Below are 121896 nucleotides of genomic sequence, written 5' to 3' on the forward strand. Positions count from 1 at the left end.
GATATCAAATTCAAAGTTATTCATATTATTCTTTTTAATCCTAAATTATGTGTTGTTGTTACATATTTTATATATTCAGTATTAATTTGATGTCCTCGCTCTATTAGGACTTTCTGTTTAAAGCTGAAAACATATACAGTAGGTGGTTTTTATAAAATAATATGCCTTAAGTCTGTTGAATATAAAGTGTATTCAATTCAATAATAAAAAGCCCAAAAGGTTATTTTTGTTCCGGTCTCTTCTGTCTCACAGGACTGCATTATAACTCTCATGCCCAAATACTCTAATTTCAGCACCACGGACAGAGTTTCATTCAATTACTCTGTGTCTGTGCTGCTGGAGGCGTTCTTTAAAATGGCTTAACACAGCTTATTTCTTCCCATTTCTTTTAGCTGTTGTGAGCACAATCAGCAAAGTAAAGCAGCTGCCATGTCAGCCCAACCCTGAACTCGCTATAGGAATCCCTTATTTTAGTTAAATAAGCCCAAAGATACAGCATTTCCTCTTGGGTTTCTAAATCATTCCCCCAAAAAATAATTGCAATTCGAAACAATAAATGCATTTAAAATCTTTGCTGGAACTTGATGAAACTACATCATGAAGTGATAGTGAAGCATCTGTTACCCAATAAACCTCTGCATAGTCAATAATGCATCGAGAAACAACTACACCACACTCTTTTACCTTATTTATTTGAGACACAAAACCCAGACAAACAGTACCCTAAATGTAAGTTTATTACCTGTGAATCCTCTTCAAAATCGCATTTAGCCTTTGACAGTCTGGCTAGAACAATGGTGTAGATTTGATGCGCTGGAAGGCTAACAAACTTAATGGACTTTAAAATCGACGGAGCGCACAGAATCACCCGTTAATGGGACACTTTGCTTTCCCTGCCCAATTTTTTTTTTTAGCATAAAGGTCAACTTGAAATGTCAACAGAACATTGTAATTAAGATACTCTTTCATTTTGCACATAAACACATACAGCCAAATGCTGGATCTGTGGAGATGGAAGGCACTCAAGTGGGAACAGTGCAAAAGAAATAAGCGCAACGGGTACTGAGAGGACTGGGAATGAATTCTCAAATCGCACGGTTTCCATTCAAAAAAACTTCTCTTCTCAGTTAAGTTTAACGGTGACTCTGTTGCAATTCACTATGTAAGGAGAGAGATATATATTCATGGTATTTCTGCATCACAGACCAAATATGAAATTCAGCAGAGTTCACCTTGCCTTCAAAAAGAAACCGTTCTCCCTCAAGAACACACACCCACACATACACATATCACACTTACGGGCTATAAGAAAAGTTTACCCGCACAAGCCAGAGAACAGAATGAAATACTGACATAAAGAGATGGCAGCTGCACAGAGAGAAAATGTGCCAGCGCAAAACGAAGCACGACAAATGGAGGAAAGGAATTCTCTGGAAGAAACGTGAGAACAGAGGGGAGGGAAGTTGGAGGAGTGAAGGGTAGAAGAGCCCCTCGGGCAAGCTCACAGTTTCTGCCACTTTTAATTTGCTTGTCTAATTGTGCAATAACTGGCCTCATCTTCCAAAATCCTCCTTGAAATGTAGGCCTCCAATCACACCAGGCCAACCGCCTAGCGTCCGCTGACAAATTCAGCCTGACTGTTGGCGGGGACCAAATTGATCGCAGCAAGGAAGCTACTAAAAAGCCTCCATTAAGGCTAGGAGAGTGTTTATAAAGAGACTCATTCAGTAATCACCATGCGTCTGCCTCACTGGCTGCGTCTGCATCTTTCCTCACTTGAAAATACATTAAAAGGGTCCAGATGTTTTATAGGCATGGATTTTTTCCCAAACAAAGAAATTATTTAAAATAAAAAAAATAAAAAAAAGAGAAAGTATACACAATATTAAAATATATGATTAAAGCAACTGCTCAGCCAAACCAAATGCAATTTGTACAGTGATCACAGCTACGGAAAATAGCACATGTGAGATGAATGTCAAATGCTTCTGTGTCGTAACAATAAGCAACAATCATTTGAAGGCAATTCAGTCTGATGTATGTCCTTATGAAAAAGGAGAATTGAGTTCGGATAATTGCTTTGTTTTTCATTCAGTTAATTACTTTGTTTTATATGTTTATATGATCACATTTCTTCTTCATAGATTTTATGGACATCTAAATTAACTGAAGTCAGTAAATAAGAATGAAGAAACTAAGAATCTGGCAACATTTTATTTCAATGTCACCTTGTTTTATATATATACGGTATATACTATCATTGGTTAACATTGCTAATAACATTAGCAACATAACTAATAAGTTAGTAATTAGCAATAACAGTAAATGATACATAAATACAAGCACCAAACCCTATCCTAAACCTATATTAAGTACACATTGTTAAATAATATCACTCTGTACTTATTTCTGTAATTACATTCTGACAAGGACACATTAAAAAAGTGTGAACGGTTGTTATTTTTCTCAGTTTTAAAAAGACTTTTCTCCTTAGTAAATTGTTTCTTGTAGTGACAGATAAAGGGTTAAAGGCAAATGATTGTTGACTGTAAGAGGACAGTGAAAGTGAGCGATACAGAGGGAGGGAGACTTTGCTTTTTTAAAGGAAAGAAGAGAGTATTTAAGTGGCAGCTGTGAACACATGTCAAAATAAATTTGGGTCAGTCTCTCTTCAGCTTCCAGAGATATCATTTCAGTCTCTATCGCTTTCACACATTCAAACACACACACACACACACACACACACACACACACACACACAGACAGACGCTTAAGGCTCCCTAAGGCCTGTTTTGAGATAAATAACTTGACCCACAGTTTGTGCTTGCATTGTTGAAATTTGTATTATACAATGTGATACTATATGCAAACATAACACAATACTAACTTCCTCAGACAAACCCTACCACACTCGCAGCCATTCCACTTAATGTTTTTGTTAAGTATGAACATGAAAGACAGATGTACATGAATCAAATGAAGGCAAGACACTACAGGTTAACAGGGTAAAGATTTAAACTAATAGATATCATAATGCTTCCCTAGATGATTAATCACAGTACAATAACACAATTTTTTGTATTACAAGTTTCTAAAATGTTGTTTAAATATGCAAATTATGCATTGTCTAATTAAATATGCACTCATTTGCATGTGGATACACTGAATAAAGCCAGGTTGAAAATTCTTGTTTCGTGTTGCTGACATATTAGAGTTAAAGGTTTTACCAGAGGAAATTTTGGATCTTTTTAATCTTTTTATCTCTCTTTTAACTCCATAAATCAGAAAATACTTTCAAAAGCCTGAAAAAAAAAAAATACATTTCACTATGTTTTTAGGAATAAATTGTTACATAAATCAGGCAAATGATATATTAGCAAACCCCTCTGTAGAAACCTACATAATATATATACAAACTGGAAAGTGTAATGTATGTAAGTGCTACAGATTTCTGGCTCAGTGCAGGTGAATAAAACTCATTTTAAGAAAATGGCTTTTAGGATATTCTACGCATGCAAATAGATAAAGTGTAGAATATACACTTAAATGTATGAGTGTTTTATTCTGCAGAACAAGCAATAGTATGGCTAGCATTGTCTTGCCTTAAACAGATGAGAATTTTTTAAACAAATGCTTCTCTGTTTGAACAGACTGTCCTGGTTCAATCTGTGTTCTGGCACAGAGCTCAAGACGGGTGATGCAAACTGACACATGACTGGATGGCAGAGGTGACAAAACTCCATATTTGAAGAACAAGCCAGAGAGAGAGAGAGTGTGTGTGTGTGTGTGTGTGTGTGTGTGTGTGATCGAGTTTTTTGTGGAAAATTAAGTAAACACAGCCTGTGGCAAATGAGAGATGGTACACAGACCCCAGAGAATGGATGTGTTTGAATTTTAGAGATGGAGGCAGTGGGTGTATTTGATGTCAGGAAAAGAAGCCTAAAAAAATGACACTGTCATGTGTCATAATTCGATGTGGCATGTGGGTCTTTGTGAGAGAGTGGCTGTCAGTGGACATAAGAGTGTGTATGAAAACGCACACGCCCCTTTCCATATTCCATACAGAAACAGCCCTGCGGTCCCTGGAGTTGAGCTCCAGCTGATACATCTCTCACCCTGGATGCTGATCACTTTCTCAGTCAACTGTGTCAACATGTCCATGGATATGATATAGCACAGAGAGAAGTCAACCAAAATAAAAGTCTGGCTTCATGTCGTTCTAAAAACGTTCTTTCTTCTTTGAAACATAAAAGATATGTTGAAGAATGTTGGCAAACAAACTTTGCTACTGACTTCCATTGTATGGACAAAAAACACTCAAAATATTATCTTTTATGTTCCACAGAAGAATTAAATCACACAGGTTTGGAATGAAATGAGGGTAAGTAAATGATGACAGAATTTTCATTTTTGGTTAAACCGTTTTAAAGGAACAGTTCACCCAAAAGTGACATTTTGACATTACATTCAATTATTCACTGTTAATCTTCCACTCCAGTGAATTGTTAACTACAGCAAACAGATCATCGAGTGACAAGGAACAATTCCGATTTTGTGAACAAATCAAACAGACCAAATCATATGAACTGGATCAACGGATTCATTCATCGATTTGACTAATTCACATACTGTACGTCCTTTTCCCACGAACACAAAATTTTCAGCGAATAACGAATCTTCTACAAGGCTTGGGAAGACCTGTTCACACCAAAGACGATAAGCGTTATCTTTAATGTTTTAATAATCATTCTAATTCTATGAGAATAGAGATGTCCACACCACAAATATAACAATAACAATTTTAAAGTGAAAAAGAATGTAAAATTTACAGGGAAAAAAAATGTAAATTGACGTTCCCAGAATTCCCTTCATTGCATTTCAAATTTTGTTTGAATTTGATGTTTTCTAAAATGTTGCTACCATATATTTTACGGTAGAATTCCGGCAACCACAGCTGCCGTTTTTTTACCGTAAAATGTTACAGATTTTTTTTTACAGTGTTGTTATAGCCATCTTTTTTGATATCATTCTTGGTCTCTTAAGAAGACTAATTTGTTTTTGTTTTTTTACAAATGTACCTTTTAAGTTTGAAAGTACATGAGGGAATGTAAATAACAATATTAAATGAACTCATTTCTGAGTGAGCTCACATGTGTTTAACATGTCTTCATCAATTATTTATACCCCTGCTTGATTACACTATATACCAATAGTCACTACATTCTACTAACTACAGGTAACTTTGCAAATACGTGTCAAGTAACTCTAATTCCAGTATAATATCGAGAAGTAAGTCAGCTGTATATACACACACTCCTATTGTGCTAATCAAGTTTATTATCTGAATGTTTTCATCTGGGGGTAATTGGTTGATTATCTGAACATGCTCCTACTGAACGTTTTTAATAAAAAAATCATATAGTCAGTAGAACGTATGTTGGGGCACCATTAAAATAAAGTGTTAGTAGATTGGTCGTTGACACGTAGTTGCCTATCAAAATAACGTGTGTTTTTTTTCATCCACCAGTATAATTTTCTTTATTGCCGTTTCTACCTGACTCTTGCCTTCAAATGCATGCATGTTACCACACATCTCTCCATTAAAATCCTCAGTCATTCTTTTGGCTCTATATTGAAGAATTAGGAAGCTAAAAGCAGTCTGTCTGAGTGAGTCTGTGGAGTGATGCTTTAGAGTAAATACAAATCAATACTGCTGTACTAACTCAATTTCCTCTTAGCGTGAGGCTACATACAGCGTTTCACTGAATTAAAGAGAGTCAGACAGGATGTGCAATTGTGTCTAACCTAATATAATTGCGGTGAATATGGAAAGCCTGTCTGCTTATTTGAGCATGCCATGTAGCAAAAGATGCTACGTGTTGAATGGAGATGATAGACTGTGACTAGCATTGCATTGAGACCATTAGCTTTTAGAAGCTTCTTTTGATTGAATCTGTTTCGTGTCCCTGAAAAACAAGCATCTGTCACCATTCCTGACAAACAAGAAAAAAAAATGAGAGATGAAGTGAGGCTTGTATCTGATGTAACATTGTGCTTAATGGTTTTAGCAGAAGCATGTTGAACTCCATGGCACTTGTCTGCTTGTTTGTTCATTTTAAGCTATTCATCCAGTTCACCCTGTTCCATGTTCTTCATCTGTAACCTCTCAACATCTCTTCGTCCTCTACTGCATATAGAAAATGGTTTTTGTATTGTAATTAGACAGCAATTTGTGAGCACAGAGTTGCTCTGCACACAAGTATGAGCTAATCTCAGTAATTAATCCTCATTTACTTAGCTCCTCGGTGGAGACCATCACCTCTGCTTTCTGCATAATCTCTCTCTCGCTCAAAATTAATCTATCATTGTAATCATATTCACTTTTTGGCCAAGAATAACTTGTTTTCACTCCCTTGTTTAGCAGTAAGTGCATTCTCCAATGAGTGCGTCATTGTCAAAATCATAACAATGTTCTGAAACATTCGCTATAAATATGCCTTATATGCTGTTTGTCCTCTGTGTTCTGCCAAACACCACTGACTCGACGAGGCATGGACTCTACAACACCCCTGAATGTGTCCTGTGGTATTTGGCACAAAGACGTCAGCAGCAGATCCTTCAAGTCCTGTAGGTTGCGATGCGTCGCTGTGCATCAAACGTTTTGGATCGAGATCTGGGGAATTTGGAGGCTAGGCAAATGCCTTGAACTCAACATGTTCCTCAAATCATTCCTGTTCCTCAATCAGTGTGTGTTGTGGCACATTCCTAACATCATTCAAATTTTGAGGGACTTTCTGTTGGCTTAGACCAGAGGGGACAGCCTCCGTTGACCTCACCGGTTTGTAGTTTGTCCCTCCTTGGACCACTGTTGGTAAATTCTCATCACTGTTCACTGAGTGCAACCCAAAAGCCTTGCTGTTTCAGAATTCCAACCCTATGTGACCACCTGAACCAGCTAATCAAGGTCTTTAGACAGTAGAAACTTTCAGGAAAGTGTGTCGAGCTAATTTACTCTGTAGGACATGGACCCTCCAGGAGCAGGATTGGACAGCCCTGCTATATACATATTAAGTTGTAACTGTATGTTTTGTTTTATAGTCGAAAAAGGACTGATTTTCAAAATGGTTTTTAATACCACCAATGACAAACTAATACCAGAAAGACATCAGTCATGGAATGTTATAGCGAGTTTGTGCATAAATATCAGCTATGTTTGAAAGTACAACCTTGTAATCATGTCACAGGTCATTAAGCCATCAATGTCCCAATGCTTCGTCGTTAAAGACCCTTAGTAGAATTTATTTTCACAATATATTGCATCATGTCATAGGGAATTAGGGAATGGAATGAGACTGAGCCGAAGTGTGTGTCTGCACCGACCGATACATGCCACCCTCTTTCACCAAACAATGAGGAAAAGCATGGCAACACAGAGGACAAAGCCTGGTTGATTGCTCTTTGTGGTGTGGAGCGCTCTCCGTTTTTCAACCCCACGAAAGCTACAGACTTAAAGCTGATGTGACAAATTACAGAGGCAGTCTCACAATGCCTTCCATTCGCAAGCCCTTCCAGATATGAGAAATGGTCGTACCACATCTCTTTCTGTAGCGGGTATCTGTTTGCCTCAGCTTTCGTCCGGTTTCATTTATTCAAAGTATTTACTGTCTGAGGAAACGAGAGCTGTGGTGAGGTCTGGACTGACATGGGCAGCTATGTGTAAACAGAATCCTTCATTAAGATAAAACGCAAGAGGCAGGTCTGATAAATGCAGCAGATAAATGGCTATGGATATTTGTCTTGGCCGTGGAAAGCAAGGTTTCATCATGGCAGCACTTGCTGGTTTCTAAGTCTTGCTCTTTTCTTTTGCTTGACTCCTTGTTTAGCTTCTTTTTGATGTTTTTATCTGCCTTCTTCAATTGAAACTTCTTTAATCTGTAAAGAAATAGTTCACCCCACAAAAAAATTCTGTCATTTATTCATACTCACGTTGTTCTAAACCTGTATGACTTTCTGTGGAAAATAAAAAAAGATATTTTGAGATGGAAGTCAATGATGACCAAAATGGTTTGAAAAACACACACATACTTTTTGCCATCACAACTAATGCCATGTTTTTGCATCTCTTACTGTTGTCATGTAGACCAACAGTGTGTTGACCCTTATTGGGTTGGTTTCCTCTGTTCATTTATTATTTAGAGCCCATTCAAGTGGACATCTGTCCATGCCATGTCTATGCAGGAAATGAAGACATAGAAATCCGGCGCAAGTCATGGGAGTTTAAAGATATCACCAGACGCCCTTGTGATGGGACCACAGCATCAATTATTCACCATCTTCCAGTATTTCAGCACCCAATCAACATCTACGATGAATTTTTATCCAGCCTTCTATTCTTCAAGACTGCAAACATATGCAGGAAAATAAGCATGCGAGCCACTACCGTCCCAGTTTGTCTATGACCTGAATCGCCTGTCTGCATAAACACTAGTGGATGATGCTAATTAAGATGGGAGAGAGAGTCTTATTAGTGTGAAAACCGAGACAGAAAAAGTTTGGAAAATAGCAGAAATGTGACTGCATAACAGGGAAGGTTAGTAAAAGTCAGTCAGTACTCAGTGAGATATCTGAAAGATTATTATTTAATTTTTTTCCATAAAATAGAGACTCCAGTTTGAATAGTCGACTCCCTAAAGAGACTGAATGAGGGGTGTTTAAGCCCTCAGCCAAAAGCAACTTTGGATTCAAATGAACAAAGCAGAACATTTTGTTCACTGTGACCTAAAATCAATTTTATCTTAAAAATAGCAATGTTTCTGAGTGGCTTTCAATCATGACTAACGAAAAAAAAGAAGAAATAAAAAAAAAAAACCTGCTGTGACTCAGTCTTTAGTGGAACTGGGTGGACGGATGGGGAGCGAGACTGAAAGACAGAGCAAGCGAGCGAGCGAGGGAGTAAAGAGATGATAAATGCTCTGACAAATTAGGTTAAAGTATTAGTCTGGCTTGTGCTGGATGTAGCACTGGTAGCATAAATATGACAGAATGAACGCAGCCAAAGTTTGTTATCGAAATGCAAGTACAGGGCAGCGGTGATGCAGTCAGTGACAAATTGATGTCAGAGGCTAGCATAATAAAAATCATTTACCGTTGCCGTAGTTACCCAACCCTCAGTCATGTATGCCACAATAACACTAATAAGTGAACGGCAAGGTTAAATAGACAAGTGCACGCACATGCATTGGTTTTTGTAGATTAAACCAATATATTTCAGACATTATTTTTATGGTTCGATGTTAAGATATATAAATTATACATTGGTTAATTCAATACAGTTATTTTTTTTTATCTCTAAATAGGCCTCTTGTTTTTGATTACCTCTTTCTCTCTCTCTCTGATTTTCTCACTTACACACAGTGTTGAAGGCATCTGCTTTCTGAGCGTTTTCAGCATGTGGGTGCTGATATTATCTCCCATCAGCCCTACATTGTCTTTCAGCTGCTAATTAGCCACCATTGTAGTTTTGTGGCCAATCAGAGATCTTGCTGTCCAACGAGAGTTGCTTTATTTACATCAGATAAAAGGCATAATGGGATGGGATGGATTGTGGCGATGCACATTATGATCCAAAATCTGAGCTCCTGTGCCAACTGAACAACTGGTGCAATACCATTAGGGTTATTAATTTTGATAAGATAAGCCTTGTAATGATTCATAACCCCCTAAATCTCATCTCATCCATGAATAATTTAGAGGGGATATCGGTTTATTATCTGTTAGTAGTACACATATGTTCCCTGGCTCTCATTATGCTCTGACTCTCTTGATTAGGTATAGCATATAACGTAACAATGGGTATTTAACCTCGGAGGCCTGCGGAAGGCGCTGGAGAACACAGGCAGCCGGTGTGAATAACACGGTAAATTGCCGCAACGGTCTGTAATCCAAATGCACAAACAAACAGGCTGTGATGAATGCAATTTTCATAATTTTCAGATAAGATTGCCGTCTTTTATTCGCTAGCGTTCTGTATCGCTAACATCATTGTCTGCGGAGTTCTGCTTTTCCAGTCCTCATGGTAATTTTGCCCCAACGTCTGTTAGCTAGCAGGCAGCAATATGGCTGTGTGTCCAATTGGAGTGGCCAATATCCACATGAAGATCTGTGTCTTTGTTTATGCTGTGGGCACAACTGTCTTAGTTTGATTTCATCAGAGTGGACGTTCATTAGTGGGAGGACAGCAAACTCATATGCTTTGTTGAACAATCAGGAAAAAGTTATCGCCTACAATTACAGACTTGAAGAGAAAATCTAATCTTCTTTGAAATAAGACACATTGTAAGATATAAAGTCTGGGGTATACACTAAAAGTTTAAATGTTTTCATTTATAGAGTTAAAACGGCAATATTTGGAAATATTATGACAATATAAAATACTATTTTCTGTTTAAATATCTAAATAACTTAAAATGTAATTTATTACTGAGACACAGAGCCACATTATTCTTCAGAAATCATTCAAATATGCGGATTTGTTTATTATTATTATTAACAATAATGATAAATACATTAAATATTGATGTGATTGAATTTATTAAAGGGATAGCCCCTTTAGATGATCCATTTCATTTTTGAGGGGGTCCCAAATATTTTTGTGGAAACAGGAGTAATTTTCTGATGAATAGAAATCGTTAGTAACATTATAAATGGAGTTACTGTCACTTTTGATCAATTTTACATCCTTGCTGAATTAGGGTATTAATAAAAAACACTTACTGACCCAAACCTTTTAGACAGTGGTGTACAGTATATATTCACACTTACATTACATTGTGAGAAATTAAATCATATTGTGAGATAAAGTGTCACAAATGAAAGCTATTACAGAATTACAAGAAAAATATTCTGAAACATTGTTTCACTGCGACAGTCACATTTATGAGAAATTATGTCAAAGATATAAAGCTGCAGTTTATATCTTTATATTTTGAATACTCAGAAATATATTTCTATATACTGTATGTATTCTATATGTCCTAAATACAACAGAGTGTAAATCACTTAGAGCTGTTTTAATAAGTATATTATAGTTCAGTAATGCACTGCAAAACACAAAAGAAAGAGGTCAGGAAAAAGCGACATTGTAATGCCTCACCAGTTATTTAACACTCTTACTACAAAAAGCACACTATCTTTTATTTAATTAAGCTCTTAAGTCCATCATTTGAATAGTTTAACATTAATTGTCCCACAAGAGCCACTCGGTGCCTGTGGTGTGCCTAGCCGCATGTCCCACCTTTCCTATTTTGTTGCACAAATTAAAAACCTAACTTGCTTTATTGACTGTTGTAATCTCTCTGGACTGCTCAGTGTTTACTGACTAATAGCATGAGGGGAAGGTTATGCATTAGTGATGAAATCTGAAAGCTTGGTGGTTCAGAGTCTTCGGCGATGCTTGCTTTTCAGTCTTAAAAGTGAATAGACTTTGTACTGATAAAACAAAAGCCTGAGAGAAATAACAGACTATAGGGACATGCTGCATCTTTTATGAGCAAATGTTTGTGTCATATTAGCTTAATCTCTTTTTTAAATGGATTTTGGGGAGGTGATTTGGGAGCTTTTGCCTGGTGTGACTCTTGTTGTAGTTTGGCCGGTCCAAAGTTAGTAGGACGAGTGTAAAAGCAAACAATTGCTACTAAAAAAAAAAAAACAGGGCTGTTAATGTGCTCAATCAAAATGCAAGCAAAACAAAACCTTAGGAAAACAGTAGCCAATATAATTCCCAGGTAACAGATGCAGCCCAACTAATTCATTCAAAACGCCTGGATTTCACCGACCTTCCTTTGTGTGTCAAAGTCACGCATAATGTTTTCAATTATTTGAGGTCCTTCATTTCCCACACTCCTGCCATATGGTGACCTTCAGATGAGAGAGAAGCGCCAGCACAGCGTAGCAGTAATGCTCAGGCGGGAAGTGCAGCGGAAACAGGTGAGAACAAACACTCGTGTGCGCTTTGAGTGACAGGAGCACAGATGCGACATGTTTCAATCAAAACCGTAACATGTGGCGACGCTCAAGGTGTAAGCATCTGACAGTCGTCATTTATAAACACGCTAATTAAATCAAGCATAAAAACTTTAATGAGGGAGATGGCGCAGGTGTGTCACTTACACCTCTGGCTGATTACAGATGGTAAATCAGACGAAGACAATAAAACACATGGAATACAACCTGATTAACACTTTAAGAGTCACAGAAACACTCTCAATTCAAAATGGCAGCAGCATACTTTTACAAGCAGATCATAAACCACTGGCAGTGCTCCAGTAGTATATTTATACAGAGGTTGAGGAGTTGACAGAGCACTTGTAAAGTGACTGCAAATAAGCAGATGAAACATATATATATAGTTAAGTATATACACTACCGTACAAAAGTTTGGGGTAAGATTTTTTTTTTTTTTTACTTTTATTTAGCAAAGATGCATTAATTTAATCAAAAGGTCCAGTAAAGGCTTGTATAATGCTACAAAATATTTCTATTTGAAATAAATGCTGAAATTTTTGTAGCATTAAGATACTATTATAGTTTTTGTTAATATTCTGAATTACATTTTATTTAATTTGCTGCTTTCATTAATTATAGTTAAAGCAATTTAGCAATTTTCTAAACATATAGATTATAAAACTATATAGTCGATATACTTTTACATTTTTATCATAGTCATTTTTATTTCAGTTTTAGTTATTTCAGGTTTAACTACATGAAAATGATATACATTGACTTGGAAATAAGCTAAAATAAAGAAGTATTTCATTTTATTTAAAAAAATAATTTCATTAACATTTAAAAAATGTTTCCATGGTTTTATTTTTAGTTAAATTAATTAATATATTAAAATAGAGAATGGTCAACTTAAATTGTAACAATATTTTACAGTATTACTGTTTTTAATTTAATTTTATTGTTGTTTTATTTTAATCAAATATATGCAGCATTGGTGGGCATACAAGACTTCTTTAAAAAAATGAAATAATCTTACCAACCTCAAACTTTTGAATGCTAGTGTACTATATGAACCATTTAACTTTATTTACATGACACACGGACTTTAGTATGTTACATGTTTTGATGACAGGCAGAGTGCATGATTACCATTTTAAAAAACAGCCATGAAATGCAGATGGCTGTTAAGTGATTCCTAATCTACATAAAATGTCAACTATAAATATTTAATACCAAACTGGGTGACAATATTCAGTGTGTATGCTCTCATACTATTATGCATTATTCAACAACTTTGGAGTGTTTGGAAAGCTGGGTAAGTTTTGTATCCAACTATAAATAGGCACAAGATTCTCTTGAAAAAAGCACGTGGTATATCATTAGGACTGTAATAACTAATTCAGCTCACTTCTGAACAGCCACTTTCATTACATGGAGGTTTGATAAGTTCTAAACAGATCAATGCAATTGGAGCATCATTGTCTGGTAGTGTCTTCAACCTCCGCTGGCACGAAAACAGAGGAATGAGAATGAGGGAAAACAGCAGGGCTATTTTTGTACCCAACTATAAAAAGGCCACACAATTCTCTTGAGTCAAAAACACGCTTGGTAGATCTTGAAGCACATCAGTAATAAAATGATCAAAATAGAACCCAAAATAGTTGAACTGCACTAAAAATTACTTTACAGTAAGGTTCAATTTGTTAACACTGGCCAATGCATTAGGTATCACAAATTCACATTTTTATAGCCTTTTAGTGTTGATTTATGAACATGCAGTACAACTGTTCGTAGTTATTTCATGTTTGTTCATAATACATTAATGCTAATTAATATAACTTGAAATGTTAACTTTAACATCTGAGACTAATGCTGTAAAAATATCGGTCACTGTTCATGATACCTAATGAATTCAAGTTTATTGCAAGATCCTTTTTCTCGAATTGTGATGCACATCCGACTATTAATGTATATCCGACTGTTGTTTCACTGGAAAATCGATTTATGATATTTAAATTGAAAAGTACGAGGCCAAAAAAAGAAGAAAAAAAACAAAAACATTTACATGGATGAATCATTCACAATGCTTAATAGTAAGAATTTAGAGAATAGGGTAAAATTCCAATTCATGCCAACTTTAACTAATGCTAATGTTTCCATTCCACTCATCTCAGAACAACCTGTTACAAAATATGAAGATTTATGATGATATTGGAACATCATTGTCTAGTAGTGTCTTTTTCAACCTCATCGAGAATACAGATATGAGAATGAAGAGGGAAATGCATGTTATCATGCAAAAGCCTAAAACAATCACTAATGTTCAATAATACTGAATTATATTGTTCTAAATTGATGGATAAAGGCTCAGTGCAGCCTATGGCAAACAGCTGTAGTTGTGCGCAAAAAAAGTCCTAGTTTACACATTTACTGTACTTACTCTCTATGTCGTAGTACATTCGACTTCCTTATGGAGAGGCTATTGTGCTTTGTGGGTTGGTCTTGGTTTTTCTTCATGCACAATGGAAGTGCAATGGACAAGGCTCTTGTCTTTCAGTCTCTGTATGTCTCTCTTATTTGTCTTCTTTCAGAGAGCGCCCTGTTTTGCTGAGAACAGTACTTAGTTCATTAATGAGGTTTTGTGGCAACTGCGCACCTCTGCTGGGCAACACAGCTGCCTTCTGTGATAGCTGGGTGAGAGCGCTGGGGTCCTGTTGAAGTGATGGTCTACGCAGAGACTGGAGTGTGTCATCAATCACCATTTCAAGCCCGGAGACACTCGGAGTTCCTTCACTGCTTGCCAATTTATGCATCAAGTCCGGTTGGTTGCTCACATCTGTGGTCATTTGGTTTTGTGTATTTGAACCTTCTATACTTGTAGCGAGGACTGATTTCCCTTTAGCCTACAAAATAGAGGGAAGTACATGGATATACATGGCTGTATGAGTCAAAGGCTGTTTTGTATGCGGTGGATAAACTTGATGCCCAATTCCAACAACCATTTTTCTGGACAAGATGACATGGATATGGTTTAACTGACAACAAAGATGGAGATCAGGGCTGATCTACTGCCAATTGTGCTGGCCTTTAGAAGTGTTCATTGAAGCACAAAAGTCATTAAGCAACATTAAATAAAAAGGTTTGTCGAGTATGTGTGACATTTATGTGAGTGTAGAGCAGGTTTAGTGCTGACCTCTCTCTGATGTTTGGTTGTGCTGGTCTTTGCAGTGCTGTAAGTGGATGTTCTTCCTCTGCTCAGGTTATAAGGTAACGATGCACTCTGCTTTAGGTCTTTAGGCCATAAGTCACTGGCATGCTGCAAACACATTTACATTTAAGCTTTTACAAGTTCCTTTTATCTTACATTGTGTTGAAGATTTACATTTTATCAGTCTATGCAGGATCAAACACATGATCTTGTTGATGTCAGCACAATGCTCTACTGTTTGAGCTTAAAGGAACAGAAAGGGCAAGTTCTAGCCAATCAAATATTTTACAGGGGAACATTACTAGAAAACCCCTAAAGGAAATACCAGTGTTTGCTAGACAGTTAAGGCACAGAAACATGTCTTAATGTCTACTCCACTTGATCTGGGATTTGTTTTTTAAAGAAATGAGTACATTAATCACTGATGAAAAGTGACAGTAAGGACATTTAAAATGTTACAAAAAGAATTATATTTCAAATAAATGCTGTTATTTTCAAATGTCTATTCTTCACAGAACCCTGGAAAAAAATGTATTATGGTGTCCACAAAAATGTTAAGCAGCACAACTGTTTTCAGCATAAATAATAATAAGAAATGTTTCTTGAGCACTAAATCAGCATATAAGAAGGATTTCTGAAGGATCATGTAACATATAGCTTATAGTTATAGCTTCTGAAAATTCACAATATTTTTCACAATAAATGCAGCCTTGATGAACACACAAGACCTCTTTCAAAAACATAAAACAATGACAGCTGACAGCTAACAGCTAACGTGAACGTAAATGATGTCAGCTGAACATTAATATTAACACTTGACGTGACTATAAATAGTTAAACATATGCAAGAACAAAAAGACATTCACAATATGCAAGTATGCAAATAGGAATAAGACCGAGTGTAATTTAGTATGCAAATATTACGGTGAGATCATCACTTCCTATATTTTCAAACTCAAAAAAGTTTAGTAAATAGTAAATTACTTAGTAAAACTCCTTTATAATAACGTTTTAAGGAATATCATTACTGCCTTCCAAGCACTGTATTTACATTACCTAGGATTTTATTCATTCTAGTGACATTTATAGGCCTGGAAGACAGACTTTTACCTGATATTTTGATATTTTCCATGACAGTGGGAACTTGCTGTAGGAAGAAATAGTTTCATACAAAAAATGTATACCTTACTTTTTAAGCTTTAAGTCTCAGGCAAGTGAAATGTTTAAAACTTCCATATATTCTCGAGCAGCTCTAACTAACACTAACTTTTTGACCTTAATGATGTAGGAACAAATGTGCTGGAACATTCTGGACCTATTCCTGAGCTGAACACTCACTAAGACAGCTCATACTTTCCACTGTGACTTTATGGCCTTTGAGTTGTTCTTCACGTCTATATCCTCATTTTAGCAGCAGAAGGTCTCATCTGCCTGTTCCTTTACCTACCCAGCACATCTCGCCAGTTTCTATGGAAACCATGCCAAGCAGAATGCTGGGTGAAATGGAAGCAGCGAGAGGTTAGAAGAGTATCAATTAATCTACCTGCATGGACTGCACAACCGCTTTTAGTGCATGTAATAATGAGACACAGCAATATGTACACTGAATTATGGGAATTATGGTACATGCCCTCCACTCCTCGTTTACTCTACCGCTTTAAGAAACAAAAAAAACCCCTGCAGCACCTCACTGCGCCCCACCTCCCCGGAAGAGGAAAAAAATTAAGAACCGAAGCGCTTTATTTTTCTTCCTCGTATCAGTTCAAAGCCACAAAAGCAAGAATAAACCTCGACAATGAAAACAGCGAACCTGTGGGAAGTAGATAAGGATGAGGCATTAGGACCGAAGAGAGGGGCAGGAAAAATCTGAGAGGGTTAGAGGATTGGAGGAGAGATCTAAACAATGGCTAAATCATCTACTACAGTACTTCTCTGCCATCTCTTGCCTTTGGTTTAAGTTATTAATAGTGAATCAGCTGAGTCAGGCCCTCTGTGTGTAGTAGTGCCCGGCTTGTCTAAAGAAGAGTCTGCTGGAACCAGTGTTATTGTGGCAGTCTGCATGACCTTATTTCAGCTAAAAGACCTTTCCGGATAATGTGATTTATACTCATGGAGGATGACCTTGAAAACATTCCCTCAATTCTTAGGGCTAGTTTTCGTCTAACTTTCTCTGGGAAAAGGAAATGCAGTGTTATACAGGACTCTGGGGGTATCATGGCCCTTGTGAAAAACTAGCAGCACACTTGAGCATACTAAAAATTGTACAAATAATATAATACTGAAAGACTTGAGTGTGAACAGAATGTAATGTTAACAGCATGCTAACTGCAATTAAATGAAAATGTATTATACTCTAAATTTACACAAAGTGCTTTTTGACCCAATTATGTAGGACACCTTTATATGTAATTTCATAATTCCTTCTATTATTTTTGAAATATGGTTCAAGTTTAATCCCAAATCTACTGGCAGTCATTGATGGAAAACTAATATAACAGTAAATGTACTTTAATGTCATTTCTACTTAAACAAGTATGTGTTCTGTATTTAGTCATATTTGTAATTACACATTTGAGATAATAAAGCTACAATTTAGTTAAAATATGTGACACTAGACCACAAAACCAGTCATAAGGGTAAATTTTTGAAACTGAGATTTATACAAGCTTTCCGTTGATGTTCTGTTTGTTAGGATAGGACAATATGTGGCCGAGATACAACTATTTGAAAATCTGGAATCTGAGGGTGCAAAAAAATCCAAATATAGAGAAAATCGCCTTTAAATTTGTCCAAAGTTCTTAGCAATGCATATTACTAATCAAAAATTTATTTTTTAATATATACTGTATATATATATATATATATATATATGGTAGGAAATTTACAAAATATTTTAATGGAACATGATCTTTACTTTATATCCTAATTATTTTGACATTAGAAAAATTGATCATTTTGACCCATACAATGTATTGTTGGATATTGCTACAAATATAACTGTTCTACTTTCGACTGTTGTTTTTTTTTTGGTCCAGAGTCACATACATAAACTTAAAATGTAATATTGAATAACACAGTACAGTTTAAATATAATCAAGTGCTTTACATATGCTTCAGTATGTTAGTTAACACATCAAAATAAATGTGCTTTATCAAAGCTGATGATTTAAATATAATTTGAAGTAAAATTCTTAATTTGACATTATTACAAACTGCACTTTTTAAAACATAACAAAAAACATTTGAAGCATAGCTGTGAAAGTCTACTATTTTTAAGAACACCTAAATGGCCTTTATTTTATAAACATTATTAACATTTATTATGTTTTAAAAGGTACTTTTAAATTTCTTTTGAAGTACGCTACAAGTGCACATTTGATACAGTTAAGCACAGCTGTGGTATCAGACGGTAATACCATGTTTTCCATATTCATGTACCATGGTTTTTACAAGGTACTCCAAAGTACTTTACAGGATACCTTCTATCTCCAAAAAGAAAGAAAAAACATGGTAATATCATGGAAGTTTATGAAGCTACAAAAAAAGAGCCTCATGTTTGGTTGCTAAATTCGAAATAAACAGCTACTAAGTGCCAGATGTGGAACAGTACCCATCTAAAAATTACATTATAAAAATCTCTTCACGAGCCCATTTGTAACAATGTTAACTGCACATTATGAGCACTTAGAAAACGAAGAAAGCTCACCTTCACTCTGATAATGGAGGTGACCCAGTCCTGCTGAGAATCATTCCCTTTACAGCAGAAATACCTTTTTCAGGGAGGACGCAAAGGCACATATTCAGAACACTGAGGCACTCAAGTGTCCTATTTGAAATTCAGTCATGCAGTTCTGTGGTTCAAGTACTAAGCTGTACAAAACCTTAGTAAGTTTCAGGCTGAAATATTAAAAAAAGAATCAATAAATGTTTTTCCTAAAAACCTTGCTGAAGCGTGTGATTGACTGTGCAATTAGGAACAGAGTTAATTGCACTTACCACTGCTGCTTTTCAGTATAAACAGTAAATCCCCAACTGTTGAAAATTAGTCAGAAAAACAACAACAGAAAGTATTCCATTAGTTTCGCAGCATTTCATTCAGGTTCTCAGGTTTATATTCAGCTTTTCCTGATGGCACCACAGTCTGACCCATTGAGAACATCTAAAGTGCTAAGATGCCATTAAATTCAGCTTAACTTTCATAGCCAGCTGACAAGCCTAATAGAAAAGATGACCTATTTTGCTTGTGTAAGAGAATTATATCAATGTTACACGGCCTGTTATACTTTACACTCTTACAGGTGTAACTGTTCTGCTGACCTACTTCTCATTAATTTGTTAAATTCATGGTTCTTGGTCTAAATGGTTCAAACAAAAAAATTCTGACCTTACACACTGCATTTTAGTCAATGTGGCTGACAATCAGCTTCTTATTTAACTATATAATGAGCGTTAAAATGTGTTTCTTCAACCTCTGGCACTTTGTCCCTGGTATTTTTTTATTTTAATTTTTTATTAAACATTTATTGCCTTTTCATATACAGTATTGATTTTATAGCTTCACTCTGAAAACCTAGTATAAACTATGAATTCAAAATTTGATCTTATAAAAGAATGAAATACAACATTTCAATATGTATAATGTGCAAATGATTGTCTCCCACTTTTGACATCACTTCCACCACAAAAAATACTTTTGCTTCAATTACAGTTTCATCAAAATTAAGTGTGAAAATATTACCAAATTGTGTGTACATTAGGTTACAAAAAATAATCTATCTACAAAATTAGCCTTAGAAAAGAGCCTGTCAAAGGACATGTGAAAAAAAAAAAAAAAAAAAAGACATTGTGACCACAAATTAATTTTTTTTGTCATGGCTTGTTAATTTGTGGCCACGTTTTATTAATCTCTTATTTAAACGTGGCCACCTTTGATAAATTCTTTTTTTTTGTTTTAGGAAAATCATGGCCACGTTATATTAATTATTTTGTTTCCTTGTTTTAATTTAATTAAATCATGGCCACAGATTCGTTTCCACAATTTACTAATCTGTGGCCACATATTATTAATTTGTTTTAGTTAAAGTGTGGCAATGTTGTATTCATTTGTTCCCTTGTTTTAATTTAGTTAAATCGCGGCCACAATTTCTTTTGTTGAATGAATTCTTAATTAACGATAACGTTATCTTGTTTTTTTTCCCCCTGCATGTCATGTGCAGGCTCCAACAATGTGTAAAATGTAATTTCCACCACAAGTTATCAAACACCATACACCATTTAAAATGTGGTGAAAATGTCACTGTGGTAGAAATGTTAATCACGGTTCCTGTGATGCATGTATGTCCACTGTTGGACAAAGTAAACATGAGAGTGTGAAAATGAGTTCATTTTCTTGTCCAGGAAACAAAAGTGCCTATAGTTGAAGAAACACCCTCAAATTAACAAAAGCTAAATAGTATGCATGTTAATACCTCAATGTAACATTAAAACAAAATAACGTGCAAACAGATTGAAAGTCATTTAAGGGTAAATGCTATTGTAAGAATCATGCCGTGGATACATTCACAAGGAAAACTATGAATAAATGATCATTAGATGAAAAGTCTTCAGTGCACTCATAAATTACACTACAGCCATAAATTACAAAAAAGCAGAATTATTGTAATGAAGCAAATCCACTGTTAACAATCTTCCCAGCAGGAGAGAGAAAAACATAGTACAGTGTATTTGCTAAATTACGTTTAATGAATTTTGTAATTGTGAGATATAAATCTGCTTTCAGATTGACTGTGATAGTCTCGTTTCTAAGGGGGGCATTTGGCACTAAACCAAGCAGCTCTGTGTGTTTGGCACAAGAGATAAAGACTGAACTCGAAGCTCATTTGAGCACAAACCTTGAGTTAATGTCAGAACATTTATGAATCGATCTTAATTACACATTTAGTATTATTAATACGTCTTTCAGTGTGGCCACACTAATTTTGAATAATTTGTTTCACACCACTGTTTGTGGGCTCTACGTGTTCCGGATTAAAATAAGTATTATAATGAGGGTTTGGGGAAATTGTTACAAAAAGCACCAGTTTGTTGATGTACTTGAGAAAGGCACGATTAGGTAGCACTTTTTTTTTTTTTTAAATGTGAAAGATAATTGCATCACATTTTTTTTTAGTGCACTTGATAAAAGACCATTACCTGCTTGTTGGTTTCAACTTCCTTCGTAGCCCTAAGTAACATTTAACAGACTTTAATGGAGCCTCTCTTTCTGGTTTGGTACTCTGTGGAAACAATAGCACGTGTTTCAAAATCAACACAAGGCTTTTATTTTTAAAAAAATGTCTGTCTACACATATTTTAAAGTACATACAACATAGCTCAATATTAATGCTGCTTTATTACAATGCTATATATCAATCAAAATCCTTTCCAAACAATCAGCACCACTAAAACTGGTTCACTTACTGTATGCAGAAAAGTAGTGTGAAAAAAAAAAAAAAATCTGCTTTATTTCCCCCAGCTCATTCACTTGAATCAAAAGGGGAAAAAACTGCAATTTCCTGTTTACAGCTGTTGGGAGCCCAAGGGCATTGTGTAAACTAGCATGTGCCGACAACACTGTGTTGTTGCCTGGAAGGGATGTACTTCGTACGTAATGCACTGCAAAACACGAGTGGCTCAGGCAAACACATCGACGACAGCAAAATGAGATCTAACCGAGAATCCTAACTTACAAAGCAGCAAGAAACAGAAAACAAAGGCATCAGAATATCAATTAAATTTCTGCTTCACAGCCAATTCCCACCTTCTTCACTTGATAATTAGCCGAAAATTCCGCAGCAGCCAGAAATTACACTAATTAAGGAAAGAACAGCCTTCATTCAGAGTGTCTTCGCCTCTCCGCCTTCCCTCCATCTCTCTCTCACACACACACATCCACACTTCGCTCAAATATCAGTTATTAACACATCCTGCACTCCTTAGGAGACTGTGTCTTAGCTCACGGAGCGTGTGCCCCTGAGGAAGAGCAGATCGGCGTGTGCACAGAGTGAATAAAGCAAGTATGAGGAGATATTACAGAGAGAGAACCTAACAGACTGCAGTCGTTTAAATCACTGTACTCATTTTAGGGGGTATGAGAAGTCCCACATTACTTTAATTCAAAATGAAAATAGCCATTAAGGGTTTATTTGTTTCCTTTTTTTTTTCCTCCACGCTTATTACAAGCGGGCCCCTGCGATTGGCCCAAAGCAGGTAATTTCATATCCGCTGTGTTTTTTAATTACTATTTCATCTGTAAATGCATGCTAAGAAAACAAACAGAGCTAATATGAAATGCTACGGCGAAAAATCTAAATTGGTAAACTGATGACTGCTGCAGGGCCGCTGGCGAACAGAGATACTGCATAGAGGTTGATCCCCATGAACAGCAGGGATGGAGATATTTAAATATTACCATGGGCAGAGATACTTAAGGACCTTGCGAAGCATTTTGACTCGGAATTAAGAGTGAAAATGTAGGAGACGTACTTTTATGTCTTTGTATAACAGCAGTTTTTTGTCTTGTAGTACCAGGTATCGGTCCTGAAACTTATTCCCCAAAAGCAGTTTGGAAGAACCGTCTTTGAATTTGAGTTGCTCTCCTTTAATGAAATCTTTCAGTTTATCTGTCACAAACAAAGAACAGCACAAAGAAAACATATCGAGTCATACCATGAACTATTTATGAGACAGAACATACAAACTATACATACACTGCAGCACTGCACCAGTGCAGCTCTCGCTACTTCAAACTCTAGCAAGGTGTCATACATTTTTAACATTTCTAAAGCTGTACTGAAAAGCAAGTGAAATCTCATCTGCAACACATTTCCAGCTTAACACATTTGAGAGACTAGCACATACACATCCTGCCACATGAATAAACCTTTGCATCACAGGACTGCTTAATATATATTAATATCTTTAGTGAGGCATGCAGAGAAGCTATTACTCAGTGTAGGTAGAAAATTATAATTTCAGGCTGTCATTACTGATGGTTTCAATAGGAAACCAAAAAGAGTGTAAAGGCACTTTATAAAAAAAAAACCCTGCTTTGCTTTTCTGCAACTACTCCATTTATCATCAAGAGTGAAAAATTGATCTAGAAATTGGTACAGAGACTCTAAAAAGTTATGAAATTAGGCCAGAATCAGAAAACTTTATGACTGATGTTAACTAGGGCTAGGCAATTTATTATATATTTGCTATGATTTTGTTGGTCACAAAGTTAATCGATTTGAAACTCAGATTTATGGATTTATTAGGGTCATCAACCGAAAATATTCACAGTCACCATGTAGGATGTTTCATATGATAAAATACACATAAGGGAATTGAGACAGATGTCTGCAGTTTTAATAGCATGTCTTATTTAAACCTCAATAGCAAAAATTAGTGATATGGTAAAGTCTGATTCATTTCCGGTAATCAGTCAGATTTTTACTTCAATGATTTATTTTAGTTCTCAGCTGAAATTGATGGCATTGGCATTTTAATGTTTTAGTACAAATATGTTAAAATGTAAAAAAATAATAATAATTATTTAAATAAACTTTATAATTCTTCCTTGTGTTCATTTAGTATACTAAATAATAACAATGCTGAAAAATAAGCACAGCTCTAAGAATAACCACAAGCTAATCTTTGAATGTGGCTCCAATTAAACACTGACTGTAAATGAAATAAAATAAGGTTGTTTAATCTGTCGATCATAGTTTAGAGCAGGGGTGTCAAAACTCAGTTCCTGGAGGGCCGCAGCCCTGCAGAGTTTAGCTCCAACCCTGCTCCAAAAACACAAACCATGTAGTTTAATTAGGGTTGGAGCTAAACTCTGCAGGGCCGTGGCCCTCCAGGAATTGAGTTTGACACCCCTGGTTTAGAGCGATCTGCAGGGGTGCATTAGGACATTCATTGTTGGTACCTGAGTTGGAATCTGTCATTTTAGAACCAGAGTATTTCTTAATGAGCAGGAAGGCTGAGCTGGGATCCTCCAGAGAGCTCCACTCCAATACCTGCTCCAGAATCTTCTCTTTGTAGTGTAAGGGCCGCTCTGTGCACAGAGAGAAATGATGAACGCAAAGCTCCATCTGAGTTCTTTCACAATTGATTGCGACTCCACAGAACAGAAAGGCCAGAAACATATGCTATGCAAATATGCTAACACTTCTAGCTTCTAGCTATGCAAGCTCGATTTCACACATCATTGTGCTTCAAAACGTGTCAGAACGCAATTCATAAGTATGTTTGATGGACTGCGTGTTGCAATGTGGAGAGCGGACATTTGTGTACAAGTTTTGTACATGTATACAATATGTTCCTGGACAAACATACAAAAGAGTCTCTAAGAGTCAAAAATTAATCAGCAGGACTGTATTGATTGCAATACATACAGATTACATCAAAACAAAACAAAACAAACAAAGCAATCCTTCTCATCACCCCCCCAAAAAACTGTTTGTGCTTTGGGTTTGTCCTCCACACTAGCATAATTATGTGGTGCAAATTTGCAATTATCGCCAGCCAATCTGACTATGATTAGAAAACACACTCAAGTGCAAAATAGATCCATTATCAAGTTGTAATTTGTAAAAAGGAAAACACAATGCTCGCTATTGGCAAAAATCACTCTTACACCACCTGTCTCTGCCTCCCACCAATGTACCACAATCTGTTAATAGTTTCGCATAACCCTCATGAAATAATAATAGTACTAATCATGCGCATTCACTTAGCTATTGAAGCATTTTAATGTGTGTGTAAGCCTTAGAGGAACATCATTAAATGCTCTAATAATTTGCTATACAGTTGCTAAAAAGATGCTTAATGTAGAATTCACTCCTAAATACTGATTTCAACTGGTTTTTATTGTTTAACTGTAAGATTTAACAGCAGCAGGACCCTTACCCATCTCTCCATTCTCAATGACCTCAAAAGTGGTCCAGAGATCTTGAGCTTTGACCTCTATCCCCTTCATCTCCAGAGTGCTGATGGCAAGCTCGTCTGACCTCATGCTAGGAGACACCTTATAGACACAGACATCAGTATTATTTTCTGTTTTCTGTGTTTTAAATGTTCAAAACTTCATTTCCTTGTGCAAAAGGATTGATCTACTTTTGCTGGAGGAGAAATGAGAGGAAAATAGGAAAGAAGATATCAAAGGAGTGTCAAGAGAAAAAACACTCTGAAGCAACCTCTATTAACTGAGGTTTACCTTGACTACTGATAAAACACAATTACTCTCACAATTAAATCAAACATGCCTTTGATTAACTGCAGTTTGATTTAGTCTGTGGCAGAATACCCTCTAGGTTCACACACACAGACAGCAAGACAGTCACACACACCACAGAGCGAGAGCGAGGGAAACAAACCTTGATTAAACAGCACTTCTCTGGCGCCTTTTTTTCCAAGTAGACTTCAAATATCAGGTCACCAGCAGGAGAGAACTGCAAACACATGTAACACACAGAGAGACAAAACACACACACGACTTTAAATACATACGTAATTCATTCAAATATATAGCAAGAAAGAAAGAAAATGATTGAACACAGCTTATCTAAGAAACTAAGCACCCAACTGTACAGCAGTCTTTGTGGATATAATACAAAAGCAATCAGCAGCCCATTCAGTTCAGACCAGCGTCTGTGTGTGTCTGACTAAATGACACACAGCTGGAGTCCCACACATCATTTAGCAGCATTACACAACAAAAGCTGGCAAACATCTTAGCTCATGTAAACCACAGATTAAAGCTCCTCTTCTAAACGAATGAAACTGCGTTGGCAAAATGTATTTAAATGTAGCGTAAATGACACACATGCTACTGTAACATTCTATAAGAACAGTGTATAAACACTCTTATTCAGAAATTCTGTGTCGGATACAATGAAACTTGGTTATTTTGGCAGCCAGGGAATTGTACTAGTCAAAAGTTTGAACACAGCTAGCCGAATACATGTTTCTACTGTCTACTATCCATTTAGTGCAGTGGTTCAGCAGTGTTGGGAAGTAACTAGTTAATTACGTAATTGCATTAAAAAATAAGTGTAATTGTAATCAGTTACAGTTATACTGAGAAAAATTGTGTAATTAAATTACAGTTACTTATAAAAAATGTTTACAAACGGGGTTACATCTGAATTTTTTTTCCACACACCCACATACAGATTAATTGATTTCTTTCATAAACTGCAGTGACTGCTCTAAAATATGAGACACCAATGTTTCAGGAGTTAAGTACACAGAATAGGGCACATGCTTTGGGTTTATGTAGGCCTATGCTTTATTTTTTAAGATTAACTGTTTTTTCCAAGCCATTGTTAGATGCCAGTGTTTCCTGTCAGAACTATGCAAAATTTGATTTCAAAAACAGTATCATAGCTATTGAACTATATCTTGTTTTGGTTTTAAATTTGTTTTGGTTTTGGTGGCTGTGCTTTGAAATTAAATTATTATAATCTTAATTCAAGTGATGAAGGATTTCGAAAGTGATAGTAATCAGTGTTGAATACTACTGTAAGGCTAACCCTGCCTGGTGTACATGTTTGAAAATGATTAATAGTTGAAAACATTAGAAATTTAGAGAAGTAATCAAAAAGTAATCAAATGTAATCAGTTATATTACTTTAATAAAGTAATTGAAATAGTTACACTACTTATTACATTTTACACAGGGTAACTTGTAACCTACTGCATTTCCAGAAGAACCTTCCTAACACTGTCAGCCAAGGGGGGCTGAGACACACAACAAACAGGGTGACTTAAGCTAAATGATAAGTTAGTTGATAGCACCTCTGGATACTGTGCAGATATGTGTATACAGCAAGTAAAACAAGTATTGAACACATCACCATTTTTCTCATTAAATATATTTCTAAAGGTGCTGTTGACATGAAATTTTCACCAGATGTCGCTTTCCATGCCTTACTGAACCTCCCTTTCTTCATGTGTTCAATACTTTTTCCCTGTGTCATTCCATTTTATTACACGCAACTTAATTTCTGAACTTACTTGTTTTGTTTTCTTTGTATGTATGGATTACTCAGGTTGTTACCGACATCTGGTGAACATTTCAAGTCAGCAGCACCTTTAGAAATAAATTTGCTGAGAAAAATGTTGACGTGTTCAATACTTATTTTACCCGCTGTAAATATATAAACCAGTATGAAGGGCCTTAAAATAATGTGTTGGAGAATATGTGGCCACTGAGTCAAAAAGGTTGAGAACCACTAATCTAAAGGCTTATGCTTAAAATGAGTTTTTCCCATACATAAATGGGCCAGTGACATAACAGTCATGTTCTATCCAGATCCATGATGTTTGTGAAAAATACATTAAAAATGCATTTCAAATTAAAATTACCTAAATTCCTCTCTTCTGTGGTGATAATGCTTTTAATTCATTAATTAAAATCTGGTACTGTATTGTGTTTCAATGTGTGAATGTGAATGTGTTTAAGCGTTCAAAAGCTTCAAGTATTTTTCATGGGTCAGTTCCAACATTGTCCTTGCCCAAACTTGAACACATTCACTGAAACTTTTTAAACTTGGACAGTAGCAAACAAAGGAAGATTAATTTGTTTTTCAGCTTATCTGAACAAATTGTTCCTCACGGTGCCAGCGAGGTATAAAGCAGGAGACAGGAATGTTAGGTAGCACAAAGAGCACTGTTTGCTCTAATTTGCTCAAAACAATACCAATACAGGTCAAAGTGATTCTGTGACCTGTAAAAACGTAAATACACATATATTCCAACACAAGGAGGTTAAAAGCTGAATGCACACATTTATGGCCTGTAACATCATGCTTCATAAAAAACCTGCAAACACACACACACACACACACACCTATTTAGCAGGAAGGTTAAAAGGGGTGACTTACTGTGGTGTCCTTCCACCTGGTGATAAAGCTGTTTTCTTTCTCCATTTGCCTAACCTGCTCTTCATTGACCTGTTTTAATGGACCCGCACAGATAAACACAGATTAAAGCCCCTGTGCACAGTAAACAGACCTGCTCACATCCCTTACAGCAAAGTCAGGGCATTTAAACTTTTCAAAAAAGCATCCCATAAGTGGACCTGTTTGAAATGGCATGTCAGAAAACTTAAAAGTTGAATGGTCAATAACATATACAAGTGGAATGAGTTGTCAGATGATTTTAATATACAGTATAATGACCGATAAATGATATCTAATGGTGCAAGCTCATTCTCCTATTTTTGCATTTAGATTCTAAATGTAAATATACTGGAAAATAAATAATGCTCACTTAAAGCTAATCTTTAACACTGTGAAATGTAAGCTTAAAACCTTTTCACACTGCAAATTATGTTGCGATGCTTAAATGCATTTATAAGATATAGAATGCTTGATTTTAAATGATTTTAAAACAAAAATGTTAACATATATAGTAAACTTTTAATTTACACCTGCATGCCTTGGTGTTATGCTACATATTACTTTAGTGAAACTTCCCATATTTTTTTCTCTAGATCATGGCTTTTAGCAACACTAAACTTCACGTTTCACAAGTTCTCCCTCTCTCCGAAAGTACAAGCGTGTGTATGTGCGAAGCCAGGGGGCCTATGAATGTATGAGCGGGCCGAGGGGGAATTAGCACAGCGCAGCACTGTAAATCCCATTACAGAGGCATGCGTCCAAGTGCAGCACGAACACCGTCCCCTTCTTCACACACTTGCACTAAAGCTTCGCATTTCACTGTGTTGAATGGAAATGCTTTTCACTGTTCATAGCACCATGGAGTTTGTCATATACTCTTGCCAGTTTGTTATAGCCCTCTTCAAATGAAGGGTTCAACACAGACAGGCGTCTATTTTCATCAGCAATAATTAGAATGGACAATAAAATCAATGCCTCACGTCCAAATCTTCAGTAATAAAGAGACTACAATTGACTAGTAAATCAAGGTCTTGTGAATTAATAAAAAGGGTACAACGGTATAAATTATTAATTAACCCCACACACCTGTGGAAACAGCACTGTGAAATGCCTTTTGGCTCTCAAACCGTGAATATGAGGGGAGTGAATATTGGAGCGGTCTCACGTTTAGCAGACCCTTGGGACTCGAGCGACAGAGATCAACTAGGTCTGAATCCTGAGAGAGGACACACGTTTAACTCACAGAGAAGAGCTGGATGTAATTGTTGATGAGGTCTTCCACCACACGGGTCTCCTGAGCTGTGTGTCCCTCCGTCTGAAACAGGCACGAGGAGAAAACACACGCCAGATTCTGCGTGTTCATCTGGTTGATATGCGAGCACCTCTGGATCCTGTGCAGATGTAATATATGTGCATAAATATGTGAATATTTCTGGAAAAAGACCTACATAAATAATAGATGAGTAAACACAAACCGGCCATACATACATATATACACTTCTGAATTCACTGAATTCTGTGTGTAATGTGCAACAACCGTTGCAACTCTTGCATGCAAGCTCAAGCTTGAGTAGTATAGCAGTATAACTATTTTATGATCCCTAAATTAAATTGTAACATTTTTACATAGATTGATTTATGTATTTTTTTAATTATTTTATTTATTTAAATTACACTACTGTTCACTACGGATTTTGTTATGTTTTTGAAAGGTCTCTTATGCTCATCAAGTCAGTAAAACTGTTATATTGTGAAATATTATTAAAATTGAACATACCCTGTTATCTTTTTTTTTTTTTTTTTTAAATGTAATTTATTACTGTGATGCAAATCTGAATTTATATAAGCCATTCCTCCATTCTTCAGAACCATGTGATCCTTCAGAAATCAATATAATACTTTGATTTGTTGTTTAAAAAATTTTGTTATTATTATCGATGCTGAAAACAGTTGTTCCGCTTAATATTTTTGTGGAAACCATGAGGAATAGAAAGTTCAAAAGAACAGTATTTATTTGAAATACATTTTTAATGCAAAAGTCTTTACTGCCTTTAAACTCAAAGTATTTATTTAAGTGTTATGTCCAGGTTTTAAAAAATTCTTACTGATGCCAATTTTTGAATGGTATTGTATGTAGTCGAATAAATACAGCACTTATTATATTGGAAAAACCTATTTGATCAGCAAAGTTTTTGTTGGCACTGTGTTATTGTTTACAGAACTTTAAGGCATTTTTCTGAAGAAAGCTATGACAGGAAGTGAGTAGTTTTAAATAAAAGCACATATAAGCATCAAAAGAATGTAGGCAGGTGCAAATGCTGTGCAGACCTGAGCACAGCAAAATGATTATTGTACATCATGGGGGAAATGTTAGGCTACACTCCAAATATGCCAAAAGGGCCAATTAAGCCTTCTTCAAACAATTACAGTCATTACAAGAATATTTTGAGCAATCTGAGGGTTTGGAGTGCCCATGTTTACTGTGAGCTAACCAGACTTCAAACATTAACAGAATACCAACTGGAAATGTACTGGCTTCAGAGGATGTTATTGCAGAATGTTGTTGTTGTTGTAAAAAGGGGGAATTACCTGTACAAATGCTGCAGCAGAGCACCAAGAGTTGACCTGTTGACTTTGGGTAAACTCTGAATGTAGGATGAATATTTTTGCACTCTAACCTTCTCATCCTGTTCATCTGCATTTAAGGACAATAAACACTATTTAAAGTAGAATTGTAATGTGCATCCACATAAAGTTCTGTGTGCATTTTACACAAATAACACTCCTTGACCAAGCCCCTTAAAGGTGCATTCAGTACTTTGGTGCTGGTTTATATTGACACCATATGAAGACTGTTTTAATTATTTATGATGCCAGTCAACCAGCTCAATTTATTTTGCCATCGAAAATTGACAAAGAGAATCCACGTGCTCAAGAGCTGATGCCTCTGTAGATACGCTAGTAGTGTAGTGTCGTTTCATGATGTGAAGAGTGAAAATCAGTCAAATAACACACTTATTATGTGCTTTTATCGTGCTTTACCAGTGGAAACAATGTGAGAATCAGTAGGCTACTCTACAGCTGACGAAGCAAAAAAGATCCAAAGCCAGAAGACCAAAAAATAAAGATCATGCTGATCCACATCAATAGCTAGATGGCAGTGTGGCATCTAACACCACTTTGTTAACTGTAGTTAAAGTACAAAAAATACTAATACAAACACTACCTAAAGAACTACTGAACGCACCTTTAATAACAACCAACTGGACCTTAGAGTAGTTTGATCTATAATTGAACACAAACTAATGTTCATTCGCAGGAACAGATTAAGTGGCTGGCAGCACTAACCAAGGGCAGAGATCCAAAAAGGGTACAGCTCTTTAGCCAATAGAGCGTCTTCACTGTGAGACAGGAAGCTCTTAAGTGTGTCTGTGACGTCCTCTAGCCGGTGGTCTTGAGCCCGTAGCTTAACAACCCGAGCGTTCTTGGTAAAATCCTGCAGGAGCTGGGCCACACGGCCCGGGTCACCGTTCTTCTGGTAGATTCCCTCATAACACAAACCTGGGGGAAAATTCAACAGTAAGCTTTGTGAGATAACTTTATAGTGTCCTTTATGATATAATTAAAAAAAAATAATAATAATTTTCAAAAATTAGATACATTAAATACTTCGCAATGAAATACAGTATAAATGTTTAAATCACATAGGAATATAAAAAAAAAACTCACCATATTGGGTGACAAAAGCAATGCAGCTATCCACAATGATAGGAACATCATTTTTATTCATCTGCTGGTTGCCGAGAGCCATACCGTCCGTCCCAGCTGCCAACTGGATGGAAGAATGCCACAGTGCAAAGTCCTGCTTGGTTATGCCATGTATGTACACAGTTCTGTATTTAAAAAAAAAAAGAAAGAAAAACACACACATGCACATACACATTTACAAGTTAAAATATAATTCACAAAAAGAGAAGCTATGACAGCATGGCAACAACACTGTACACTACAGTTCAAAAGGGTCTTATGCTCACCTAATTGACCAAAAATACAGTAAAAAGAGAAATATTATTACAATTTATAATAACTGTTTACTATTTTTATATATTTAAAAAAATAATTTATTTCTGTGATCGTAAAGCTGATTTTTCAGCAGTCATTACTCCAGTCCTGTGTCAAAAGAACCTCCAAAAACCATTTCTAATAAGCTAGGTGCTCAAAAAACATTTAATATATGTGACCCTGGACCACAAAACCAGTCTTAAGTCGCTGGGGTATATTTGTAGCAATAGCCAAAAATACACTGTATGGGTCAAAATTATAGATTTTTCTTTTATGCCAAAAATCATTAGTGTATTAAGTAAAGATCATATTCCATGAAGATATTTTGTAATTTTACTACTGCAAATATATCAAAACGTCGTTTTTGATTAGTAATATGCATTGCTAAGAACTTAGAATTTAGACATCTTTAATGGTGATTTTCTCAGTATTTTGATTTTTTTGGACCCTCAGATTCCAGATTTTCAAATAGTTGTATCTTGGCCAAATATTGTCCGATCCTAACAAACCATACATCAACGGAAAGCTTATTTATTCAGCTTTCAGATGAAAAATTGACTGGTTTTGTTTTCCAGGGTCACATATCAATTTTAAAAACAGCTGCTTTGCTTATTTTTTTTCAGGATTCTTTGATGAATATAAATTTTTTGTAACATAAATGTCTGTTAACATTACTGTCACTTTAGATCAATTTAATGTGTCTGAATACACAAAAGAAACTATTAATTCATTTCTTTCTTACTTTCAATAAATAGATAAAATCCCAAACTTTTGAACGATAGTGTATGGTTTATTAAAAAATAATATCAGCAGTGTTTTATGTGGCATTATGGTGTTAGGCATCTAGTGTACTGTACCTCCCACTCTCAACCATGAGCAAGACCTGAATCTTCTCATCACCCTCCATATGAGTGGACACAGCTGAGGAAAAAATATAGGAAAAACTTTACTGAAGCAGTCCATAACTCTATTACCTTGACAGAATGATAAAAGCACTCTTAGACAAACTAAAATAAAAAACATTAAGAGTCAAAGAAAACAGAGGAACATGAAGTGATACAAATGATGAGAGCTTTAGTGTTTTGTAAACTTTCCAGCTGGAGTAAGTGGAGCAGAAAGCTGAGTGCTACTGGTCATTAGTTTCTACTGCAGTACATGTAAAACAGTAAAACTGCCTCACTGAACCCATCAGACACATGCACAGTAGTACATACGCATTCAGAGTCATTGATTCTTCAACTAATCTTCCTCACATCTGTCATTTTCCCACTCCCTTTTGTCTCTCTCTTTCCCTCCAATATTGCAAATCATATTCAGTGACCGAAACTCTCTATCAATCTTTTTATTATGTTTAATTAATTAATCAAATTCATAGAGTCAATCACTTGTGCATAAATTCTGAGATTAATCCATTTCAGAGTAATGAAAACAAAACCAAATCAAAACAGATCAAGTGAGAACAAAATTGCTCAATTATTTTTGAAACTCCATACTCAACTAAAATCAACCAAAACATAGGAACTTAAGTGCTAAAAACAAGCACTTTAATTGTTGCACTTTAGCCATTTTCAAGGTTGGCAAATTTTGTTTACCAGTGTTATTGAAAATATTAAAAAAAAAAAAAAAAAAGGAAAGGAGCGTTACTGGGCACACAAGGTTTATTAAAAGCCATTACTGAAAAGAGGCAAACATTCACTATCAGTTTGATAAAAACAAACACCCCTCACTTCATCCTTTTAACCTCCCTTAAACATTAACGCCCTTAACTTTTAAGGAATTAAAAAACAGAATTAAACCAAACAGCTTTGTAGAGCTGGGGCTGGCATTGAGATTCCAATAACGACTCTCTTAACTCTCTCTTTTTTGTTTACACATACATGGAAATTATTTACAAGGGAAGAATGACTTCAGAATAAAGGTGGCCAGTGAGATCCCTTTCCATTTAGTGAGGGTTTAGATTATGTTGACAGATGAAAGAGAAGTCAATTTTAAAAGTAATTATGCTTAAAGTTCCCATGGACATACAGTATGGACCAAAAGTCTGAGACCACTAGTGATTTTTTTTTTTATTGCAATAGCACAATTGTTGAACAAAATGATTGATACGACTTTCAAAAATACCTTAAATTTGATCTAATATTTCACATCTAATATGACAGCAGCACTCAAGCAGCATAAACTCCATAAGTTTGTGTAAAAAAGGTCTCCAGCTTGATTACAGAGTCACATGTTCAATGTCACAAGTTAATTTTGATTAATTAGAAATATTTCTTAAATGTGGCTTTCAAATTTAAGGTTGTGTTTACATTTGTAGTTCCTGGTCCGGAACAAAAATGAAAACTATACATTTAGCCCTGGTTTGTTTAGTGTTCATTTTAACACTGAATCTAAAGATACAAAACAAAATGCATAAGGATATGGTCACAATCTGATACCAAGTGTAAACTTGCCCTAAATTAGATTTTTTTTTTTAATCCCACATTTCCAATGCGGCCTCAGATTTTTGGACCCCACTGTATATGAGGCACCCTTTAAGATTTTTAAGAACAAATGGATCCTTCTATAGGAGAACCTGCATGTACCTGCGTGACATTTCAGGACCATGGACAGCAAAGCATTTGACAAATACTATAACATTACCATACTGTCATTCAGGACGTTTACAGCAACTATTCAGAGGTGCTTTGAAGCATTTGCTTACAAAAGACTGAGAATTTCTTTCAAAAGCCTCTTTGTAGACAAAATATTATGTATGACTTTCAGATGTCATTTCAACACAAAGCTTTTCCACTGCTAAATGGATGAATCTGACATTGCTCTCCTGTTTATGGCAGGAGCGAATAAAAGAGGGTGAGCTAGGGCAAGCTGTGAACTGCTGGTCTGCCTATGTCTGTGTCCTAATCTAATTTCACAGAGTTGCAGCCCTTTGAGGCCCATATGTTCTGTCGCTATAGAGATCTTAAACCACTGGAGACGCTTCGTTAGCGCGCCACGCTACATTTAAAGGCTCCGCGAACTGTTGAGGCATCACCCTCTTAATCCTGCCCCGAGTATGTTGGCTTTCTGGATTTGATCCTTTTTTTGGCCTTGAACGGATTAGGAAAAAAAAGAGATTCATTGATTTTTCCCGCCTCGTTCTAGCGCAATTGATTGAAAATGTTGCAAATCTGGTCCATGGGTGCCAAGCTCATGTCAACTACCTCCCGCCCAAACACGATTGCCATCGGCAACCGCGGTCTCCCTTGGAGACAGACGAGACGTGTGACCAGACGAGTCTTTTAGAGACGTGGGAACGGAGTCAAACATTAGCACACTGAATGCCAACAAGGAAATACTAGCAATAGACAGAGATGAAGGCACAGAAGACTAGGGCAAATATTTCAGATGAGATTTCAAGAAAATGGTCGTGAGGCTCAAGGTGTCTCAAGCTAATACTGAGACACTTTACCTCAGACATCACTAATTCATTAAAATAATAGACAATATGGACAATCTCTTTAAAAAGATGTTCCTAAAAATGCCTACTGAGAGCATAACATGAGTGTGGAAAAATTGCTAGAATTAAAAGCGCACATACAAACACACATTCAGTGGTCAATGAAACTATAAATTTGAATGACTTTCTTTCTTCAAAGGGAGAATAATGTGCTGGATGCAGTTACATCCATTAGAGACTATCGTTTTCAAGCTTCAAAAAAGATGCAATGACACAATAAATGTATCATAAAATGCTATGTTAGTCATTATTTACTGCTAATATGGGTCTCGAGTGACCTGTTAACCACTGCAATCAGATCACTGAATCAGTAAACTAAACTTGAGAAATGGATCAGACCGATTTGAGAACAAACCATCGAAACTGGAAATGATCCAAGGTCTAACTCATAAAAACAGTTTGTATGCAAGTCAGACATTGCAACTTCTCTCTCATAAAGGCTGGAAGGAGCAAGGACAGATGACAAGATTTTCAATGAATAACTGAAAAATTAATAAAATAACATTTCTATCTGTTCCTCAAAGCTGAAATAAAAAACACATATATAAATATGTGAGTAAAAAAAATTAAGCTTATTCTTTTCATTTAATTTTCATTTAGGATGAAGTACTAAAATTAGTAAAACTAAAATAAAAATGTAGCTATATAAACAACATGTATAGTTATGTAAACAAAAAATGAATACAAAACTGCTAAAAATTCAACTAAAACTAAAACGGAAAATATAAAATTCAAAGCTAATTCAAAATGTGAATAAATATTATCATAGTATATAAATAATACTAAAATAGCACTTTTCCTCACACAGATTAGAAATCTTATTGACGACTATCATGATACTTTGTAATGGTGAGTTTTTTTTGTTTTTTTTTGGTCATTTTAGAGCTTGGCAGTCCCAGTCTCATTTACTTTCATTATATTAAAAAGAATAGCCATCATAATTTTTCAAAAACTAAATAAAAGAAAGAAAGTCATACAGGTTTGGAAAAACATAAGATAAACTATTCCCTTAATATCTTTCATTCGACTGGTATGCGTGCATATTTGTCCTCACTAAGCTCCTGTAGGCGTTTGAGTTGAAGAACTCCCTCCTCTTCATCTTCATCTCCAGAACGGAAGTAGAGTTCTGAGCCCACCAGAGCAAACCATCCCATTCGCCAATGATAAAGGTCATGACCCTCCTTATAGTGTAGTCGGCCAATAAGCTCACTGTCCTGCCTCAGCAGAGCATCTGCCCTTGGCGTGACAAAACACTGAAACAAAAGAGAAAAACATTAGACAGAGGAGCTACGTGAGATGCGGAGAGAAAACATTTAAAAGTCAGGGGCTTGTGCAGATCACACAAAGAAGTTTCTAGTGTTTTCTGCCAAACAGAAACTACAGCTAACCCTGGAGTTGCATTAAACCGGCATATACCGAGAGAAGTACAAACACAAACACCCTTTGAACATACCCTAGCTGAGCTCTCAGAGTTACGCAAACACTTCAGCCTAGACACTAGCACCTCCACACTTCACTTAAATGGGAATACGTGTGAGTGTGTGTGTGTGTGTGTGTGTGTGTGTGTGTGAGTGAGGGATGTGAGATGGATCTGTTTGAAGGAGTAATAGCATACACCCACTCGCATAAGAAAAACACTAACACACAGCAACACAACAGGGACAAAGACACAATAAAATTACCTTCAAGAGTCGATGCATACAGCACAGTGCGGCAAACGCTGCAATTCATATTTAAACACAGACACACACATATGCTAAACCCCTGCAACGTTGAAGTTGCGCTAAATCTTTTAAGAGTTATTTTATGTGTTGGAGTGAGTGTAACCTTGGCGATGGCATGTGTCCAATCCTGCTGTGCATCTGAGGTCTCCGCTCCGAACACCAGCACTCTCTGAGAGCGCAGGTACAACTCAAAGGTGAACACTGGCCTGAGGGAGGTGTGGAAACAGCACAATTAACACACACACACACACACACACACACAAAGTGACTGAAACACACATGCCCACATGTTCACAGCTGTGAAACAGAAAGGATGGTGATTAATCTCTGTTAGTCTTTTGCTCTTACAATAAACAGCTGAACGCTGGAGATTAATCCAGGGGGAAAGGTCACTCTCTTAATGGCTTTAACAGCTCTGACTTGTGGCCCACATTTTTGGACAGGGGGATATTTTTGTTACAGTAGCGAGAGCAAAAGAATTCAAGAAAAAGGGGGATTTCAGACTAATCGGGTTAGAGGTCGGTTTCCTCTCATTTCTTGTTAGTGTTTGTTACTGTATGGCAACTCTGAGGTGGGGTCACATCTAAAACACTTTCCGTAACCTCTAACCCACAAAAGAATGAGTTATTAACAAGAGGGTGTGAAAGAAAGAGACAGAGAGGGAGGGGGAAACACATACCCTGTTTCAGTGATGTTCTCAGTGTTGCTGATGGCCAGGCTCACCACATCGCTGATGTCAACCCGGCCTATGGGTATAGCGTTCTTCTCATTTTCATAGTAACTAAGAAATCCACCTTCCAACGTACACCAACGGCGGACCAGGTCTTAAACACATACAAACATACAAACATGAGATTTAACTACTGAGTAATAGATCCAATGGTAAATTCTCTATCAAACTTATTTGATAAACTACAGACTTATTTAAATAACTTTAGTGCATAAATGCTGCAATGTTGCACTATTCCACAGGTAAAATCCAGTTATTTCAACAGGAATCCGCATGATTAGAGTTTCACGTGAAGGTGAAAAGTGACTTTTTTGCTCAGTTTGAAAGTGACTTTTGTCTGAATGGAGCTTCAAGCATGCAATTTAGATTTTTATTTTTAAATTTCACCAAAATTTGGTAACAGGACTGCACCTTTAGAGTTGCTTTGAAGGATGAATGTGATCAACATCCAGAACATGTTAGCAACCACATAGTAATGTGTTAAAAACATTTAGACTACATTTTACAATTTGATATGTTCATAGTAGGCTCTCTATTCACTCAGTGTGCTTTAGGATTTGCTTATAAGACAATTTAAAGAAACCGAGTTTCTAAAGAAGGCCAGTGGCAACAACTGGGCAAACGACGCATAAGATCGGTCTTATTTCCTTAAGTGGATATACTGTATCACACTGTTCTTAAGAATTAAGAGCAGATTTACAGCCCCTTATATGGTGGATTATCCCACAGTTACCACATTATGAATTCTTTATCTACTACTATTTTAAAAGACATTAAAAAGGTTTAAAAATCCTTAAAGAATTCTTAAACATGTAAACCAGCTATGATCCATAAAGAGTAACCAGAAACAGTTAAGTTTTTTGCAAAGAAAAAAAACTGGAAATGATCTACTCAAGAAAAAAAAAAAGCAGCTTAAAAATGCCACGTGGTTTAGCCATACATTATTCAAATGTACTTAATGAATTCAAGCTTATATAACTTATTATGTTTGTGTTCAAGTAATAAATAATTTATCAGACACTTAAATCCCTAGTGTCCTATCAGTACAGTTCACTTATTGGCTCAGTCCTTTTATTCAGCAGTTTTCTGATTATGAGCCACAAGTATTACCCTCAACACCACTTTTACTGTACACAGCCACTTGCTGGGTGCAAGACAGGTTCTGATATATTATGTACATGTCGGGACAAAATTATATGTAATTGTAAAATCAGACAAAATTGTATGATTTTACAAGTGCTTTACTCAACACTGCGAGCGTGTTAAGTTACAAAGCACAAGTAAATCTGACAAGACCATTTTTAATAAAGCAACAAATAACAGTTTCCTCCCACAGCACACGTTTAAAAAAGGATTTAATAAAACAAACTGATATTTCATTATGTGAAATATCAGAAACACCAATATTTAATTTTATGAGTCTGAATGCCTTAAAGAGGTGTTTAAAAATGCAACAAAAACATTAATGCTACCAAAAAGCTTTTTATACCCTGTTTGACATCATATAAAAGTGCAGTTTAAATCTATAAAAGATACATCAAGGAATGTTAAGGCCTGTAAAGAGAGCACATTATACACTAAAATCCAAAAGATTCTCCGCAATCTGAGAGGGCTTCTGTTCATCATAAATATTTAAATGAGATGTTACACTCTTTTTCTAACTATTACATAAGTTAGTTAAGTATTACTAGCTTTGTTCAACACACACTAAAATATTCAGCGCAAGTGTCATTTTCATATAATACAACTGTCATTTGTCTTGTGAAAATGCTGATGGCTCTTTCTCAGCGGAAAGGCTTGTGTGATGTTTCCAGAGGGGAGCTATTAGACAAAAGAGTGGATCTTAACTCCATCCTCGTGTTACAGTGACACAATGTTTTGTTCTTGACATTGCCTCACCTGATTCATCTATAAATCTGGCACTTCATTAATCCAGTTAGCTGGGTTTTGAGGGGGAACAAACTGTTCTGTCGGCAATGTCAAGACGAGAGTTAAGAAACACTAAATTATGGGCAAAGAGGGGTTATCCATGTGACATTCAGAGTGATATTTAACTTTTAAAGTGATGGTATGAAACAAAATGTTGGTCAGTGAGAAACTTCAGGTGACAGCGTTGGTATTTGGTGACTGTTTGGCAATATCACAACACACTAATAGACACAAGTCCACAGGCAGCTGGCATTTACTATCAATAAACAGTCCAATGTGGCCATCTCTCAGTATCGAGTATGGTGTAATACATTAAATTGCTGGTATTTATTTCCCTCACACCTCTTCACCTCATCTGTCTGAACCTCTCCAGCTCAAATGCCACCACAGTAAGTGCACAAAAACCCTCTTGTCACTGTCTTTTCATTTTCTTGTTTACAAAGGGTATGGATATATAATCTCTGAACCAGTGTTCTCAGAAAACATGGAGAGGTGTCCTTTTCATTAGTTGTTATATTTGAATTGGCACATCATGTGGACAAGGGTCTTTGTTTACTTCAACTTCATCAGGGTCTTTAAGTGAAGTGAAACCATTTTTAAAAATTTCACATCAACATCTCAATACAAGTCAGGTTGCTGGGTGTCAAGCCTCTTAAAATTCAAAATGATAAAAAGAAGATTTTAAAGGTTTTTCACAAGCAAAGTTGCACATTTAGATACTTCATACACATCTAACATGTGTTTGAATCTTGAAAAGGCTGGAGCATCCCTGAAAGATGTGTATATCTCCTTTATTTCTGTTGTGTCAAGCTTATTTTCTGCAGATTATACACCCATAGGCCATGCCTGTCTTTACCTGTGATCATCCAAGGTTATATGGGTAGACAGGCCTGAGAGCTGGATGTGTTGTTGAGAGAATCATTCAATTAGGTAAAACACTAATGCTGGAAAGACGAAAGAGACAGAGAAACAAAGTATTAAAAAGATGGAGAAGCCATTACTATTACAATCCATGTACATCTTGTTTTGTGTTGTTTGTGCAACTATACATTATTGTTCAAAAGTTGGTAGTCAGTAAGATGTTTTGTTTTTGTTGTTTTGTTTTGTTTTGTTTTGAAAGAAATTACTTCAGCACTTTTACATTTTTAAAAAAATATATTTAAAATAAATGCTGTTCTTTTGAAATTCTATTAAATCAAAGAATCTTGAAAAAATGTATCATGGTTTCCGCAAAAATATTAAGCAGTTGTTTTCAAAACTGATAATAATAATTAAAAAAAATGGTTTTTGAACATTAAGTTAGAATATTGTAGAGGTCGGCCGATAGTGGATTTTACCGATACCGATAGCTAGGGTGGACCACACTGGCCGATACCGAGTAATCAACCGATAGTTTTCAAAATGGATACTAAAAGAAAGCAAGTGCTTTACTATTTAAAAAAAAGAAAGCAGTGAACAATACTTTGTAAATGAATAAAATAGTAATATTACTTACTATATTGATCATTAAAGTTATTTCATAGTTTGCTAATGTTAAAAGAAGAAACTTTAAAATTTAAAAATGTAGCCTATTAGTAGCTAATAGTGAATGTTGAAATGAACACACTCTAACAAGGAACAATACTTCTACAGTTTTCATTAATGCTATGAATGGACTCTTATTGTTAAGTGTTACCATTTAATTTCAACAGTCATGGCCATAGCATTAAAATTATATACATATGGATATTGTATGTGTACTCACACACTTTATTTGCTTTTATTTTTTAACACTTGATAATTATCTAATCAAAAAAAAAAAAAAAAAGTTAGTCACGCACCGGGCAAAAGCAGTGCTGCGTCTAGGAGAACTCAGAGGTATCACACACACCAGACGCTTTGCATTCAAATCAAGTGGCGGTCTAAAACTATTTATTTAATCACCAAACGGACACAAGTTTGCTTCAAGGATGAACAATGTGGCATAAATGAGTGTGAAGTTCGGTGTTTAAAAAAAACAGAGCAAACGGAAAGAGAAGGTGCGATCTACTACAGCTCTCTATATAAAGCATACAGACTTTATTAGAGCCACAGAAAGACAAACATTTTGCTGAAAAATGCACAATACATAATTTATAGCCTAGGGTGAAGTCATTATGTACATTCACAACGATTTGGGACAAATATAATGTAATTTAATAGAAAACTATGTGAAAGGCGCTCTGTTCCACGGCAGGCTTTTCTGTCGGCTATATTTAAATGCGAGTCTGGAGTTCCCCTCTCTGTGCAGCGCGCAGTGTCACGTGTCAAAATAAACAACACGTGCTGTCAGTGATTTCCGCCTCTAGAGGCCGCTCTCGTTCTGTATAATGCCACCGGACCTTTCTCAGCCACTACAACAACGGTTGCAAACCGGAAAACTATCGGCATGGATTTTTGCCGATAACCGATAGTTGCGGCAATCAACTATCGGTGCCGATTAATCGGCAAAACCGCTGAATCGGTCGACCTCTAGAATATTGGAACAATTTCTGAAGGATCATGTGACACTGAAGACTGGAGAAATGGCTGCTAAAAATTCTGCTTTCCCAAAGGAATAAACTGCATTTTAAATTATATTAAAATAAAAGTTATTTTTAAATTATAATAATATTTCACAATATTACTGTTTTTACTGTATTTTATCCAAATGAATGCAGCCTTGATGATCATAAGAGCATAAATATTAAATAATTTTACTGACCCCAAACGTTAGAACAGTGGTGTATATATCTACTATAATTTTCAAATTCCACATTAATTAGATGCTGCAACAAAACAACAAGTTATCACTTAACCAAAACACTTATCACTTATATAAAATTAGGCCTACTTCAAAGTGCACACAAGGAAAACAACAATGTATCTACAACAGCAAGCTCATGCTGCTCTATACAGAAAATAAAATTATTTCTGTGCTACTGTATTGCAAATTTTCTTTAATTAAAACCATACATCTTAATCAAGGGTTGTCCATTGAAAATTATTACAAATTGATGGTCACAAAATATAATTTATGAGAAAATATGTAACGAGGAGTGGAATCACATTTACTTCCAGATGGTAATTAATCTACACAGAATGACACTAAACCCCAAACTGGAGCTATAAACTAATTGAATCAACTGGATTCTGTCAGATTTACTGAATAGACAATGCAGTCCCTATGTATGCATGAAGCCCAACAAATGTCTTCAAACAACAGAAGAGTAGTTTAATGAAGTACCGTATTGACCCGAATATAAGACGATGTTTTTTCCTTGGAAATACATCTGAAAAAATGTGTTTGTCTTATATTCAGGGTCTTGACTTTGACAAGTCAATAATACACCCACAACAATAGGTGGCGCCAAAAGCGCATAAAACGAGTGTGCCATGAAATATGTAATGTAATGTGTGTTGTAAAGATCGCGAATGAAAACAAATGAAAAAGAAAAACTTACAGCAGCATGATCGTGACTGTCATGTTAGCCTGATGGGACCAAACTTCCTCTGTAAGTGATTTTAAAACATAAGACAGTACCCAGATTTGAAGACTACAATAAGATTTCACGTCTACTGATAATAACATTTTGGTAGGCTACTATGAGTTGGATAGCCTAATTGTTCAGATGGGCTACCTGTTATTTCAATGGTATATCAAAATTTTCCAATGTCATTGTTGGTACATTTTACCATACTTTCAAAACAAAAATTAGAATTGGAAAAATATGCAATATGAAAATAATTTAAGAATAAATGTGTTTTACAGAGAGAGAGAAAAAAAAAATTGGTTTTCAAAAAGCCTTTTTCCAACAGGTACATCTGGAAAAAGGGGGGTCGTCTTATAATCAGGGTCGTCTTATATTCGGGACAATACGGTAGTTTATATTGCTTTAAACACAGCTACACTGCAACAAATGTTCTAAAAAGTAGGTTTAAAGGGGTCATATGATGTGATTTCTTGTTTTCCTTTTCTTTAGTGTGTTATGTAGCTGTTTGTGCATATATAAGATCTGCAGAGTTACAAAGCTCAAAGTCTCCCACAAAAGGATTTATTCTATCTAAAAGAGAAGGCTGATCCAGACCGGGCTAAAACGCCTCATTAGAAAACGCCCCCACATGTCTACGTCATGATGTGGAAATATTTGCGTTATGCCGCCCAAATGTTCATGCAAAGAAAGAAGGCGTGGTTTCAGTAAACGCAGTAGTGTTGATGCAGCCATGTCAGAAAGATTCTGTGTTTCTATGCGAAAGCAAAAGCACTTTATTTGGCCTTTCCGAAAGTAGATGCAATTAGGAATCATTGGTTAATATTTGTTTACAACAGAACTGCACAACCCAAACGTTCGGATTTGTGCAACGCATTTTATGGACAACCGTTTTGTGAACCTAGGAGACTACAAGGCTGGCTGTGCACAAAGGCTATTTCAAAAAAAAAAAAAAGAAAGGGTCAATTCTGACTTTGCTATGACAATCTGGCGCTTCTGAATCAACGACTGTAAGTATGTTTTGTTATTAGTTTAAGTATTTGCTATTGACTGTTGAAACTCGGAGTTATGCGCAGTGTACTGTAGAGTAACGCGTTGTGTGTGTGTGTGAGAGAGAGAGAGACAGGGTCACATCACAGTGGAGTCAACTGTCTTAACCGTGGCTTGTGTACTGCAAATACATACGAGCATCATTGTGTCTGTCACGCGACTCTGTTCCCGACTCTGCTTGAACTGACGGTAAAACTAAGGACATTATTAACTGTCTTTATATTTACTTTCAAAGCTGAAGCTCGTGATTATGATAAGGGGTGTTACATTTCTGACGCGTACTTGTGGTGCTCGGCCAATCACAATGCACTGTGTCAGCTGGCCAATCAGAGCAGACTGTGCTTGTCGGAAGGAGGGGCTTTGTAAAAAAATGTAACGTTTGAGAGAGGCGGGGCATAGAGGAACTACAATAACATACAGTATTTGAAAAATAATGTGTTTTTTGAACATTAAAACATATTCTGTTACACCAAACACATAAAATAATGATCTTTAAAAAAGCATCATATGACCCCTTTAAAATGCATTTTCTGCCGAGTTTAATTTAGAACGAGCAGAAAAAGCCCAGCACCAAAACACGCACCTATGCTCCCAGTAGACAGAACCACTTTGCTAGCAGTGTGAATACTGTAACCTATTAACATGGATGCAAAAATAAATATGAGCTGCTTTCACGTGCAATGTGAAACAGACCTTAGTGTAAAACTGTTGAGAGACTGTTGAAAGAAAATCTAAAGTTTAAATCGTTGTGAGCATTTATTTATAACGTGTGAGTAAAGTGACTCATATTCATGTGAATTCAGTGTCTGGAGCCCAGCATAGCACGATTCAGAGGCTTAGTCATCAATGGCCGTGCCTCAAAATAATCTTGTTTTATCATTTACACAGGCGGAAACCTCATGGGGGACCTCTTTCAATTGCGGATGGACATTGTTTGCTATGAAAGGATCGCAACATCGATCCAGATGAAAGAAATGAATGAGTCTCGATTGAGAAGTTGCCCCGGCTCTGAGACACACAGCTACCAGCAGTAACAGGCAATGGGAGCTTGTTTTAGATGCATTATCCCCTTTAGAGCATGGGGCGTTTCACAAGTACACACACACACTGAGGAATACCGCTGCATGATTTATAAAGGGGCAGATGTGGTTGTTTTCTCCTCTTCCCCTAAAAGCACGATTCCTCTGCGGGTGTCAGCGGAAGCTCAGTAAAGACACACAGAAAAACACACTCTTTCACAACACGCGCACACATCAGGGTTGGGCAAATTTTGGAATTTAAGAATATGCTTTCAATTTATGAATGTAAATTCCAACTCAACTGGCAACACCCCATATAGGACGTGTGACAGAAAGAGGAATTTACTGAATTGAAATTCAAATTTGGTTCAACCCTACAACAACAGATAACTCAGGAGTTCTGTTTAGTTGCCTTCTGGGAAAATTATGATAATAATAACAAATAAATAATAGAGTAAGAGAGTAAAATCTTCCACCATGGTCCATAAAATTACATCATTAAATACACATAGGTAGCATTTCAAACATTGATTATTTATACAATGTTTCTGGAAATACACCATATGTTGTTTTATTTATTATACTTTATTATGACTATGAATTCCATTATAATTCCACATCTAGTTTGAGCAACTACAATTTCAATTGGCTGAATTCACTAAGAAACAGAATTGGAATTTAAAATACATTCTCAATTCAATTCTGAATGGTGCATAAACCCTAAACACATAAGTTTATGCACACCCACAATCAAAAATATCCTTTACAATGACACCCAGTATTTTAGTAATCCATTAATGCTGCAGAATACTGCTGTGAATGAATTGTGAGACCCTTGTTTTGTAGAATATAAATTTAATTTAGAGAGATTAAGTACTGAAACAGAGATAAAAAGAGTAAAAGAGACAGGATTGGATGAAAATAATCCCATCTCCGTAAGTATACGAGACCAGAACTGCTACGAACAGAAACAGAGGAGAGAGATGAACATCAGAAACGGTGAACCTTAAATGTATCAAACACTGAAGTAACATTGAAATGCTGAAGTTATAAAGATAAAGAAGAAAAGATGACTTTAAATCAGAAATCGGAGGTTTTGATCTGTGTTTTCTGATCATGCAATGTTAGGGAACAACTAAAAGCAGCAACATAAAAACATGGCTCAGATTAAATCCTAAACTCAAACCATTGGATAGTTATCTATTTAAAAAATATACTGGCCCATAAGCATATTCAGTGTGGTTGGCTACTTTTTGTTAGTAGCGTGTGGTGTTTGCTCCTTGTATCAATGTTGCTACAACTTTAAAGTGAAGTCAGTGCAACAACCGGACAGCCTCAAATCCAGCAGACCGTGCTTTTATTAAAATCCCCAGAACGAGACCATAAATTATTGACATTAGGTTTTATATAGAGCATTTTAGACCATTAGCGTGAAAGGCTTTAAGGCAACCTCAATGGAAGAGCCTTCAAAAACTCCTCTTTTAGAAATGGAATAAGCAACATTTTCCTGTTGATTAAACAAGATTAAGTGCACTGTTTAAGTAGTACTGCTGAATATTTTAGAAGGGACTCTACTATTACCATTAATGTGTCTGCACATTGTTTTTTATAATAAATTAAATAAGGTATTTTCAGCTTGACATTACAATTATTTTACAGAGGCATGTAAGATAGTTATACAATATTGGCTTACAAGGACAAAATCAGTAAATAATAAAAGGGCAGGGTGGGGGCAGCAAACTAATGATTCTCTAGAGCTGTAAATCGGCACAAATCAGACAATAAAAAATGTTATCTGACCCACTGTTTCTAAGCAGAAGAGAACCAAAAGATTTTCATATTTTTGAGGAGATATTTTTCTAAAGAGTCAGAGTGGTGCTTGCAAGTGCAAAAGTCACCGTCACTATGCTAATATGTTGTGGGTGGCTGCCAGGGCATTGTTATGTGGTTGCTAATTTGATCTGAGTGTTTTCTAGAATGGTGCAATGCGGTTGCTAAGGTAGGTACTAGGTGGTTAATTACTGGCCCAAGTTAAAAGAAGCCAGTCCCACATCACTACGATATTCTGGTCTCTGACATGGCTCACATCCCTCTTCCATTTTCACTGCATTAACATTACCTAGGCCAAAATTGTAAGATTTTTTGTCTATAAACACCCTTGTGAAAAAGAACACTTTAGCATACTTTTTAAAAGAGTCCTTATTACAGAAATAACATACTTTAAGAGCAAACTGAATGTAATGTTTTTAGAAACTTGCATGGTAATTGCTTGCTTTATTATAGTTATACATTTATATTACATAGTTAGCAGAACTTTTTTGGTTGCACTTTATTTCACAGTACTTTCACTTACCTGTATTTACAGTGAACTTACCTAAGAAATTACTGGATGATAAAAGTTAACTACATGGGTTAGGTTTAGGTTCAGGCTTAATACCTAGTTATTACCCAGTTATTGCAATTACAATAAAATGCACATAAGTACATGAGCAATAGGACAGTAAAATAAAGTATTACTGCATTTTTGGTCTACTTAAGTACATATTTATTTGGAATTTCATAACTACTATGGTGTCTGAAATATGAAATATGGTTGAATGGCTGTGGCTGAAAGTACAGAAAAGCATTTGAGGTAAACTAACTTAGACTTAAATACTTTGGAGGAAAAAATTATTTGATCCCCTGCTGATTTTGTACGTTTGCCCACTGACAAAGAAATGATCAGTCTATAATTTTAATGGTAGGTTTATTTGAACGGTGAGAGACAGAATAACATCAAAGAAAATCCAGAAAAACACATTTCGAACAAGTTATAAATTGATTTGCATTTTAATGAGTGAAATAAGTATTTGATCCCCTATGAATCAGCAAGATTTCTGGCTCCCAGGTGTCTTTTATACAGGTAAGGAGCTGAGATTAGGAGCACTCTCTTAAAGGGAATCCAGAAAAGACAACCTGTGCACAGAAGAAATCAATCAATCAGATTCCAAACTCTCCACCATGGCCAAGACCAAAGAGCTGTCCAAGGATGTCAGGGACAAGATTGTAGACCTACACGAGGCTGGAATGGGCTATAAGACCATCGCCAAGCAGCTTGGTGAGAAGGTGACAACAGTTGGTGCGATTATTCGCAAATGGAAGAAACAAAAAATAACTGTCAATCTCCCTCGGTTTGGGGCTCCATGCAAGATCTCACCTCGTGGAGTTTCAGTGATCATGAGAACGGTGATGAATCAGCCCAGAACTACACGGGAGGATCTTGTCAATGATCTCAAGGCAGCTGGGACCATAGTCACCAAGAAAACGATTGGTAACACACTATGCTGTGAAGGACTGAAATCCTGCAGCACCCGCAAGATCCCCTTGCTCAAGAAAGCACATGTACAGACCTGTCTGAAGTTTGGCAATGAACATCTGAATGATTCAGAGGAGAACTGGGTGAAAGTGTTGTGGTCAGATGAGACCAAAATCGAGCTCTTTGGCATCAACTCAACTCGCCGTGTTTGGAGGAGGAGGAATGCTGCCTATGACCCCAAGAACACCATCCCCACCGTCAAACATGGAGGTGGAAACATTATGCTTTGGGGGTGTTTTTATGCTAAGGGGACAGGACAACTGCACCACATCAAAGGGACGATGGACGGGGCCATGTACCGTCAGGGCCAGGGCATTGAAAATGGGTCGTGGATGGGTCTTCCAGCATGACAATGACCCAAAACACACGGCCAAGGCAACAAATGAGTGGCTCAAGAAGGAGCACATTAAGGTCCTGGAGTGGCCTAGCCAGTCTCCAGACCTTAATCCCATAGAAAATCTGTGGAGGGAGCTGAAAGTTTGAGTTGCCAAACGTCAGACTCGAAACCTTAATGACTTGGAGAGGATCTGCAAAGAGGAGTGGGACAAAATCCCTCCTGAGATGTGTGCAAACCTGGTGGCCAACTACAAGAAACATCTGACCTCTGTGATTGCCAACAAGGGTTTTGCCACCAAGTACTAAGTCATGTTTTGCGAAGGGGTCAAATACTCCTCTCCACCTGTAGCTGGTGTGTGGTGAGCGCACTGGCGCCATTGTCCTGTGGCTGCCGTCGCATCATCCAAGTAGATGCTGCACACTAGTGATGGTTGAGGAGAGACTCGCCCATATGATTGTAAAGCACTTTGGGTGTACAGCAATACACAAAGCGCTATATAAATGCCTCATTCGTTAAACCGCAAATCAATTTATAACTTTTTTGATATGCGTTTCTCTGGATTTTTTTGTTGTTATTCTGTCTCTCACTGTTCAAATAAACCTTCCATTAAAATTATTGACTGATCATTTCAGTGGGAAAGCGTTCAAAATCAGCAGGGGATCAAAAAAAATTTTCCCCACTATATGTACTGTATGTTATGTACTCTAATTTACACATTTAAAGGAAGTTTGAGGAAGCTGCTGTTTAGTACTTATAAACATATTAAATGTAATATCAAATAACACTACAGTATTTCTAATAGAGTACTTTACACGCGCTTTAGTATATTGGGTCAACACATCAAAACAAGTGTACTTAAAAACATGTCAAAACATTAAAACAGTTAAAAAAAACTCAAATGTACTTTCAAGTAAAACATTTAATTTGACATTATTACAAAGTGCACTTTTTAAAAGTTATGAAATTTAGTCATGAAAAACTCTAAGTTCCTCAAGTGGTCCATTATTTTATAAATATCATATTTTCTGTAAGAATAAAAAACAGTGCTCTACAAGTGCATATTCAATACAATTAAGTGCACTTCTTTTTTCACAAAGGAATGCATTAATACATCTCATGCAGCCGTGGTTTATTTGAGAATTTTCTCAAGAACACTCCAAAGTTTTGTCATGACGTTTCTGGCAGTTCAGGAAAGTTTTCAGATTCTCATCCACTTTGCTGAAGTTTCTTTTTGTGCAAAGAATAATGAGGCATCTGTTTATTATCATAACAGACGTTCTTTAAACTTTCAAACAGTCATCACATTTACTTTTAAGACACTTAGAACTGAATTAAACCATTTTCAACTATCAGAGTCTAATTCTAAAACACAGCTTGCTTGTTTCCAGTGCTCATAAACACACACACACACACAGTGATATCGGGGAAAACAGGCAGAGGACCAAAGCGGGCTACCACAGCTTGAGACAGATGTCCCTAGGGATACAAGATAGAGACGAGCTGAAAAAAAGAAGAAGAAAAAACAAACGAGCTCCTACAGTGGAACATGTGCTCCAGATGCTTGTGTTACTCCACCAAGAGTCCAGCTTAATGCAGGGCCCTTTCCTGGCCCCGTCCCTAGAGAGAACTTCTGTCTAACCACCAACAGCCCTCTCCAGATGCTTGGAAGAGAACAGCGTGAGCACAATGGGTGCCAGAGAGACGACGGGGAAGCATACTTGAAAGAATAACATCTTTGGGGGGATTTAGTGTAAGAAGAATGGGGTATTCAAATGAAGGGGGGCATAATAATATTACACAACCACGGTGCAACCATTTCCAGCCATGGGTGAGGATAAACAGGAAGCGCAGATGAATATTCATAGGTAATTATTTGGATGAATGGATAAATGAGGAGGTGGGTGTTTGGATGGATGAATGCAAGGACAGACGGACTCACCAGGTCTTCCTTTCCGGTCCAGAGTGGCCTTGCCGGCATTCACAGAGCAATAGAGAAGTCCAACCATAAAAGAAGGAACATCAGCCGAAAAACTGCTGTCAAATACTGCTTCCAGCTTAGGAAAATCTATAGAGAGAAAAAAACAGAGAGAGATTAAAAAGAAAAAGGAGAACAGCTGATTAGGAATAATCCTATAATGTGGCGAGGAGGAGAAATGCTGTTTATATGGAGATCAGTCGCATTATATGCAAACGCAGCTCACTATTCCTGCTGCTTTCAAGTGAAATTCAAAGTTTTTAAAAACTATTTACCTCAGAAGCTTCTTGATAACCAGTCAGTCTTCATGCAAGGTGTCAAACAGCTTTTAACAGCTAAATTTCATCCATTTTAATATGTTTATTTCTCATTTTCCAAGGTTATTTAGTTAGCAAGCTTGTAAAACTTCCATTCAAACATAGAGGCTCAAGGTTAGAATTTGACTCTGCTCCTCTCGTTCTACTTTACCTCTTCATCTGCTCTCCCTATTTGCCTCCTTCACTTTTAACTCCTTTTTCCGCCAACTACCTTATCACATTCTGATTCAATTAGACACTATGCCCAGGTTCAATTTTCTTCGGGAAGGCCGGCAGTACAGACAAGATTTTATCACACATTTCCAGTCGCCAACATGGAAAAAGTTCAAATAACTTTAATTGAAAAGTCTTTTAATTGAGGGATCTTTCCATCCATCCATCTCTTCCCTCCAGCTACTGATACTTCTCTGTTCGAACGAGAAGGATTAAAAGTGCTAATGAGATAGGACGGAGGGAAGTCCAATTTGGCGATCTCCAACATGCAAATTGAGAACCTGCATAAGTAATATATTCAAATGTATGCGTATGTGTATTTTTCCATTAGACTGTAGTAATCTGAGAGAAACAATGGAACTTGTTGCAAGTTGAATGTGTGAGTATGTGTGTAAAATGATGACTGAATTATCTGACTGAGAATCACATTTACAAGCCATTAAGTTAATGAGGCCATAGCTCCACACAGATTTAGAGGTTACGCAAATGTTGTCCTGCTGTTGTTACGATGTTAGTAAGCTTAACAAAACATTGGCAGAACACTGTAAAACATTTGTGGCTGTGCTGATTGGAGGATAGCTTAATTAGGATCGTTGGCACACTTCCTGTAAAGGCCCCAAATGAGCAATGTAATGACACACACACACACAATTCTACAGCTAATTATAGACACTTTCAGGGGCATTACCGTCTTGAGGTAAGGATTTGTGTGTGTGTTAAAGTCGCCCATTTGCCTGTGAGAAATGCCAATTGTGGTGAAAATTTGACTGTGAGTACCAGACGGCGTGTATTTAAATGCAAAACAGGAAAACATAAAACTTTCCATTTAAATAGCATGTTATTTATGGTCTACACTACCCTTCAAAAATTTGGGGTCAGCAAGTTTTTTTTTTTCATATTAATGTAATTAAATTAATACTTTCTTAAATTCAGCAAGGATGCATTAAATTGAAGTAACAATAAAGACATTTATAATGTTACAAAAAATATCTATTTTAAATAAAAACTAAAATTAACTTTTTGTTCATCAAAGAATACAAAAAAAAAAAAAAAAGCTTAACAGTTTCCATATAAATATTAAGCGGCACAACTGTTTTCAACATTGCTAATAATATGAAATGTTTTTAAGCACCAAATCAGCATTTTAGAATTATTACTAAAGGTTCATTTTTGTAATGAAGACTGGAACAATTGCTGTTGAAAATTCAGCTTTGCCATCACAGGAATAAATTAGATTTTAAAATATATTTTTTTTTATCTGAAATTGTAATAATGTGTCACAATATTACTGTTTTTACTGTGTATGCGTTCTCAATATCTGCATTCAATATAAGTTTTACACATTTTCATGAATATTTGATAACATGTTCACTTCTGATCTTCAACTTCATCTCCTTTTCCATGAAAAAGCCGCCAGCTATTAGATTGAACAATCTATATCATATTAGATGACTGATTTTAGAATCTTAATTGTATATTGTATAATCATGGTGTAGTACATACTTTGATGCTTGAAACAAAGGGGTGCTTATTTTTATTATTTATTTATTTATTTATCGTGTGGTAAGCTCTGCTGTGACATTTCCCTTTGGGATTAATAAAGTCAATCAAATCAATGCTGGTTGAAAGTAGTCTCTTACGTTCACCAAGGCTGCATAAATTTGATCAAAAATACTGCCAAATATTATTGCAATTTTAAATATTTATTCAATATTAATACATTTGAAAATGTCAAATTTCTGTAATGGCACAGCTGAATTTTTATCATCGATTACGCCACTCTTCAGTGTCACAACATCCTTCAGAAATCATTGTAATATGCTGCTTAACATTTGTGGAAACAGTGATACATGTTTTATCAGGATTCTTTAATGAATAGAAAGTTCTAAAGAACAGAATTGATTTGAAACAGAAAATACTTTGTAACATTATAAATGTTGTGACTTATACTTATCAATTTACTGTGTTCTTGCTGAATAAAAGTATGAATTTCTTTCAAAACAATTCGACACTGAACATTGTATATGTGGTGGCACGCATTTCACGGGATATTGCAAAGTACGGCGGCCTGTACACATCATGATCAACACACACCTGAGAGCTTGTTGTGGTAGAGAAACTCCATCTGCAGCCTCTGGGATGCTTTCTGAGCCAGTAGATACGGGGTGGAGTACTCAGGTTCACCGGTTGCACACATCACATCCGCCCCACTGAAAACCAGGGCCATGGTTTGCAAGATGTCAGGGAGAACCACTGCTGCACACAGCGCCTTCGGACACACACACGCAACAAAACACGTTGTATGAACACGACTGAGCATCAGTGATAGGAAGAGCACAGCAGCACGCAAAGACTACACTGAAACTGACAGCACATGATGAATTAACTAACAACATTGTCAAAGTACCACTCCTTTTGTGGCTATGAAAAACAAACATTTGTTGCGTGCAGCTTTACTTGGAATCTTGGTACGGAATAACATTGACATTGACAGGAAGCGAAGCATCCAAAGAACGAATGCAGTCAGTCCAATTAAAAAGAGATGGAGGGGGAAAGAGTCAATAAATACAATAGTGTGTGTCTCTGAGAGCGAGAGAGAGAGAGTGTTGGCGGGAGTAATTCAGTCGAACACTGCTTTCATCTAAAACAGTCCGATCCAGCCAAGCTATCGATCTCCCTCAAACAAGCTAGATCCGCTGGAGAACAAGGACACGGAGACAGTAAACCACACACATACACATATATGTACAGAAAAATTAAAACATCTCAGACTAGGCTACTAGTGAAAAGTATTATATAACTTCAAATAATTTTCTTTTTTTTCTTCACTACCAATATTTTTTTTTTAAGAAATTACTTTTAAGCAAGGAAATGATCGTTTAAACTGTTACAAAAAAAATGTAATGTGAATTTTGAATAATTCATTGAAGAACCCTGAAAAAATATATATCATGTTACTACAAAAATATTATGCAGCACAGCTGTTTCAACACTGTTAATAATACGTTTCGTGAGCACCAAATCAGTATATTATAATGATTTCTGAAGGATCATGTGACACTGGAGACTGAAGTAATGACAGAAATAAATTACATTTTAAAATAGAGACTTATGCTCACCAAAAAACCCAAACTTTTGATTGGCAGTATATGTTATAAGCATAACAAGGAGTAAAAAGCCGAACTGGAAAAATAAATAGATAACATGAATATCAGAATATTTCTTTCTTTTGGTTTGTCTCTTTTTAAATGATAGCAACACTTGCCCTGCTTTAACTCCACAAGTTTTGTGTCATCCTAATGATCATGTTCTCCAGCATGATATGAGATGTACGCACAGTGACAGTTACTTACTTGATGACAATAATGACAATACTAAAATTAATTTAGAAAAAATAAATGAAGATAATTTAATATTTTCTATTCATAACTTTTATTTGCTGTATTATATATCTGCTCTACAAGATTAAAAACACCAGTTTCCTTTCATATGGTGACCTTATAAAGTTCTTCCAATGACATGAAACCCAAGGGCGTCCATGTCCTTAGTGTACATGTTCTCTAGGTCACATTTGCTGAAGAGACTTTCTGGAGGTCACAGATTTTAATTGGAGTTGTTGACTATAACCCAGATAAAAACACACACACATATACATACTCTATATAATCAAACAAATAGAACATAATGATAAATTGTGCTACTGATGGCAAAGACTGAAATAAAATTCAGCAGCCGTCATTCTAGTCTTCAGTATCACATGGTCCTACAGAAATCATTCTCTGATTTGGTATCATTACTCATTATTATTGAAAAATATATGTGCTTAATATTTTTGTGGAGACCAGCCTATTTTTTTTTACATGCAGGCTTTGATGAATAGAAAGTACAAAAGAACAGCCTTTATTAAACAGATTTTTTTCTGTAAGATTCTAAATGTCTTTCCTGTCACTTTTGATCAAATGTATGTGTGTGTGTGATGCCATTAAGATGCCTTCTTTTATATGAAATGCCATTAAGATCTATCATGGTGGGGACTTCTATCACACTGAGCAAATAATAATTCTCATCTGATAAACCTGACCTTCACACAAACCTTTCTGCATTTTAACATTCATTTTCACATTAATTTGCATGCTTATTAAGCAGTTAAACTTTGGCTGGGCCCAACAATGCAGGCACTTTTAGGTTTTTACTCTTCCAAAGAACTTCTTCTGAATTGTTGTTATATCTCATAAACTCAAAACCTCTGCCTGCCAGGCTGACTACTGCTCGAAACTTCGGGCTGAACGAAAGTATCAGACAGGAACTAACATGAAAACTTAAAGACATACATCACATCAGGGCTTAAACAAAAACTTTGAGAACAGGGAGGATTTTTCTGGAACATTCTGTTTGTGTCTGTCCCAGACGTTCTCTTCCATTTATAATCTAATCTCACCTCTGTATGTACCTGCACTATATTCTTTATCTTCCTCTCGACTCTCTTTGTCTCTCTCTGACACACGCACACAATCATATAACTTTTTCAGAAAAACCCCTGAAAACTCCCCAGCGCTGCTCTCATCTCACACACACGTAATCCACAGTTCCAATCCTCTCTCCCTTTCTCGCTCCCTCTCTTTTGCCCCCCTCTCCAGAAAACAAAAGCAGGCTTGATCTGTGTTAGTGCTGGCGGTGAGGAAAAACAGCATCTTTTAGATTAGGAAAGAGAAAAGCGGACAAACTCAGTAGTAGAAGCAATCAAAACACACACAAAAATACAGCCTAATTATGAATTATGCACAGGAAATCCTGTTAACTCATCACACTCCCATTATCAGCCGTTCAATTTCTTTGTCAAGAAAAAAAGTTTTTTCTGACTGTAACTTTATAGCACTTTGATTGTAGTTGCATTATATTGTGCTATGCAAAAAGATTTAAAGCAGAATATTGGTTTTAACACAACCTTGGCAACCTGCACTGAAAACTAATGCGAGCAAGTTACCATGGTAACCCTAATTTACACCTGGGCTACCAGGTGAGCCAGAGGAACAACAGACATACACACACACACACACACACAGCGACCAACATCTCTAGTCCTAATGGGCCTTTTAATGAGGTAGAAAAAAAATAACACCAAGCCAAAGGCCAACATTAGCACACAGGCTCTCTCACACACACCTTGTTGAGTTCCTCTTGAGTGTTTAGACCTTCTAGAACTTTCTTGTACTTCCTCTTTTTGTACTTCCTGCGAATAAAGGATGCACGCTGCTCCAGCGATGGCTGCTTGCAAAGTTCCTCCTCTGGGGAAAGATTTGCTTCCCAGAAGCTGTTGGAATTTTTATTCCCAACGTCTAAAAACAGCTGAACAGAAAGACAGAACGTGAACACAATGTATTTCACTCAAAAGGTAAGATAACCCAAAAATGAAAATTCTGCCATAATACTCACCCTCATGTCATTATAAACCCAGACTTTTGCTCAAAAATCATCTTAAGATATTTTTAATGAAACCTTTCCATCCCTCTATTTCTTCATGGAATGGATTTTCAATGGAGGGACAGAAATCTCTCAGGTTTCATTAAAATATCAGTAATATTATAGTATAGGGACCAATTCTCACTACTAACTATTTGCTTATTAGCATGCCTATTATTAACATATTGGCTGTTTATTAGAACTTATAAAGCACATATTCTGCATGACCATAATCTACATCCCTAATCATTCCCAATACCTAAACTTGACAACTACCTTACTAACTATTAATAAGCAGCAAATTAGGAGCTTATTGAGGCAAAGGTCATAATTAATGGTTTGTCGATAGCGAGAATTGGACCTTAAAATAAAGGGTGACCAAAATATCTTCCTTTGTGTCTCAAAGATAAGCAAGAATCTTAAGGCTTTGGAATGATATCAGAGTGAGTAACTATAAATCAACAGATTTTACATTTTCGAGCGAACTATCCCTTTAAAATCAATATGTAAGAAGTGACTACCACAACAGATCGGTACCTCAATGAGCTCGTTGGTCCATATGCTGCTGTCTAGCTTCATACTGCGGACCTTCGAGATTCCAGGTCCCAGGGATCGATGCTGACCTGGAAACAGATACTGATCTGAACTATTCACATCTAAAACAGACAATGTTAATTTAATGGTCAAAACTTCCTGTTAACTGAAAGTGTCCTGCTTAACCTCAAAACTGAGCACAACTTCACACTAAACGGTATTAAAGCAACGACTCGTATGACACACATACAGACAGAGTCACACTCATTATACATTTTATCGTATCCTTCCCAAGCACTCTTTTCTCCAGCCTGCCACAGCTATAATTGCAAATGAAAGGCGCGAAAAAGCCATTAATTGCTAATGAATCATAAGTAATTAATTGTGTTTGTTGGTCTGCGCATTTATTTCGCTGAACTCCAGGCACTGTTGTAGTCGTTGTTTATGCAAGAAACAGATGAATTAAACATGGCAGGGAGAAACACATATTTGAATATGGAGTGTGTGATTTTCCGGCATAATTAGTAGCATTTTAGAGTACCAGTTTGCCATCAAAGATCATTAGAGCCGCCTGAGAGCCGACGGGACTAAAGATGCTTTGTGTACGTGTTCGTGTGTGTGCATTAAGGGCACTAGTTAAGGGTTTTGTTAATTCCATCTAAGAAAACTTCTAAGACAGGAAAGTACCTTAAACACAGCGTTTGCTTCAATGAAACCTTATTTAAAGCATCAAGAGAACAAAAACCATCAGAAAAGTGGAGAAATTTCTCTTTGTTACCTTATTTGAAACTACTAAAAGAAAGGAAGAGTAAAAAATGTGCATAGCGGGAGTTTCTATGGTAACCGTAGCCTCACTTGAGGAATGTCTCCAATCACAGAGTTCGATTTAAAGAGCTTATCGCAATTACACGTGTAAAGAAACAGACAAACCCGAATGTGTGTCACACAGCCAGGGACGTTGATTGATATCAGAGTGTGTCAGGGGAAAAAAAAGAAGTGGGAACTTTAGATAAGTATTATAAATGTGAAGATAGATCGTGAGAAAGAGGAAGTCGCTTCACCTGTGTCTCTCTCTTTCACACGCTCTCTGTCTCCCACCGAAGACAATTTGCTCTCATTTAAACGTTAGCTGTTCGTTATATTCCCAGTATTTTGCTCTCGCTCTCCTAATTGTCGGCTGCAGGAGCGCAGCTAATTAAAGTGTCTGTGCCATAGATCCCATGAAGGCTGTGGTGCACATTTAGGGAAAGCATCTCCCTACTCAATGGCTTATTCAGCAGCCGTTTGCACACGTTCTGCCACTGGTTCCTCCTGTAATGTGACCTAATGTAACATTAAATGGCTGTGTAACTGAAATAATGAGTTAATTTATAGTGTCGGAGGGTGGTCAGAATAATCTCAGCAACCACAATATCGGGAAAAAGAGCAGAGGAACTGTGGAGAGATGGAGTAAGATGGCTATGAAGAATATTTAGTCTGTATCTGTAAAAGACAAATAATGGATAAATAGAAATCTGCTTGTGTGTTGTTTTGTCACTCTCTATGATGTAACAACTGTTCTTTACCACACGTTTGTCAAGTTTTTTATCTGTCCATGCTGAACTGCGATGTAACGTGACACAATCACAGCCAGTGAGAAGTTATTTAATATGTCCAGTTACAATTGAGATTTTAATTTGTTGCTTGAAAGAAGTCTCTTAAGATCACCAAGGCTGCATTTATTTGATCAAAAATACAGCAAAAACAGAAGAATTCTGAAATATTTTTTATAAATTAAAATAGCGGTTTTCTATTTTAATATATTTAAAAGTGCAATTTATTACTGTGATGGTAAAGCTGAATTTTTAGCAGTCATTACTCCAGTCTTCAGTGTCACATGATCCTTCAGAAATCATTCTAATATCCTAAATTGGTGCACAATATTTTTATTAACTTAAAGGAAAATCCTTTGTTTGATTTTGTTTAGTTTAATTTGTCTTTGCTTAATAAAACTATATTTCTTTAAAAATAAAATCCCACTGATACTAAACTTTTCAACAGTAGTGTTTTGGAACCAGTTTACACAGAAGACACAGGAACCAAGCACACTTGCGTTGCTTCATGCTTTGGAGTGTGTGGTTAAGACATTGTGTTTTTCATGTTCCATTCCTGTTGTGTTTTTTCTTGATCTGTTCTTTGTGTTCATAATTGTTTCTTACCAGCACAATTCTTGCAGATGACCACACACAGGTTGATGGAGGCCCATTCCGGCTCAGGAGCCTGACAGTCAGCACACTTCCTGTTGGACTTGTTGAACCAAACCTTCTCCAGCACCTCGTAATTGCACAACGTCTCTACGATGGACTCCTGAACTGCTTCTATCCACTCCTCTCTCTCACGCTCTGACTCCACTGTGAAACTGACACAAATGATACAAAGCTCTTACATACATGCTATTAGACCAACTACACATTAAGTATTACTGTAGGTGATTTAAAAAAGGCAATCGCTTGTCTCTTTAAAGCAGTCTTGACTCTCATTGGCTGTCCACGTTTTTATCATTCATCAGTTCTGAAAGTAATTCCAGCAATATTGTTCCTCTGTGCCATTATTGTTATAGTTGTGCTGTGGAAATTTAGAACGATTTTTAAAAAATATATCTTTCTCATTATAGTGATTGCCCTTGGTGTAAACCACTGTCTGGTGAATTTTCGTGGGCAAAATCCAATCATTTTTAAAGAAAATTACACAGCCAGGAATATCCTGTGAGGGTGAAAGATTGCCCCATACAGATTTCACATAGGGTTCAGTTGGTCATATGAATTTGCACATAGTATTGCCCTTTTATGAGACTTTTATGGTGCTTCTGTGTCCTTTTCGAAGCTTAAAAGCATTCATTGTGATCGCATGGAAAAGAGCTATTAACACATTTTTCAGAATTTCTTATTTTGTCTTCCACGAAAGCAAAAAAGTTCTAAGGTTTAATTATGATATGAGGGTTAGTATAATGAATGACACACTGCAAAAAATGGCTCATCTTACTTAGTATTTTTGTCTTGTTCCTAGTCAAAATATCTCAAATTAAGATATTTAATTATTTAAGATTACAAAAAACTAAATTAAGTGCATTTTGCTTAAAACAAGTAAAATTATCTGCCAGTGGGGTAAGTAAAATATTCCCTCACTGACATATAATTTGACTTGTTTTAAGCAAAATGCACTTAATTTAGTTTTATCCCCTGGAAACAAGACTAAACATCTTAAGTCATTTTGCTTAACTAGTAAAAGTATCTTGATTTAAGAATTTTTTATATTTTGACTAGAAAAAGACAAAAATACTAAGTAAGATTAGCCATTTTTTGCAGTGCAGAATCCACATTCTGGGGCTAAACTACTGGATTTGTGCTTCAACTTAAAGAGATACTGACAAATTTTAAGACAGGACCTGAAATCCCTCACCATCAGCTCTCTAAGCACTAACTCAAATATGGAAAGAGTGTGTGTGTGTGTGTGTGTGTGTGTGTGTGTGTGTGTGTGTGTGTGCATGCTGGAAGTTCTATTTGCTTCATCCTGGCCTAAAACCCAACAGTTTAAGTCCCACTGGGCCTAGGTCAAGTACTAGACAAATAACAATGGTGAACACCACTTTTTAAATGTTCATTATTGCATTATGATTGGCAGTGATGAGCCACAGTGCAGTCCAAATCTAAAAACTAGTAATAGCTCTGAATCCGCTTTCCATTTCCATTATGACCCCCTCTACGCCCATTATTTTAAATGAGCACAGAGACCTTGATACGTCATTTCTGAGAAAAATTCCAATCATTTTGGCAACAACTAATACTAAATAGTCGTCCGGCCTCATATCGCTCAGCGTTTAGAACGCAACTACAAACAGATCAATATTCTGTCCTGTCCACAAAAACAAAGCTAGGAGATAAAGAGGAAAAATCTTTAACAATGCGCACCAGCCAAAGAAAGAGAGCAATAGCTTTTCATTGTTTGTTGTTGTTATTGTAGTGTCTTTTTTTTTAGCCGGGGAACTGCATCAGCCATAAAAGGATCATTAAAAAACAAACACAAAAACATCTCATCGATTAGGCCTCCGCAAATGGCTGCTTTGTTGGAAACATCAGCTTGTGTGGGGTCACAGGTGAGCGATGCCTGTACTGTACAGCCGTTATAACAGAGCTGATATTTACAAAAAAAAAAAAAAAGAGCGAAAGAAGAAGAAAAAACAGATCAATAATGAGTGCGCTTCAGATGGATAGTATCAGAGCAGCAGGACAGTCATAATGAGAGAGTGGCTGCTAGAAAATAACACAGCAGGCAACAAACTCTGAAAAAAAAGATACTAAAAAGGCTCAAAAAGGAGAAATCGACAGTTTCCTCTGCCTTTAATATCTCACACTGTCCAGCTATGCAAGCACTCAATTTCATTATAAACAGCCAAAAAAGTTTCAACTATTTGACACTAATATTTTTGCAAAGTTCAGCTGTTTAATCTATATTTTATTTTGGTTGGTGCAATCACTTATACAAAGATGTAAATCTCCTAGAAGAACACCTTAATAAATGAACCAAGAATGTAATAGTAAGCAAAAATGTAATAGTTTACTCACTTCAGGATTGGTTAAAACAATGTGTACAATTCTACATACAGTTGTGAGAAAAGTTAATGAATACTTGGCATTCTAGGAATCTGGAGTTTTGTAGGAATGGCTCAGAAAATTTTATTTTCTATAATGTTACAAACATACACTCACCAGCTACTTTATTAGGTTCACCTGGTCAACTGATTGTTAATGCAAAAATATAATCAGCCATTTATGCAGCAACTCAATGCATTTAGGCATGTAGACATAGTCAAGAAGATCTGCTGAAGTTCAACCCGAGCATCAGAATGAGGAAGAAAAGTAATTTAAGTGACTTTCAATGTGGCACGGCTGTTGGTGCCAGATGAGCTGGTGTGAATATTTCAGAACCTGCTGATCTACTGGGAATTTCACGCACAACCATCTCTAGGGATTACAGAGAATGGTCAGAAAAAGAGAGAATATCAAGTGGGTGGCACTGGCAGTTCTGTGGGTGAAAACGCCTTGTTGATGCCAAAGGTCAGAGAGTGACCAGACTTCATTCAATCATTGTAATAATGTAAATATCAGAATCCGATTTACTTGAATTCTGAATGTTGAATGTTTCATTTTTTCCTCAATATTTAGCAATCTGATGCAATTTTGGATGTTCATGAAGTCATTTGGAATTCACTGGTGCCTAAATAAGTTTCAGGCCCTGAAGCAGAAAAGGCAGCTTCATAATATTATACACCCTCCAGCATAGTTTAACTTTCGCATGAGATTTTGGAGTAAATACAGCATTTTGTTTTCTAGAAGATATACATTTTATATTCTCTGGATGTAGTTTGAGGACTCGTCAGCATGTTCTTGAACTTAGGATTGTAAGGATTGCACACAAATGTAGAAATAGTGTTTTATCCAGGAGTAACCTGCCTGACTCTGGACTATGGGGGCCTAAAATATCCTTTCAAAATTCCTCTCAGACTTATGTGCTTCAAAAACTCTTCTTCTAAGTTTCTCTGAAATCTATTTTGATCCACCTACATTGCACTTGAAAACAATGCAATTGTGAAGAGCAGATCAACAAAAGTTTTTAAATGGGAGATTAGGTCAATCCCACACTGGAACAGCAATCGCCTTCTTTTCAGAACTCACCTTAGAGGTTTGCATATTATTTGTCAATTATTTAACATTTTTTCAATATGACTATGCTTCAAACAATAGTGAGTTGACGCTGTCCACACAGGCAGGTTCTTAAATGAACCATTTATTTCTTAGCGTGAAGAACATTTCAATAATCTGAAGAGCTTTAGCACATTAGAAGGTAGCACATTAACCTCATAGGTGATTCATTTTAAATTATCTATAAACAGTAACTCAGTATCTCAAAAATATTGCTCCTCGTTAATAAAACACACACACACACAAGGGACTTAAATAATGCTCACAGTAGTGATCCCAACATCACCATAGTACAGTATTTTTTTATAGAGAAAGAACTGAATAAAATACTTTTATAATTAACAATGTTTGGCTAGAGGATAAAATGCTCTGGTTAAGTAGGTAAGCAGCACACTATGGTATTAAAAAGTCTATATACTATATTACACAAGCAACAATGCAATTTTTATTAGAAGTTAATTTCCTGAATAACTATTCTGCAAATGAAAGTATATGAAATATTAAAATGTTTATGTAATCAGAACCTGTATTTGAAATTTATAGCATCTCTGAACTCATAATCTGGAGGCGTTTGTGTAAATAAACTATTATTTGCACTAAGGAAACTTAATCCTCCAAGTTTGACCTTGAATGAAACTTTGATGATTTTTTAGCATAAAGTAATATTAAGAAAGTCCAGGTAAGAAGCTTAACTCCGTTTGAAGGTCATCTGAAATCTCTTTAAAACAACATGCTAATATTTTATTTTGATAAGAGATTTTATTTTTTTTCTGGCCTTATGCTAATATAAAGTATATAATATTTTAGCAGTTTACCAGAAGGATTTGAAAGGTGTAGTGATCTCAAATCCTTTCCTCTCAACTTGTTTGACACACGCAGCCGTCAGGTCCACCACAGTGATGGCCAGCCCAGTATTAAAGTCCTGTGAAGAACCAGCATAAACATCAAAACACTCAGTTTTTCATATCCATTTTTTTTAAATTCCAACATCAGAAACTAAAATAAAGAAATGAACATAGTAGAGCAAATAAAGCAGATCAGTCACTGCTATGTGAATGGACCAAAGCATTCACAGTCAGACTTTCAGTGTGTCTGTTTAGAAGCAAGGAATAAAAACTCTATGCTAACTATAAAAATCGTACAAATGCAAGGACACTGTTATGTGAGAAGGGTCAAAGGGAGCACAGAACAGACACTGAGCTCACTGGAGGGTGAATACCTGCTGATCCATTGATCAGAGTCTGAATGAATGACAAAGTTTATTTCACACAAGAATAAACAGGAAACACAAAACAAACTTTCTTTACAGACTTTACCAATTACTTCAAGGGCAATGACAATATGAAAACCTCTCAGAGGAACAAGGGATGATTCTGGGAGGAAAGAATATGGGACAAGAAAAAAAACGAGATGGCAACATATAAAGATTACTGTACAGCCCTTTCAAGTATGTTGTGTGAGTGCAAGTAGCCCTTTTAATTTTATTATTATTATTATTATATTTTACTTACAATTTAAGTCATGGGCAACTTCAAAACACTATCAAATAAACAAAAAAATGTTTTAAAATAACTCTTCAGTTTATTGTGTAATATTAAAGGGATGGTTCACCCCAAAATGAAAATTCTGTAATTAATTACTCACCCTCACCTTCGTTCATCTTGGGAACATAAATTAAGATATTTTTGATGAAATCTGAGAGCTCTCTGACCTTGCATAGTCAGCAACGCAACTGCAATGTTCCCAGACCCAGAAACGTAGCAAGGACATCGATAAAATAGTCCATGTGACATCAGTAGCTAAACTTCAATTTTGCGAAGCTACGAGAATACTTTCTGTGTGCAAAGAAAACAAAAATAACAATTCTGATACTAATTCTTCTCCCTGAGTTACTGTCTTCCGCCATTTCGGAAAGTACATAATCAGTGTTGTTTACATTCAGCATGTTGTGCGCTTTCTCCTGAACGTAAACAACGCTGATTACATTGATTACGTTCTGGGGAAAGTGTGTGCATGCATCATGGTAATTTCCAAAATGGTAGAACACTGGGACTGGGAATATTGCAGTTGCACTGCTGTCTGTGCAGGGTCTGAGAGCTCTCAGATATCATCAAAAATATCTTCATTTGTGTTCCAAAGACGAACGAAGGTTCACCCATTTTTGGGTGAACTAACCCTTTAAGAAATGTTAGTCTAGTTTTCTTTGGTTTACAGGAGACCTGAGTGCCTTTTAAGTAAACCAAGCCAAACAGCAATTGTACTTGACCGCTTTGTGAAAAGCATCAGCATTTGACATTTTGATAATGACTCCTTTTGTGTTTTGAGTGTCATGAGGGCTGGTTTTTCAGTAAAAGCAGAAAGATATGAACTTAATTGGACAGACCAAATCTAGTGAATATGTGATATCTATCCCAGCGTTTAAGACACACTTGCTTTTACATGCAAGAATCTAGCAAACTGACAATCAAACCTATATTTTCTATATTTCCCACCAAGCATTAAAGTTTTTATTGTAATTATTGCAATAATTTCACAGTCAATTTTTACAACCCTCATCCTTCCCTCCCGAACCTATAACAAAAGTGTCCCTCGCGGGTCAAATTGACCCGAAGACCCTCAACGTTACACTTTTTTTTCAGTTCCCAAAAAAATTTGTCTATTTAAAAAAAAAAATTCGAATTATTTATGCAGGTTTTTTATTATTTTTGGTGACTTTTTTATTTTATTTTCCTTAAATTCCAGATTTTTTAAAATGGAAATTAGCATATTTGCATACATTTTTTCACCAAAAAAACAAACAAAGACACAATTTCTACTTTAAACATCATTATCCATCAGGAACTAGGTCACTCAGTGTCTCTGAGGCCATCTGGCTGGGAAAAAATGACAAAAAACTGCATTTATAGTTTCAGCCACTAGATGGGCCTATTGAACCCCATGGAGATTCTCAACTGAGCTCAGAAAGTGAAATCTTGAAAACTACACCAATTTAAGGCTTCATTTAGCTTTCAGATATATATAAAAACATTTTAAAAATATTTTGTAAAAAAAAAAATTATAAAATAAAAAATTATACTGTATTTTAATCCAAACATGCATATCCATAAATTTTCATAAATATGTAATAAATATAAAAGATCAATTTAAAAATATAAAAATGATATCAAATCATTGGTCTTTACCTCATCACTCAAATTTAACTGTGTTTGGTCAAAAAAAAAAAAATCAAAATGATATTCATTTCCCAGCAGAAACATTATTTATGTTATAATGTATGTCTATGGGAGTGTGTTTGTTTGTGTGTGTGTGTGTGTGTGTGTGTGCCTGTTTTTTTCACACCCACTTAACATCTTCGAATCCACTCCAATTTTTTGTGTGTGTTCCCGGTGCAAGTGTGACAAAAATCCTGAAGTCTCGGATCATAACGATCAACGCTCGATTTTTAAAAAATCTTTGAAAATCAGTTTCGGGTCGTTTTGACCCGAGGGATGCATGAGGGTTTTAAATGAAATGTAAAAACAGCATAAAGACAGCATTTATTTATTTGTATTTTTTTTTTAGTGGCATCTTTTTTTATGACTGAAGGCTCTATGATGTGTAGGAAACTCTTCTAGATAGATAGATCTCACACTAGCGATAACAGTGATAACAGTATTACACAAGCTTAAGTGTTGTCGCCTGCCACTTTAAATACTCGAGCTCATTAAAGTTGTGTGGTTTCTTATTGACTGTCACTGATTTTATCATTTATCAGCTGGAAAAAGCAGTTATCTATTCTCATAACTGTTAATAATTTATAGTTAATAGTTATCATCACAGTTATCATCCTTAGTCTTTAGACTTGTCTTTTAATAAGAATTCAGAATATTTCTGAAAAATATCTTATGGATGGAAATTAACTTCTTGTATCATAAGTGCACTAAAATCTTTGAGTCAACCATCTCTGTCACATTAATTAAAAGGAAAATTCCCTCAGAGAGACTCGAAGGTATAGGTTCACATGCCTAATATAAGAAGACAGAGTTAGGTGTGAACAGGAGGTGTGAATAAAGTTAGAGGTAAAAAGGAGAGAGTGCAAAACCGACGCAATGATGAACACATAACCGCAGAGTTCATGACCAGAGCAAAACATTGAAAATGCATCCCTATAGAGCTGACAAAAGAGCTGAATTACCCATAATAGACCCTGAGATCATTCATTTCTGTTTCTTTCCTTATTTTACATGATAACTTTTTGTCCCTTTATCATTTCTTGCTTTTATGTTGTCCACAATATTTCAAAATAAAAGGCTGTTACAAGCCTAGTGGAATGCCTTGCACAGCACAACAAAGGCAGTTGCCTTCCCATTAAGCATTTTAAATAAAATAAAACAACATAAGTGACAAATGACCATTTGGAACATTTTACATATACATAAAGAAGGTTTCATATTTTTAACGGTAAATTTCCATTCAATTAAACCAATTTTCTCACTACTTTTATGTAGACATAGCATATTTATTTTGCACAAATATATACAATATTTTGTCTTTCTTTGTGCTGGATTGTTTAATTGTTTTCTTTTCCCTGAGCTCATAGCAATAGAATTGCCTTCTCTTTCAAGGATACTTTTCACAGATCAAGTGGGTTGAATGCCATGTTACAGGAGTTACATTTGCGTTTTAGCAACCTGGATTTAAAAAAGAAAAATCCTTCACCTGCATATGCACTTCAATTATTGTTTGTCCCAGTACATGCATTCTGAATGTTGCATAGCCCTGATTTAAAAACAGCACAACAAAACTGAACAAAGAACAGGGGTCTTGAGACGTTTTTCTCAAAGTTGAACTAGATTCAACTTGATATGGTGTATTAAAAATGCAGCACATTCAGCCCAGCCTACACTGTACTGCAGTGAAATTAGATGTTTATTAGAGATGCATTTAATTTTCTAATGGCAAACCAACTAATTGTACTTTTAGACTTTAAACATTAGCCATCAGAGAACCTTTGAAGTGGCATTCCAGTATCCATGTGTTTGGTCTTTTTGTGTTCTTTGCTTTGGAGCAAACAGTTTAAGTAAGGAAATAAAAAAATCGATGTAGCACTAAACCGTAGTGGCGTCACATGACTTGGGCTTGCCTGTTAGGTTGACTTTCATTACTTTGGGGAAACATCATGGCCTGACCTCAGAGGAGAGAAGGGCAGCACACTTCATCCTATCCAAGATGGGAAGGGGGAAAAAACCAGCGTCCTGGGCAGCTCGTTCATCTTGTTAAATTAAATACTCCACTTCACTGAACATGAACCGAGCTACCCACCACCACACCTTTTTCCTCTCTCTCCATCTCCTTCTCTCCACCTTTATGCTCCTTTGTGTTTTCTTCATCCCTCAACAGCCACTGCTGTCTTCACCTCCTTCTGTTATCCCTCCGTTCTTGTCTCTCTGCCCAGTTCCTCCTTCACTCCCTCTTTCCCTCATTCCATTTCTTTCCCCCATGCCCTCCTTTCCTCCATTGCCTCCCGTTTCGCTCACCACTTGTCGGAGTGATTGCCACGGAGAGGATTTAATGCAAAAACAATACAATCAATTTCCATTTTCACTGCTCTCTTTCTTTTTCTCTCTCCCGCATGCTAAATCGGCTGCCGAAAAACAATTTCCTAGCAGAATGAAGACAAAGATGTTTGCTTGTGCTAATAAGGAAAATAATGAAAGACAAACAGAGATGATAAAGTGTGTGTGAGCGTGTGTGCCGCCTATTCATACAGGATAACATTCTCAGCTTAATCTCATTTAAAACTGAGACCAATTGGGCATAGATCACATATACATGCGTGTGAAATGTCAAGGCTTGTGTGTGCATTGTAATAACTACACACTCAGCATATGGGCTCATTCACATAGGAGGAAGCACAAAACGGACGTCACATACTTTAAAACATGAAGTGTGAAAGTTTCAGTTATTTCACTACTGTGAGAAAACAGTGTCCAACTATCTCCACACAAACAAAAAGGGTAATAAGGAAAATCTAAGTAATTCAACAGAGTAATAAAGTTTAAATAGATATAAATAGAGTTTACAGACAGACAGACAAGAGATTGACAAGAGATTGACTTATAGACACATACAGATTGGATGAAGCTTAGCAGTGAAGTTTGAAGGTAGACAGACAGAAAGATAGATAAACGGACAGATGGATAGATAGATGGATGGACAATTATATACACAAAAACAAAGGAAGAATAAGAAAAAAAAAAAAGATATAAGAGTAATAAAGTAATGGAGTTTACAGAGAGATAGACAAGAGATGGATAGGCAGACATACAGACTGGCCGAAGCAATGGTTTAGCCACTGAGACAGAAAGATACAAACAGATAGATAAAGAAACAGACAGACAAGAAGTAAATAGATGGACATACAAGCTGGCCGTTTGACGTCAAACAGACAGATAAATAGATAGGTTGGGAGACCCTGCACATGATTGTTGAGGTGTGGTAATTATTTTAAACTGGTGCGGGCAGCAGCAGTATGAATCATATCAACATTTAACCATGTCAAAATAAAACAATACACATATATAGATCTACCTGGTCTGTTTTACAGAGTCTGAAGCTGGTTCCCATGAGGCTGAAGTAGACTCTTCCTTTGAGGCCACGCAGCTCGACATAGCCACTCTTGTTTGTGTTATTTTTGCGAGGCTGATGGGAAATGGAGGGCTGGGAGATCACAGCAGACTGGAGAACCTCTAGCCAATCCTGACGTTCTCCTTAGAGGGAAGACAGAAGATGGAGGGAGGTAAGAAGAAGAAGAAGAAGTGTGGAGGAACGCTGCAGTCTGTTTGATGTACATTAGTGAATGTGCAGGTATGCATGCGCGTGTGTGGAGAGACACCATGCCATGGGAATAAAAGGGAAGGAAAAGTGTCTAATATTATTGTTATACTTTATAAACTTTCAAATCTGCAAACAAAGCAGGTATGCAAAAGCCCCTGTGCCTCATTGCATTGTATCTGCCTGTGTGTTTGTGTATGCGCGTGTGAGATGGGGGAAGGAAGCCTGTGAGGGTTCTCTTGTGCTGTGTTTAAATAGGGCTACAGGGGCTTGCACAAATTCATTGCGAGCACACACACTAGCCAAAAAACATTAACAGCTGGATACTCTTATCCTCTGCAGGTCTACAGCACCTGCCACATCTAGAGAGAGAGAGAGAGAAAGAGGGTAAGAGAAAGAGAGAGAGTGAGATCTCATTTCATTAAAGGTGAGTGTTTTTGTGAACAGTGTCCTTTGGACAAGGCAAAAAAAAATTGCCTGTAGTCAGCAAAAGAGTTGTGCACAGCAATGTAAGTGTTGGTGCATTAGATATATAATCACATTTAAGTTTAGTTTGCGTAGTCATATCTATCCAATTCCACTTATTCTATATACCAACTCAATTTTGTGTCAATACTAGGGTTGTCAGTTGACTACATTTTTAATTGTGATTAATCATAATTATTTGTTAATGAATTGAGTTCATTGTTAAGGAAAGAACACAATATGTTAATATGTTGGATTAAACAATAACACTCATATGTGTCCTGCATATGCATAAACTAAAGACACCCGAGAAAGGTAGGTTTTTGGTTAATCTCACTCACACATCTCATTCTGTATTCCTCACACTGCCCAAGAAATGCAAAGACTGAAATTAAAACCTGCAATAATGAGATAACATAACAACTTTGCTCACACTTAATGGACATGTGTAAAGCGGTTTTGCAAGACTGCTGCTTGCGAGTTTCACTCGTAGGTGATAATTAAATAACACCATAAAAAAGTATAAATATGATTAAATCCATTAAGAATATTTTCTCAATTTTTTTATTGATTAATTTTAGTTCTCAAGGAGGATAAGCATGATCCTCTTTTTATAAGCAATACATTTTGGGATCAGTAAGAAATTAATATTTTTATTCACCAAATATGCATTAAATTGATCAAAAGGGACACTAAAAATATCTATAATGTTATATTTATAATGTTAATGTAATAAAGTATTTCTATTTCAAATAAATCCTTTTCTTTTCAACTTTCAATTCATCAAATAAACCTTAAAAAATGTATCATAGTTTCCACAAAAATAAACAGCACAACTATTTTCAATATTGATAACTAGAATAAATGGTGTTTATAACGTTAATGATGAAAAAAAAATTCAGAAGAAAATTCATTTTTAATTGTAACAATATTTCACAATATTCCTGTAAATTTGATCAAGTAAATGCAGCCTCAGTGAGCAAGAATTCTACAAAGACATTTTAAATAAAATTGTACTGACTCCAAACTTTTGAATGGTTGTGTAAAAATCACATTTAGTTTCAGGTGACTAATGGCAGATTATATAGACTTCCTCAAAAAAAAAAAAACAGCATTAAACAATTTTAATTTACTTTGACAGCTTTAGTTATCTCTGAAAGTGACCATGGCTTCAACGCATCCTCATAGACAGTTACTAACTGCACTTTACTTACAAAGTTCCAAACCTCGAAAATTGGTGGCTGCAAAAGATATTCTTCCCCTTTATCCATGAAAAACTTGTTACTCCCAAAATATTACACTCTATTTGAAAGAAGAGGCCTGCATAGCTGAAGACTGTCCAAGAAAGAGTACACAGCAATGAATGTTTGCTCACTCGCACACACACACACATCTAAATGATCTCAGTGTGCTTGATCTCTAACACTAATTCTCATTCTTATCTTTTGTGCTCATCCCATAACCACCCACTTCCAGCTCTTTCATTCACTCACTCATTCTCTCTCTCCTCCTTACTTGTGTTTATCTTAAGATTGATGACTCTTTCAGACTGCTATAAAGCTGTTTAAAGATGCATGAGCAGATCGGACCAGCGCTCTCTCTCTGTCTCTGATTCTTTCTTTTTTTTATGGTGGAAAGTACAGTTAAATGCATGCCTAAACTGACTTCCCTCAGAGTAATTTACTTACCATGGGTCAGAGGTCATCACACAAGAGCTGGGTATAAAGTAGGTACTGAGGAGGCCATTATTTGCTGATATTCTGGGACACTATGGCACACAGCAGTGCTATTAGCCTCAGATTTACCACAATAATTGCAATGGGGAAAGCACAGGCTGTGTCAATAACATGGTAATTGATTGGCTCATGGTGAACTCCTCATCCTTGCATTGACCATTTTACTGCAAGATGTCTAAAAAAGCTAAATTATCTTACCAGTCTTAATGGCAATGAGAAAGTCAAGTTGCTCCATTTACTAATAATGACAACTAATATATATGACATACTTAGGTCTACAGACATACAGTGGCCACAGAAAGTACTTGGAGATTCATGGCACACAAAACTACAAATATTTTCACCAAAAAGTAGCACAAAATCATACTAAAATGCTATTATTAATGAACTAGCTGTAATATTAAAGTAACACTCTCAATAAATCAGGACTAGAACTAACCTTCAGAGTAGAGACCTGCACTCCCGCGGGAGTACCGCGGGACCCAACGCAACAGGGTGCGGCGCGGGACAACTCTCGATGGGCGGGTGCAGGCAGGAAGACACTCGTGTGTATGTGTGTGTGTGTGCGGGATGTGGGAGAATAAAATGATTTGCGGGACTCCCGCAAAATAGAAATTATCTAAACATGAACATATACATTGTTATTTACAGTGGGGGGAAAAAATTATTTGATCCCCTGACAAAGAAATGATCAGTCTACAATTTTAAATGGTAGGTTTATTTGAACAATGAGAGACAGAATAACAACAAAAAAAATCCAGAAAAACAAAGTTATAAATTAATTTGCATTTTAATAAGTCAAATAAGTATTTGATCCCCTATCAGTCAGCAAGATGTCTGGCTCCCAGGTGTCTTTTATACAGGTAAGGAACTGAGATTAGGAGCACTCTCTTAAAGGGAGTGCTCCTAATCTCAGTTTGTTACCTGTATAAAAGACACCTGTCCACAGAAGCAATCAATCAATCAGATCCCAAACTCTCCACCATGGCCAAGACCAAAGAGCTGTCCAAGGATGTCAGGGACAAGATTGTAGACCTACACGAGGCTGGGATGGGCTACAAGTCAAGTCACCTTTATTTAAGCCTATATACAAGACCATCGCCAAGCAGCTTGGTGAGAAGGTGACAACAATTGGTGCGATTATTCGCAAATCGAAAAAACACGAAATAACTGTCAATCTGTGGAGGGAGCTGAAGGTTCGAGTTGCCAAACGTCAGACTCGAAACCTTAATGACTTGGAGAGGATCTGCAAAGAGGAGTGGAACAAAATCCCTCCTGAGATGTGTGTAAACCTGGTGGCCAACTACAAGAAACGTCTGACCTCTGTGATTGCCAACAAGGGTTTTGCCACCAAGTATTAAGTCATGTTTTGCGAAGGGGTCAAATACTTATTTCACTCATTAAAATGCAAATCAATTTATAACTTTTTTGGAAATACGTTTTTCTGGATTTTTGTTGTTGTTATTCTGAATCTCACTGTTAAAATAAACCTACCATTAAAATTGTAGACTGATCATTTCTTTGTCAGTGGGCAAATGTACAAAATCAGCAGGGGATCAAATAATTTTTTTTTTCCCCACTGTATCTGTCGCACAAAAGCAAAAAGAACAACTAGTATTAACATTAAAATTATTAACATAAGCAAGCTAGGCAGAGTTTCTATTTATAACACGTGTTTAAAAGGTTGTGCAATGTAGCCAATCACAGACTCAGCTGTTGATTTCTGGAACGCAATGGCCAATCAGAGGTGATGAAGTTAGAATCCACTCACAGCAGTGCTGAAATTTGCGTGCTCGCCTCACGAATCCTCTCATTTTAACACACGAAGTGTAGACATTGTGAAAGATTCATTGTGCATATGTTCATTGTGTTATAACAGAGCTTTATGAGATCGCAATGAACCGAGATGTCAGCTTTTAGTGATAATAAACGAAGCACTGGTCGTATTCTGCCATGCCAAACCATGCACGCAGCAGTCCGTGCCGTGCTTTTCTGTTAAAAATAACAGCAGTTTGTGAATGTTGATGCTTAGCCTAAATAACAAATATTTTATGCTGGGATGTTGTGGAGCTTAGGAGATGTTACAGAACCATTTCATGTAAATTTCTTCAATGTACTGCAAAAAAATCTATATAGATTACTTTTATGCAGACTTTTGCGGGCAGGAGCGAGACAAAACATGAATGTCGCGGGCGGGAGCAGGACCAGATAAGATATATTTCTGGGGGATATATTTCTGAAAAATCCATCCCGCGCAGGTCTCTATTTCAGAGCCACTAAATGCTAACACAGTTTTAAATTGATCCTGAATTGCAGTTAAAGTACCAGACTACTCCTTAAACACCACAAGCATCTCCATTAAAACCATAATCGGCCTTTTCACAGTCTTTAAATCAGGCTTCATTGCAGCTTATAATGAATATTAAGAAAAATATCCCATAAAATACAAATGGTGTGGCAACTATATGCACCAACAGGGTGTTTACTGTACATATTAAATCTACAGCGGTCATCATCATCATCATCATAGTCGTCGTCGTCGTCTCGGTTGTTTTAGCTCTGTGTCATAATATTGTGATCTCCTTGAGTCTGGCTGGCTTCCCCTCTCTCTTTCACTCTCTCTGATTCAGTGTGGAAGATCTACTCAGAACATCTTATCTTATAGCAGAGATGGTAACGCGATAAAAATATAAGTGAAAAGATGATAAAAGATCAAGAGTGAGAGTGGGAGTGAATTGGTTTAAAAGAGATTAGCAGAGGGGGATCGAAACGTGAGAGAGACAGAAAAGCAGAGGCTCACCTTCTTTCTCTGCCCGAAACACAAAGGTTCTTACAGATGTGACCACCTCAAACTTGTTTTCACCCAGAGCACGAACTTGTTTAACTGCTGAAATAGGTATCAGGCCCTTCGAGTACATCTCCTGCAAAGAATGAGGGAGACAGAAAAATAATTCATAGCACAAAGTGCATATGGACAGATTACAAACTACCAGTCACAAGTCTGGACACAATAGACTGAATTTATGTCTCTCATGATCTCAAAAACTTCTTTCTTTCTAAAGGCTTAGTAAAACAAAACACAAAATGAAACCAAATAAAAAGCTGATTAAACAAAACACAACACTAAACAAAAAACAAACAAAACGAAACACCCATTTTGGATGAATTGGTTCAAACTAAAGGCTAACAAATAACACAAAGAAAATCCAAAAAAAGCAAACAAAAACAAAACAAAAGCATAAAAAACAAAAGCAAACTTCCAAAAACAAAACAAAACCAAACAAAAAGCTAACAAAACAAAAAACTAATTTTATATATATATATATATATATATATATATATATATATAAACTTGATTGATAGTGTACAAACATATTGCAATATCACTCTCATACACTGTTTCCAACAGGGACCTCAATCCAGTTATAATGCTTCTGCTTTATATAAAAAAGAAAAGAGGGACTGAGTCAAGCACACTCTCGCACACTCAAGCAGGCCTGATTCCTAATGCCAGTCCCCAGCTAACAGGCTCGGCACTCCAGTATTTATAGTCTGATGTTTTGTAGGGAGAGATGAGGGAAACAGAGCTAGTTGTTTAGAGAAAGGAGTGTTTGGTCTCTCTGTGTGCTTCAAACCAACATAAGCCTCCAAAGCAGCAGTAGAGCTCTGTGAGACCTCCTTTAGTCTACAGAACTCATACACAGCACTCCAGCCGCTCTGAAACAGCAGACTGTGATGGATAGAAAAGGGCAAATACTGTGGAGAACGGAAAATGAAGAGGAAGGAGGAAAGAGAGACAGGAGCTCTGTTCCAAAACCTAGCGTGTAGCCTACGCAAATAACATTTTAGGCAGCATAGGTGACAAGTCTGTTCTATAAGATAGACATTTTAATTAAGCAATCCTGTTAAATATTAAGGTAGGTTATATTGTGAAGGCGGCAATTCCAAAAGTGGTAAAAGCAAGGTACACCATCAGTTGAAAAGTAAAGGGTTTGTAAGTTGAGTCTTATAGAGTGCTATTTGTATAACACACGAGTTGCGTCTGTGTAGGTCATTCCAAAACACTCGCTTTTCAGTAAAAAGACGTAAGCGATGTAGTTCGTTTGGTTTAGAAATAAAGCTAGAGTGAACGACAAAGACAGGGGAAAAAGGCAAGGGAAAAGATTCATTTGTCCATTTCAGTTGGCTGTTAATTATTATGATGACCTTGCACTATTTCTAGAACTCGTCCATACAGAAATAGAAGAGAAGATTTAGTGAGGGACCCCCTCCTCAGCTGGCGCAAATGGAAGAGGTAATGCCAAAGATAGACAGTAAGAGAGCGGATGAGGGAGAGAAAGCGAGAAAGCAGAGAGAATGAGAAAGAGAGAGGTATATGATAGCTTGGGGATTGCTTGATAGAGAGAGAATGAGTGAAGAACCAAGGGATCAAAGATGAGGAGCTCACAAAGCAGAGGGAGCGTAAGATTGCGAGCAAGAAAGAGAGAGAAAGTGGGGTCAGAGAGATCGCCATCTCTTCAAATTAAGGCAGCATGTTAACAACGATGGCTGCAGCTAACCCTAATTATGGTAGGGGGCAGCCATCACCTCTCTCCGGGATTTCACTCCTCGCTCACTCTCTCCAATTCTGCATCCTTCCCACCGCCGAACTCGCCGGCATATTAATGAGACTTCCTCTGTCTAAAATCTGGACAGCAGCAGATGAGAGGAAAGGGGGATAAAAGTGAAGAGGTATGCATGTTTATAGGAAGCTAAGTGGCAATAATGAGGAGCTCTCTAAGCTGCCGTTAATTATTCATTATAATTACAATTTTCAGGGTCGGAACGATGAAGGGGGCTTAAAGAGTACATGTGCAAACGCAAGCACATCCATTAGGAGTTTAGAGATGGTTTAAGCACTTATACAAACACACATATAACAAAGATGTAAGCTGCACAAAAAGTTTATAGCAGGATTTGTTTGTATGGCTTGTGCAAATCTGTGACGACGTGTCACGCTCACAGCAAGTTGTTCTATATATGCACTTTGATGTTCATGAACACATACATCTGAATGTGCGATAAAGTTAACTGTTGAAGTCTGCATTCGCTCAGAGAGAACCAGAGAGTGATTGTAATGCCATTAGCTTTTGTTTTTACCAGCACTGGGTTAGTTCTGCAGTGGAGCCATGGGGACACCACCTGGCCGAGGGCCGCTAATGCACTTGAGTGTGGAAAATGACTTGTAAATGTATAGTGTGCAGTAAATGTCAATATGATGCATTTGCATTTTTTGCAACATCCTACACTAGCCAAAAACTCATAGATGAATCATAGCATTCTAGAAGATCTTCTGCCATACACTACCATCAAACGTCTGAAATGATTAAGAGGAAGTCTTGAAAGCTGTTTTCTATTTTAATATATTTTAAAACTAACGCATTACTGTGATATTAATACTTCATTACTCCAGTCTTCAGTGTCACATGATCCTTGAGATATCTTTTTTTTGGAGGTCAATTATTAATACTGGATCTTACGGTCATTAATGCTGAAAAACATTTTTTGCTGCTTAATATTTTTGTGGAAACCGTGATGCAGGATTCTTTGATAAATAGAGAACTGAAAAGAAGTTTGAAAAAAAAAAAACTTTCAGATCATTATAAAAGTTTTGCTGTAATTGTTGAACCATTTATTTTGTCCTTGCTGAAGAAAAAATATTATTTCATTTCTTAATCATGTGACACTGAAGACTGGAGCAATAGCTGCTGAAATTTAAATTACATTTTAAAATATAGTGAGGTAGAAAATAGTTAGTTACTTTTAAATTGTAATATTTCACAATATTACTGTTTTACTGTATTTTGATCAAAGAAATGCAGCCTTGGTGAGCATAAGAAACTTCTTTTTAAAAATCGTAATTATTCTGACTATTCGACAGGTAGCTTAGAAGTTGCAGATCATGGGAAGCTCACTTTTGCCCTAAGTTGGATGGACTACAACCATCAAAACCTGAGGGTGGGTGGTGAGAAAGCTTTTCCACTGGCGCTCCCAGGGGACTTTTGAGCTTTTCTGGATTTTCCACACAGTTGTACTTCAGATCCGAGGCAACTGATCCCAACCCAAACATCTCCACACACCCTGCCTACTGACAGGTGACACTCTAAACCTCTCTCACTCACACATACAAACTAAAACTCATGAAAGTGTTACTTGGATCCCTAGATGTCGCAGACCTGGTCGCAAGGTTGATGAAACATCAGGTAAGTTTGGGAGAGACCACGCTGCTCTGTCCCTGAGGGTCCTACAGAGATCCAGTGGGAGTGCGGTGCTTGCCTCTCTCCCACGCTTAAGAAAGTCTCTGATTGATGACATCATTATGTGATGTCAAGAAGCGAGCAGTGATTGAGATTAACCATTTCAATCAGAGAAAAGAGACTGAGGAGAGAATGTGCCCGCTGAAGACAATAAGTTGGAGGAGACTTTCTTTAGTATTCTTGATAAGTGATGCTTGTTAAGGCAAATTCTGTTACTTGCTTTATTTTTAATATGTAGAAGGAACCAGTAAGCAACCACCAAGCAAACAAACATAAGTGCAATAAAAAAATGCTCAGAGGACCAACTTTTTAATGTCCTGGCAACCACTCAAAACACCACAGCAGAGCTTCATGGTGGCCACCACTCACACTAAATATTTAGTTACGAATGCAAAATTCACCATTAACTCCTAATGCATGATGCCATCGCAGAGAAGCCTGTCTTAATTTAGAAGACCCAGGGAACCCAGGGAAACTTTCCGCTAAATGCTACTGCTAAGTCTGCCTCTTAAATGTGATGGAGTGGATATTGACAATGGAAAATATGCTTCCTATAATTCCTAAATTAAGTGGCACCATAGAAGCTTTGACTCACCTTTTTCTCCAGGCAAAGTTTAGGGGCAATACAATTTTTGGTCTCGCTTTATTTTAAGGTTTAATTCTCTGTATTAACAAACCATTAACTAGACTTTTGCCTCAATAAACTCCTAATTTGCTGCTTATTAATAGTTAGTAAGGTAGTTGTTAAGTTTAGATATTGTGTAGGATTAGGGATGTAGAATATATCATGCAGAATATGTGCTTTATAAATACCAATAAACAGCCAATATGTTAATAATATACATGCTAATAAGCAACTCGTTAATAGTGAGAATTGGTCCCTATACTAAAGTGTTACCCAAATTTTTTTTAAAGAAATTATTTATTTTGAATCAGCAAGGATGTATTAAATTGATCAAAAGTGGCAGCAAAGACATATGTAAAGTTATAAAATGTTTCTATTTCAAATGCTGTTCTTTTGCACTTTATATTCAACAAAGAATCTTGAAAAAATATTTATCCCTGTTTCCATAAAAATGAACATTGATAATAATAAGAAATGTTACTCAAGCAGCAAAACAGCAAATAAGAATGATTTCTGAAGGATCAATTACATTTTAAAATAAAAAAGTACAGTAAAACAGAAAACAGTTAATTTAAATTTTAATAATATCTCACAATTATACATCTAAGTAAACAGGGCATGAAAAGGGAAAGAGTGACTGGTATGAACGCTACAGAACAGGCCGCTCCACTGATGCTCCTCTTTTGATTAGGCTTAAAGGACTAAAAGAAAGACAAAAGCATGGTACACGCAGGTTCATCCAATGCCCCCTCCTCTGTCTCTATTAGAGCGTCCTCTACCCCCACTGTTTTACACTGATGATATCACCCCGGTCCTGCAAACAGTGCTGTTTCTGTCCTACTGCGATAATACTATATCTGCAAAAAGAGTGAGTGACTGTCAACAGCTATGGAAGAACATTTTAGGTTTATCCCACTGGAAGTGGAAATTAAGAGAGGGATTTGCAGCAGTTTGGACGCTCTGAGATACTTTAAACTGATTGTACATGCTGATTTTAAAACTGGCACCAGGGCTTTAGGCTTGTCTCTGCTCTCCCCATTCAAACTGAAACAAGAACATGACAATTTGTGAATATGTGTGTGTGTGTGTGTGTGTGTGTGTGTGTGTGTGTGTGTCACCTTATCGCTGTTGTAGTAAGTGAGATTTCCTCCTTCAAGCTTCACCCATCTTCTCTGAAAGACACAGTTCCTACGAGTACAAAATAAAGTGTCATGTTGACAAAAGTCAAAACACATCATTATTCAAGTTACAATATTAAATGGACTATCAGTGAGGGTTTATTATCAGGGCCATTTGAAACAAAATGAATAATTTTGGCCAGTGCAACCACTCAACTGGCATTGTGGTGCGTCAACTAGCAAAATAAAGCATCAAGCAAAAGGAGGAAGAGAAAAAAAACTAAAACAGGAAGCCCACGTTTACAAGTGGGTTTAGCATGTATGGAAACTGATACGAAAATAAAGTGTGAAATACGTTGTACGTTTATGCCTGCCTCTGCTGAAGCATTGTACACCCGCTTTCAAAAATTATTCATACACTACCGTTTGAGGTCAGCGAGATTTGTTAATGTTTTTAAAAGAAGTCTCTTTTGCCCATCAGGACTGCATTTATTTGAATTTAAAAAATTAAGCAAAAACAGTAATATTGTAAAATATTATTACAATTTAAAATCATTGTTTGCTATTTGAATATATTTTAAAATTACATTTATTGTTGTGATGCAAAGCTGAATTTTCAGCAGCCATTACTTCGGTCTTCAGTGTCACGTGACCCTTCAGAAATCATAATATGCTGATTTGGTGCTTAAGAAACATTTCTTATTATTATTATCAATGTTGAAAACAGTTGTTCTGCTTAATACTTTTGAAGAAACCGTCACATTCTTCAGGATTCTTTGATAAAAAGACCCCAAACTTTTGAACAAGGGGGAAATTGTTTAACTAAAATCCAAGCTGTAAAATACAAACGGAAATAAAAATAAAAGAGAAACCAGAAACAGCTGTGGTACCTTCATCTTAATGTATATTCATGTATATTTTAATGACAAATTTTCATTCATTTTAAAAAGCTAAGCAGAATAAGGCCACTTTGCAATTACAGACTCAACATGTGATGTCAAGCTAATAAAGATAAGAAAATTCCAACATAATTTGATTCTCTGAATTTGAATAAATAATTAAATATCAAGCAGCAGCCATTGTTTGGATAATCATAAGGTCACACGGCCAGCAGGAACACATTACTGCTCTTAGAACTGGATCATTTACTAATGCTGCTAAATGTGAAATGGGTATTGTGTCATGAGAATTACAGTGGAATCAAGTTCCAAAGGTTCGGGTACTTTACAGTCAGCTCACTGCGGTGTGAAGTATAGTTTCCTGCTGTTGTGTGGCTTCAGAAGACTTGAAATATAGTCCGCGAGTCATGCAGACCAAGGTCATATCAACTAAATGGCAAAAGAGCTGCATGAAGTGCATCTTCTGTGTTCCAAATATAAAATAACAGTGTATGGAGAACAACATTTTTGGGTGAACTACTCCTTAACATTGTTGTGCTTTAGTACTTGACTTACAGTATTCTCAAGAATTATCCTTTATAAAAAAAAAAAAAAAAAAAAAAAAGTATACACAAAGAGTGCAAAGCAGCAAACAGAGGCCTGCATGGTCCTTACCCTTGCGGAGAGAGTTTGTCTAGCCAGCCTGCTTTGGTGGCAGCATTACGGGTCCCATAGAAGCAGGCATAGGGAGAAATGGAAACTTCTTTTAGAGAAGGAAGGTTTGGTCTCTGTAGGCCTGGCAGGTCATCTTGTGCCATACTGTATTTGTCCTTCACATCTGTTTGTGGCTTGGCCAAAGCTGATGGTCCAGTGCTCGAGAGAAGAGTAGGCATTGTAGGATGTTTAAAAGAGCATTCATTAGCCAATCGCTGACTAATCGTGGATTCTTGGACAGTGGAGTAATCATCATCATCATCCTCATCATCATCATCATCATGGACATAATGCTGCTTGGAAAGGTCTTGCTTCTTGTTATCGTGTGCTCTTTCTTGGTTTTGTGTCTGCTTGTTTCTAAAAAATAATAAAAAAAATGTATTAAGTTGGCGTAAGGAAAAGGCAAAATAATAACATTCGCAATGATTAGGTAGGTAACTTCATTTCATATCCATTGCTTTACGTTCTTTGAAATGATGACCATATTTAGCGAGAGGGACACTGTTCCTGAAGAACATTAAAGGGATCGTTTACCCAAAAATGAAAATCATTTTCTCACCCACATGTCATTTTAAACCTGTATGAATTTCTTTTAAAAAAAAGACAATATTTTGAGTAATGTCTCAGCATTTTTTTTTTTTTTTATTCCAAACTTTTTGGATATCAACCTTCTTCCAAACAGAAGAAAGGAAGTTATACAGGTTTGCCACAGAATTAGATTTTTGGGTGAACTATCGCTTTAAGAATAGATAGAGGAAATGAAAGAATATTTGACAATAAACACTTTCATCAATGAAAATGAATTCACACCCAAGGTGCTGATGCTGATTAGCCATTACACCTGACCATCATTTCTTACAAACCGCAATGTTGTCTACAGAGATCCTCCGAGTACCACAGTGGGCATATGAAAATCTACAAACCATGTTAAAATCACTGAACTCAACAAGAATTAGAGGAGTTCACGTACAAGTTTATTATTATTTTAGAATTAGGTTGTTAAAAAACTGAAGAACGGTGAAGTTCACCAAACAGTTCACCTTAACTTCTGTTGATCCCGGTTCTCTTTTACTCCTTGACTGGACATAACATCATTGCCCACATCCTGAAAAACAAAAGCAATCAAGAAGAAACTAAAAGCAAGTCTATTTTCTAAATTCACCCTTGTTATGAATGTCTTAAGGCATTTTCAAGACCTGTAGACTAAAGGGACTTAATCGTACCATAATGCGTTACATATACATAATTTATCAGCCTTGTTGGGACAGCATTTTTGCAGTGCACCCATTTCAAACAAGAGCAATGACATTTTACAATGCTTTTTCTTTGGTTTTCAAGTGCAATAAGTAATGTGCTCACCTACAGAATTAGATGCTGCTGCTTTTTACATAACACATTTTCAATTATGAATTACGACACGGATGAGACAGTTTGGTTCATTGCTGGGTCAGATTGCTCTTTATTCACAAGCAAACCACTCCAGAATGTGTTTTCAATCAAGCTGAGACCACCTTTTTTTATTATTTTGGTGCAGATCCAAGCACAATTGCCATGTTCATATATGGCTAAATAAACCAAACAAGGCAGGTTCTAAAAACAAATGTTCCAGGTGTGAAAACACCCTTACTAAAAGTGTAACTCATGCTCTACATGTGAGGTCATTGTAAATCATGTCACTTTATATGCAACGTTCATTTTAACATAACAAATTTCAGCACAGGCAGGTTTCTTATACACTCACCGGTTCCTGTTCTGCTGAATTGTACAGAAAAAGCTCTCCATATGGGGCAATGGGGGACAAGGTCCTTTGAAGTGATGCTGTAATTAACACAACAGGAATGAATCATTATGACAAAGCAGGTTGTGGTTTTGTGGTTCGATTCTAGGAGGAGGGCAAAGGAGAAAGTAAGACAAAGAAAGAACGAGGCAAGAGAGAGAAAAGAACAAGCATAAAATGAGATCCCACACATTGTCCTTTAGCGCAGCCAGCTTGGAAAATGTACCAAAGAGGGAGCAGCTTGGGTGACTGGTTGTCAAGGTGACAAATGACCACCATATCTCTGCGGAGACAGTAAGGGGCAGCATGAATTCCAGACTGTTCCCTCCGGATGGACACACACATAGATATATAGCTAATAGACAGGGCCCCCTGCTAGATAAGACCCTACTGTAGGGTGTTTGATCTAGACGCCGCTATGTTATCTATGATAGAACTGTACTGTATTGTATCACATCTTAACCCAGTAGCAAAGGTGTCATTTCAGATCAGTGTCATCGTTTATCATTATCAAGTGTTGACCTTCTAACTACAGATGATACGCTCACTCTCTCTTTCACTCTCTGCCCTGTTTTATCCGTATTCTACAAGAACCTGTTTCAGGATAATTGTGTAAATCGCTCACTGAGCATTTTGGAAACGTACGTGAGACACCACAGTCCTTTTTTTCCCCATTCTTTGCGGTCATCCTTCACTTTAAGACCAAAATATTATAAAACATTGATTTTTCTCATTGTATTTTCTGATCATCAAGTACTCTGTTGCAAACGAATACCCTGTTCCCAGTACTTTAAACTTTTCCTCTAAAACTTCATCTACCTTTCTATTACATTTTAGTCTCCAGAGAGTAAGAACAGAATTAGGTTGTAGATCTAGTAGATATAGGCATCATTAAACCACTTTTATACCTAAGCCTGGTTTCTGACTTCAGTGTAACTCCCAATTCCCGACTACACACACACACACACACACACACCTCGCTGAAACAATTTCCAAACTATTCCTCTAGGACGCTAAAAGCACCTTTCCTGCCACAATTACAAACACTGCGACGTGTTCGGAACGGGGACACAATGGAGAATTTCAAAGCCAAAGGCAGTTTCAAAGACACACACACACACACACACAAGAAAGCTGCTGTAAGTTTGGCAAACTAGGCTTCTCCACATGCATGCATGAGAAGATAAGAGCATATTCCACTGAGAAACTGCATCCCATTTTTTTAAAAGGGTAAAAATGGCTCAATGACTCAATCACAAATCAGAACAAAACATTTAAACCGCTGAAGCTGAAATAATAAAGTGAAGCGCAGTGTACCTTTCTGACTGCCTGTGGGGCAGATGGGTTCCTCAGATTTTGTGAGATGGTCATTGTTGTTTGCTGCCACATTCCTGCACACACATTTGTAAGGAGAAAAATGTGAATGTCTTGTGCATTTCTGATTGAACGGATAGAAAACAAACAACACTTTACAGTCCCATTCAATTACATCCATATTAGGACTCCACAGCACACCCATGCACTGATCAGTACTACAGTGTTTTTTGAACTGAGGGCACTTTTGGTCTTATGGGGTCTCTCAAAACACTTTAATTTGTCCACCAGCACTACCTAGCCTGTATAATGTGATATAGGAGGCATGATGTACTTTTTGTCTTTTTTTTTTTTTTGGAAGTCATGAACACTTCCACCACAGTGCCATTTGCACCACTTCCCAACAGCAATAGTGAAAATGTTGATAATGATGGAAATTATTTCAAAACATCTTTGTTTTAAAGTATGCATTAACAAATCAAATGTAAGATTTTCAAGCATTCCACTTAAGTCACACAACAAATGTGCATTTTTAACAGAACAAAAATAATAACTAGGCCTATCATTTTCTGGCACTGGTGGGTCATTTTTTATTAATTTATTTTTTGTTTATTTTATTTACTTAAGTGGAGATTTGTCCTATTCATGTGACTATACTTGAATTTAACCCATCCAAGTATAGTCACACACAGAGCGCTGTTCATTCACTTGCCGATACTGGGAATCAAACCCACGACCTTCGGGTTACAATTCCATTTTGTTGTGAATGACTATGCAGTGCTGATTACCTTGATGCAGCCAGTTCAGAACAGCACTAGAACACTCTGCAGGTGCTTGAGGTAGACAGGAAGCTGAGGGATAACCTAAGGTTAGAGCGTCAGACCCAAAGGTTGTGGGTTTGATTCTCAGTACTAGCAGGAAATGTAGGTGGGGAGAGTGAATGAACTATATTCCACACTCAATACCCACACTCAGCTTGATGCTATAAACTGCATAGTCATTCATGACAAAATGGCTCTGGCAGTGGGCCAATAAGTAAAGAAAAATAAAGAAATTTAAAAAATAAACCCCCAATTGCTCCCAGGCACCAAAAATGACTTGGCTACATGTCACCTCACTTTCACTGTTGTACATTAAGAAATTACAATGATATTTTTCCCATTTTTGATGTTTTATTGTCGAAGAATGTGTACTTCTGGGTGGGAGAGGTCTACCATCGTTAGATGATTACTATAAGGCAGCACAGCTAAGACACTTGGTTTGCTGGTGTAACGATGAATATTGTGCAAAGTGGAAAGATTTTGAACAGTCACAACTTGAATTACCCCTTCAAGTATTACTAGGAGATAGAAATTGTCAGTAGACACAGTTACATAAATTGAACTGTTTGACAAAGATTCCGTTGGAAATTTGGTATAAAGAATTAAGGAATTCTAAAATTGAAAGACAAGGAAGGATACTAAGATGGGTGGAACATGACTTATAGTTTAAACCAGCAAGACTGGATCTGAGATTTAAGCAATGCAGTTTACAAGGTATAACATCCTTCTGCCTTATCTCTACCGAGAGAGGACTAGAGAATTTCCAACAACTTTCTCATAAATATAACTTTTTCCGTTACCTTTAATTTAGACATTATTTTAATACAAATATAAGAGAACCAGAAGATACGGGATCAACAATAGTACAGATATTTGTAGATATTTATAAAAAGAAGGTGAATAAGAAACTTGTATAAAAAATGTATTCCGGTTTAATGTCAACAAAAAAAACACTCAACAATATATTTGAAAAAAAAAAAAAAAAAAAAAATGGGAAAAGGAAGCCAATATAACTATAACAGAAGAAGAATGGTTAACTATGTGGAGAACACAGATGACCACAACTAATTCAGATTCATGGAGGGAATTTACTTGGAAGAATATAATAAGGTTTTTCATAACTCCAAGAATAAAACATTTCCAAATTGGAAATCAAAAAGCTGGTGAATGCTGGAGAAAATACGGAAATATAATGGCTGACCATTTTTACTCTTTTGGGACAGCAATATTATTCTTACTTACTGGCAGGATCTGAATAGAGAGATAAATGCAATAATGGGATTGAATCTTGAGTGTAACTTTAAAACAATGTTCTTGGGAATTCCTTCTTCAAAAATAACAAAGAAGGCTATACTGTATACACCTTTAATATATTATTAGCAACCAGTAAGAAGGCCATTACAAGGAAATGGCTCAAAGAAGATCCCCCATCTGTATGTGATTCCCCCCCCCCCAGCCTCCGTTTCACTGAAAGTAGCATGACTGTGACTAGGGGTGTGATGAGATCTTATGCCACAATAAACAGTTTCAACAAACCAGAAGTTAACATTGGGATAAATTTAACAGTCAATATTATATGTTTTGCTCAATTTTGCCAAGGAAATAGTTCCAAACAAAACTTTACTGAATGAATCAGCTGTTTGAACAAATCAGGCGCAGTCAAAATGCACCTGCATTGTCTTGCATTTTGTGACTATCATTAGAATGAAATACTGTTTTTCATGATTGAAGATGTCTTAAAAATAGTGTGAAAATATTGTCTTGTCTCATTCTCGTGAACCCATTATTGTGTCGTCTTGTCTTGTGAGGTAAGTGTCTCATCACAGCCCTATTTATGACATATGCTGTGTGTCGCTGTGTCAGCAACCAAAAATATTTGAGGCAATTTTATTTATTTATTTTTTAAACAGATTTTAGGACAAAACAAAATAGTTTTTAGAGGGATAAAATCATCGACCAAAACAGTTTAGTGCAGCTCTGTTGGCGCGGTCAGCAACTATTTTGTGGGAAAGGTAAAGCAGGTAAACATAGCAGCACTTTGAACACACTTTACCATGAACAAAAATGGCTCATTTGGCTCGTTGCCAAAGAACTTTACTACAACTGGTTTAAATTATGACCTAAGAAAAATGACACCCCAAACAGCATAAATTATGGAGTTCAGCTACCCAATTACCAAAACTGAATTACCAAAACTTTATTTTTGGTTTCTGTCTGGCTAAATGAAAACTTTGATTTCTGTTAAAAAAAATAATAATTTCAAAGCATCACTAATGACAAACAAATAAAAACATATTTATAAATGTTACATTCATTTACATATTTACTCACCAGTCATAAGGAGGTATGAAGGGATGTTCAGGGATCTCTGGTACAGGCCTGTGTCGTAATTTAAAGGAGCGGGTAGACCTCGGCTCAGAGGGTTCCTTAATGAAGGTGCACTGCTCATATATTTCGTTTTCAACCATTTCTCCCTGAAAGCCTAGAGAAGCTCCTTCTGAGGAAAAGTCATCATTCTCATCTGGGACAGGTTCTTCTGAAAAGTTCTCCAGTGATTCACTGCTGCCATGCTCAGAGGCGGAACTAGAGCTGGAGGAAACAATGTGGGATGTAACAATAGGAAGTGTATGAGGAAGTGTAGCAGAACCAATAGCCATCCGTTCTGAATCAGCAGTAGTCCTTGAAGAAAGAGTTTGGCTTGTCATCTGGATGTTACTGCCCTGAGAATGCAGACAAGATGTTCCTCTCTGCTTAGTTTTGGGAAACACCTGTCTAGGTCTTGGGATCGGCTTTCTCCTCACTGGCACTTTACCTCCATCCACTTCCATCATCAGGGACTCCAGGCTGCCTAGGATCCTCCGCCGGTGTCCTGTGGGAATATTGTCCATCTCGAGAAGATTCTCTTCAGTTAGGCTCCTGAGGTCCTTAAAGCGACGGTAGCCAGCCCGGGAGAAGCTGGAGGCATATTGGGGCAGGTGCAGACTGGTCAGCCACCGAGTAATTTCTTGGTCGGGCTCCATAGAAGACTAGACACAGGGGTCTTCAGTGGTCATGAAGTCTACCATATGCCATTGGATAAAGAGGTTACTCTGAGGCAAGTTGTAAAAATGTAGGAACACACCCTAGGGAGAATAATTTTCTTTGCATTAAACAAGCAAACAAACAAGTTTAGAAATTGAACAACCAAATGCCTCATCCACTTTAAGTATGAATCATCTTGACAGACTAATAAAATATGATACATTTGAAAGTTGTATAGCATAAAACCCTACATCTGTTTAACAGTAGTTTTTGCAGAGGTCACATGCATGAACACATACATACCATATAAGAATGGCACAACAAAATACACTGGTGCTTAGCCTTTCGGAGATTTAAAAGCAAGCAAAATAAGCCTAAGGTCTATCCATGACACTACAAGAAACCAGCGAAGCTGAAACAGGGATGATATGTAAAGTCTTCTTGTTGTCTTACAATCAGTGCTTCTCCAGTTCATTCTGAACAAAATGCAGAAGACGTATTATTTTTTTAAAGAGCATTTAAAAATAACAAAATCATAAATTCTGCTTCCAACAAAGTGGGATAAAATAGCTTGGGATAAAAGAGTTTTCAAAGATTCATAAGTTATAAAACACACCCTTTTATGAGCAACATAAGAACTTAATTTAAAAAGAATACTCAGATGTTAAAGTTTAGATTCAACATTTGAAGCAACAAGCCAAATTAATCTTAAAAGAATGGTCTTTATATTTGTAACCACTATCTATATCCATAAGACTTGCACATCATGTACCAATAGACGCTGCTGTTACATAAAAATATGACTTGGTGGCACAGACAAACAGACTATTTTGCCAAGCAACAGTGAATAGCAGAGGAAGAATCCAGGCTCTGCTCTCGTCTCTGTACACTTCTATTTGGTGCAAGATTTTTTCTAAAGATCTATTTTTGGCATTTTTGCCTTGTTTATTGATAGGACAGTAGTGAGACAGGAAGCGAAGTAAGCAAGAAAGGGGGGTGGGATCAGGAAAGGTCCACGAGCCGGGACTCAAACACGGCACGCCCGAAGTGCAACGGCGCTGCATGTTGATGGGCTGCCCATGAGGCTATCGGCACCAACTGGTGCAAATTTTTGAAAAATAAGGCAATTCCAACAAAAATCAGTAACTGTTTATAGTTACCAGCTGTTTTCTGGTAACTATTTTATTTTCTACAAAAAAAATCAGGATGGAAATGAAATATAGATAGTGGTTATAAATTAGGGCTGAAACGATTAGTCGACATCATCGACAATAAAAATTGTCGACAAATATTTTTGTTGTCGAGTAATCTTTTGATCTCACATGACCTAATGCAAGAGCCTGCAATACTGCGGTTCAACCAGTGTGGCGCTGTAGCGCAAGAATGTAATTCAGCCCTCTTGGATGCAATTCAAGAGAAGACGACACACCCGAACCTGAGCGGCGTTTGATGAATATGTAAATATATATTGCACGCTTTAATCTCAGTAACAAAATAAACACAACAAAAACTGACAGCAGTGTTAAAGCAGCAGTTAAAACTGCATTTGATTACAACGATGTGGATGTTTGCATGAGCTCTGCAGTTAAGTACTCAAGTAAAGTCCGTTCACATCATGTTTATTTATATAGTAACTTATATGTATAACTTACTTTATGCAATAGATAGCCTTAAATCAAGCAGCTTTATGGTATTAAACATGAAAACCCAGAGTCAGTGTCGCTTTCAGTTAGAATTACAACTTGATTTTCTGAAATAAAGCAGCTCTCCACTGTGGAGCTAGCTAATGATAAAATGTTTTTATTAGTGGGGAAAAAATATTTAATTAAAGTTATAGTTTGTTTTACAGAGATCAAAGCTTGATCTAGCTCAGGACTGTTTTGGTTATCATAACCATATACGGTAGGCTATTTTAAGACATTATGCTGTGAATAAAATAGTTTATCCAAAGCATCTCATCACTTACCTTTATTTTGATTCTTATCACTGACAAAAGGAGATGTTAGGCAGAATGATGTGTTACTTTTCCATGTAGCTAATTAAATGGTGAGAGAGTGTCTCTGTCTGTCATCTCATTTTGTGTGCCAAATACATCTATTTGTATAATGAATTGGTAACACTTTAACTAATGTTAACAAATGATACCTTACTGTAATGTATTAATTAACATGAATGAACAATGAACAATACATTTATTAAATTAATGTATTAATCTTTGCTAATGTTGGTTAATAAAAATACAGTTGTTCATTGTTTGTTCGTGTTAGTTCACAGTGCATTTACCAATGTTAAAAAACATAACTTGTGATTTTTATAAATGCGTTAATAAATGGTGAAATTAACATTAACCAAGATTAATAAATGCTCTAGAAGTATTGTTCATTCTTAATTCATGTTAACCAATGAACCTTATTGTAAAGTGTTACCAATTAATTGTATAATAATTGTAATGACATAATATGCTTTTCTAAAGCTGAAGTGACCTTTATTCATGTTATAATATGTATAACAATATTTTAACTAATTGCAAAAGCTGAATAATCAAAGTCTACTGATTAATCAGTGAAATAATCGACGATTAGTCGATTAATCGTTCTAATAATCATTAGATTAATCGATTATCAAAATAATCGTTTGTTGCAGCCCTAGTTATAATATATAAAATCCTTTCTTTCGAGACTAATTTGGCTTGTCACGTCAAATGAATCTAAACTTCAAAATCTGAGTATTCTATGCAGATTCAGATCTTATTCAGACAAGAATAGATCGGATAGTGTCTGTATAACCAGATAACTAGCCATCCACTGCTCAAACACTTTAGTCCCACTCACAAAATATATCTATTTTCTGGCATGTTATAAATAGTTTGTATAATCACAGTATAAATGTATGAAGGTTGACAGGTGCAAAGGCATGATAAATGACTAGCTGTCCACCGCGTTCTGTTCATATAGCATATATCAAATGAACTCATTCCTCTAAATTTCAGGTAGTCCCTTTGGTTATGGAAAATGACTGCAGTTGTCTTTCATAACCAAATTATGCACAAGATAACCATGTTTAGTACTCCAAACAAGACAATGGTATTTCACTGCTGTCTGAATGTACACATTTTGGCTGTGTGAGCTATGTTCTCTGGTTTTTAGCGGTTTTATTATGAAATGAATTGTATATAAATATATTTAAAAAATATATATCATAAAAATAAAGCATTACGCAATTTCAGGATAATATGGGGTTTTTTTGCAAGGTGACATTATTCCCATGACAACCGAGTAAACTCCCCTTTGAAACCCTAAGCTCCATTCCACAGTAAAATTCAATTAACATTTTCATAAGCATCTTTAATAATGTTCTTCCACTCCAGAGATGTTTAAATAGAGTGACAGTAAACTTCTTCAGTGATGTGAATATTAGTTCCACAGCATTTAAAGAGCTCTTTCATTACTCCTTGGTGTTCTCTACTTCTCCTTTTCTCAGCAATACTTCTTCATTTAGCTAAAATAACAACACTGGGCTATATATATATATATACACACAGTGGGGCAAAAAAGTATTTAGTCAGCCACCAATTGTGCAAGTTCTCCCACTTAAAAAGATGAGAGAGGCCTGTAATTTTCATCATAGGTATACCTCAACTATGAGAGACAAAATGAGAAAAAAAAAAATCCAGAAAATCACATTGTAGCATTTTTAAAGAATTTATTTGCAAATTATGGTGGAAAATAAGTATTTGGTCAATAACAAAATTTCATCTCAATACTTTGTTATATACCCTTTGTTGGCAATGACAGAGGTCAAACGTTTTCTGTAAGTCTTCACACACTGTTGCTGGTATTTTGGCCCATTCCTCCATGCAGATCTCCTCTAGAGCAGTAATGTTTTGGGGCTGTCGCTGGGCAACACGGACTCAAAGATTTTCGATGGGGTTGAGATCTGGAGACTGGCTGGGCCACTCCAGGACCTTGAAATGCTTCACGAAGCCACTCCTTCGTTGCCAGGCGGTGTGTTTGGGATCATTGTCATGCTGAAAGACCCAGCCACGTTTCATCTTCAATGCCCTTGCTGATGGAAGGAGGTTTTCACTCAAAATCTCACGATACATGGCCCCATTCATTCTTTCGTTTACACGGATCAGTCGTCCTGGTCCCTTTGCAGAAAAACAGCCCCAAAGCATGATGTTTCCACCCCCATGCTTCACAGTAGGTATGGTGTTCTTTGGATGCAACTCAGCATTCTTTCTCCTCCAAACACGACAAGTTGAGTTTTTACCAAAAAGTTCTATTTTGGTTTCATCTGACCATATGACATTCTCCCAATCCTCTTCTGGATCATCCAAATGCTCTCTAGCAAACTTCAGACGGGCCCGGACATGTACTGGCTTAAGCAGGGGGACACGTCTGGCACTGCAGGATTTGAGTCCCTGGCGGCGCAGTGTGTTACTGATGGTAGCCTTTGTTACTTTGGTCCCAGCTCTCTGCAGGTCATTCACTAGGTCCCCCCCCCACCCGGTTCTGGGATTTTTGCTCACAGTTCTTGTGATCATTTTGACCCCACGGGGTGAGATCTTGCGTGGAGCCCCAGATCGAGGGAGATTATCAGTGGTCTTGTATGTCTTCCATTTTCTAATAATTGCTCCCACAGTTGATTTCTTCACACCAAGCTGCTTACCTATTGCAGATTCAGTCTTCCCAGCCTGGTGCAGGTCTACAATTTTGTTTCTGGTGTCCTTTGACAGCTCTTTGGTCTTGGCCATGGTGGAGTTTGGAGTTGGACTGTTTGAGGTTGTGGACAGGTGTCTTTTATACTGATAACGAGTTCAAACAGATGCCATTAATACAGGTAACGAGTGGAGGACAGAGGAGCCTCTTAAAGAAGTTACAGGTCTGTGAGAGCCAGAAATCTTGCTTGTTTGTAGGTGACCAAATACTTATTTTACCGAGGAATTTACCAATTAATTCTTTAAAAATCCTACAATGTGATTTTCATAGTTGAGGTATACCTATGATGAAAATTACAGGCCTCTCTCATCTTTTTAAGTGGGAGAACTTGCACAATTGGTGGCTGACTAAATACTTTTTTGCCCCACTGTGTGTATATATATATATATACACACTGTATACTTATTGTATATATGCAATATTGTTGTGTCGCACCGCATCCAGTGCAGAAAGAATTAATTATTTTATTGGCTTCTATTGTCTTTTGTCGCATTGCAGTGTAGACATGGTTTTGAAAATTGAGTGTTTAATCTTATCATTATACATTACTGACACTCTATCCTCCAATTTGATACTGTTATGTGCTTTGACACAATCTGTATTGTTAAAAGCGCTATATAAATAAAGGTGACTTGACTTGACATGGTGTATGATCAACTGTTATGTCTGAGAACTGCATTTTTTGATAATATGTCATTTTATCAATCCTGGACAAGTGTCTATACTAGCCTGTAATATCAAGATTCCCTCAACATGACATTAGCATACCTGCATTAGGACCGGTCTTTCTCTTGCTTCTTAAAAATATAAATGGATTCTGTATACTGGGAAGATATTCTGATAATATTAAATGAATGTTTGTTCTTTGTCAAAATGTTTTACATCCAGGTCATCACAGCAATAGATGTTACAAGACAGCATAGCTTGCATGTTCACATTGTTACAAGGTCCTTTGCCTTTAAGCTTAAAGTTTTTAGAATGAGAAATAGCTTAAGTTACAGAATAGGCTGCAGATGGATATGGATATTTTAGGCGCTGTTGGAGTTGTTGTAGGCAGTGCTGAAATGGCAAATTATCCAACAAACCAGTTTCCAAAATGTAAATATATATATACACAGTGCCCTCCACTAATATTGGCACCCTTGGTAAATATGAGCAAAGGTGGCTGTGAAAATAAATCTCCACTGTTTATAGTTTTGATCTTTCATTTAAAAAATTCACAAAATTTTAACCTATCGTTGAAGTAAAGCAATTAAAAGTGTGGGGGATCCCATTGTGAAATAAATGCTTTCTTTAGTTCATGTTGGCCACAATTACTGGCACCCAATTATTGCAACGTCCTTCTCCCAAGATAACAGCTCTGACTTTTCTTCTATAATGCCTGATGAGTTTGGAGAACACCTGAGAAGAATCTCTCCAGATCCTTCAGAATCACAGCTCCATGCTGGTGCTTCTTCTCTTCAGTTCACCCCACTCATTTTCTACAGGGTTCAGGTCAGGGAACTGAGAGAGCCATGGCAGAAGTTTCATTTTGTGCTCAGTGACCCATTTTTGTGCTGATTTTGATGTTTGTTTTGGATTATCGATCTGACAGAAGATCCAACCACAGCCCATTATAAGATTTCTAACAGAGGCAGACAGGTTTTGATTTTTTATCTGTTGGTATTTGATATAATACATTATGCCATATATCTGAACAAGATGTGCAGGACCTCCGGCAGAAAAACAGGCCCACAACATTATAGATCAGGGTTCCTCAAATCTTACCCTGGAGGTCCAATCCACTGCAGAGTTTAGCTCCAACCCTGATCAAACTCACCTGTCTGTGATTTTCTAATGATCCTGAAGACATTGATTAGCATGTTCAGGTGTGTTTGATTAGGGTTACAGCTAAACTCTGTAGGAAAGTGGATCTCGAGGTCCAGATTTGAGGAGCCCTGTTATAGATCCAGCAGTATATTTATCCATAGATCCAATCATCCATCACAATGAGAAAAACCAAAGAATATATTTCTGATGTGCAGCAAAAGATAATTGAGCTTCACAAATTAGTGAAGTGGCTTTAAGAAAAGAGCTAGAGCAATGAAAATTCCCATTTCCACCATCAGGGCCATAATTAAGAATTTCCAATCAACATAAAATGTTACGAAACTGCCTGGAAGAGGACATGTGTCTATATTAGTGTTGTCAAAAGTACTGACCACGATACCATTCAGTACTGAAATTTTAAAAACATCCATTTTGCCGCTAGGGGTGGGTGATATGGCAAAAATGTAATATCACAATATTTTTAAGAAAAATCACGATTTTAATCACGATTCTTTGTCATGTTGGTTTTACTATTTTGCAAGTTGTCTGAGCATTACAGCCAAACTAATTTCCCTATTATAAAGACAAAACCTTTCAAGATAACAAAAATATTAAAAAAGAATGGCGGCTATTTAGGCCAAAGTGGGCGAAGATAAAAATCTGTCATTATTTTATCTTTGTTATTAAAAAATGAGAACAAGATACACATTACAAATACACATACTATACAAGGTGTATTTAGCAGGAGCATTCAATAAATTGAATCAACAAATATAAAAATAAAACACTATATAGATTGATTCCTATTAAATCAACTGTATTAACGTTTTTCAGTCAACAGTAGTGAGTGATTTTTCTCTTTGTGTTTTGGTGTTTTATTAACATTGAAGGAATAATTAACCCCAAAATAAAAAGTGTTTTATATTTATACCATTATTTACTCACTAAAAAGTTTCTTTAAACCTGAATGAGTTTCTTCTGCTAAACATAAATGCTATTTTGAGGAACGTGGAAAACCAAACAGTTGCTGGTCCCCAGTGACTTATTCCATAGTATTATTTTTTCCTTCTATCAAAATTCAATGTGGACCAGATACTATTTTGTTACCCACATTCTTCAAAATATCTTCTTTTGTGTTCAGCACAAGAAAGAAATTAATACAGGTTTGGGACAACATGCGAGTTAGTAAATAATGACAGAAATTAAATTTTAAGGTGAACTATCCCTTTAATGACAGTCGGCAGCATGTTCAGTACTGCCTCTTTAAGACATGCACGCATCTAATATACAGAGGCACGCATCCGTTTCTCTCAGCTGTTTACTTATTCATTTTAGACATAAGCAACGGAGTCTATACATAAACCTTGTGTGTTTTGACAATATTAGTGCACAAGATAACTTATTTCAGTAATCAGGCGCTTTTTGACAGGCTTTAGCACGCGCGCTTCGGGTGTACGGGCAGGGGCGGACTTAACCAATAAGCGAGGTAAGCGGCCGCTTAGGGCCCCGGGGAATCAGGGGGCCCCATCTGATATTGGCGAAACATATTTGCAGCGTTGAGCAATGTAGCCGTTCACAGACATATCCGCTGATTTCTTGAACGCAGTGACCAGAAGTGTTTAAGTTAGAATCCACTTACCGATCAAAATACAGAGTTTTTGTCAAGTGCTGAGTTCTGCAAGTTCGGGAATCATCTCATTATAACAAAGTGTAGATGCGATGTAAATAAGAGATTAATTGTGCATAGAGCTTATTAAAGGAACGTCGTGAGATCGCAATGAATTGAAGTGAGAGACAGCTATAGTGATTATGAGGGAGCGTTCTTTGCGCGCATTCTAGGCTGTCTGACTGTCTCAGAACAGATATATTCACCCCAGTAAAGAAAGCAATGTGTTTCAAGTAGGGCTGCACGATATATCGTTTCAGCATCGATATCGCGATATGCACATCCGCGATAGTCACATCGCAGGATGTGCGATTTTTAGTATACTGACCGTTATATTTATACTGATCGTTTTCACGCCACGCCACCCCGCGACGCACTGTCTTCACTGGACGCGAAAAAGCGACCGTTGCAAATCCTTTGAACTTTGTGTCAGTACGTCATAAAAAGAATGAGGGATTTACTCGCAAGGATTTGCCGTGTCGCGCCGCATCCAGTGTAGACGGCATCACTGATTATAATGGGTTCTATTGTATTTTGTCAGCGCCCTTTGTAGACACGGTGAGAGTCACTCAGATATATGTGAACACTGAATTCCATTCAGTTCCGTGTCTATTTGTGCCTGAAATGACACATACGCGCAAAACTGTCAAAACGCATGTCTCTGCAAGTATCCTTGTAAACACAGTTGCTTATGGCTTAGGTGAAGGTAAAAAATTGATAAAGAAAATGGATAGTATAGGCTCATAGCAGTTTAATGTTCCTAAGGCTTTCAGTGTCATGAATGTTAATCAAACAGCAAAACACAGAGAAAAATCACTTTTGTAGCTTTAACAGATTTATTAGATTTAATTTATACAGTGTTATTTTACATTTGATTATTCAACCAGTATACCTGAATACTGTTAGACTTACTGGAAAAAATATAAAGCACTGTTTATTTATTTTATATCTTTGTTCTGTTATATTTATCTATGTTTGTAATTTGTTCATTTTTCTATGCTGATTTACTCATCTACAATATTTTTTTTCCAAATAGAGCTTTTCAAGTCATCTGGAGGTTTTTTTGGGGGGGTTTTTTTTTCATATCGCAATATATATCGCAGAAATACAAAATATCGCAATGTGAGTTTTTTCCAATATCGTGCAGCCCTAGTTTCAAGTCACAATTTTATTTATCTTGATGTTTCTAAATGACTCTCTTGTGTGCTTCTCCAAGGCGCACTGTCGCGAACTGCCGCGTACTCGTATAAATCCACGAATGCAGTGACTGGAGATTTTCCCTTAATTATGCCTATAGGTTTCATTTTCGATTTGTGTCTCGGCAAACCCTACAGTATGCCTGAGTTGCCTGTGATAATTTTATGTTTGTAAAAAGACTGGAAAAGTTTAAAATTTATTAAATGGACAAGTGCAAGGTTTTTTAGGGGGGGGGGGTTCACGTCTTCATTTGTGATCATCAGCATCAGGTTGACTAATTACTGGTTATGAAGGTACAAATAAACTATAAACTAGAGCGAGCGAGCAAAATAAGAGTTAAGCATAAACACTTGGAATATGGAATGAGTTGCATGCATAGTTTTATGTTTGTAAAAATATTTATTTGTATTTTTTTTAACTTCCTTTTGTGATCCGAACAAAATAAGGTAGCCTAATTTGGCTTTAGAACTATGAAAGCCCGTTTCTGCCACTGAATAATAAAAAAAAAGGTTATTGCGACCTTTTATCTCACAATTCTGACCTTTTTTCTCATAATTGCGCAATATAAACTCGCAATTGCGAGTTATAAAGTCAGAATTGTGAGATATAAAGTCGCAATTCTGAGAACATATCCGAATAATGTACAGTATATTGAGACTGAGGAATAAGAACCGCAGCTGATAGAATGTGCGCTGTAGCACGATACTACGATATTTCTTCAAAAGCAGATCGTGGAGACAATTTTATCGTCCACGATCAAAAATCGTCATATCGCACACCCCTATTTCCCGCTAAGATTTGAGCACTGTTGAGCGGATTCTTAAACAGCGCTGATTGGTCATTGTGTTCACGCGCTCAACAGACACATCTGTGATTGGCTTCAATGATCAATAAAGCGCTCAGTGAAGGGCGTGAAGCGATGATCATTGAAGTCAATCACAGACTTATCTGTTGATCGCGTGAACACAATGACCAACCAAGGACCACAGCTGGAGAATTGCAGAAAATAGTTGAGTCTTGGGGTCAGAAAACCTTAAAAAAAAATTGTCAAACAGCACCTACATCACCACATGTTGTACGGGGGAGTTTCAAGAAAAATTCTCCTAGCTCCTCCAAAAACAAACTCCAGCATATTCAGTTGTCAGACACGACTGGAACTTTAAATGGGACTGGCTTCAATGGTCAGATGAAACTAAAAAATGAGCTTTTTAGCAGCAAACACTCAAGATGGGTTTGGTGAACACAGGGATAAAAAGTACCCCATGTGTACAATGAAATATACCGCTGTATTTTTGATGTTGTGTGCCAATATTTCTGCTGGAGGTCCTGGACATTGTTTAGACACATGGCATCATGGATTCTATCAAAAACCAACAGATAAAAAATCAATAAATGACCGACTCTGTTAGAAATCTTATAATGGGCCATGATTGGATCTTCCAACTACGCAATAATCCAAACACAAACCTCAAAAACAACACAAAAATGGGTCACGGAGCACAAAACCAAGCTTCTGCTATGGCCATTCCAGTCCTCTGACCTGAACCATATAGAAAATCAGTGGGGTGAATTGAAGAGAAGAAGCACCAACATGGAGCTGGGAATCTAAAGGGTCTGGAGTGATTCTGGATGAAGGAATGGTCTCTGATCTCTTGTCAGGTGTTCTCTAACCTCATCAGGCATTTAGAGCTGTTAAACTGGCAAATGGAGGTTTCAAAAAGTATTGAATAAAAGGGTACCGTTAATTGTGGCCAATGTGTATTAGAGAAAAACATTTATTTCATAATGATATTTCCCCCCGTTTTAAATTCTTATTATCCAATGAAAGGTTAGATTTTTGTGAATTTTATAAATAAAATATCAAAAGGATTAACAATGCAGATTAATTTTCACAGCCTTCTTTGGTCATATTTACCAAGGGTGCCGATATTTTTGGCCATGACTATGTATGTGTATATATATATATATATATATATATATATATATATATATATATATATAAATAAAACTTTAACAATGTAATAAATTATTACATGTCACAATGAAATGTGTTTAATTTTCAAAACTTTCAAACTTTAATTTTCAAAAATTGTAAGTTTTATTTTTTCTGGTTTCTTTGTTTTATAATTTCATAAAAAATTATAATGAAATATGGCAGTAATCAAATGAATACATAAAACTTTAACATTTTAATTCATCTTTTAAAATGCAATAAAATTTGTACTTTCTTTCATTTTTTGGCAAAGTGCTGCACAACAGAAGTCTACAGTGACGAACACTGATAAAAAAATTGTATGATGTTATTGTTTTATAAACTGTACAATTATTGTTGTTGTTATTATTATTACTTAAATTGAGAAGCACATTCTACTGTGCAACAGTAATTTATTTCTGTCATAATTTCTTTAAGTTAGACCAACCTTTTATTTTGTCAGGTTGTAGTAAAGACTTTTGAGTTATCCTAGGATAAACCAATGATAATATGTGGCACATTTTACAATTTATTATTGAAACTTATGTAAAAAGTTTCCTTATCCTTATTTGGATATTAAAAAACTCAACAAGAAAAGCAATAAGATGGAAATTTGATTCCATTACTGCAATACAGTAATTCATTAGATTAGGTTACTAAAAAAAAAAAAAAAAAAAACAGCTAATCTGTACCCAAGTAATTAAAGTAACTCTACCAGACTAACTGCAAGGTATTGTTCACAAAGCATAAAAGGCTGCTTTTGTTCAGATCAGTTTAAGCCTTGTTTAACAAATCAGATTTTTCAGATCTGAAAATCTGTCTGGGTAACTGGCTAAAATATCACAGCTTTGGCACAAACCAATGCTTTCACAACCTCTAAACCTGCACTAACATGCATCAGAGTTTTACCAGTTCAGACACAGGCACATATATTTCATGAATTACAGAGTAGCACAGCATATCCTGCCAATGCAGCAATTCACTGGTTTCCTCCCTGAAATGAGTTACAGATCTGTTCAGTGACAGTTGCAGGCAGCAGGGGAAAAAACTATTTAGTATGCAAATAATAAAACCTAACTAACCATACAATTGGACATTGTTAGCACAAGAATTTTATTTTTTCAAAGGAAGGTGAAAATACTTTCTATATCTTTTGTTTTGGCTGCAAATTCATCTGTCACTTGGTAGAAGCAGGCAAATTATTCAGATTATCCAGGCTGCATCTCATTCCACAAAACCAGAGGAAAAATAACTATCCAAGGTAAAAGAATGTTCTAATCAGACTACATTGAATACGGCTTCACTTGCAGCAAGGATAAACATTGCATGTGCAGTGAATTATTGCCTCATGGGAGCATGAGTCAAATATCAAGAGACATTTAGGCACCTTTTTCCACAAGAAAGTATGTCTTCAAAACATCACAGCAAATAAAAAAAAACATAAATTACACTTGCTCTAATGAATGCATTCACAAAATTATCAATTTCTACCGAAGAATGTTATTTTGTATATTGTTATTTTGATAATTTCAAAGCCTTTTTTTTACAGACAGTCTGCTTGATAAACAATTGCAAACGAAACCAACTGGGACAACTTACAAAAAATACAACTAAAGGTATGTTTCTTGAAAGCTCAAAGACCAGGAACACAAAATTGCACATCTGAACTTCATTCCACCAGTACAGACAGGTTAATCAATTGCTCATCATTACAAGTAGCCTAGACAATATTATTAATCTACACACAATGGAACACCCAAAATGCTTCACAAAACCATTGAAGCTAATCTAGCAGAAAGACTTTTCCAAAACACTGTTGCAAGCTGGATTCATTTGGATGTGGTATATTCTACACAAATGTCCCTCTTCGCCTGCAAAAAATGTTGCAATGCCATCTTCTTGTCTTAATAACAAGCACAAGCATGTAGACCCGTGCCTGACTTCCACTGTAAGCCACAGCAATTATAGAAAGAATGTACACAAAGAATATGCTTAAAGGAACATCTCACCCAAAATTTGTTATTTACTCACCCTCATGTCATTCTATGAAACCCAAAAAGGGATGTTAGACAGAACGACAGTCTATGAAGTGAATTGTGACTGAGACTGTCATTCCGCCTAACATCTCCTTTTCTGTTCCTCAGGAGAAAGTCATTATGAGGGTGAGTAAATAATGACAGGAGTTTCATTTTTGTGTGGAGATATTTCCCTTGGCTACTCTGTTGTCCCCATTTTACTCTTGAGTCATACATACCAGGCATTTCTCTCCCATAAAAATCCACCACTAAAGAGCAAAGTCCAGCTATTAGAAATGTTTCACAGCATAAATGCATATATCCGGCGTCACAATAATCAAATCTTCAGCATGGCACATAATAAATAGCATGCTGTCTATTATTTGCTTATGTAAAACATTGACAACATGCATTTGTTAGGCTATCTGTTGTGATAACAAATGTTATCAGTATTGTAGCAACATTTATTTTGCGTGAAAACTTTGTTAGAGGATAAGTGAGAACTTTGCACTTAGTGTATGAGTGTGTTTCTTTAACTTTTGGCACTTTTTTGTTTTGACGGCCCGAGTGAATGAGCACAATATCAACAAGCTGAGGGAGTGTTTACACAAGGAGTGTCTGAGCAAAACACACTACAAAACAAAAGATTCTAACCCAGTTAGTTTGTTTGACTAACTAGACTGATTTATGACAATTTAAGCACAATAACCTAACGCTCAAAGCGAAATCTTGTTGTTAAGGAAAATGGAGCAGGTCTTTTCTAGAAACATACCTCAAACCGCGACCACCCTTCTTGCTGTCAAACTGTCGCTGTAACTTTCTGACGAGAAGTTGTTACTGTCTGCTTAGTTTGAAAACGTTTGTCTTCATGCCGTAGTTTCTTTCCACCCAGCGGTCGTTCCGGATTTCGAGTCTAGGCGCGCGGCTCTCCACGCCTACCTGCGCCGGGCCACGCTGACGCACCTCGCGCCCAGCCAACCGCGCCTCAATACTACACCGCTGTGAACATGTGGGACAAATGCCCAGGCATGAGGTAGAGTCAATTACAATTCAAATAACATGGCGATATAATAATGTTGGTAATTAGCTCAATTTGCAAGAATGTCTTTTTCTCGGTCTTTGAATCAGTACAACACCGTATCTCTCCACTCTTCTGCATGTCGCAGCTTGATGCGCCTCCAGCGACGGATTCTGTAGGAATTCATGTCAGGTCAACCCAACCACAGCGCATAATAACACAACTACTGGAATGTTCAAATACATTTACATTTCAGTGTCTCGGATAACATATTTATTTGGTATGAAAACTATTTGCATCTTTTTATATAACTGGAAGAACAATTTAAAACACCAAGAGTAGAGAGAATTCAGAAATGCGTGGTAGTCACACATGTTCATGACAAATGTTATGTGTCATAGCAGAATCTTTAAGTCGTATTACGTGATAATCTTGCACTTAGTGTATGTTATGAGAGTGTTCAACTATTGGCACTTTTGGCCCACAAAATGCTGTATAACACAATATTGTTAACACATAAAGTATCGGCTTGTGCAATTCAACAATTTAACCACATGATGGTGCCAAATTCCAACACTTCATTTTAAGAGCGCCTTTGCCATTTTTGTGTGCAATTAATATGGGTGTCCTATCTGAGAATATTTACGGTGGTTGTCTTCAGTAGTTTCATGTATGTCCAATACATTTGACCACACGATGGTTTTAAAGTTCTGTAGCTTTTCAGAAGTAAAGCTATTTCAAGTTCTTATTGCATTTAGTCTGCGGGCTTTTTTCTCACATCATACGTGACCCTGGACCACAAAACCAGTCTTAAGTGTCAATTTTTCTAAATTGAGATGTATACATCATCTGAAAGCTGAATAAATACACCATTGATGTATGGTTTGTTAGGATGACAATATTTGGCTGAAATACAACTATTTGAAAATCTGGAATCTGAGGGTGCAAAAAAATCTAAATATTGAGGAAATCGCCTTTAAAGTTGTCCAAATGAAGTTCTTAGCAATGCATATTACTAATCAAAAAAGTTTTGATATATTTATTGTCATAAATTTACAAAATATCTTCATGGAACATGATCTTTACTTAATATCCTAATGATTTTGGGCATAACAGAAAAATCGATTATTTTGACCCATACAATGTATTTTTGGCTATTGCTACAAATATACCCCGCGACTTAAGACTTAAATATTTAATTTTGTTACCTTTAGTAAATACTGGCAGTATTTATGTGGGGCTTAATTACATTTGTAAATTTTCTGCAGTAGCTTTTATGAAAATAATATAATTTTCATGAATGTTAGAAGCCCGCTCTGAACTGTGAGGTCATCAAAAATATGTATTACAGTTTCCACAAAAATATAAAGCAGGATAGCTGGTTTCAACATTGATAATAAATACTTCTTGAGCATCAAATCAGCATGTTAGAATTGTTTCTGAAGGATAATTTTACACTGAAGACTGAATTAATGGCTGTTAAAAATTCATTTTTGCCATCACAGTAATAAATTACATTTTAAATATATTAAAATTGCAAGGTTGTTTTTTGAACAAATAAATGCAGCCTTGGTGAACATATAGTATATAATATATATATATCCCTACATTTAACAATACATAGTAGCAATACACAGTATTTGCATAAGACCCTTACAATCTCTGTGCCTCATTTAGGTCAGAACAAGACTACAGGTTCCATTCACAGATGTAGACATTACTCTTCTTTAGAGTTGCTCATCTCTAAGGGACACTTTTGTGTCCAGTCACGCCTTTCTGTTTGCCATGACGACCCTATTTTACAGGCCTGGAGTGATAAATACTGGGTTTACAAGAGAGAGAAGAAGAGACGGAGAGAAGAGTTACTGTGTGTCACCTGCTATTTCTCTAATAATCAGATTCTCATTTAATGCGCTTGATGAATACACTTGAAAATATGGTAGATTCAGCCAACCAGCTAATACTCTCACATAAGAACGATCTGTTAGACGTCTTACAAGAAACCGCTGAGGAACTGAGAGTTTTACAATCAGTAAAAGCAAGAGCAGAAACGAGACCTGAGCAATCCTCTAATGGCCGTAGACATTCAGCTGGACTTCACACAAGACTTTTCCAGGTCGTCAGGACATTTTGTGTGCTTCACACCCAGAGAGTGTGTGTGCTGAGAGAGGTTCTTTGCGGTACAGCAAACACACTCACACAGCGTAGGATGTACTCTAATTTGGCACACACACTCCCAGACACTGAGTCTCAAGAGACAACAGCTGATGTAGGTAAGTTCTTCATGAGAAGCTTGGGATCTTTGTAAAGGAAGGAGCGTTTCCAAACTGTCTGTGTGTGTGTGTGTGTGTGTGTGTGTGTGTGTGTGTGTGTGTGTGTGTGTGTGTACTGGTTTTTGTGGTTCACGGGGACAAAATTTGACAGAGGTATTACAAATTGAAGGTGGTTTATGAGGACACTGCCTATGTCCCCGTAAAACAAAAGGCTTAAAAAACATACTAAATGGTGTTGTTGGTTTTTTTTTATCTAAAAATGCAGACAGTTTCCTGTAAGGGGTAGGTTTAGGTGTAGGGTTGGTGTAGGACAATAGCACATACAGTTTGTACAGTATAAAAACCATTATATGGTTTATATTACAGGGACTATGGAGAGTCCCCGTAAACCACTAAAACAAACATGAGTGTGTGTGTGTGTCTGTGTCTGTGTCTTGCTTTGTCTCAAAGCTTTATTGGCATGACTGTGACAGAGTACTGCATGCATAGCATTCTTATGTACTTTTGTAGTGCATAAAATAGTCTAAATAAAAATATTTTAAAAGGTGTAAAAAATTATAATTTATTTTTTTAATCATGGGGGCTCTTTTAAAATTACAAACTCTAATGTGATTTTTTTTCACAGTAAATATCACAGTAAAGTCATTTACAATGTTTCAAGAGATTTCTGATTCAAATAAATGCTTTATTTATTTAACTTATTCATCAACAAAATCCTGAAAAAAAAAATTATTTGGTATGACTGCTGAAAATTCAGCTTTGCAATCGCAGGATAATTCAAATATTAAAATAGAGAACAGTTATTTTAAATTGTAATACAATAATGCATTTTTGCTGTATTTGTGATCAAATAAATGCAGCTTTCATGAACAAAAGACTTGGGCTGATAATACAAGGGGCAACCTTTTGAGCAATTTTGCTTGGGCACTTTCACAATGAGAATGGGTAACAAATTTCTATCTGGATATTTGAGATTGGTCGTTGGCCCTGTGTCTGACCTGGTTGCCCGTTGATGGCAACATTGCTCAAAAAGTTGCCCAATGTATCATCAGCCTTACTAGTGTAATATTAATGTAAAATATTAGTGTAATTTTATTCAATTTTGCAGAAATAATATATTTTGGGGTAATAGCTACACCACTTCCTTGATCCTTTGGACATGGTAATAATTATATCTAGTCATTTAGAATATTCGTAATGAATAATAATGAACAAAACTTAATAAACTGTAACAAATGTATTGTTCATTGTTAATGTTAGTTAATAAAAAAAAAACCTAACTGTACTTTTGATTTCATAATGTGTAAGTCAATTTTGAAATTAACATTAACTAAGATAAATTATTCAGTAGTATCTTTCAATGTTAACAAGTGTAGTTAACTAATGTTTTCAAATTAAACCTTATTGTAAAGTGTTAACGAATATTCTATTTATGCACCATTTTATTTATTTCATTTTATACCTTTGTTTTTTATTTTTTAACCCATTTTATGCAAAGTAAAGCAATAGATAAACTGTGCATAAATCTTTCATATGCACACTTTTGCATGGCTTGTCATGATATTATTGAGTATATTGTGCATTTTTAGATGCTTTCTGTGGATCGCACTTTTACCAAGACCGTGTGACTGATGTCATTCTTAATGTTCTGGAAGATATCCACATCATTGTAAACCAGTTCAGTGAAATGAGCAGGAGGCTCGACACTGGTATTGCTTTTCTTACTGAAGTCAGTGGGGAGAGAAGTGATCTTACCAGTACTGGATCTCTGGATACTGGAGACCACATAAAACAAGAATCATGTGACATCAGTATTCCACTGGACCAGCATCTTGAACATGCACAGTCTACAGGACGTCCAAATGGTCCAGTGAAGCACTGTACTCTGTATATGGATGACAGAAATACCAGGGAAGAGGAAGCAAGAGTAGACTCACTCTATACAACCTTGGTGACTGACTCCAAGGAGTATCTGAACGTGAATAATGAGGTGGAGGAAGAAAAAAAGGGAGAGGAAATACAGAAAAGCAGAGGAGAAGAGGGTCAAAGATTGAAGTTGGTAACTGTTGGGTAAGATTATCTATGTCTGTTGGGCAGGTGTGGGGAAAAGATGCTGTTGATCAGTCCAAAAACATCCAAAATCACATTACAGCACTTTCACTTGCTCTTGTTAATATTAGAAAATAACACTTTATTTTGATGGTCCCTTTTGAACATTCTGTTGAAGTAACATTGCACCTACATGCCAATAAACTCTCATTAGAGTATTAGTTCTGCTTAATATCTGCTAATCCTTTATTGTGATGATCTCTCAGCAGATATTCTCCTGAATAGAAGTAACTTTGCAACTTAATCTAACCCTAACCCTACCAGTCTACTAATACTGTACTAACACACTCTACTGAGAGTTAGTAGATATGTAGGTGCAACTTTACTTATAGTCAACACAATGTGTTAAAGGGACCATCAAAATGAAGTGAAACCCAAATATTAAATGAATTTCTGAATGCATAAAACTTCTGAGGAAATAATCCTGAATCCAATTGTATTTTGGTGACTCACAGACTTGCAGACAGAACCAGAACCTCAGAGTCTCCCAGAGTCTACATAATCGCCCCATCAGAGGTTACAAACTCCTTGACTTGTGAGGTAGTTGATGGTCTGAGTTCCCTCATGGTGTCAGGATCTGAGGAGCTGGTCAGCACAGTTCTTCGCATACAAAACTCCAGCCATGTGAAATGTCCCTTTCCACTCACCTTTGCAGTGCCGTTCCAGGCGACTTGCCGGGGGAACTACAGAGAGATCACCGTGAAAGTGGTGGATCCAGAACAAAGAGTTAGCTATGTCACTCCTACATCTACTGAGGGTTTCTATGGAGGACAAAGGGTTTGTAATAAAGCTCATTCCGTTAGTTTTGTCCTAACAGTGGTCATTCCATAGATTTCTTTGCAATGCAACAAGGTTGATCTTTATTGTAGGTGCCAGTTAGAGCTTATATGATATTTATAGCTTATATGATATTTGTTAAAGTGTGATGGCTCTGTGTATTTTCTGTGTTTTTTCCACAGGGTTCATTTGCAGTGGTACGAGTGTACTCTTTGGGTGTGTTTGCAGTTCTGTCCCGTCTGAGGACAGAGAGCTTTACAGTCCCTAAGACAGGACTGTCTCTTAAACTCAGTGTGGATTCCAGGATATGCCTTGACTACTTGCCTGGATCCTTCGCCACACTAGTTCTTGCTCAAGTGACGGTACATTCAGAATTTCTTTTCAATCAGGCTACATTACCAGTAAACCAAGTCTGTAATGAAAGATAATTTCAATCCAAAAAGAATAATAAAAAAGAAAAAGAAAATTAGTGCTGTGAGACAAAGATGAGGAGTGAGAGCCTTATATCTGATTGGAGCATGTTACATCCTTTAAGGTCATGCTTTTACAAATTTGAGCAGAAGTGTTCTACCAAAAGAATACATTTCTCACTAAGATATCTGGCTAAAATTGTATAATGTATTGCAAAGATTCTGTTTATAAGCCACCTTTCCACTATCTACAACATTTTCATAAGATTCTTGCATTTTGTGGCAGTCATTCAGAACTTTCTAATTGGTTGTGAAGCAATTATTACTTATTCACCATGATAAAATTTAAAAGAAAAAAGAAAAATAATGAATGAATGTTTTAAAGAAAAGCAAACAATTATTTTGGCATAATTATTCAAAACCACCCAAATATTGCTAACTGTCATAATTTTGATTACACAGTAAAAAAAATATTTTTCTTAGTACTATTTCATTCTTTCACTACTTCAAAATATTGTTTTTGATTCAATGTGTTACTTGCCATTTCTTTAAAATTATTTGTGAAATTTACTACCAGTTTTGATACTTTGACATTTTGTTCTACAGTGTAAACTAAACTGCACACACCCGCACTGAAAAGCAGTTATGAAGCAGTTTTTAAAGCAATTATGTTTATTTTTTGAAAACATATGCGTAATAAGTAACTAGATAAGCCAGTTTGGGGTGTGATTGTGTGCAGTTTATGTTGTAGAACAAAAAATCAATTTAAAAAATAATCCACAGGCTTTATTTTAATCATAAATTGAAAACCCCATTATAAAACCCCATAGGAAAATCTAGAAGGAACAAGCAACAGCTGAATGAATGACATCCTATCTTTTTGTTTGTCAGAGAAAGTGAAAAGGCAGCTTAAGTGCACTCTGTGTATTGCAGACTTTCTTATTGTCTCCTTATGTACAGCCAGTGGATGCCTTCCTTTTATCCTCTCTGAAACCCAAAAATGATTCCCACCATGCTGCTTACACCTCAACCCCCATACTTTACCTGAGCCATCCATCAACTCTTAAACTCAGACGACCTATGACACTTATCCTGCCCTGTCCTCCTGTTTCTGACAAGAGGAGAGCTGGAGAAGACACTCTTATATCAGGCACTTTCTCACCCCAGCAGATCAAGTATGGTCACATTCTGAACCGGAGAGGAAAAATGGTATTGAAATTAGTGCAGAAATAAAATGAGCTTTTTTTCTGATACAGGGTTGATGGTGCTTCAGTAAAGACTCATAAAGAGCAGCTTGCTCTGCTGGGCTGGACAGAGAACCGTTGGAAGGTTCTGGATAAAGTCACGATTAAGAACCTACAGAACAGCTTGGTCTGTTTTGAGCTAACAGAGAGCTATGAAAGGTACAGTGTGACTAAACCAACATGTAATCTAAAAATATTTCAAAAAGTATTAAGTAAAAAACAGAAACATTTTGCTTTCTCTGTTCTCAGGTTAATAGTCCTTCGCCTTCAGTCCTCTGTAAAATCATCCTACCTGATTTCATTAGTTGAAGAACTGGAAGAAGCTATAAAGAGCTTCTCGGTGACTGTTGTGCTCCATCATGAGCGTCTGGACCCCAGCAGTGTGGTTGTGGCCACCCTGCCTAGCAGAGACGTTAGCCGGGCATTGTGTGAACTCCAGGCCCTGGGTTACTGTGGCCCTCCAGAGCCCTCGTCTGAACTCTCCATGAAGGAGGGAGAACAGTTGCTGCTCCGTTTCAGCGGGAATATAACTTGCAATGGTACATAACAAATCTTGTATTCATTTCTTTAAATCAAGTGTCTAGGGCATCAAGTGTTAGAATCTTAGGCCTCGTTTACACTGCAGGTCTTGATGGCCAATTCTGATTTTTTTTGCCTATATCCGATTTGTTTGACTGTCCGGTGTTTACACTTGCCATACCATCTGAAACATCTTGCATGCGTTGTTGTCATTTACCGTGCTTCCTCCTGAGAATAATATGTGACCTGTGCTGACAAAATGAGTCACAATGAGCAAATTTTCAAAAATGAGTTATTGTTATTTTCACATTCTCCAAAATGATTTGTTGGAATCGGACAAAAACTGTGCTACACCCGTTTGAAGTCGATAAGTCAGCAAAGTTGATTATGAGAAAGATTATAATTTTCTGAAGGTTCTAAAGCAAAATTTTCCTCCAGTTCTTTTCTTATTAATAATTAGCCTACTATATTAATAATCACAATATTTTTTATTTTATCTTTACTATTATAAATAAGAACAGATGCAAAAAAACAAACAAATAGCCTATTAAGAAACGACTAATGCATTACCTTTATCATTTTACATTTTTAAACAAAAGCATTCATGTACGAAAAACAAATAATCAAATGTAAAAATCACTTCAGTGTGTTCATTACAAATAAATTGATTCTTAAAATTACAAAAGCAGTTCAATGAAGTGCACTTCGCATGAGAGGCAGCATGAGAAGCGAGTGGAGAAATTTCATTTTAGATGTTTAATTACTATTTGGAGTACTGGGGTCGCTAGACGAGGGCGTAATGAACTCATTTTTGCTAAAATCGACACTTAAAAATTTTTTGGCCTGTAGCTCAAAATAGCCAGTGTGCATTTAGACTCATTTTGCCAGCACGGGTCACATATGATGTTATTAAACCACGGAGAAGTGCCAAATTGTCGCAATTTTAATGATGTACAGAATGCAATGCCTCAGAAAATCCGATCTGCCTGTTTACATGACAGTCACATTGGCACATATCTGATTTACATCTGATTTATTTCCACATATGAATGAGGCCTGAAACCGATCTCGAAATATCCGAATGCATGCGTTTTTTCCTTTTTTACACGGTCATAGAACACATCCAATCTGTGTCACATGAGCAAAAAATCGGAATTGGGTCACATTTGTGTTTATCCACGATATGTGCCTATATTTGTTTATGCGTGTGTCTGTTGGCGATCCCACAGGTTATGAACAGACAGATTCACACATAGTCACATTCCACAACCAAAGAAGGAATCGGCTGTATTTGAAATTAAAAGAATTGGACCCCTTCGGCAACTACAGTTCTCTTCACTACAAAGGTGTAATCAGTTTATTCAAGGTCGCCGAAGATCAGCTGGTTTGGAATGCTGCCAGGGCAGCCGTGTCTAAGGACTGTCCTCTGGAAGAGCCTGTCTGCCGGCTGCCGCTCACTCTGCCCAAGGTAAAGTAAAGACTTGAGTCCTTAAAGGATTAGTTCACCTCCAGAATGGACATTTCCTAATAATTTACTCACCCCCATGTCATCCAACATGTTCATGTCTTTCATTCTTCAGTCGCAAAGAAATTAAGTTTTTTGAGGAAAACATTCCAGTTTTTTGTGGAAAAAATTCCAGGAATTTTCTCCATGTAATGAACTTCAATGTTAACCAGTGGGTTGAAGGTCCAAATTGAAGTTTCAGTGCAGCTTCAAAAGGCTCTACATGATCCCAGCCGAGGAATAAGGGTTTTTCTAGAGAAACGATCAGTCATTTTCTTAAAAAAATACAAATTTTAATACTTTTTTACCACAAATGCTCATCTTGCACTAGCTCTGCAATGCGCATATCTTCAGGCATTGCGTAATCACGTTGGAATCATGCATGGTTCTTTGTTAGGAGGTTATGGGGAAATACCTCTATCTCATTTTCTCCTCCAACTTCAAAATCATCTGAGATCGTTGTTTTCCCTTTTTTTTTTTTTTTTTTTGTAGAGGGCGTTTGACTTTCTTTGCACGTTTGTAAACACTAGGTCGGTACTTCCGCCCACGTCTCACGTGCGTGATTACGTAATACCTGAGGTTGGGCTAGTGCAAGACGAGCTTTTGTGGTTATAAATTTTTATTTTTCTTAGGAAATGGCCGATCGTTTCGCTAGATAAGATCCTTATAGAGTGGGGGAACTATGATGTCACTTTGTAGGCGAAAACCCGGAAGCGAGTGCATTTTAGCACTTCCGGTTCCAACGTCCCAGAGTCAATGGGTTTTTTGAATGGGATTTTGGTTAAATCCCTAAAATAAGGTCTGTGGTTCACACAAGCTCAAGATACTTTCACGTTTTATTCTACGACATAAAACACACCAGTTACACCCCACTCCTGATTTTTTTAAGCTGTTACATTTCTTAAAAAAGACGGTTGCTAACAAGTTGCTAGGTGCTGTCGGAGACATTCAACGTCATCATGAGAGCTGAAATGTGGTACTTTGTTCACTAAATAAGTTTAATCTTACCGTATCCAAAAACTCGCTCACTCTGCTGTTATTTAAATACACGGGGATACGTTTTTAATTAAAATATTCATATTAATCAAGGATTTATTGACTTTTAATGCACCTTATTTCGAAATGTACAGAAATGCGTGCTTTAAATGTCCTTTAGTTATGATTATTTCATTTATTCACTATACTATTTATTACTAATGTCTCATTTCAGTTTTAGTTTGTCTCTAGTTTTTCATGAAACGGTTCCTGTAGCGTGGATCAAAATTCATATACAGAGTAAATCCTTCACTGAACATGTTAAAAATAAGTTTGAAACAGTTCTCGAGAGCGCGCTGGTGGTGAAGTTGAAGGCGAGCGACCGTGGTGCTGTAGTTCGTTTATAGCCTAAGTTTAGCTTTTTAGTTCTGGCGCTTTTATTTCGGCTTCAAAATTCGTCAGTTATATTATCTTGTCAAGATTATCTTGATGGACAAAACGTGTAAGTTTCATGAACTATGGTTGAACACAGAGCTTATTTTTTGCGATAATCCAAAAGCCTATGGGAAAATCCTATTGGCTTTTTGTGGAGGGAACCAGTTTCATGCTAACAGCCGATCCACCTACAAAGTGACGTCATAGTTCCCTCACTCTATTCCTCGGCTGGGATCGCATAGAGCCCTTTGAAGCTGCACTGAAACTGGACCTTCAACCCGTTAGCTGCCATTGAAGTCCACTATAAAAATCCTGGAATGTTTTCCTCAAAAACCTTAATTTCTATTCGACTGAAGAAAGTAAGACATGAACATCTTGGATGACATGAGTAAATTATCAGGAAATTTTCATTCTGGAAGTGAACTACTCTTAAATAGAAAGCAGTTCATAAATCAAGAACCATCTATTTGAGAAGCAAAATTGCTAAGTACGTCTTGATATGAGAATGTTCAGATATTTGTACTGGAAAACAAGACAGAAACACTAAGACTAAGAAATACTAAGAGTTTTTGCCGTGCTTTATAAGTCAAGAGTTGTTGTTTTTTGTTACTTAGAGTCCAAGAACAGTCTTTCAACCTGTGAGTGTGAAGGTAATACAGAACAGCCAAACAGGTATGTGAAATCTACAACCCAGGCTCATTCGAAATAAGTGCCTCTAAATACATTTCTGCGGCACTGTTATTACCTTACTGCATGTTTCGCGGGTGTTTCAAAGTGAAACGTCCAGTGAGTGGCGCTAAAACGTGGGTTCAATACGTGACCCTGGCATGTTTTTGTTATGTTGATATTCATGGGTTTCAGTCACGTGACTTTTTTGTTGCGGCCGCCATCTTTAGGACCTTGCGTACTAATGCATATAGCCTCTCCTTGATTATCGTAAACCAAAATAACACTTCGCCAACAACGAAAAACAGTTTTTTTTTTTTTTTAAATATATAGATACTTTAGGATTAGATCCTTATTTACTGTCAAGCGAACTGCTGACTCTACTAAAGTCTAGTGAAAACTTACCAATTTGACGTTTGCTGATATTTACATCTACCTCGTACAATCCCTCTCCATACATTCGGGTCAGTATCAGTTAAATTTTCACCTGCCAGAGACTTACCCATCTGCCTTACCCGGCCTGGATGACTGTTTACTCACTGCCAGATTTGTTGCGCAGCTTGCCAGACTTAGCCCAGTTTCATTTCTATAGCTACGGTACTGTGCATTAATATTTTATTTAAATTTGATAACGTTACCTAGCCAAAACATTTACTTTAATTTTAATTATATAGATTAGAATACATAAATAACATGACTTAACAAATCTATAAACATCATATTAGCAGTTATACAATGTGTATATAAAATATTTAACTTATTGCAAAATTACCCATGCATTTATTTGAATGAATGAGGCATTTATATATACACTTGGACTGTAACATTTAATAAATAAAGGTTAAAACATTAAAGATTTAAAAGGTGTTTTGAAAAACACATTGGTGTACTAACTGTTACTATGAATCATTTTTAAAGGTAATCAGTGAATACTGTTCTTGCTTGCCCTTACAAAAAATTATTGCAGTTTTTAAAAAAGTAATACTGCAGTTTGTTGCATGTAGAAAAATGCAGTTTTTTGGACACGTTTTACTGCAATACATCTGATGTACTATTGAAATACAACTGCAAAACTACTACTCAATACAACCAAAGTGCAATACTAATAAAATGCTGTACAATAACACTGAAATGCAACAAGAAAATTCAGAATAACAAGTTTTATTTGCACACAACTGCAATATAATAAATTAAGGTACACAACAACAGTGAATGTCTCAAACAGCAAAGAATATTTAATAGGAAGTCTGCATTGCAAAAAAATAAAAAATAAATAAATGAATAAAAAGACACTTGCCAAGTCTACTGTAACAACAGCACATGTTGCACAAATTAATACAGTATAACTGCAGTACAGGGCCTATACATGAAGACTTTAATGGCAATGAAAAGAACCTCATTGACATTAAAGTTTAATTATTGAACCTAATTGTAGGAGCGTTTTTAAAAAATGCTCATAAAAATAAATAAAATCAATTTAATCAGACAGACTTAGAAGTTTTTGCATCTGAAATCTTCACATGCATTTCAGCGTATCACTGAACTGTAGTTATATTGTATCTGTACTTCATTATACTGCAAATCTACAGTTGTACTTCATTGTACTGCGGTTTTACTGCTGTTGAACTTTAATGAACAGCAGTTATATACCGTATTGTCCCGAATATAAGACGACCCTGATTATAAGACGACCCCCCTTTTTCCAGATGTACCTGTTGGAAAAAGGCTTTTTGAAAACCAAATCTTTTTTTTTCTCTCTCTCTCTCTCTCTCTCTCTCTCTCTCTCTCTCTCTGCAAAACACATTTATTCTTAAATTATTTTCATATTGCATATTTTTCCAATTCTAATTTTTGTTTTGAAAGTATGGTAAATACTGGTAAAATGTACCAACAATGACATTGGAAAATTTTGATATAGCTACCATTGAAATAACAGGTAGCCCATCTGAATTATATAACAATTAGGCTATCCAACTCATAGTAGCCTACCAAAATGTTATTATCAGTAGACGTGAAATCTTATTGTAGTCTTCAAATCTGGGTACTGTCTTATGTTTTAAAATCACTTACAGAGGAAGTTTGGTCCCATCAGGCTAACATGACAGTCACGATCATGCTGCTGTAAGCTTTTCTTTTTCATTTGTTTTCATTCGCGATCTTTACAACACACATTACATTACATATTTCATGGCACACTCGTTTTATGCGTTTTTGGCGCCACCTATTGTTGTGGGTGTATTATTGACATGTCAAAGTCTAGACTCTAGACCCTGAATATAAGACGAACGCGTTTTTTCAGATGTATTTCCAAGGAAAAAACATCGTCTTATATTCGGGTCAATAGGGTACTTCATTATACTGCAAATTTCCAGTTGCACTTCATTGTACTGCAGTTATACTACTTTGTACTGCAGTTTTACTGCAGTTGTACTTCAGTGTACTGCAGTAATTTTTGTAAGAGTGTTGCTCATTTTTCAAATCTCTTGTCAGGAGTTGTGGTCATTGTGCAGCATGTCTTTTCACATCTTAGTCCAGTGAGTTCTTTGCTTGGGAGCTTTCATTTCTGCACCTGTAAAGAGCAAATAATGCACAAGTATCTATTACTAAAGGTCTAACTGAATACACCAAACTGAATGAAAGTAAATATATATATATATTGTATTAAAGCACATGTTGTTTGACAGACTATTTACTTATTATTATTTACCTATTTAACAATAGCACATTAAATGGCTGTGTCCAGCACGATTAATATTTATTTTACTTTTAAGTAAATTAGTAGAAACACTTTTTACTAGTCATCACCGTGCAGAAAAATAACAGTGGATGCCACAATAAAATGCTTTATACACATTCAGTAGATCCATAGCTTCCTGTTGGTCAGTTCGTCTCTTCAGTTAAGATTCCCCCGCAATTGTTGCAGAAAACATTATATTACATGGTATAATCATGGTCAGTGCAGACATTTACTTCAGCTTACTTTCTCATCGACTCTAACTGCTCCTTCCTAGTCCAGTCAGAGAAGTATAATAAAGATGATGTCCACTGTCTTGGACTCCAAGCACTGTTCGGTGTTCACAGGCGTCTGAGGAGTAACATCTGCCAATTCTTCTGTGATGACACTTCTCTTGGTTACTACAAAACGTAGGTTAAAAGAAATGTGTGGTACATTAAGAGAAATATTAATTTATTCCTGTATGTCTCTACATGCTGAAGTGAAGAAGCATCTAAAGTAGCAACAAAACTGTGATTCTGTGTTTTGTTATAGTCAGTTACATGTGTTTTGGCAGTAGTGAGCACCTGTACATGAGTCTGCTTACATTTAGCAACTGTAAAAGCAGGAAATAGCTACTACAGATGATCTCAGACATATTGATGCATATAAATTTGATTGCAGTACATTCTCATTGTAAAAACCACTGCGACTAGCTTATGTATTTAGTTAACCGAGATTATTTGAAAAGAACGATCTTCTATAGAATTATAATACCAATAGTACAAACAAATCCTCTTCACTCTAACATCCTTGATGTAATTACATTGTTACATTCATAAAAATAAGATTGTGTAAACTAATACTACAAACCTTTCCCCTTGTATGCGGCGCTGCTGGAACGTCATCATCCTCCTCTTCTTCTCCATCGGGTTTGTTTGCTCGTCAAAGTTTAGTGCAGCGTAAACATTCTAGACTCACATAACTGTTCTTAGATCAAAGATCAAAAACATCTCGTTGATTTATTAGCTTTAGGTGGAGAACAACGAAAGTTTTCTGGCAAATCAATTCAATTCAATTCAAGTTTATTTGTATAGCGCTTTTTACAATACAATCGTTGCAAAGCAACTTTACAGGAAATTAAGTTTCTACTATATATATGCATACACATACGCACACATGCACATATATATACACATACACGCAGAAGAAACCCAATATATTTAAGTTATGACAGACTTAACTTGGTAATTGTGTATGTTGTCTGAGGGTTGGCATCCTCCGTGGTCCTCTGAGGTGTTGCCATCATCTCTTCTCAGGTGTTTGGTCATCTCGGATCTTTTTAAGGGTTGGATCCAGACTGACGCTTCAGTAATTCCTAGTTGTTAATCCCGTGGCAGAATCAGAGAAACAGATAGAGACATAATTAGCGTAGCTGCTGTTCTATTCAAGCAAAAATGATTTGTTCAACCCAATCTAAAGAATTATAATGTACATTTGATCAGATATAAATGCAGTACAAGATTATTATGTGAATGCTTGGCTAAAGAGATGCGTCTTTAATCTAGATTTAAACAGAGAGAGTGTGTCTGAACCCCGAACGTTATCAGGAAGGCTATTCCAGAGTTTGGGTGCCAAATGTGAAAAAGCTCTACCTCCTTTAGTGGATCAAATCAGCAGTCTCGCACACGAATTTAACCTTTTCCAACTTCCTTTATGAACTTGCTAAGTAAAATACTAAAATGTAAACGCATCTATGCTTAGGAGAAATATTTAATCAAAAGGATCCCATACATCCACACAGTTATCACAGCCCAGAGCACAGCACAGCAGATAGACGTAATTGCAATTCGGTCCTACAAATGGCGGCCGCACCACTGTGTGACGTCACATGAAATCCATGAATAGGCACATATTGCTGTGTTTGTATTATGTTGCTTCAGGTAAGTATTACGGTGGTTCATAATTCAAATATCCGAGGAGTGTCGCTAAAAGTTAATGCTGTATTGTGTTATACATATATTATACACTGCACCAAACCCAACCCTAAACCTACCCGATAGGGTTAACAAATGCAAAAGTGATATAAAAATGCATTTGTTGATGCATTTAAACTTCCTCATGCGGATTTGAGCTGGTTTGTGGAACCGTAGTTTCACGGGATTCGTACCGAAGCTCTTCATCACTAGAAGTGCAACCCCATATTGCGTGAGCTACCGAGCAAACCTACTGAGTTACATTACAAATCTCAAGCATATGAAGCTGGATATGTGACGCTAACCTTCAAATGCATCAGTTCTCAAATCTCGCAGCATGTTAAAATTGTTTTGAATTCAAACTTAATATTCCTCAAGTAATTATGCGAAAATTAGGCTTTATTAATCGAAACTGTGGACCTGCAAATCATACTTTGTGTGAAAAGGAATAAAAGTTGTGGGAGTTTTACTGCCTCTAGTGTTAATTTCAACTGGAAACGATTCGTATGTATAAGTACATTTTTTTGAGTTTTGCAGAAATGTAGATAGAGGCAAGTATTTCCAATGAGCCTATGTTGCAAATTACTGCACCTAAACTTTTGTGCAATCCAGCCTCTTATCTATTTTCCCCCTTTTGGCCTGTTTTGTGGTTTGCTATGATCATTCTCAAATCTTTTCCTAGTTTCTATCATTTAAAAATGACAAAATAAGTGAGGTGGCTATGGAGGTGTGGACACAAAGACACAGTCTTTTTGTCTTCCAGAGCCTCTCTCAGATGAGCTGTTATCGTGGCTCTGTGATGAGCTCACTGAGGATGAGGCAGCACTTCTTGTTATGTCTCTCCGTCTCCGTCGCTCCACTGTCCAGATCGCTCGACTTCGTGCACCACACAGCCTTTCACAACAGGCCTTTCACATTCTGACGGCGTGGAGGCGGGGCCTTCCTTCCTCAACTCTGAAATGCCCCATGCTGGCCCGCTTCTTGATCCGTGCGGGAAGGTCTGACCTTGCCAGAGAGCTACTACTCAAGGACACTGCAGATGACAAAATGGAGGAGAGAAAAGCAGAAGAAACATGAAAACCTGGCAACCCGCAGACATGTGGCAGTAGTAGTTTTTTGACACTAAGAAATTACATATTTGGTGAACTGTTTATGAATGTGTTGCCCACAGAATAACAAAATAACAAATTAAAAAAATTAATTAATTAAATACCTTTTTTTCAGGCTTAAATAGGGGGTCTGTGACCCATATAAAGGGTCTGTGGTGGTACTGTAGTGGGTTTGTCAATTATTGTTTATTTAAAAAATGATTAAGTTCAATTAAGCTCAGCTTAATTGTTTCCACATTAAAATGTGATCAAAAATACAGTAAAGCTGTAATAGTATTAGTTTAAAATAACTAGACTATATTTTAAAATGTAATTTATTTTTGTGATGACAAAGCTGAATTTTCAGCAATCATTATTTCAGTCATTAGTGTCACATGATCCTCCGGAAATCATTTTAATATGCTGACTACAGTGCACAGTATATATGAAAGCACTGATGTTCATTTACTGTATTCAGAAACTGTGAATAAATTACTGAAAAAATTACTGAAAAATAATAATAATAATAATAATTGTATCATGGCTGTAATAACATCTTCAACAAACACTAAATAGATTACCTTAGATAAAGTTTGATTAATGTGTACGTACAGTACCGGTCAAAAGTTTGGGCACATTACAGTTTTTAATGTTTTTGAAAGAAGTCTCTTATGTTCATCGAGCTATACATTTATTTGATCAAAAATACAGAAAAAAAACCCCAGTAATATTGTGAAATGGAAAAGAAAAAAATAATTAAAAGCGTTTAATTAAAATAAAAATCTTTTGTAACAATACCGTTCATAAATTTGCAATTCAATGGGTCAATATTCTTTTTAAAGTAATTAATATTTTTTTTCACATGGATGTGTTAAATTGATGCTGAAACTCACAGAAATAGATATTTTAAAGTATGGTAAAAAATAGAAAACCTTTAGGCATATTTAAAAGTTTTTAAGTTTCACTATTTTATAGTTCTTTCTGTATTTCTGATCAAATAAAAGCAGACTTGATGAGCATAAGCGAAAACATTAAAAATAATAATAGTGTCCAAACTTTTGACTGTTACTAAGTAAAAATAAAATATACAAATTTAAAATGAAATGTATAAATAAAAATGTTAGGAATCGCATTTGTTTCAAGTGCTTTTGATTGGGGAGGGGCCTTTTGCCTGGCCTCCAACCCAGCCCTGCTTACAGCCACTTTCTATTCTGTGAAAATGACAGTCTTTATCTGAGTAAAAACATGATGCACTGATAAACTCACTGCGCTTCCTGCAGATTACCATATAATAATCATAATAAGCAAGCACAGTCTTTTTGTCGCGACTTTGACTGGCGCTCAGCTTCACGTTTTTAATGCGGCGTGTTTTTGAACAGCCTGTCTGTCTCAAGCTGCAGCGATCTGTTTCATTCGTTTTTGTGCTGTGCTTTTGCGCTCTCATCCGAGTGAACGCTTCCGGTTTGTGTGTCCGCGCTGCTACAGCGAACGCGTACATTCATATGCGCTGCATACTGCCAAAGATTATGTCGTATTTATAGGCTAAAATAAAAGCGTCCAATTAAAGCTTCCTATCTGACTCGTTTTTGTAGAGTTGCTACTGAGTTTTGAAGTCATAAAAATAGGCTAGTCACACATAGGCTAGTCATTCATGACCG

General features: G+C 36.4%; 2 protein-coding genes and 1 long non-coding RNA gene across 4 annotated transcripts; 1 reads left to right on the plus strand and 2 right to left on the minus strand.

The window, feature by feature from the left end:
* Window positions 1–12114: 12114 nt before the first annotated feature.
* On the minus strand, window positions 12115–103472 carry arap2 (ArfGAP with RhoGAP domain, ankyrin repeat and PH domain 2). Of its 2 annotated transcripts, XM_058781777.1 has the most exons (33): window positions 103304–103460; window positions 88462–89252; window positions 85313–85386; window positions 83960–84036; window positions 83259–83323; window positions 82180–82575; window positions 80627–80696; window positions 75388–75508; window positions 70144–70322; window positions 64389–64495; window positions 60034–60233; window positions 57839–57924; window positions 57005–57187; window positions 53936–54110; window positions 51276–51401; window positions 38108–38252; window positions 37532–37634; window positions 36759–36957; window positions 33066–33129; window positions 31876–32039; window positions 31495–31707; window positions 30736–30841; window positions 29390–29537; window positions 28129–28197; window positions 25618–25692; window positions 25151–25268; window positions 24168–24296; window positions 22736–22872; window positions 21404–21486; window positions 19208–19243; window positions 18918–18981; window positions 15197–15319; window positions 12115–14906 (listed from the first exon to the last, which is right to left on the minus strand). In XM_058781777.1, the coding sequence occupies exons 2-33, from the start codon at window positions 89148–89150 to the stop codon at window positions 14577–14579; spliced, it is 4854 nt and encodes a 1617-aa protein (XP_058637760.1). In that variant the 5' UTR covers window positions 89151–89252; window positions 103304–103460; the 3' UTR covers window positions 12115–14576. The 2 variants fall into 2 exon arrangements, with proteins under 2 accessions (XP_058637760.1, XP_058637762.1); XM_058781779.1 differs by lacking the exons at window positions 12115–14906; window positions 15197–15319 and having other exon boundaries at window positions 18971–19108; window positions 103304–103472.
* Window positions 103473–103527: 55 nt separating this feature from the next.
* On the plus strand, window positions 103528–121511 carry dthd1 (death domain containing 1). The gene is made up of 11 exons (XM_058781780.1): window positions 103528–103564; window positions 105227–105822; window positions 107412–107892; window positions 108387–108708; window positions 108891–109074; window positions 110077–110293; window positions 110375–110521; window positions 110612–110901; window positions 112111–112349; window positions 114410–114467; window positions 119914–121511. The coding sequence occupies exons 2-11, from the start codon at window positions 105459–105461 to the stop codon at window positions 120225–120227; spliced, it is 2616 nt and encodes an 871-aa protein (XP_058637763.1). The 5' UTR covers window positions 103528–103564; window positions 105227–105458; the 3' UTR covers window positions 120228–121511.
* Window positions 115349–120050, minus strand: LOC131543948 (uncharacterized). Its single transcript, XR_009271995.1, has 3 exons — window positions 118048–120050; window positions 117442–117596; window positions 115349–117030 (listed from the first exon to the last, which is right to left on the minus strand). It is a non-coding gene; the product is annotated as an uncharacterized LOC131543948 (long non-coding RNA).
* Window positions 121512–121896: the final 385 nt, after the last annotated feature.

This window comes from Onychostoma macrolepis, chromosome 07, assembly GCF_012432095.1.
Source record: "Onychostoma macrolepis isolate SWU-2019 chromosome 07, ASM1243209v1, whole genome shotgun sequence".
Classification (NCBI taxonomy): domain Eukaryota; kingdom Metazoa; phylum Chordata; class Actinopteri; order Cypriniformes; family Cyprinidae; genus Onychostoma; species Onychostoma macrolepis.

Bases quoted from the DNA above. Each gene is read 5' to 3' on its own strand.
- arap2 (XM_058781777.1), bottom strand. From the start codon at position 89,150: ATGGAGCCCGACCAAGAAATTACTCGGTGGCTGACCAGTCTGCACCTG. The intron at 80,697-82,179 runs GTAAGGACCATG...TTGTACTCGTAG, and splicing joins GACAAACTCTCTCCGCAAGG to GAACTGTGTCTTTCAGAGAA. The intron at 57,925-60,033 runs GTAAGAAACAAT...ATCTGTTTCCAG, and splicing joins CATCTGCAAGAATTGTGCTG to GTCAGCATCGATCCCTGGGA.
- dthd1 (XM_058781780.1), top strand. From the start codon at position 105,459: ATGCGCTTGATGAATACACTTGAAAATATGGTAGATTCAGCCAACCAG. The intron at 105,823-107,411 runs GTAAGTTCTTCA...GTGCATTTTTAG, and splicing joins AGAGACAACAGCTGATGTAG to ATGCTTTCTGTGGATCGCAC. The intron at 110,522-110,611 runs GTACAGTGTGAC...CTCTGTTCTCAG, and splicing joins CTAACAGAGAGCTATGAAAG to GTTAATAGTCCTTCGCCTTC.